Below are 134,559 nucleotides of genomic sequence, written 5' to 3'. Positions count from 1 at the left end.
GACACAAGGAAAAGATACGAGATATAAATTGGAGGCAAGTTTGCCCCATTACTCAATGATGACGACACTGATGTTGATACCATGTGGAATGGTATCAAATCTGCCATAAGTGACACCTCAAGAAAGCTCCTTGGTTTCAAAAAACCACAAAAACCAAAGGCATGGATCAGCCAGGAGGTCATCAGACTGAGCGAAGAAAGATCAAAGGTGAAACAGCAGATGAAAACAGATATAAACAAACGGAAAAGATACAATTATCTCACACGAGACATAAAACAAAAAACCAAGGGATGCAAAGATGCCTGGCTGAAGGATCTATGTGCCAATGTAGAAAAGTCGCACAAAGCTACCAAAGCAAAGGAGGTCTACTCCACCATAAAGAAGATAACAAATAAACGCAGCATTAAAATGCAAACTGTTAAAAACAAACAGGGGGAAGTGCTAACAGATCTAGAGGATGTGAAAAATCGCTGGAAAGAGAACTACGAAGACCTTTACAACAAACAAAATCCAATAAACACTGAAATGACTGATAGCATTCCACAAATGGCTATGGATGAGAAAGAACCAGATATCCTGAAAGAGGAGGTTATCAGTGCAATTAAGAAACTCACCGATGACAAAGCCCCTGGCTATGACAATGTGACTCCTGAAGAACTAAAAGCTACCGGAGAATTAGGCGTGGAAATAATGCACAAACTTTGTAATATGATATGGAAAACTGAAACATTTCCTGATGACTGGGGCAGAGCCATCATTACCCCTATCTACAAGAAGAAGGATAAACTGGACTATGGAAACTATAGGGGCATTAGTTTACTAAGCCATGCAGGTAAAATCATCACCACAATTATCCAAAGAAGAATCCTAAAGAAAGCTGAAGAGGTTATCTCCGAATCCCAAGCGGGATTCCGCCCACGAAGGTCGACTGTGGATCAACTTTTTACACTGCGACAAATTGCAGAAAAATACCTCGAACAGGGAAAGGAGTTATTTTGCTGTTATATAGACTTTGAGAAGGCTTTCGACTCGGTATGGCAAGAGGATGTATGGAAAGCACTCAGCTTCTTCGGATTTCCACTCAAGATAATCAATATGCTTAGGGCCCTCTACAGCAAATCAATCAATGCAGTGAGAGTAAATAGTGACCTCACAGAATGGTTCCACACCACAGTGGGTGTACGTCAAGGATGCGTAATTTCGCCCCAACTCTTCAATATCCTCCTTGAACTGGTTATGCTCTATGCAACTCACAACATCGCCATAGGAGCACATATTCAAGGCCAGCTTATCTCAAACCTCCGCTTCGCCGACGACATTGTTCTCATAACAGAGACACCCAGGGACCTCCAAACATTTGTGGACAAAGTATTCAATTATAGCTCCAACCTAGGGCTCAAGATCAACATCTCCAAAACTGAAGTACAAGTCATCAGTAGACAAGAAATCCAGCTCAACATCAATATTAATGGACCAAATCTAAATCAAGTAAATGAGTTCATCTACCTCAAGAGCAAAATATCTGGCAGAGGAACATGTAGGGAGGATGTCAAACACAGAATTGGAAAAGCGCTAGGTGCGGTTCAAAGACTACAGCCAATCTGGAATGCAGATACACTACATACACTTTAAGAATATGCCATTAGATTTATAAAATTTACTTCGAGGACTGTTATATATCAAAAATGTGAAAATTATCAAATTTTAATAATTTGTCATTAAATTTGTATTTATCGTGAATTTCAAAAAATGAAAATAATTTGATATCAGAAAGACATTCCTCGTATTCAGAATGCAATTCGATATGTCTGATGTGCTCTCATGTCCCACAAAAAATACTGTCGAAACGCCATAAACGCTCATTCCAGATCGATCCCTTAAGTAGTACTGAAGCCATATGGGCTATTCCAGAAAATAAGAGAAGTAACTTTTCAATCAAAGAAATGTCTGGATTTCCAGGTCTGCTTTCTGAAAACGACTGGAATTCCAGTTACAAATGTCACTTGAAACAGCCAATTAAATGAAGGAAAAATCACGGAAATGTCCAGAATGAGCTCTTAAGTTGAGGATTTCTGATTTTGAACTATTTTTCTGCTGGATTTTTTCACCTTTGGACACTTTAAAAGTCTGGATTTCCAACAGTCAAGCCTGGACAAAAAGTCCGGATATCCAAACTCCTCTATAGGGGGTGTGCATCTATTTTCTGGAATAGCCTAATGTATGATTTAAGGTGACACGCAGGATCACTCAAAGTGGGAAATTTTAAACAAGTACATAAAAGTATACATTTTCAGAAAGGAAATGATGCAAGGAGTCCAACTAGCACGGCAGATTTCTGCAAAAATGAACACTTTTTGTTCACAGAGTGAACATTTCCCCACTTGAACCCATATCTCATATGCACAGTTTATCCCTTACATACACTGTGTCTTGAATAACTATTGTAGTCCATCAACCCTGTGGTTATGAGGCTAGGAAATAATTCCTAATGTCTCATACCCAGATTTGTATCCCTTTATCTAATCCGGCCCCACATGACAAGGACTTTTTAGCACGATTGTATTGAGACAATGGCAGCCAGGACTATTTTTTTGCCTTTTTTTTTAAAGCATGTTTACTATTGGATTGAGCCATCACATGATTATAATGACCGCTGACTTTTTTGTTCCTTATGACCAGAGGAAAAGTTTGACATATAGCACGACTCTCTAGGATAATTGGTTAAAAAGATAAAGGATTAAGTGCACAAAATTAAAAAAGTGACTATATCTCATTAACCAATGGTCCTACAGATATACGACCGCAGACCTTTTTGTTCCTTATGACCAGAGGAAAAGTTCGCCATATCACACGACTCTCTAGGATATTTGGTTAAAAAGATAGAGGGTTAAGTGCACAAAGTAGAAACACTCGATCACCTCCGGTCACAAATTATGCTGCATGAGTGTGATGTTCTTATTACATGAACTTGGCAATTGATGGCCGCATATACAACAGTTAATGGGGGGTATTCCGCTGCTTTGCCCCGTGTTCCACTTTGCCCCGGTCTCCCCTAAATATTCGTCTCGGGCTTAACTATTTAGGTACCGTTCACAAAAACAAATTAAATCGACATTTGTGTAAGGCGGGGGGCAGACCCTCTAAATATCCCTAAAATCCTTCACAGATACCTTATTTCAGATTAACTTCTTTTAAACAATAAAAACTTTACATATTCAAAGCTTTATATTCTTTTCAAAGTCCAGAATCTAGGCAAACATTTTTTATAATCACTCTTCAAGGCAAATATTTTACTACAACCCCGTAAAAAACTTCGTGGCAACATGGAAAAGGTAGCCCAAACCTGAGCGCTATTAATATTAGAGTACTTGACAGAATGATTTGTCATGGCAATTTGGCTAAATTCCACCCAATAGTCGTGTTTCAGGTTCCAATCGCAATGCATACTGCTTTCGGCAGAAAAAGCTCAATTTCGCGAAAGAAACAATGTCTATAGAGTACACAGCCACGTTAAGTGCATTGTACATATCATTAGATTTATAAAGTTTACTTCGAGGACTGTTAAATATCAAGAACTTTGGTTAATGAGTTTACTCTACCGATCCTGATGAATTTGTTCAACCAGCTTCTTCTGAGTTATCAGATTGGAGCATAGTGCAGTTTTGTCCACGGCAAATTCACCGTGACCGTTTCAGCCATAAACCCGCTTAGTGAAGATTAAACCGAAATATGCAGTACTAAACCATTATAGTAATCGATTGTCCAATGCGCATTTCTTACCACGTGATAATATTAATCCAATGAGCGATCGAATTGTCCGCTACGGTCGACTAATCCAATCGATAATGACGCTATTGACATGTACGGGTGGAGCGCCACTGACTGAGTTTTGGGGATTTTTCACTGGTTTGCTATCATTTACTCATCAAGGCGCTCCACCGTTATTATAAGGACTATGCTAATAATTTAAATATTGACATGTAGAAAATAAACCATACTTGATTGACAGAAAGTACTAAATTTGTACCTATTACGGTTTGGTGGCACTCCTCTTCCAAACGCGACCAAGTCAGGGCGGCCCGGTGAAGCAAAATGTGCATTGGATTAACACGGGAGTTTGGATAAGATGGTAGATTTCCTTTCTCATACAAATGCATGCTATCCCATTATTAAAGCTTGTACCGGATTGAAAATTCAGATATTTTGAAAAGAATAACTTACTGAAACATAGAGCTTTCATACTTTTTGATATATGACGCCAACTAGTTCATCTCGTATACCCACAGCACAGCGCTACTAGTACGGGTCAATTACGTATGTGAGTGCCCCTGTGTTGTGTGCATACATGTAGCTAACAATAACTGCATGATGGTGCAAGAGAACAGTCTGCAGATGCAAGAAAACCCCCGGGAGAAAACCACTCATTCCCCAGTAGCATGCCTTATCGTACTGCCACAGTTTGTGCTTGTAGGGTTTATCTCTGTACAGTGGCACGTTCGGTTTAAATGAAATGGGCCGTGGGCTGAAGTATACCTAGTCTTGCATGCACTGTACAGGTGGCATCTAGATCAGTGATGACCAAGTCAAAAATCTGGTCTTCCCGGTATGTTCTTTGACAAATTGCGTTACACTATAGAGCAGCTTAGAGCATTACACATTTCAAGTGTGCGGCGTTTAGTAGCATATGTTGTACTGTTGCCAAGCCATTCCCTGTGGTGGACATTGAAGTCGCCAAGAAGAACTACTAATTGCAAATTGAATTCAGATATCTGATGATATCACTGTTAGCACTATTGGTCTATAGACAGCAGCAAAGAGTATTTTCTGTGACTTCATTGTTACTGAAAACCACATCAGCTGCAAATCTACTTGTACATGGGTCGAAGTTGCTCCGATTTCGTAAAATTGTAGCAACTTTGTTCGCTAGAAGTTTCAGAAAAAGAATACCACGGCTTGTACTACCTGCGATGTTTGGTTAGTATGTTATACAGCAAAAAATCAAAAGGCCTGTAGGATTTTGATTCAACATGTTCGATGGCCTTTATATTTATTTATCATCCTTCTTCTGAACTTCACATCGTAGATAGTGAAAGTATTCTTTTCCCGAATCCCTTGAACTTGAGACAATTCGCCTCAATTTTTACGAAAATTGGAACAACTTTAATTTTTAACCCCGGTACTTGTCTCCATTTTATGAAATTTGAACAATTTTTGAACAACTGCGAATTGACCGGAGCTGTTGAGAATAATAACTTAGTAACTGTACGGTATGTCATACGTCGCGTTCGTAATGTTACATTTTTGTGATCCTTAGAACCAGATATATAACAAATGTTTTTCTTAGTGAGGGGGCCCGGGGGGGGGGGGGGGTCATGGGTGTTAAATACAGTTTACAGACAAAAAAATCGAATTAAGCATACCCGAGTTAACAAAATAGTTGGTTGCGGCTCCCCCACAAACTTGTCGATTTATACAATAATCATTCTACTAGAACATTGAGTCGATTCAGAATGCTCATTGGAACGTTTGCGCAAGGTCAAATGACACAGCCTGCACTTAAAACGTTGAAAGCTATAGGCGTAGCCATATTCTGATATTGATGTGGAAAATAATGGTACAAAATGGAAAAATAAAACCCCAGGATATACTCTATCTGTCAGGGATCATCCACGAGTATTGTTATTGTTAATTCTTCTTACACGCTATTGGATACAAATTACAGGACAAAGTGAGTAAAATAAAAAATAGTTTGATTTATTTGAAATAAGTCACGACATGAGCGACGTGAAAGCTGATGGTGTGTATGTTGAGGTGGGGGAGGGGTGGAAAAAAAAGGTACAAAATGGAAAAATAAAACCCTAGGATATACTGTATCTGTCAGGGATCATCCACGGTATTGTTATTGTTAATTCTTCTTACACACTATTGGATACAAATTACGGGACAAAGTGAGTAAAATAAAAAAAGTTCGAAAAAGTCACGACATGAACGACGTGAAAGCTGATGGTGTGTATGTTGAGGTTGGGGTGGAATATCAAGAATCATCCGAAAATGAATTCGGTACCCGTGGCTGCAACTACAAAGTTGTTCGAACACCTAAAGGCGTGCAGGGTATGGGCGAACTTGAAGTACAGGTATCTGGAGAGGGGAAGAAACGAGTTACCCCAAATCACAGCGGCAGGTAGTCACTGGGCAGCCGAGTGCGAATATCTATTTATTTTGGAAGGTTCGTGTTTGTTTTAAATTTTGGGGCGTTTTTCCAAAATTTGATATTTTTGGTGATATTTCAAAAAAGCGACATGCCAAAGACAACTCTTTGGGCACATAGTTTGTTATAGTTATTGCAGTTCTTTTCCACATACCTACGTTATCTTTTGCTTTGGTGATATACTATACTGTCTGTTCAATTAGCTTAGATTCTTGTATTTTTTAGATATTTGAAAAAATAGAAAAAATAGGTTAATGTCATCAAAGAAACGTGTTAGCTCAGCCTTAGACCCAATGTGATTTTAACTTGTCAAATTCCAAAGTTCAATTTAAAACCCCATTTCTTTTCAATTTTGCCTAATTTTAGGCAGTTACTTGGGTCCACCAAAAGGGTTCGCAACCTTTTCACAAATCCAGTGGGACGGTCCATTCTCAACTTAGGGCATAAACCCTATCCAATTTAGCAAAACAATCTGTTGACCAATCTGTATGTCATTTCAATTGTAATGCCTTTCCGGTTATTGGATAGGTTCTATAGGTGATGATGGTCCACCGGTTTAACACGGGAATCGCATTGTTTAATGTTGAAATGTAGAATATTGGAGATATTCCCGATGGATGAAGTTTGATCAAAGGGTTTGATTTTATTTTTTTAAATTAATATATTTACTTATCTATATTTAAAAAAAAAATCTAAACGGCGCCGCGCGCCACTCGGGAAGCCCTGACTAGAACTACAGGATATAATGAAGAACTGCAAATACAATAGCAACAGTAACAGCAAATCAAGAAGCCCGTATGTGATTTAAGTATGTGATTTAAGTATGTGATTTAAATCACTGTTGTGATTTGGTAGTTCACATCATCTTGCGAATGGTAGTGTGCTTTGGCAAAATTGCATGTATCATTTCATAGCGAGTGTGTAGAAGAAATCAAATATCACATATATACTTTTGTAGGTCATGGGGTTCTTGAGTTATGTTGTAAAGAGGGCTGAAACAACAACACTTTTGTAAAACGTACATAAGTCATTAAGGGGGTACTACACCCCTGTGGTAAATTTGTGACTTTTTGCATTTTTCTAAAAAAAATAACACACCGGTAACAAAAGTTATGTATATTATTGGGGCAAGGAATCCAATTACTACACTGAAATTTCAGTGACTCAAGACAAGCGGTCCAGTATATATGATAGGAAACAAGGTACATCCTAGCGGTACCTTATTTCTTATTATAAATAACAAACCGCTTGTCTCGAGTCACTGAAATTCCAGTGTAGTAATTGGATTCCTTGCCCCTATAATATACATAACTTTTGTTACAACTGTTTTATTAGTTTTTGAGAAAAATGCAAAAATAGACACAAATTTATGAAGGGGTGTAGTACCCCCTTAACAACAACAATAAATCAAGCAAGTTTTCGAAGTATATGATTTGTAGAATGAACTTTTGCAACAAAGTGTTATTTTTCAATAATATAAATATAAATTGACTTCTTTACTGCTTCGACCAACAGTACCTCGTTTACCTTTAATTAAAGGGGCATTTCGTGATCCACAGCCTCATCCCCCCACTTTTCTAAAAAAAGTTGAGCTTTTTATACCACTGGATACCTCTGGCGACTTAATGTTTATGTGCCAACTATTTCTTGCAGATTAATTTCTTGCGGTCAAATTTGAATTTACCAGAACGAAATTACAACAGTGGCCTATGGATCAGTGCAATACACATAATCATGCATAACTCGCAAACGCAAAATCGGAATCAACTGAAATTTTGGGAATAAGCTTTTTCATGGATATCTACTGAAAAATGTCATAAAAAGAATCCTCCTTTAATACGACAAACTTATAACATGTTTTCTGCTGTTTTCAGTTCTAACGAAATTTTTAAATAAAATACCGTAAACTGTTTTATTGAGTCAGCGTTACCTGAAGGTTATACAACAAAATTTTTGACAAATTTTGTTTGATATTGGCTTGTCATTGACTGCGTGGCTGTGAAAGTTTACGGTTAACTACATGCACTACCCTTTGTTGTGAGCTAAAGCAAAGGTGACGGTAAAATCTAAACACTGGTACTAGACTCACTTTGGTTTGCCCATAGACCATTTAAAACATGATTTAACAAATCTGGTCAACTCAGTGTAATTAATTGCTTTTCAAAAATTTAAGGTGGAACATTAAACAAATCTGGTCAACTCAGTGTAATTAATTGTTTTTCAAAAATATAAGGTGGGCTCTGGTACATGATGGTGCCAAAATTCAATAACAAAAACAATTTAAGGTAGATGACCTGTGGCAGCCTGGAACTTCCTGGAACCTCCAGGTATCTCTATTATGCATTCAATTTCAAAAAGTACAAAAGAAATCACATGCATGATCAGTGGAGAAGAGACATGAACTTGGGAAGGTTTTTTTATTTTTTTGAAATTTGTCTCTTTTTTTCGAAATATTGTGAAAAACATGTGAAAAAAGCAATTCTGTCACTCTATTAAGCTAAATATTGCACATACTGGTGTATATTTTTGTTTGAAACAAATATTTTGAAAAAATGAGAAAACTTTCCCTAGACTTTGATGTACTCTAAACGATAGTGCAAAAAGTTTACCTTTTGCGTGCATATTTTTCGAGTTATCTTGTCACAAAAATTGTGTATATTGTCAAAAGTGAACTCTGAGAAATCAACGTTATAGTAAAAAAATGTCAAAATTATGCACAAAACGTCAACAAATTTAAAAAGGTAACGGACATGAGAGCACATCAGACATATCGAATTGCATTCTGAATACGAAGAATGTCTTTCTGATATCAAATAATTTTCATTTTTTGAAATTCACGATATAATACAAATTTAATGACAAATTATTAAAATTTGATATTTTTCACATTTTTGATATATAACAGTCCTCGAAAGTAAATTTTATAAATCTAATGATATATTCTTAAAGTGTATGTAGCTGGGAGGAAAAGCCGACTATATCTTTAAATTTATAAAATTTACTTCGAGGACTGTTATATCTCCAAAATGTGAAAAAATCAAATTTTAATAATTTGTCAAAACGCTCATTCCAGTTCCCTTAATATGACAATCGTCCCCATTGCACTAAATGGATTGATTCAAAAACGTTCTGCGACATTCTACGGCTTGTTATATTAATATCGCGGGAAAAGATCAAAATTGAAAAGAAATGGGGTTTCAAGTTGAACTTTGGAATTTGAAAAGTATAAATCACGTTGCTGACACTTTTCTTTGATGACTTTGACCACAATTTTTATTTTTTCAAATATCTTAAAAATACAAGAATCTAAGCTAATTAAACAGATAGTAGAAAGAACAGTCGATTCAGAATGCTCATTGGAACGTTTGCGCCAGGTCAAATGGCACAGCCTGCACTTAAAACGTTGAAAGCTATAGGCGTAGCCATATTCTGATATTAATCTGTTGATGTGGAAAATAATGGTACAAAATGGAAAAATAAAATCCCAGGATATACTGTATCTGTCAGGGATCATCCACGGGTATTGTTATTGTTAATTCTTCTTACACGCTATTGGATACAAATTACAGGACAAAGTGAGTAAAATAAAAAAAAAGTTTGATTTATTTGAAATAAGTCACGACATGAGCGACGTGAAAGCTGATGGTGTGTATGTTGAGGTTGGGGTGGAATATCAAGAATCATCCGAAAATGAATTCGGTACCCGTGGCTGCAAACTACAAAGTTGTTCGAACACCTAAAGACGTGGGGTATGGGCGAACTTGAAGTATAGGTATCTGGAGAGGGGAAGAAACGAGTTACCCCAAATCACAGCGGCAGGTAGACTGGGCCGCCGAGTGCGAATATCTATTTATTTTGGAAGGTTCGTGTTTGTTTTAAATTTTGGGGCGTTTTTCCAAAATTTGATATTTTTGGTGATATTTCAAAAAAGCGACATGCCAAAGACAACTATTTGGGCACATAGTTTGTTCTTTTCCACATGCCTACGTTACCTTTTGCTTTGCTGATTTACTACTACTCAGTCTGTTCAATTAGCTTAGATTCTTGTATTTTTTAGATATTTGAAAAAATAGAAAACATTGGTTAAAGTCATCAAAGAAACGTGTTAGCACAGCCTTAGACCCAATGTGATTTTAACTTTTCAAATTCCAAAGTTCAATTTAAAACCCCATTTCTTTTCAATTTTGCCTAATTTTAGGCAGTTACTTGGGTCCACCAAAAGCGTTCGCGACCTTTTCACAAATCCAGTGGACGGCCCATTCTCAACTTAGGGCATAGACCCTATCCAATTTAGCAAAACAATCTGTTGACCAATCTGTATGTCATTTCAATTGTAATGCCTTTCCGATTATTGGATAGGATCTATAGGTGATGATGGTCCACCGGTTTTTGTTGCACGAAATTATATGCTCGATTACGTTTTATGCATTATGCTGAGCATTATTTTTTCCTAAACAATGACATTAAAATGATCGATTCGTTCTTATTTCAACTGGTTTACAATGTAAATTGAGTTTTGTTCAACATGTTTAATACCATCATTCCTTTCCAAGAATATCAGCGTTCGCGTGACATTTTCAGGTACAGTGACTTTGCAAGAATTGTTTTCTGTAACCTCATTGTTTTAAATATTATTTTCTTGTACAAAAGTTCTTTTGTTTCAAAATGTCCTTCACATAGTTTGTATTCAACAAACAAAACGAAATAACAAATTAAAAATAAATGTGTAGTTTTATAATAGGCCTAGACCTGCATCTTCACAGACCCATTCATACAATAAATAAATAAATAAATAAATAAATAAATAAATAAATAAATAAATAAATAAATAAATAAATAAATAAATAAATAAATAAACAGTGGGGTTTCAACACAAATTAGGCCTACTGATAAATATAGCTATTTAGCTGGACAATACGCCCTAAAATTTAAAACAAACACGAACCTTCCAAAATAAATAGATATTCGCACTCGGCGGCCCAGTGACTACCTGCCGCTGTGATTTGGGGTAACTCGTTGCTTCCCCTCTCCAGATACCTGCATGTACTTCAAGTTCGCCCATACCCCACGCCTTAATAAATCCTTATTTTTAACGCACCCCCACCACCACACGCGTGGCACGTGTGCATTATTTTGTTCAATTTCAATTTCACTGTGATACGCATTTATAATATTAAGCTATATACAATGGTGCCAGTATTGGATAAACCGTTTGAGCAATATTTCTTTTAACCAGGCGTTTGCGAATATATGAAACCAGTGATCCATATCCAGTGCCAATGCAATTATTTAACTGAAATTGAATACAAACAATGAGTTAATATTAAAGGTCAATATTTCACAAAGGCCTTTTATCTCTCTGAACAGATTTAGCAGGATCGTTCATAAACATGATAAATCACTGGTAAGTTTTGCTTACCATGCCTTCTGTCAACTTGCCCATGGCAGACATACTGCAGTTACTGTCCGTTTTCCTATACACAATACACAGTGCTCTTTCCCATTGACGCGTGACCTCTACAAATAGCCCTACGTTAAAAGTATGGGGATATGACTAGTTAACGTCGCTGTAAGAAAAATAACCGGCCAATATTAAAAGTACTCTTCTAGAGTTCTAGAAAATATAGTTTTTAACATGTCCTAAATTTTTAGCTAATTTAGATGTTTGGAAATATTCGTACTTTGGTGTTTTAGTTAATGTTATAGGTAATAGTACATTGCCTAGTTAACGTCGCTGTGTGAAAAATAACCGGCCAATATTAAAAGTACTCTTCTAAAATTCTAGACAATATAGTTTTGTAACATGTCCTAAATTTTTAGCTAATTTAGGTGTTTGGAGAGGGTCGCACTTTTGTGTTTTAGGAAGGATATGTAAACGACAGATAACACCAAAAATATGAAGAAATTATTTCCAAACCGTGTTAAGTCAACAATCATTATGTTGCTCATTTTCAAGAATGCTGGTTTACAAAAAGCAGACCATTGTCTCATTTCGTGAACAAAGGTACACATACCATTGTTTCCTTTCGTTTCCTTTATAATCGGTTACCCAACTGAAGCTATAATACCAGCTTTATTTCGATATCGCACATGAAAACAGACACTTGTGCACAACCAGAGAAGATCCGATTTAATCAGTTGAGCTGTTTCAATGAGTGTTATCTTGGTTTAATAGCTTTTAATGGGGTTAAGTCCTGCAAAGGTCGAGATGAATTCTACTGTAGACATGACTGCATCATGATAATCACGTTTTCCCATCATGCGGGTGTCGACTGCAGACGACCGTGACAAGTTTCTATTTTTTTCTAAAAATAAAAATTCAGAATTGTAAATTTTATTTAAAATCATGATCATGACCGTATCTGGAATTAGCATATAAAATTAATTAAAAAAGTACAAACAAACCTAGTATTGGTTCAGTGGTTCAGTTCAGTTCAGTTCAGTCCCCTAAATACTTTTTAAAATAAACTGAACAATATTTGACGAAATGCAAACGTGTAAAATGGTATGGGTAGCCTTATTTTTACACATAATGGTCCAAATTATAGCGTCACACGTCATTGCGTTTGGCCACAATAGTTCATTATGTAAACAAAAGAAACGGTTTTTAACAGTGTTAAAAGTTGCATCTGAGTCCATAGGAGGCAACTCTAAAACAATACAGTAGACCAGGAATATTCATAATAATAGTGTTTGTTAAAGAAAACTTAATCTTTGTTTTTCTTCTTTTTCAAAAGCAAAGAAGGTGTTTAATTATTTTTTCTTTAATGATAAATGGCTGAGTTGGGCGGGATATGTACTGCGTTGAGAATAGACCATATTCATCACATGTGTGAAAAGTAATTTTAAAAATGCCACGTTTGCCCGATTTCGACCAATAGGTTTGCTGGATGAAAATGTACCAGTGAAAGAAATTGCTCGTCGTATGGGAGTTACGCCCAATACGATTCGAAAATTGAGAACAAAATTTCAGGTGACGGGAGAAGTGAAAAATCAGCCGACAGCACCTAGTGGACGTGTAACGTCTGTCTGTTCGTCAGGACATGTCAAAGAGTGAATTTGGCTGAAACCAGCAACGGATTTGGACTTTCATAAACATCATGCGCCGACGTTGTAATGCACTTGTTCACAGTACATGAGGACAAATTCAATGTGTCTACATTCCCTACTGAACATCTTGACTTTCAGTTTTATTTCCATTACTAACTCATGAACAGACCTGACATACTGTATTGTTTGAAAATAACTCCTATGGACTAAGGTGCAACTTTTCAAACTGCCTCCTTTTTTACATAATGAACCATTGTGACCAAACGCAATGATGTGTGACACTATAAATTGGTCCAGATTTGTAAAACAAATAAGGTTACTCATAACTTTTTACAATTTTACATTTTGTTAAACAGTTTTCGATTTCTTTCAAAAAGTATTTAGGGGGAACTTATAAGTTGTGCACCCTATTTTGCAAACACAAGAAATAATCTGTTTGCCAAATCGAGACAATTATTGTGAGTTTGATGTTTGTGATAATCGTATATAGGCTACTTCCAAGATGTATAATTGACCCTGTTGATATACATGAACAATGACTATACCTTTTAAAGTAAGGCATTCATCGAACTGTGATCAAGCTCAATTTCGTGCAATGCACCCCGGGGAGGCACTTCAATTTGAAATGGATATAGGTGTAGGGCTGGCACTTTCGCACTAAGGGGCATTCGGTGAGAGCAAAATGTAAAAAATATGGGGTCATTGGGTGAGAGCATGATTTTTGGCATTCGGTGAGAGCAAAATGTAAAAAATATGGGGTCATTGGGTGAGAACATGACCTTTTTTTTAAATGGAATCTTTGGGTGAGAGCCGAAACAGCGCCACAGAAACCTCGAAAATTGAATTTCTAGTTCTAAATGGCTTCAAATTTCTTTGTTTTTTCAAAATAAGGGACAAAATCAATGATAAATGAAAGTTGCTGTTAAAATTGAACAAGTAAGGGTCTTTGGGTGACAGATCAAATGAAAAAATAGGGGGTCTTCTGGTGACAGAACATGTGTTCGTAAAAAAATATGGGGTCTTTGGGTGAGAGCGATGCTGAAAAAGGGGGTCTTAACAGCCCTACATACGCGTCACCTCCAAAGTTGGAGTGCCCCCCCGGGAATGCACCATGGGAACATTTCTGCTCTGGTTTAGATTGGAACAGGTTCAATCAGTGGCAAGCCTCTAAAGTGATGCCATTTGAGCATTAAGGTGCGGGATTGTAACTATCTAAAATATCCTGACAAATATCCAATTAGCTTCACCTATTAGCTATTAAGATATTTGGATATTATTAAAGGATATTATGGATAATTTGGATAATAGTTGCACCTACTGATATTTTGGATATTTGGATATTTTAGATAATTTGGATATTATCAAGGATATTATGGATATTTATATATTTCAGATATTTGGATATTTTAGATATTATGGCTAATTAAGATATTTTAGATATTTTGGATATTATTATGGCTAATTAGGATAATTTGGATATTTGTTATATTTTTCATATTATTATGGGTCATGAGGATAATTTGGATATTTCAGATATTTGGATATTTTAGATAATTTGGCTATTATTAGGGCTATTTTGGATAATTTGGATATTTTGGATATTATTGTGGCTAATTAGGATAATTTGGATATTTCAGATATTAGGATATTTTAGATATTTTGGATATTATTATGGCTATTTAGGATAATTTTGATATTTTAGATATTTTGTATATTATTAGGGCTATTTAGGATAATTTAGATATTTTAGATATTTTGGATATTATTATGGCTAATTAGGATAATTTGGATATTTCTGATATTTTTCATATTATTATGGGTCATTAGGATAATTTGGATATTTTAGATAATTTGGATATTATTAGGGCTATTTTGGATAATTTGGATATTTTAGATATTTTGGATATTATTATGGCTAATTAGGATAATTTGGATATTTCTGATATTTTTCATATTATGGGTCATTAGGATAATTTGGATATTTCAGCTATTTGGATATTTTAGATAATTTGGATATTATTAGGGCTATTTTGGATAATTTGGATATTTTAGATATTATTATGGCTAATTAGGATAATTTGGATATTTCTGATATTTTTCATATTATGGGTCATTAGGATAATTTGGATATTTCAGACTATTTTGACTATTTGAGATATTTTGGATATTATTATGGCTAATTAGGATAATTTGCATATTTCTGATATTTTTCATATTATTATGGGTCATTAGGATAATTTGGATATTTCAGATATTTGGATATTTTAGATAATTTGGATATTATTAGGGCTATTTTGGATATTTGAGATATTTTGGATATTATTATGGCTAATTAGGATATTTTGATATTTTAGATAATTTGGATATTATTAGGGCTATTTTGGATATTTTAGATATTTTGGATATTATTATGGCTAATTAGGATAATTTGCATATTTCTGATATTTTTCATATTATTATGGGTCATTAGGATAATTTGGATAGTTCAGATATTTGGATATTTTAGATAATTTGGATATTATTAGGGCTATTTTGGATAATTTGGATATTTTAGATATTTTGGATATTATTATGGCTAATTAGGATAATTTGCATATTTATGATCTGAGGGCTAATTAGGATAATTTGGATATTTTCAGATATTATTATGGCTATGCCTACCTATATATTTCACAACGTTTACAAATATGAGTCTTCAAATGATACATCTTTCTCTCAGTCATAGTTTTTGCAACTTTAATGTACAATATTATCATCATCACCATAAATACACTGACATGTAAAATACAATATGCGTCGTTCTTTAAAAGTCTTTTCCAACTATACATGCTTTAGGAAACTTGATGCATATGCAACTTTAATGTACAATATAGTATGCGTCGTTCTTTCAAAGTCTTTTCCAACTATATCCATCGTTTAGGATTATACTATTATGAACTAGAAGACAACATGCATGATCCATTCTAGGCTGTTCATTAAATAGTTCTCAGGCATATTAATTTCACATCTCACATCTTTTATGAATTAACACAACATGCATGATGTATGCGTCGTTCTTTAAAAGTCTTTTCCAACTATATCTATCGTTTAGGGTTATACTTTTATGAACTGGAAGACAACATGCATTATCCATTCTAGGCTGTTCATTAAATGGTTCCCAGGCATATTAATTTCACATCTTTTATGAACTAACACAACATGCATGATGTATGCGTCGTTCTTTATAATTCTTTACCAACTATATCCATCGTGTAGCATTATGAACTAAAACACAACATGCATGATGTAGGCTGTTCATAATATTGTTCAATATGCAATTTCACTAGTGTACAGGTATATGCGTCGTTCTTTACAACATTTTACAGCAGTATACATGATTTAGGAAACTTGATGCATATGCAACTTTAATGTATACTATAATATGCGTCGTTCTTTAAAAGTTTTTTACAACTATATCCATCGTTTAGGATTATGAACTAAAACACATCATGAGAAATCATCATACAACTACATGTATATGTATATATAACTACATTAATACATTCACATACAATATGCGTCGTTCTTTAAAAGTCTTTTCCAACTATATCCATCGTTTAGGATTATACTATGAACTAGAAGACAACATGCATTATCCATTCTAGGCTGTTCATTAAATGGTTCTCAGGCATATTAATTTCACATCTTTTATGAACTAACACAACATGCATGATGTATGCGTCGTTCTTTATAATTCTTTACCAACTATACCCATCGTGTAGCATTATGAACTAAAACACAACATGCATGATGTAGGCTGTTCATAATATTGTTCAATATGCAATTTCACTAGTGTACAGGTGTATGCGTCGTTCTTTACAATACATGATGCAGTCATGTCTACAGTAGAATTCACCTCGACCTTTGTAGGACTTAAACCCCATTAAAAGCTATTAAACCAAGATAACACTAATTGAAAACAGCTCAACTGATTAAATCATATCTTCTCTGGTTAAATACACACAACATATGTTTCTGCTTTACACATACAATGGAGCAATGCGCTGGGATTATAGTTTCAGTTGGGTGAACGATTATAAAGCGAGCGTTAGAGAACAATTCTGTGTGGCCTTTGTTTACGAAATGAGACAATACGTGCTTATTGTTAACCAGCGTTCTTGAAAATGAGAAGCATGGTGGTTTGCAGACTTAACACGGTTTGGAAATAATTTCTTCATATTTTTGGTGTTATCTGTCGTTTACATATCCTTCCTAAAACACCAAAGTATGCATATTTCCAAACATCTAAATTAGCTAAAAATTTAGGACATGTTACAAAACTATATTTTCTAGAATTTTAGAAGAGTACTTTTAATACTGGCCGGTTATTTTTCACACAGAGACGTTAACTTGGCAATGTACTATTACCTATAACATACACTAAAACACCAAAGTACGCATATTTCCAAACATCTAAATTAGCTAAAAATTTAGGACATGTTACAAAACTATATTTTCTAGAACTGTAGAAGAGTACTTTTAATATTGGCCGGTTATTTTTCACACAGCGACGTTAACTAGGCAAATCCCCATACTTTTAACGTAGGCTATTTGTAGAGGTCACGCGTCAATGGTAAGAGCACTGTGTATTGTGTATAGGAAAACGGACAGTAACTGCAGTATGATTTTACAGCAGTATACATGATTTAGGAAACTTGATGCATATGCAACTTTAATGTATACTATAATATGCGTCGTTCTTTAAAAGTCTTTTACAACTATATCCATCGTTTAGGATTATGAACTAAAACACATCATGAGAAATCATCATACAACTACATGTACAGCCTGTCTCAAAAAAAATTGTGCAAGTGAAAAGCGCCCTCTCTGGCAATTAGAAAATACCGTGAAATAATGCTTACATCAACGTCAAGGGTGTAGTCTTAGCTCTCAGATGCCGTTTGTTCTGTTCAATTTGCTTGTTTTAATCTCGAGATATGTTTAGTTAAAGACGAAAGGGTAAAATCACAATTGTGCCACTTTTTACTATGGAAGAGGGCTTTACATGTAACAGTGATAGCATCAAGTTTATCAAGAGTTCCTTCATGAAATCAAAAGAATACACAATACACAATACAAAGAGTTTTTTACTGTTTTTACTGTTTTATCATGATGCAGGAATGATGATTCTCTTTTTCCACTTGAAAGAGATTAAAAGATAAATAAATATTTCACATTCTGTTGTAAAATGGATTTCACATTCTGCTGTTTTACATGTGCATGTCAATGATTTTATCATGGTAAATACTGTTCTCTTAGTCACCAGTGGCGGATTTAAGCTGTCAGCAAGTCAGCAAGTGCTGACAAGGCCCCCTTGTTATTTTGGCCAAAGGGCCCCCCTGCTTTTTTTCTTTTGTTGCTTTTTTTAATTGTTTTCTACAAGGTTCAAATGTGCGGTTGGTAGAATAGTACTGAAAAGGTTATATATGCCCGTGCATGCAACATGCATGATCCATCATTCTAGGCTGTTCATTAAAATGGTTCTCAGGCATATTAATTTCACATCTTTTATGAACTAACACAACATGCATGATGTATGCGTCGTTCTTGAGCTAATATTAATTAGCAGATATTAGCAGATATAAAAATTTTATAAGTTCCTAATATCCAAATATCTGATATATCGGATATTTGAGATAATATCTAAATTAGCAGATATTTTGGCTAATTTAGATAATAGCTAAATATCTGATAATATCTTAATATCCATCACTTACTAAGTAAAAAAATTCAATAAAAAAAATTTACAAGTTCCTAATATCCAAATATCTGATATAGCGGATATTTTAGCTAATATCCAAATTAGCAGATATTTTGGCTAATTCAGATAATAGCTAAATAGCTGATAATATCGTAATATCCATCACTTACTAAGTCAAAAAATTTCAATTAAAATGTTATAAGTTCCTAATATACAAATATCTGATATAGCGGATATTTTAGCTAATATCCAAATTAGCAGATATTTTGGCTAATTTAGATAATAGCTAAATAGCCGCTAATAGCTTAATATCCATCACTTACTAAGTACAAAAATTTCAATTTTTTTTTGTAAGTCCCTAATATACAAATATCTAAAATAGCGGATATTTTAGCTAATATCCAAATTAGCAGATATTTTGGCTAATTTAGATAATAGCTAAATAGCCGATAATATCTTAATATCCATCACTTACTACGTTAAAAAAATTTCAATAAAATTTTTTATAAGTTCCTAATATACAAATATCTGATATAGCGGATATTTGAGCTAATATCCAAATTAGCAGATATTTTGGCTAATTTACATAATAGCTAAATAGCCGATAATATCTTAATATCCATCACTTAGTAAGTCAAAAAATTTCAATAACAATTTTATAAGTTCCTAATATACAAATATCTGATATAGCGGATATTGTAGCTAATATCCAAATTAGCAGATATTTTGGCTAATTTAGATAATAGCTAAATAGCTGCTAATATCTTAATATCCATCACTTACGAAGTCAAAAAATTTCAATTAAAAATTTTTAAGTTCCTAATATACAAATATCTGATATAGCGGATATTGTAGCTAATATCCAAATTAGCAGATATTTTGGCTAATTTAGATAATAGCTAAATAGCTGCTAATATCTTAATATCCATCACTTACTAAGTCAAAAAATTTCAATTATAATTTTATAAGTTCCTAATATACAAATATCTGATATAGCGGATATTGTAGCTAATATCCAAATTAGCTGATATTTTGGCTAATTTAGATAATAGCTAAATAGCTGATAATATCTTAATATCCGTCACTTACTAAGTAAAAAAAAATTCAATTAAAATTTTATAAGTTCCTAATATACAAATATCTGATATAGCGGATATTGTAGCTATATCCAAATTAGCAGATATTTTGGCTAATTTAGATAATAGCTAAATAGCTGATAATATCTTAATATCCGTCACTTACTAAGTAAAAAAATTCAATTAAAATTTTATAAGTTCCTAATATACACATATCTGAAATATCGGATATTGTAGCTAATATCCAAATTAGCAGATATTTTGGCTAATTTAGATAATAGCTAAATAGCCGATAATATCTTAATATCCATCACTTACTAAGTAAAAAATTGCACAAAAAATTTGCTAAGTCCCTAATATACAAATATCAGATATTTTAGATAATATGAGATATTATGATCCACAAAAATAGACAAATAGCCAAAAACAACCTTGTAACTATCTAAAATAGCAGATTTTTCACCCTATACTACAACACACAAATTATCCAAATTATCTATAAAAAAAAAAAGTTACAATCCCGCACCTAACTCCATTTGAGTATCCTGATTATTTATCCATAATTACCAGTGGAAATAGATCAAATAAAGTAGCAACATGTTTAATCTTCGTCAATGGTCTTAACCATTTGAAATTTAGGTACGACACAAGTTATAAGCTGGCTATGTATTGATCACTTTAAGGTCAGTCTTAACCCTGTAATTATGGAATCATTTGGGACTCGTAACTGTTAAATTGTTGGTCTAAAGTATATAAATTCACCTGTGAGGTCAAATCTGGACCAAAATGCTAATTTTTTGCCCAAAATTTTATTTGAATTAATTAATGTAATTTTTACAAATTTAAACAACTTCAGTTGTTATTATTCGTGTCCGCTAGTTCAAGTTGTAAGTGTCATGTAGCCAGTTGTCAATTGATTTTTTGGTAAATCCATAACCCTTTGCGAGTACACCTAAGAACTCGTCATTTTGCGTCACGTAAAATGACGAGTTCTCAGGTGTACTCGCAAAGGGTTATGGGATTTACCGAAAAGGTCAATTCCCCGATGGCCATAGTGATGAGAATCACGTGGTGAGCGTACCTTCCCACAGACCGAATACTCCCTACTCTTCCCATAGTGACCGAATACTCCCTACTCTTCCCATAGTAAGCCCAATATTTCAGAAACGGGAACGAAAAATGTAGTGATTTTTGTGGTTTTGCTTTTAAATACACCAAAGGATAAATCAGATGAATGTTGATAGATAATGGTTTATTGCTGTAGTTACTCTTTTTGGGCACATGTAAAATAAAATCAGGTCTTAAAAATGTAACATTAAGGATCAAAGAGGGGGGGCGGGTGTTGTTTTTATCTGTCATAAAAAAACACACGCGTTTACGGTCAAACGACCTAAGCTAATCGTAGATCCATCCTTTGCGCTCATTTTAGTGATACAATTTTTACCCCAGGACTTTACCCGGGGGTAGGACCGGCCACCAAAGATTACCATAGAGGGGGGTGAGGCCCACCGTTGATTTCTACAGTAAAATCAATGATTCTCATTTCCCTCTTGTAAAATTATTCCAAGAGCTACTGACTTTTAAATTGTTGATTTGTTAGAAATAGTAATTTTCTTTCTGTTACGAGTCGTGCTGACTCAAGGCCACCCGAACTCACACGAATGCACAACACTGTTTGATTAAGCTAACAAAATCTAAGTCTTTAATTGAATTTCAAATTTAATTGAAAAGTATGATTGGTACATAAACGGTTCCAAAAAGTAAGTTCCCCCTAAGACATTTTAGTATGATCCACAAACGGCTTGATCAATTCTCTTGTTTTAAAGTTTAGAACATAGACTGATAGCTACCATCTACAACAGATGGTTCTCGTCCCCACAAGAGGTAAAAATACCCTTGATCTGTTCCTCACAACAAATCCTGCGCAGAAGTTGACACTCTCCCAGGCCTGGGATCAAGTGATCATGACATTGTAAGGATTACAAGCAGCCTTCAGCCAGTTCGTAAAAAACAGCCAAAAAGAGAAATTGGAGAAAAGGAGGAGCTGGTGGTTTTCAGTTCTGACTTCGTCTGTAACATCAATGCTCATCCTGTCCAGGAAAACTGGGACACATTTAAACATGTCCTTTCCGACCTCATGATTAAACATATTCCTAAAAAGAAAGCCACCACAAGACACAATTTGCCTTGGTATGACAACAAATTGAGACGTATGCAGCGCAAATTGAAAAGACTTTACAAAAAACGAAGAAAGACAAATTCGCCTGAGGACGAAGAAATTTTCAAAAAACAGAGATCCAAATATAAGAAAGAACTGAGAAAAACTCATATGAATTACATTCATGATACAATGGATGGAAATTTTATAACAACACAAAAGCCTTCTGGAAAATTGTGAAATCAAAGAGAGTTGATAACTCTGGTATCCCCCCCATTGAAGCATCAAGAAATGACTACGAGTATGAATCACTGAATCACAACATGGGTTCAGAAAAAGGAGAGGATGTGATACGCAACTTGTCCTTACTACGACAGATATTGCTGAATCCATGGACAGGGGTCGTCAGGTCGATGCCATATTATTGGATTTCTCCAAGGCATTCGACCGAGTTCCACTTAAGCGCCTTTAAAAAAAATTCCATCATTATGGAGTCACCGGGAATATACTCAAGTGGATTGAGATCTTCCTAACCAAGAGGAAACAGTGTGTCGTCCTCGATGGTATTCAGTCTACCGCAGCAGAGGTAGATTCCAGCGTGCCACAGGGCACTGTTATTGGGCCGATGAGCTTCCTAGTTTTCATCAATGACTTGCCTAGCTGTGTGAGTGCTGGTACAAAGACCAGACTCTTTGCCGATGATGCATTCATCTATCGAGAGATCAACTCTGTAGAAGACCAGATCATCCTTCAAACAGATCTTGACGCAATATCTCGTTGGAGTCAAGACTGGCAGATGACTTTTAATACCGATAAATGTTTCAAAATGAACTTCACAGCCAAGAAAACCATCAAAACCTCCATACACATTGTGCCAAAAAACTCTTGAGGCAACACATTCTCATCCGTACCTTCGTCTGAAGTTTTGTGACAATCTACGTTGGAAAGAGCATATCTCTGAAGTCACAAACAGCTGTAAGAAGATCCTGGGTGTCATCAGAAGGAACTTCAAAGCTTGTCCTACATACATCAAGTCTCGCCTCTATTTGTCGCTCATTCAACCCAAATTGACTTATGTGTCGGCAGCTTGGATCCCTTCCACAAATGAAGAGAGACACCAGCTAGACATGATACAGAGGTCAGCTGCTAGGTTGTGCTACAACAACTACTCCAGAGAAGCAAGTGTTACGCAAATGCTCAACCAACTTGAATGGCCAAGTTTGGATACCTGTCGCCTTTTTACCAGACTTATAGCTTGATGTACAGAATTACACACAATCTCGTCGACATAGACTGGCAGGACCACCTCACCCGACCAACACGAATGACCAGACGACACAACCCATCTTCATACATGCAAATTAGAGTCAACTCAGCGACCTACGCAAATAGCTTTTTTCCATGGATAATTCCACACTGGAACGGACTGCCCCACGACATATTAGACATTCCAGACTACAAAAACTTCAAGACCGCCATTAGGGACTACCTCAATTAAATTTCGCCAAATCCAGTCTTAGGTCATTGGTTTGTACCAACTCTGATGCGATGCGGGTACCCGTTTATTCAGAGGATAACGTCCAGATCCAGATTAGATATGCATCAAGTAAACCGGTTTTTGTTGCTACTTTTTATCATCTTCATTGCAAAATGCAGCCATTTATGAAAAAAAGTTGCATTTTTCTACATAGGCTTTTTATGCTTCAATTTGTGTTTGACATTTTTTCCCTTTAAGTGATTAATTTAATCAAAAGGAAGCATAATTTAATTTAAATAAATTTAAGCCTTTCCTGATTTAGGTGTCACACATTTAAAAACAATTTTTATGGTTCAGTGAATAAATTAAAATGAATGCTGCAGCTATTGTCTTTCAATAATGAATAGGCCTTCCTTCATGTGAGATGGCTTCCAAGCATCGTTCTTCTCTGCCGCTGGTCAAGCTGGTTCTCCGCATGCTCCAGGATTTGCTGCAAAGTCCTTTAAGGTGGTGCTGTCCCTCACACAGCGTCATCATCCCTATATCTTCGTGTCAAAAATTGCCGTGATAGTACGGCGAATCCTCTCGTTTTTCAATAGCTACGCATGGCGATTTTGTTCGAGATAGGCCGAGCGACTCCGGGAGCGACTCAGGCTAAGCATAGTACGACTATCATGTGAGATACCACTAAGTTCTATTCTACAAATTATTACGATTTGCGCATGCTCTTGTATCCCATATGGTGTTGATATTACAAGGAAATTCGATTTGTTTTGAGGTAAACCCCAGGTTTTGTTTTTAATACACTAACTTGAAATTAAATACACTAATTAGCGACCATTGCTGTTGGCTCTGGATACATTTTTTACTGCATTTTGGCGTAACGATTTTTAAATCGTAAGTTAAAATTGTGATATATTTAATTTTGAGAATTACAATTATGTAAAGGAACACAAATAGCCCATTCACCTAAAATCCAGGTGCCTGTATTGAATATTCGATCACACGTGTATTTCACAATTTTTATGTAAACTTTCTTTATCTATGTCAACAATAGAATATTGATTTCACCAACGGAGTATGGAGCTATGAAAAAAATATTTATAATACAGGGTGTTGACACTGTGCCTCACTTGTCCACTTGTAACAAGTTGAGCCTTGATAACGGCATATCATATTTTTCAAGGAATGACCAATGAAACAAGTGTATCATAAAGATGCAGCAAAAAAGATCTAACCAGGAATCTGTTGGTCCATTGATTAAATTAATTAATGAACACATGATTTATCATTGAAGTTACAGTTGTTCTTTCATAATAAATTAAATTAGAATGAAAAACTTGTTAAATTTACGCATTTTAATGCATACAAAAAGTCAATTTAGAAAAGTGCAACTTTTGTTGATGAATTAAATTTCATAAATGGCTATATGATTACTCACTGAACCATAAAAATGTTTGAAATGTGTACAAATTAATTCATGAACATCTTAACTTAAGTTATTTTAATAAAAAACTTCAAAATTCTCGCGTCAGCTTTTTCCAATTATGTGTTTCTATTTTAAGCTACGGTGTTTCTAACATTCTCTAAAATAAAAAAAAAGATTTTTTTTTCTCCAAAAATTACCACTTTATCCAAAAATCCTGGTGAGAGAGTTTAGATATTAAGCTTATGTGCCATCCTGAAAGTTTGGTAACCATAGCTCCTTCCTAAATGGGCAAATAAAATAAAAAACTGTCAAAATTTAGGGAATTTTCAAATAATAAAGAAAAGCATAAGAATTGTTACAATTCTTATAAGACTCTTAAAATAGGTGATTTTTCTTTGTTATGATTTTAGATTTAACAGAACAGACCTGATTGATTTGACACAGGAGCTATTTTCCTGAAAGGGTGTTGTATCCGAGGCAGCTACTAAAATTGGGTTGTACATGATGTTTTGTTTGAAAAACTAATAAATGATCACATGAAACAACCGTGAAGCTATGGGGAAAGTAAATGGAAATTAAAACACGACAATGAAAATTCATTATTCGTAAAACAAAAGATAGCCTTAACTATCTGGAATGTACAATATGTACTTTTATTAAGGGGTGGGGTATGAACGTTTGGACAGTATTTATTGTGGGACATTATCACACCAGACATATCGAATTGCATTCTGAATACGAAGAATGTCCTGATGATATCAAATAATTTTTTGAAATTCGCAATGTAATACACATTTTATGGCAAATGATTAAAAATTGATATTTTTGAGATTTAACAGTACTCGAAGTTTATAAATCTGATGATTTATACTTAAAGTGTATGTAGGTGGGATGAAAAGCCGACGATCAATTGAAAATTTTGACCTTTCGTATTGAAGATATTGATTTTTCCCAAAAACACCAAAAAAAATAAAAATAAAATAAAAATAGGTCTTTTGGGAAAAAAAATCCATATCTTCAATATGAAAGGTCAAAATTTTCAATTGATCGTCGGCTTTTCCTCCCAGCTACATACACTTTAAGAATATATCATAAGATTTATATAATTTACTCCGAGGACTGTTATATATCAAAAATGTGGAAAAATATCAAACTTTAATAATTTGTCATATAATTTGTATTATATCGTGAATTTCAAAAAATGAAAATTATTTGATATCAGAAAGACATTCTTCGTATTCAGAATGCAATTCGATATGTCTGATGTGCTCTCATGTCCCACAAAAAATACTGTCAAAACGCTCATTCCAGATCCCTTAATGAATACAACAAAGAACATGCCTAAATAGTGCCCTTTGAAAAACTTAAGCCAACATCAAAAGATGCTCTTGCATGCTCTTTTAAAAAAACACACACCCGTTTACGGTCAAACGACCTAAGCTAATCGTATAATAGATCCATCCTTTGCGCTCATTTTAGTGATAAAATGTTTACCCAGCACTTTACCCGGGGGTAGGACCGGCCATCAAAGATTACCATAGAGGGGGGATGGTGAGGCCCACCATTGATTTCTACAGTAAAATCAATGATTCTCATTTCGCTCTTGTAAAATTATTCCAAAAAATGGGTTACTTAATGCATTGCTTTTTACCAACTTGCAGTAATAAACTGGAAGTAAAGAACATTCATTTGGTTAGAGGATAGGGGGAGCCCATTGACTTTGGAAGAAACCAAAATCACAGCTGTTTGGTAATCTCGGAATACAGGGTGTCCCAAAGTATGTTAGAATGTTTTACAATTCAACCTATTTTGAACTGAAACATTTCGCCCCTAACCCATACAGAAAAAGTAAGTCCGTATTTAGATTCCTCATCAAATTTCACTTCAGGGAATCTATACTTTGGCTATCGTAGGATAAGTAATTAAAATTTACAGTAACTTCTAGATTTTGAAGACACATACGCATTACTTACTACAGTGTTTAATATGAAAACGGGTAGTTTTGTATGGAAAAGTTTGCGTTTTCTGGACTAAACCAATCATAAATGATTAAAAACAATTAGAAGAATTGTTTAGCTGTATGGTCATGAGTTTTTTAGATGCTAAATAGAGTCAAAATCCAATTTATAGTCTTTGCAGAAGCAGATTATGCACTAAAAATATCAATCCCATACAGTTTGTGTGTACCACATCCCCCACCTCCGCCACCCTGCCCATTCTATCATGTTATGTATTTTCGGTGAAATAAATTGAACATTGAACATTGAACATTCTGAATTCTATGAAGCACAGTGTCAGTATTATAAAGGCTAACGGAATTCTTTTTACAGGGTTGAAAGTGCATTTTATTTAACAATAAAATGAGACCACAAGCATGACAATAACTTCTTGCTTGGCAGAGATATCATCATTTAATTTGGGTTGAAGTTGGAAAAATGTAACATCGCCACCTTTTTGTTGGTGGCGAGTTCAAGACGCACGACCTTAAGTTTTCAGAAGCTATCCACATGCCCCAATATCTTAGTGGTCTTAGTTATTTTCAGTTTAGTATGTTTACTCTTCAGAACCACTGCAATGCATACAGGGATAGCACTTACTCCTGAGAGGATCATTGTCCCCATCTGATCGCAAATATATCCTACCTATCTCAATATGCAAGAGGTGTCAGGCTAATATAAAAAAACTATAATGTTTTTGAACCATTCAAGGAATGACCAATGAACCAAGTTTAGTGTATAGGGATCTAGCATAAAAGATCTAACCAGGAATCTGATGGTCCATTGATAAAATTAATTAATGAACACATGATTTATCATTGAAGTTACAGTTGTTCTTTCCTAATCAATTTAATTAGAACGAAAAACTTGTTTAATTTACGCATTTTAATGCATACAAAAAGTCAATTTAGAAAAGTGCAACTTTTGTTGATGAATAAGTTTTCATAAATGGCTATATGATTACTCAGTGAACCATAAAAATTTTTGAAATGTGTAAAAATTAATTCATGAACATCTTAACTTATTTTTAATAAAAACTTCAAAATTCTCGCGTCAGCTTTTTCCAATTAAGTGTTTCTATTTTAAGCTACGGTATTTCTAACATTCCCTAAAATTAAAAAAAAACCATTTTTTTTCTCCAAAAAATTAACACTTTATCCAAAAATCCTGGTGAGAGAATTTAGATATTCAACTTATATGCCATCCTGAAAGTTTGGTCCATAGCTCCTTCCTAAATGGGCAAATAAAATATAAAAAACTGTCAAATAATAAAGAAAAGCATAAGCATTGTTACAATTCTTATAAGACTCTTAAAATAGGTGATTTTTCTTTATGATTTTAGATTTAACAGAACAGACCTGATTGATTTGACACAGGAGCTATTTTCCTGAAAGGGTGTTGTATCCGAGGCAGCTACTAAAATTGGGTTGTACATGATGTTTTGTTTGAAAAACTAATAAATGATCACATAAGACAACCGTGAAGCTATGGGGAAAGTAAATGGAAATTAAAACATGACAATGAAAATTCATTATTTGTAAAAAAAAAAAAAAAAAAAAAAAAAAGTTAGCCTTAACTATCTGGAATGTACAATATGCACTTTTGTTAAGGGATGGGGTATGAACGTTGCATTTATTTATTGCAATTGACTAAAAAAGAGCATGCAAGAGCATCTTTTGATGTTGGCTTAAGGGATCTGGAATGAGCATTTTGAGCGTTTCGACAGTATTTTTTGTGGGACATGAGAGCACATCATACATATCGATTTGCATTCTGAATAAGAAGAATGTCTTTCTGATATCAAATAATTATAATTTTTTATGACAAATTATTAAAATTTGATATTTTTCACATTTTTGATAACAGTCCTCGAAAGTAAATTTTATAAATCTAATGATGTATTCTTAAAGTGTATGCAGCTGGGAGGAAAAGCCGACGATCAATTGAAAATTTTGACCTTTCGTATTGAAGATATTGATTTTTTCCTAAAACACCAAAAAAAAAGGTCTTAAGAAATAAGAATTATTTGATATCAGAAGGATATTCCTGGTATTCAGTATGCAATTTGGTGCGTATGATGTGCTCGCAGGTCTCACAAATTTACTGGACAAACATCGCTATCCGAGCCCTTAATGTTGTATCTTATATATATATATATATATATATATCAGTTCGGGGGCACTCGTAATAACCGGATGTCTCTGATTTCAAAGACGGGTCAGTAATTTCACATACGGGGGTCTGTGATATCACATACGTCGAGCTTTGTTGACAGCTGGGCACTCGATGCAGCACATCGGAACGAAGCTGAGTGTATTAGAATAAGATTTCCTATGTTTAGCAAGTATCTACCTGTACAAAAAATTATATCTATCTGTGCAAATTCTGACAAATGGTCCCAGAACACACTTAGATTGCAATGGCCAAAATCAAATGTTTTGAAGTAAAAAATCCCAATTTTACTATCCAATTCATGAATTGGATAGTAAAATTAGCAGGCACTCAACATGCTCAACTTGGGCTAGCTACAACCCTGATAAGGCCTATACACAAAATTATTCCCACTGCGCTGCCACGTTCATCAAAATTATTTATATCGTTTGCGACTGGGTTTTGAAACTAGGGAGAATGTGATTTATGAGACGTCTCTGAAATATGATACTGTTATGTGACATGACGCTTCAAGAGTATTTGATATCAGAGACGTCTTTGAATTAGCAGTGCCCCCGAACTGATATTGAGTCTTGTTTATCAGTCGTTTATTTTCAAAACTTGCCGGTCACTGCTACAGCGTGACTCTAATGTAAAATATTTGTAGGCTTACGCATTGGAATTATTCACCGTATTGTTTATATTTTTCTCATAGAATAATGAAGTGCTTCGCTTTTCTGTGGGCTGTTTTGGTGACAAGTGCCAACTTTATGATTTGCGCTAGTGATCACGGTAAGTACAAGGAAAACATTAATTCTCTTCACGCGGGTGTCGACTGCAGACGACATGTTTCAAACTTTTTTAAAAAAAAAAATTGCAGAAATGTAAATTTTCATGACCATATTTTGAATCAGCATGAAAAATGCATTAAAATGAGTACAAACAAGCCTAGTATTGGTTCAGTAGTTCTTAAGATAGCTCTTGATATTTTGAGAAAATATTTCAAAACTTGAACTTTTTCCGTTGAAGCGCATCGCTATAGCACGCAGAGCATTAAGGCCGCTACAGATTCTGAGTGTTCGACGTAGAATATTCGATGTAACATGTCTTCGTTATTTAATTTATTTCCATTCTATTTCCAATAATGTTTGATAACCTAGAATCGATAATATGTTATCTAAAATGTCTGGTGGAAATATTTGATCGATTTTACGTCATCAAACATTCGTTATAACTATTAAAGGAGTATTTCATGATCCTAGCATCCTCTTTTTATGACATTTTTCAGTACATATCCACGAAAAAAGCATATTCCCACAGTTTCAGTTGATTCCGATTTTGCGTTTGCGAGTTATGCATGATTATGTGTATTACACTGCTCCTTAGACAATACGTTGTAATTTCGTTCTGGTGCACCAGAACGAAATTCAAATTTCGCGATATCTTTGCTAAACAAATTAATCTGCAAGAAATATTTTGTACATAAACATTATGTAGCCAGAGTATTCCAGTGATATAAAAATCTCAACTTTTTTTGAGAAAAGTGGGGAATGAGGCTGTGGATCACGAAATGCCCCTTTAATTATTACCGGAAATATAATGGGAATAGATTAAATAAAGTTCCATGTAACATAGAATATTCTACCTCCACTAAAATCTCTGTAGCGACCTTTAGATTGGTTAGATACGGACCACTGGCCATGATTGATCATCCTATTATAATTTGATCACGATAGTTTGATGAAAGAAGTAAATCTTATTCACGAAAATACAATTTTACTTGCTTGCAGTCCTTTATACCAGGTCAGTTAAACGAACAAAAGTTGAAGTCGAAAGTTAAAAATAAAATAAAATATTAGAGGTTAGTGCCAACTCCAGGGTCCAGAAAAATACAGCATTATTTTTTGGTAATTTTAAAAACATTTTCCTGTTTTGCTAAATCAAACTTTTTTTTTTAGGAAAGCTTCTGAACATGACCGATTTTGAGACGCTTTAAAAGGCCCTTTAAAGTTATAATTGTCCCGTTTTTAGTAAATTTAAGAACACTTAACTTTTTGCCGTCCCCATTTTATCCCTGAAATTTTCGGGGGGGGGGGGTGTATGTGGGGGTGTGGGGTGGGGGGTAATTTGCCTCCCACCGACTCTCCTGGCTACGCTCCTGATAACAAGCTGAATCTGGAGTTACAAAATGACCTCTAAACTCAGAGAGAATAATCAAAGGGCATTGTTCCTAGAAGAAGCTGAACAAAATTCTATTTGTATTTACAAGATGGCGTGCTAATGAGAAAATGGCGCCAAGCGGATACACCTGCCGATGATGAGTGGAAGGTAGCACATCAAACTGTGGTACCAAAAGCCTATAGTTATTAACATGTCACATGACAGTCCTATTTAGTTAAGGAAACTGATTTTGAGATATTTCTTTTCGTCCACTCTATATGTGCTCAGCAAATACACATTTTGAGGAGGATCATGGAAGGCTTCAAGAAGTAACAACTTCTCTTGACAGTCACTTTTGTGGAATTCAAAAAAGCCTTCGACTTCACAGGCCCGTCATGTTTTCAGTGCTGCAGCATTATGGAATACCAAAGGTTATGGTAAATGCCATCCAGATGCACTACAAGGACTCCAACAGTGCCGTTATGGTAGATGGAAGTATCTCAGAGCCTTTCCAAGTACGGTAACAACTGGAGTGCTTCAGGGTGATGTGTATGGACCATTCCTGTTCATTATCCTGGTAGACTACCTTCTGAAGAAATTAACTTCTGGAATTGACGCTGGAATTGTTACCTACCCACGTCGATCAAGCATGTATCCTGCTAGGATGCTGAATGGCCTGGATTTTGCTGATGATATTGCCCTGTCGGAATCTTCCATAGCCCGGGCCGAGTCGCAGCTTACTATGACTAAAACTGCAGCAGCAGATCTAGGCCTTGTCATCAGCGCACTCCAAGACAGAATATATGACTCTAACGCCCAACCAGCACTTGAAGTATATGGTAGTACCATCAACCATGTCAAAGTACTTGGGTTCCAAGATGGCCTCAAGTGTTGGAGACCTAAAAAGCAGAAAAGCACTAGCCTGAGCAGCTTTCTGGAAACTGGAACGCCTTTGGAGAAGCCCATCCCTGCCAATCGCAACAAAAATCAAGCTGTTTGAGACCACTTGTGTTACTGTCTTTCTGTACGGGTGCGAGTCATGGGTAATCACTAGCCTGAATCCATCTGGCCTCTAATGGCGGCGCCTTTTATTTACCCACAATCCTTCACGTTGCCTTATTCGAGGCCTGAATTCCAAACACGAAAAAAACAGGAGCGCTCCAAGCCCAGATTTAGACTGCTGCCCTCAGTCGTCAACCGTCTGGATTGACGACTGAGAAAACTACGTGGAAAAAAAGTGACGGATTTTGCAACAGGATTCCTGTGGCATAGAGCATGCGCAGTTGTGTCCAAATTGACCTTTTGACCGAGTTTGTTGTTTTTAGAAGTTCAGAGCGCGATCTTGTCACAGCGGCGCGGTACAGCGACGCGGAACGCGGGCGCCGCTAGTCAGTCGCGCTACGGCGCACAACTGAAGTCGCATTGAATAGTTTTCAGAAGTCCGTCATGATATTGGCTGTAAGATAATCAGTCGTCACTACGAAGCATACACAGTACATGCGAAGTGTAGACGGCTGATTGGAATTAGTCTAGCCCAGATTTTGGGCTTGAGTTTGCGCAGTATGCACTTGTTTATATGACGTAGTCTCTAACGCCGCCAGTTTTATCCCGCTCATGGCGCTAAATTACATGGCGGCTAAGGAGACTATATCATGAATAAGTAATGAGCTTGCGTCATGGCTTGCATATTGTCGAAGTCTGGACAATCATGTTATCATCTGCCAGCGGGTAGCGGTACTGAGACAGTAGGCCTAGGCTAGGCCTACTTTATAGATTTGTGGAAAGCAACAGCCGAGTTTGAATGGTTTCGTTATTTATTCACTTTCATTGCCAGAATCATTATTATTCCAAGTTATTCTTTAATATTCTTCTTCGTATCATTATTATTATTAATGTTTTGGCACAGAAACACGTTTTTCATTTATAAACATATATTTTTCTTACTTTTAACTTTTTGGTTAAAAATAAAAGACTCAATCACAAAAAGCCATGACTCTCGACTTTAACTGATTGGGTATCATATTAGTCCCCAAAAACCAAGAACAAAAAAATCACGCTGTCCTACTTTCAACAAAAGAATTTTGCCCCCCCCCCCTTCCTTCGTGCCTTCACAAGATCTTTCTTTTAAAGCAACCGCTAAAAGTGAGACAGAATGTCGGGTTTATAATGAAATCAATAATTTACAAAAAATATTTTGACATTTAAAAAGTGTTTATAGGCCTATTGTGGAGTTTTTAATAAATTTAACACATTTTCATGACCTTTATAGGCCTATATTAAATCAGACATTTGAATGTTCTTAGGAAGTGTTCATAAATACCTTGGGGCGGAAATAGGGGATCAAAAACTTTTTGGGTCCGAAAAAGGGGGGAACAAAAATTCAGTTCTTAATAGGGGGATCAAAATATCAAGAAAGTTTGCGCACTTCACACTTTGGGTGTAAAACACTAACGGTAATTTTTGGCTAATGAGTTCTTTTTTAGGACATGAAGGTGGGGGGGGGGGGTGATGGAATAAAAAAAAGTTTAGACCACGAAAGGGGAAATAAAAAATAAATAAATCCACGCTTTTTTTTAGGGTATCAAAATTTTTGATGTCCGAGGTTCCAACACCCCGCCCACCAAAGTATTTATGAATCCTCCTTTTAACGGTTTTTTACCAAAACCAAACTGTTTATATGAAAATTATTATTTTTGTACATAAAAAGGCATACCAGCAAGCACACAAATGTTTTTAAAATTGCTGGTATGCCTTTTTTGTACAAGCAGTGAATGTGAACACATCACAAAAGAAACGAATTAATATTTTGACTAGAGGCCTGATTTTGATGGAAACTGTTTACTCAGTTGCTTGGCTCAAAATGTTTACATTCATTTGATGAAAAATCGCGTTTAATTATATAAAATCTTATATTTACAAGTTTATAGGTTTTTCTTTTTAATAATGTTTAATTCCCTCTTAAGGGGATACTGTCTACACCCCTGGCCAATTTTGTGCCTATTTTTGCATTTTTCTCAAAAATATTGTGCATATTGGTGACAAGATATATATTATAGGGGCAAGGACTACAATTACTGCACTAAAAATTCAGGAACTCAAGGAAAGTAGTTATTGACTTATTGATCAAATATTGGTTTTCCTTCATTTTGACTGTTACTCCACAACTGTTGTCTGTGTTCAGTGTGTTGAAATAAAATTTCCAGTGCAGTAGTTGTAGCCCCTGCCCCTATAATATATACATATCTTACTTGTCACCAATGCGCTAGTTGAGAAAAATGCAAAATATAGGCACAAAATTGGGCAGGGGGTGTAGTACCCCCTCAAACTGAAAAAATTATCACCCACAAATACACCCAATATTGATACCAGTAAGTCCCTAAAGGACTAAACAAAAAAAGAAAACAAGCACAGTAGCACACAGATACTGGTACATGATACTTCTTTTCATTTTATTTTTTTATCACATGACTGACATGGTGCACAAAGCACACACAAAAAAGGATTACAACTTGATATGGTCAATATGATTCAAACAAGCATCAGTTTATTTTAATTGGAAAAATACACTAAGAAAATTTGCATTTTAAATAAAAATCAATAAAAAAACTCTGCTTTTAACATGAAATAACTGGTATTCAGATTACTCAGTTAACTTATTTTTGAGAGATGCTAGTAAATACATAATTGAATTTATTGATACAGGAGATAATTTTTTGAGACAGGCTGTAGAACAAAATTAAAACAAATAATGTCTAAGGCCATCTTAATTACATCCGGTGTCTCAAAGCTACCGCAAGCGTTAGTAAAATCGCATGCCGTAGTCCTCTTTGAAAATCAAAAATTAATTTTTTTATCTCTTTATTTTTTTTAACAAAAGGCGAAAATAAAACTCAAAATTAGTATTTGATTTCAAGTTTTGATTTTTTCAAACTTTGAACACAAATATATTCAATTCAATTCAAGAAACATTCATTTCACAATTCACAACTTCAATAATACATGATATACATTGTACTGACTGATATACATTGTACTGACAAATGTACAAATATAATAAAAGAGAAGAATAATAGTTTGTAGCAGTTACTTTTTTGTCTGTTATTCCAACATTTGCAACATTGGATATACTGTATTTTGCACAAAATGCTTGTCCGAAATCCTGTACTGACACATAAAAAATACAGTAAAAAATTAGGTTTTCAATTTCTCACAAGCTTTGAGACCCAGGATTTAATTCAGATAGCCTTAGCATCAGTGTCATACACAAAATCATGCATACCTCACAAATGCAAAATTGGAATCAACTGAAATTTTGGGAATAAACCTCTTTTGTGGATATCTATTTAAAAATGATATAAAAAGAGTATGCTAGGATCACTAAAAATTAACATTGTCTAATTATTGTCCACTGTTTAATACATACAGGTACATGTCTAACCTACTAGGTTATTATTATTAATTATTTATTTATTATTATAATTCAGTCTGTAAAATGGGCACATACAAAAGTCATGTAGCCTACCAGGGTAAGGGACCGTTCACAAACACTTGTAAGGGGGGGCTGATGCAAAAAAAATTATCGCAAATTTTTTTCGGGGCCCCACCTTTACAGACCTCGAAAATTTCAGGGCCCCCCTTTTTGACATGAAAATTATGGGTCAACCCCATAGAAAAGCATATAAACTCAATTTTTCCAGGAAAATTTGTGGTCATTTTTTTCAGGGCCCCCCTAAGGAGGGTAAAAAAAAGGCCCCCCCCTTTTTGCATCAGGCCCCCCCCTTACAAGTGTTTGTGAACGGTCCCTAAGGGGACAGCTAATTAATGGCAAGTTAAAAATGGGCGAGTTAGATTGAAAGAAAATGGCGAGTTAGATAAGTTACTCCCCTGGCCCCTGCAGAGATTAAAGATTGACCCCTGCTGAGAATACGGGAAGTCTCGCCGGTGAGTTAAGATTTTTATGGCAAGTCCAGCAGACGAGTTATGATAAGTCCCATCGATGAGTTAAAATTTACGGCAAGTCCCATCAGCGAGTTATGGCAAGTCTTATCAGCAAGTTAAGATTACAAGCTGATTTAGGGTAAAATGGATTTTTTCTCACCATCATGAACCTCAACTAGTGAAAGCAATTTCCCTGTCATAGTGTCATCATATAACGGCATTGCTGTAACTATCTTGATAATGTTGTCATAACTCGCCGACTTGATTGTGTTGTTGTAACTCGCCGTTCGGACTTCATGGCTTTGTCGTAACTCGCCTTTAGCTTACTTTATGGGAGTAATTGAAAAATCCCTAATCTCTGTGGGGGTAACTTGCCTTTTCTTTAAGTCGCCTTTCTTTTTAACTCGCCTTTTTTAACTTGCCTAGTTACCACTGTGTCCAGGATTTGTTGACTTAAGGCGATATAATACCCCGATTTTCATCAGTACCCCTCTTCTTTTTTTTCTTGCAAATTTATTAAGTACATATATATGTTTATCACCTCATGTCCTGAACTTATAAAATATATCTACATATAAAGTGAATTTCAACAATTTTAGTAAGTCATTTTAGCCCTATATTTTTTTTGTTTACTGTAACCTAGTAACTCAGATCTGTGTTTCATAACAAACCATAATTTATTCTTTTGAAAATGTTCAAGTAGGGTACATGGATAGAATACATTAAATCCTTTGTTATACTCTCTATAGAAAATCTATAGTGGTGCATGCAAAATACCTACCATGATATAACACTGAATAAATTAAATAAACACTTATACAATGGATGTATAGTCATTAGTTGTTAGGAGAAGAAAAGGCTATTAGGTCACCGTATGTCAGGTTATAGGTCAATTGGTTCAGGTCAAATTTAAGCATCAATTTTGAATACACATGTGAGAGTCTGTGATATAATATGAGGCATAATTTTGATATTCTGTCTTTAACTGGATATATATCGAGAAGTGCATGGTGGATATACTAATATACCTTGGGATGTAAATGGTGAGTACAATTTAGAATGCCTAGTTGAGACGGATTTCACAAATAAATATAAAATAGTTACCAAAATCACAAAACTTAAGCTTACGGAAAACTACCCAATATGGTTGTATAGGTGACAAGAAATACAATTTTTTCATCATTGCTGTAGTATGGTTGTTGTAACCTGTTACCTATGGCTTAATTAAGTTTCAGTGCAATAATGTCGCAAGTTAAAAATGCAAAATATAGCTCAACATTGAAAATAGAAGCATTTTAACCAGTTCCTTTTTGATAGTTGTGGAGCACCAAGTTCATGAAGTCATAAAAGAAATCAGGAACCACTTATTCCCATTTTACATATCAAGTTTATTTCCCTAATGTGTTAGCAACACATATCCAAAATTTTAACGAAATCCGTTGAGAGTAAGCTTTCCAAAATGAAGTGAATTTAAATCATCAGTGATGTACCTCCTTTTGGCTTCTATCTGTAAAAGCATGTAAGCTACATTGATACCGATACCACCAATAAAACGAGAAGATTTGCCCCTTCATTTTGCATACCACTTTGTCCAATTTTTTTTTGTAATTTCTTCACAAAATGCAAAAAAATGCAAAAAAAAATCAATGGGTGTAGTACCCCCTTAATTGTAGTCCACATTAGCATAATTATAAATTATAAGTTCCACTGTGGTAAAATATCAAATTATCAGTAAGCTGATGGCTACCAGCTAGCTAGTCCACCAAACCTAATTGATAGGTAGGCGTGAGGCTACATGTAGGCTGTAACAGCCATTATGTTGACAATGTCTTTTTCTGTCAATAGTTAAAGTCACTTGAACTTAGTTGAAGCGCCGACATTCTATGTGGCACAGGTGATTGCTATGGAGCATTTATTTAAACACATCATCACTATATCTTCATCTCGATCTGTCTCTTGCTTTAGCTTGTTGCCGCAAGTGGTTCCTTCCAATAAGTTCAAATTTCATCTGTAAAGAAATAACCAAAATATCAATTGAAAATATTTAGATGTTTTTCTTATCAAGATTTTAAAATTAACAACCTACAGATCCCCCAAAAGTGACATGGAAAGAAAAAAATATCTTGGGACCTGACTTAATAGCTCAGGCCTGACTATAAATTAGGGGCCCGTGCCACTAAGTCAGATACTATCTTGGGGCTTGAACTTGACGTTACTATCTTGGGGGCCTGAGTTACTTAGACGGGTCCCAAGTTACCAAGTCCGGGACCCAAATTACCAGATTGGACCCGAGTTACCAAGTCAGGGATAGTATGTAGGGCCCAATGATTATTTTTTTTTCTTTCCATGTCACTTGAGAGCTCCTTCCGGAGGGGGAGGGCTGAAGAAAATTCAATTTTGCCGTCCCTTCCTCAGTTTTTTTTTTTTTTTTTTGAAAAAGTGAAGAGCAAAAAAAAAAAAAAGGATTATAAGCACCCTAATAGCAACACATTTTGATGTATAGTACTTGCCCGGGGTCACTCCCATTGTGGCCTGTACACCATCCGCGATAATCAACTTTTGAAAAGCACCCTAAACAAGGATCTAACCCTTGGCTAAACGATACCCTAAACAGGTAACACGCACCTGTTTCACACCATAAATTAGGCAGGCCTAAACAGGGATTTTATTCATTGCATCAAATTTCATACCCTTAAATTTCATTTCAACGTATCAGCAATTGCAATTTTGCTACCCTTTTTTCCAATTTTTCATGTTTTGACACCCTAAACACGTTACGTCTCTCTCGTATCGTGCATATCCACGAAAAACTACCCTTTTTACGCCTTTTCATTATCGCGGCTTGTGTAAAGGCCACAATGGAAGTGACCCCCAGTACTTGTAATTTTTTCTAATTTTTATACTTTTTAAATTTTTTCCGCCCTTTTTTCTTTACCAATTCTTTTTGCCGGCCCTTCTTTCGCTGCCCCTTGATCCCTTCGATTTGGCCGCCCCCTGCTTTTACCCGGGGGTGGGGCTGGTGCCCCCAAAGCCCCCCAATACACGCATGAAAATCAAACATCACTCTCTTATATCAGATTTAAGGAGAGCAGTAGAGAGCAATGCTCTTACTCTCCTCAAAAGGCAGTCCCTGGTTAATCATAGTACATACCAGCTTGTCCAGTACTGTTGAGTTCATCACTATACATTCTGATTAAAAGCCACCATCTCCTGAAAGCAGTTGCTGCACCTGTACAGTTCACATCAAGTTGACATCACTGGTATCACCTAGTTGGAAAAATTCAAGAAACAATATCTTAATTTGGAGAAACGTTTTACAAGAACAAACATGCTTTGCCTCCTGGTTTCTGAACTTGGGCTTCTCCATGCTGCAATCCTAGCCCCAGAGTTACATGGGAGGCCTAAGTACCAATTCAAAATATATTTTTGGAAATTGTTTTACCATACCATTTATTTGCACACAAAAGTAAACTGCGGATTTACTGCGCACCTTTTAAATAAAAGTGCCGCAAATTATTTGATCATTGCATCCATATGTGATGTGTATAGCATGTGAGTTGTGTTGAAGAGATCAATGGTGGACGGTGCATTTGAAGTGTAACACACATATTGTAATTTGGCATTTTGCCCATTCATGCCTTATGCAAGCATCACTCTGCATCCTGGACCCACCCTCCTCAGAGGTCACCAAATATAGACATCTATTAGACGCCTAAGCCTGACCCTGACCTATTTGTTGTTGTAGTGAAGTCCTGACGTTCTTTGTTCTTCATTGGGTGAAGCTTTACCTATTACAAATCATGAAAGGTGTGAAGCTTTGACTAGTAATTTGTGTTTAATGGTGATGTGACATCGTATCCACTACCTGTCGCCATGCTTCCTATAAATCCCCAATGATAGTTGTGGTTTTAAAGCTCCAAGTTTGCCAACTTTTATTACATTTATTTCCTTCCCCTTCTATGACCTTTTGAAAGGACACCTATGCTAGCTAAGCTCTGACCTCAAAGGGCACTTTTGCCCACCGAGGCACCGACCACTTGCTGTACTTGCTTACTGTTTACATTTATTATTTTCTTTTGAAAAATTGCCTTGTTGCCCTTCTCAAATTTAAAACAGTTGCTGTGATGCCCTTTGAAATATTACATATTGCCGTGCCGCCTCGCCTTTTCAATGGAAATCCAAAGCAATTATCAACTTGCCCTAAAAAGTGCCCCCTGAGATCCTTAATTCGAGGGCTTAATTGTCAGTACATACAGTAATAACCACCTATAGAGCATTTGTAGAGTATTTGCAACACTCCCGACTTCAGTTGCTTTATTTTGTCAACTGAATTATAAGTAAACATTGGTGAAGCTTGATTCTAAAATGTACAGCTTGAAATATAAAAATGGCCAATAATTATGGTGAAACAGTGATGAAGCTTGAACTATGCAAATGGCCAGTATGGTGAAACAGTGGTGAAGCTTCAGACCTGCCGAGAACTGACAAAAGTGAAGCCTCACCTATGGAAATATTTCAAAGGGTGAAGCCTGGACTAACACATTTGCTGATAAGAGTGATGCTTTGCCTTTGGTAAAGTATGTGAAGTGATGGTGAAATCCTGACGTTACAAATAATTGGCTCAGGTGAAGAAAGGTGATGACCTGAGGAGGGTGGGTCCAGGCTGCAGAGTGACGCCTGATAAAGGCTAAACTATGATCAGCTGGTCATCATGTGTGAGATGGGAGTCAGGACTAACTACAAAAAAAAAGCCCAAAATTTTCCGCTTTACAAAATGTCAAATTCCGCTTTTTCCCGCTTCGTAAATTTTGCGATAAAAAAATTTTCACAAAAAAACCCTTACGATCAAATATAGGGCCTATGCGGGTGAAATGATGGTGAATTTTGAAACTGTTTTTATTACCGGTATTTAAGGTTGGTCAGGAATTATGGAAATACATATTTAGAATTTGGCAAAGACTTGATAAGTTCATCTGTGAGGTCAAATTTGGGCCAAAGTGCTCATTTTTGGCCCAAAATCCCAAAAACCTGTTTTTTTGGCCCACTTCTTTTTCGTGCATCCTACCAAAAAAATTCTTGGGCCAAAAAAATGGCTCCTAGATATTTTTATCTAGTTTTTAAAAATTAATAAAAAAAATTTGGCCCAAGAATTTTTTTGGTAGGATCGGATGCACGAAAAAGAAGTGGGCCAAAAAACAGTTTTTTGGGGGGGTTTTGGGCCAAATTGAGCATTTTGGCCCAAATTTGACCTCACAGATGAACTTATCAAGTCTTTGCCATTCTAAATATGTATACTTTTATATACTTTAGACCAACAATTTAGCAGTTATGAGGCCGAAAGTTTCCATAATTCCAGGGTTCAGACCAACCTTAAAGGAAGTCTCCAGTAATCACAATGCCTTTATGTAAGAAAAATAATTATCAAGCACGAATCACATGGTTTTATTTCAACAAATTCATAGTGACCATGACCATAACCATAAAAACGATAAAACATGCGTCTCTCAACACGCGATATTCAAAATTCCCGGCGCTGAATTTGTCGAGTGCAATGACGTCCCAGACAATGAAGGCTGACAACAATTGAGCACAAATAACCATTACGTCATTGGACTTAGACAATTTCGGTGCGGGAATTTTGAATATCGCGTGTTCAGAGCCGACAGTTTTTATTTGTTTTTATGGTCAAATAAAATCATGTGATTCGTGAAGGCATAATGTTATGATGGTCGTTGCCTCCCTTTTTTTTCAATTTTCTTTTTTTATGCTTTTTCAGTTCATTTTTTCTTTTTTAGCAAAACTGCTTTTTCTGTTTTTCTTCCTGAATTCTGAGATTGTCGCGGAAAATCCGCAATGCAGAAAAAACTTCTGTCTTTTTATAGTCAGGAGCAGGACTCATCATGGTCTATCGTGGATTGCGTACACAGCTGGGCATGGCGCCTTTTTAGGCGGAAATTATTCGGCTTTTGTTACTGCGCTCACAATAAAGTCACTCAGTCACTCTCACATAAATTCACATAGCGTGCGCCAGTCACGCATTACGCAACGCACAACTAGCATTTGATTTAAGCATTGCTTACGCCCACGATTGCGCCCAACTGCGTGGGCTCGTGGCAGTGCGTGCATGCCATTCTATGTATTAGTTTATTGTATTTAATCAATACAGCACATTGGTCGTTGATTACGAGTCATTTTTTTCAGCCTTAACCAAACAAAATTTAGGTGCCTTCAAACATCATGTTGTCCGCCCGGGGTTGTCCGTGTCCGAGAAAACATTCACAACACATCACACATGATGAAAAGCAGGAGTAGCTAGGGCATGATGATGATTGTATTTTGTAAATCATGTACCAGTAAATCTAAATTAATGTCATGCACGTCATGTCATGACTGCCTACAAATTATATTTACAATATTGAATCAGTCATGAGTCACGACACTGCTCTTGTTTTAGTGTAATGCACATCCTACGTGAAAATAATTGAAATAACTTCAGCTTTTATACTTACATTGCTTTATACCATGCATGCATGACCACCGTGAATACCGAAGCTGTGCATAATAGTCGGTGCATGTCACTACTGTGTGGTCCCGGTGTGTGCTCTGAGTGGGGTTTGGGGGTTTGTGTGACGATCTTTCCTTCTCAAAATCAAGTTGAATATTGCGATCTGTCGGTGTGCAATGGCCTCAATGTGTTACAAATCCACATAAGTTTCACCATGATGACTAAAAATCGTGCAAAGTTCATTATTTTGGTTTAAAATGGAAAAATTGTAGAAACCACTAATGGCGGACGCAACAGATTTTTTTTTTAAACATCAGCTACCAAATTGCAAGCAAGAAAGGTTTACTCCCTGCGTCGGTACTCAGCTGTTTGTTTTCAAGCTCGCTTTATGTATAGCGAACGAAAGCTAGCCAAATCAGCCAAATGTCGGGTTTAAAAGTGTCAGATCAGGGCTCCGTTTGTCTTTATCCCTTACGAAAATGCAAGCAATGAAAAATGTGTGCGGAAGCATGCAGCACGCGTGCGGCAGTGTGCAGCACACGTGCAGATGTGTGCAGCATGCAAGCAAGGCCTGTTGGTAGCGTGTTCATGCGTGCGAACCAGCTGTGTGCATGCAGGCACCGCACACAAATATCCACCGCGCACACAATTTGCTTGCAGAACCTGCGTGCAGACTACCAATCTGTACGCAAATTACGTGCAGACTACACTTGTGTGCGGACTGTAGGACTGCATGCAAATTGCACGCATCTTGCATGCAGCACGCATATTGCTGCATGCATGCAGGATTTCCAGATCACAAAGTTAGAATGCTGCACGCATACAGGGTTTCCAGAAGCAGTAAAGGTAAAATGCTGCATGCATGCAGGATTTTCAATGACTAATTCACCTTTACACAACTGACATCAAGTCACAATTTGGCAATGATCTAGAAGTGAAAATATTTAAATGTTTACAATGAATAAATAAGTTAGCCTTCGGACCAAAATTTTCTAAGTATTTAACCTTCAGACCAAGATTTTTGGCAGACAAAGAGGGGGGGCAAGCAATTTTGGCAGGCCAACAGGGAGGGGGCAAGCATTTTTGGCAGGTCTAGAGGGAGGGCAAGCAAATTCTTGTTTCGATAGTTGGCATTTCAACTTTGGGCCAATGTTGGAATGCCATTCCTGTTTTGATAGTTGGCATTGAAACACTGGGCCAATGTTGGAATGTCATTCCTGTTTCGATAGTTGGCATTGCAACATTAGGCCGATGTTGGAATTTCATTCCTGTTTCGAAAGTTGATATTGCAACATTGGGCCAATGTTGGAATTCCATTCCTGTTTCAATAGTAGGCATTGCATCATTGGCCCAATGTTGGAATGCCATTTCTTTTTCGATAGTTGGCATTGCAATATTGGGCCAATGTTGGTATGCCATTCATGAATCAACAGTTAATTGGCACTGCAAAAAATCAAAGCAAAATTCAACATTTTTATAGTGAATGTTATCAATATTCACAGTAAATTTGATCAATATTCATAAAATGATGCACTTTGGCCGGTTTAGTCATCAAAATATTGCTTATATTAACTTAAAACACTTAATCAAATGTGTATACCCCAATAGCTCAAATGGTAAAGCATCAGACTCCCATGCAGAAGGTCCCAGGTTCAAAATCAGGTAGGTTAAGTTAGATTAGTGACTTGTATAAAATTAAGCTAGGCAATTTTGGTTCATTGTGAAATGGATACCCAGGTTATGTAAGACTAATTGTAAGGACAGTATACACTGTTAACCATTATTTTTGATTTTTTTTTTTGATTTTGTCTCGCATATATACGGCCAGTTCGTGCTGCACGCATGCAGTGCACGCAAATGCATTTGCATGCTGCATGCAAACTGAACACGCTCATGACCTGCACGCATGCAGCAAGCATCTGCACGCTTCCCTGCATGCATGCCTCGCTCCAAATATACGCATCCGCCGACGCTACCAACTGCACGCGTGCTGCATGCGGTGCGGCACACGTGCTGCTTGCATGCTGCATGCGTTCAAAAACTGCGTGCCATTTTCGTAAGGGATATTCCCATAGTAGCATGATATGAGATACATAGTCGCTGAAAGCAGTGACGTAATCAAATTCTACTAAATATTCATTTTTCACTGCTCCTGATTTGGAACGCAGAACAGTTCAGTCTTCACCAACAGCACAACCCGATGACCGTGCGTAGTTGTTGAAAGACTGAAGGATCCAGTCTAGGTAATCACCAAGGACATGGGAAACAAGATCAATGTCTTTACAACATCTTGCTACAGAGTCATGTTAAACATCAAGCGTGTGGATCGGATTCCAAATGAGACCATCTACATGTACAATCTGACCAACACCACTGCACCGGTTGCCAGAGTCACGATTCACCAACTCAAATTTCTCGGCCATATACTTCGTCTTGAAGACGACGAGCTCCATGGCCGACTGATGATGATGATGTTTCTGAATATTGCGAAACATGTCACACATGCCAAGCAGTAGGAAGACGTTTAGACTTAGAATAATTCTGAGATTGATTTTTCATCAAAATTCACGTTTGGACTAGTAATATTTTTTTATTTTGATTAATCAACAAATATCACATTTGTACTTTGAAATATTTGGGATTTGAATTTTGTAATCAAAAGTACGTTTGGACTTTAACATTTTTGGAATGTTCATGAATTAATTAATTAATCCATGTCATTGTGGACTTGGTCCATTTTCCCTAACAATTTGTATTAGGAAATCATTGTGATTTTTAAATCACAATGATTCCCTAATTAAAATTAGATCATAAGCACAAGATGATATCATCCGGTAACCAGTTTTCTGGTATAACTCTGTATTGTTTTTTATTATTATTGAATAAATTACTTGTAAATAATTTATAGTATACACTGATCCGTCTGATTGTTTTTCCTAGTGTCCTTACTGAGCAATATTTAGGGTTTGTATTGGCGCTTCGGTTAGGAGTGACAAAAATGAACATCCTCATTTAATCATTAGTGTTAATGTGTTAATAAAAGTGAAAGTGTTAATTATTTTAACACACAATTGTTAATATTTTAACACAAATATTAATATTTTAACATATTAACGGTTTAACGGGTTAAAAAGTGTTACTCAAATAGTGTTAATCTGAAAAGGTGAATTGACGACCCAAGAACCGTGTGCAGTTTTTTTTTTTTTTTAACCTTAGTAACAAATCATGCAGGCTATAAAGTTGCATGTATTTTGATGGAAATAAATAAAATATTTATACAAAATATTTATGTATTTTTTATATAATTTCAGCTGGTGCCGTGATAATATCAGACGAACTTAATAACATAGGAACAGCGCCGCTGACCACTGACCCACCTACCACTTTGACTTTCGCGGCATTGCCAGTAACCACTGATGCTGGAACTGGACGAATAACTGGTTTGCATTATGATCCAGTAGCTGAGCAGATCTACTGGGTTGAGAGGGATGTCCAAAAGGTTAAACGGGCAGACTTAGACGGGATGAATCAGGTGGATATCGACACTACTACTGGAGGTACGTATAACAATAGCCGTGCTAGCCATATCATATTAATAAAAAGTCCAAGTTTTGAGATACTTTCTCAAAATATGAAGAACTATTTTGAGAACTACTGAACCAATACTAGGCTTGTTTGTACTCATCTGAATGCATTTTTCACGCTGATTCCAAATATGGTCATGAAAATTAACAATTCTCGAATTTTTGAATTTTGTTGAAACTTGTCGTCTGCAGTCGCCACCAGCGTGGAGAGAGTTAACAGAGATGACCAAACGGGTATTTTCGCCGGGGAGACCCAACTTTTTTTCGATTTCGCAGCTCCGTAAAAAAACCTAGATTAAGTAAGACGTTTTAAACACAGGAGTGATAATAGCTTGGCTCAATGACTTTGGAAATGTACCTTCAGTCCGAGACTTATTCATGATACAGTCCCTCATTTCAATATATAGTTTTGGTTTCTCTATTGTTCAGAAACCAAAAATCAAGGGATTAAAATGTGGAGATAAACTGGTATGCAATCATAACACTATTGTGCTGGGAGGACACAAGAGGGTATATATAATCAAAAGTATAATGGCCTATAACCATACGTATATAATAGCCTATTGTGCTAACATTTTCATTATCGATATCTATCAACGCGGGCGACTTTTGATGCTCTCTGCCGTAGGTGGCACACTTCCATGACACCATAAAATTACACCCGAGTTCCGAGATTCGTTTGATAAGTTATGCATAGACATCGTTGAGACATAAAGGATGGATATATACGAGGCCTAGGCCTACATGTAGAAATCATGTGCATATATTGAGGGGTGGGGGGTGTTTTGTTTATTTGTCTGAAATATAAACGATGCATGATGATGTAGATGATTTGATTATGATTTAGATTATTCCCCGGAAAGCACAACCCATAACTCTTACCTATGTTCCCTCCGCCACCTATATATAACCTCCTCCCTCCCCCCTCCCCACACTCGATATCGACTCTTCCCTATTATTCCACTCCACTCTTGAGCTCCCCTCTCCCCCTCCTTCCCTTCCCACTTCCAATGCTCTCTCCCCTCTGTTTCTCTTTCTCCCTTACCCTTACCCCCTCCCCCTCACACACACACACACCCCTTTCCCTGTTGATCTCTTTTTTTTCTCTCTCTCTCTCTTCCCAAATAAATAAATTGAATAAAAGTCAGTTTAAACCAGCTTTCTATGATATTGATCTTCCGTCATGCGACATGCACATAAATAGAGTTGTGTATAATAGTGTTTATATCACTGAAGTCATAATCTGTCAAGTGTCTATTGTCTGTGGAAATATTTCGATGGTCTATATATTTTCACAGTGAAATCAGCTTAGGCTATTTCGTAGTCTCAAGTCAATGCTTTCAAACTAAATCAATGCTTTCAAATGTAGACTGCTTTGTTCGACTTCTCTGCTCGTGAATATTGCACTGCGAAATTTAAACATTTCTTTTGTATACTTAGATCAGGTAACTCGAAAATCGTGTAATTTTATTCGTCACACCACTTATAAGAAACTGAAACCAAAACCGAAACTACCTGTCACAAATGTTTAGTTTTAAACAAAAGGTAGAAACAATGAGTTCGATATCTTGTGATTCAAGTGGTTAGGCAGGACAATAGGAAACCACGTGACCAAAACCAAAACCAAAACTAAAACTCAATATTTGAAATGAGGCAGTGAGACAGCGAGCAAAAACATCATGCTCTTTGAGGTGGGAATGATATCAAGCTTGCAGGTCTTTGTTGGAAACTGCATAATAAGGACCTCATCTTCGGACACACATTCAAAGTCAGTGAGGGATGAAGGACACATATTGTATTCCAAGTCATGGTGGTCAAGACTTTCTTGATCCAATCCATCACGAATTTCGACAACTTTGGCAAATTGGTTACATAAAATTCGGGTAGAGTCTCAAGATGGCAATGGTTTTTGAGGCCTGTGAAGGAGAGTATTGACAGTTTGAAAAACATTATCCAAAAAAACACACCGGCATTAGATAATACCGGGTCAAAATTGTTTCGCATTTCCACACCTCCCCCCCAAAAAAAACCCCGTTTATTTTGGCCCCTCGTCCCCCGACCAAGAAACTGGCTACGCTCTGCCGCCAGGCCAACGTGCCCTCTTTGTAATAAATAAACTCTGAAATGTTTCTTCTAGATCCACGAGAAGTGTGCCTTGATACTGTTAATAGAGTTATCTACTGGACTGATTTAACTGACAATTCCATCAAGACGCGGCCTATGGACTTGATGTCGGCTACCACAACTGTGCCAGGCAGTGCCGGTATAGCAACTGGCATTACTGATTGTGTTTATGGTCCAGTTAGCGGGTATGTACTTATGACATTGCCTATAGACATTAAAAACCAAATAGTATGCATGTTTGGCGAGATGGGCTTTTCCAAAGACACTACTAGTACTATAGAGCCAATCCATGTCAACTCCAGGGATGTGCACCGCAGCACCTTTTCAATTTTTTTCATTTTCTGTGTGGTGGTAGACAGGGGCGTAGCAAGCCGCGGGAGGACAGGGTGGACGAAGTCCATGGGCCCCGAGGGTTCAGGGGCCCCAATCAAAAGAGAAAATGAATTTAGCGCTGATTAGCCTAAGGAGATGCTAAAAGGAATAGTCGAATTTACCTGGGCCACTGGGCCAGGCCAAAATTTAGAGGCCCCAAACTCACCGTCAGGAAGGCATGTGCACTCAAGAGGCCAAGTTTGGTTTACAAATTGGGGCCCGACTATAAGATCGACAGTGGTGGCAGAAGCATTGCAAATGAGAAGGAGATAAGCATATTTTGTTCCGAGCCTACTAGGACATTTTAATTTCAGACTATTTTAGCCCAAAATGATATAAAAAGCGCAAAATTTGCAATGTTGCCATATTTTGGTCCAAAACATGTTGTTGTTGGGCTAAGAAAAACATGCTCAGGGCAATTTTGGGGGCCCCTCTAGCCCAATGATAAATCCGGCCCTGCTAAAAGGGGCCCGCACTTTTTTCTTGTCCATGGGCCCTCGAGGCTCTTGCTAATTCCCCTGGGGGTAGACATTGTTGAGAAAGTAAAATGCTGAAAATTTGAGCTTCATACTCCATTTCGTTTTCCCGTGGCAGAAATTTGAAATTTAGGGGGGGTCAGCGTAAAAAAATGTGTCGCGCGTGAAAGACAATGTTTGGAGGTCCATAAATGTATATAAAGGGAACCCCTACAACTTTGAAAAAGTATGTACTATGAGGTACTTTTTTGTGTAGAATTCAAATCTGGCATCAGAAAATGTGTAACCCTCTTACTTTAGAAGATTAAGGGCCCTCAAAATGGCACTTCATCCCTCCAGGACCAAGTTCGGGGGTGGGTGGTCAGAACTCCAAAAGTAAACATTACTATTATCCAATATTGAGCCTATTAGAATACGTTTAGCCGATATGTTGCCTATGCCAAACCCCAATTGTACATTTTTTGTACATTTTGACCCCACCATCAACTTCAGGTATGTTGAAAATATGTCCTTGGAGAACATTTATGAGAGGTATTGGCTTGGGTTCTTGATGGCTTTGCTTTAAAAATATTAGTTTGGTTTACCTACTACATGCAAGTTATTCCATGTCATATCAAAAAATCGGTTGGCTGGTCAGTGTATATTCAATCTCAACAATTTGAAGATTAACGTAAAAACCATGATAAAGAGAGCTCAATATATTTCAAAAATTCAAGTTTAAATGTTAGGTTATACCGTCCGAAACTAATTTATGTAGTGTATAAACTCAAACTCAAACCTATTTCTCTGATTTAAACGTGTGTCCTTTTATTACACAGGAATTTGTATATAACATATCAGGGTGGCGGTGGGAGTATTTACAAGATCCCCGCTACCGGGGGCACTGCAACGCTGATAGATAATACAGGTTTGAGTTTACCTGTGACTGTTGATGTCGATGAAACAGGTAGGCTTTATTTATTATTTACTGCACGCCATATTTCGAATTCAAAGGCTAACTTGACAGTTAAAGTAGCTATGTCGAATAAGGGTGTTATTTGACCCCCCCCCCGGGGGGGGGGTCACTCCCATTGTGGCATGTACACCATCCGCGATAATAAAAACGTGTAAAAAGGGTAGTTTTTCGTGTAGGCACGATACGCGCATATATCGTGTCACAGGTGTCAAAAACATGAAAAATTGGAAAAAAGGGTAGCAAAATTACAATTGCTAATACGCGGAAATTAAATTTAGGGTATGAAATTTGATGCAAGGAATAAAAACAGGCGCGTGTTACCATGGTTACCTGTTTAGGGTATCGTTTTAGCCAAGGGTTAAATCCTTGTTTAAGGTGCTTTTCAAAAGTTGATTATCGCGGATGGTGTACACAGGCCACAATGGGAGTGACCCCCCCCCCGGGTATTTGACCTGGCAGTTCGTGTTCTACCACTCTTCCAAAAAACGGAAATATAATTATGGTTTACATACTACTAATAGGTCTGGTCGATACATGGAAATACGACTAGTAACTATTTGTTTGCATGGCATCTGAAAAGACTGCAGTAAAATCGCTGAAATTGATCAAGTTATATAGCCAAAAAAGTACTTTTTAGGGTTTGATGCTTCAAAATGGTACATTTTCTCTCATTATATGACATTTTTTGTTGTACATGTTGTAATCGTTCCAAAATTCATACGCACGGCTTCGGTTTTTAGTAAATATTCGCCCTACCATAATACTTTCAGCTTCGAGGGCGGACTGCCATTTCAAAGACCAGCCCTCCTAATGTTGAAAAACTTAGGCCTGTGTCTCTCACTTCAATTTTCTCCAAAATTGCTGAGGGGTTTATCTGTAAATGGATTTTGGAAGACATTGAGAATTTTATTGACATCAAACAGTTTGGCAATGTTTCTGGAGTTTCTACCAGCCATTATTTAGTTAATCTCATGCATTTTCTCCACCAGGGTGCGGAAAAAAATCACAACGTTGGCACAGTGGTTCTGACAGATTTCTCAAAAGCGTTCGATCTTATCAATCACACCTTGTTAATTGAGAAAATGATCGAAGTTGGTGTGAGAAGAACCATTGTGCCATGGATTTGTGATTTTTTGCACAACAGGCAGCAGTGTGTGAAATTCAATGATTCTTTATCTGAGTATGTTACGGTCAAAGGGGGTTCCTCAAGGCACAAAACTGGGTCCTATTGGATTCCAAATTGTTATTAATGATGCTGCCACAGATGCCAAATCACAATACTGGAAATACGTTGATGACATGACCTTTGGTGAGAACCGTCATCGTAATGTTAAAGGCTGTCTTCAAGATGATTTGAATGATTTTACTGAGTGGGCCAAAAACAATTGCCTTAAATTAAACCCATCCAAATGCCAGGCTCTACTTGTTAATTTTGGTAGATCAGAGCCACTACACACAGATTTGAGAATTGGTAATGAGCCTCTTCCTTATGTTGACAAAGCGAAAGTGCTCGGTCTCTGGTTACAAAATGACCTAAAATGGGACGCCCAGGTTAATGACATGCTAACCAGAGCCAATAGGCGTCTTTTTATGCTTCGCACTTTAAAAAAATTTGGCTTCTCTCAAGATGAGCTCACCATTGTTCTTAAAAGTTACCTTAGACCAGTTCTCGAATATGCTGCTGTGGTTTGGCACTCAAGTATTACATCAAAACAATCTGCTGATATTGAAAGAATCCAAAACGGGCATGTAGGACAATACTTGGTTGGAACTATACATCTTATGATGATGCAATTACTTCGTGCAATCTTGATTTTTTAACTAACAGAAGAGAATTACTCTGTCATTCATTTGCTGAAGGGCTATCAACCAATGCTCGTACTAGTCATCTCATTCCCCCCACTAGGTTTGAAGCCCATGGTAGAAATCTCCGCAATTCAAGTGCAATATCAAAATTCCAGTCAGAACATCCAGGTTTGCTAATAGTCCAGTACCATATTTTATTAATTTATTGAATCAGTAGTTATCCTTTTGCACTTGCCATTTTTAGTGATTTTAAACAGTTTTGATGTATTACATGTATGCAGGTGTCATTATTTATATAATTTATATATGATCTCTTTAGTTGTATGTGTGAGTGGGAGCACGAGGGAGTACCAGGTGTTTTTTGGAGTTTGTTTGAGTCCAGTGATATGTGTGGTGTGGCTGTGGTGTGAATTAGGGTTGTGGGGGTGTGTGTGTGAGTAGGGGTGTGCAGGTGTGAGTGGCTGTTTTTCTGTGGTGGTTGGGTGTTGTATGTGTTCAGAGATGAAGGGACCATGAGTGCTGGCATGCCACTGTTCGTGCATCTGCATGCGTGCACTCATGCACCCTTCACCTGTGTACCCTTTTTCCACCCACACCGACTCCCGGAACCGACTCACACCTGCATGCTGATGTTTTAATATGTAGCAATATCCATTTATATACTGTGCAATATTTTTCATCTCTTATCTTGCATTATTTGGATTTAAATGTGTTGTTTATATATTTTGTATTTGTAATTTTGTAATATTTTGATGTCTTTTAATGATTGTAAAAATTGCTCAATTTGGCCTTAGGGCCACGATGCTTTTTCTAATAAAATGAAATGAAATGAATGATTAAGGTGTTTACGGTCAGTGCGTTAAAACAAGAAAAGTCTCAGGTCAACCTATGTTGAGGTTTATAAGATAAGAGTCTACAACAAATGTATGCCCTTTTTCCATTTATCCCTTTTTTTAAACTACCGGAAGTGAAATTGTGTGTTACAAAAACGTTCAATCCCTCCAACCTACGAGTCTCACCTAAATAATTTTGACGGAAAGGTTTAATTCGACTGGGTCTCATTTTGCCCGATTTGAAAGTCATGACTGTAAAAATCGAAAAATGTACAAATACAGTATATACAGCCTGTCTAAAAAAAAATTGTGCAAGTAAAAAGCGCCCTCTATGGCAATTAGAAAATACCGTTGTGACATGATGCTTACATCAACGTCAGGGGCGTAGTCTTAGCTCTCTAATGCTGTTTATTCTGTTCAATTTGATTGTTTCAATCTCGAGATATGTTTAGTTAACAACGAAAGGGTAAAGTCACAATTGTGCCACTTTTACTAAGATCAAGAGGACTGTACATGTAAATCAATGATAACATCAAGTTTATCAAGAGTTCCGCCGTGAAATCAAAAGAACGCATCAATTATACAACAATAAAAAATACTTTTTACTGTTTTTTTGTTTTTTTATCATGATACACGTATTATTTGATTCTCACTTTCCACTTAAAATAGATTAAAAGAGAAATAGATATTTCACATTCTGCTGTAAAATTAAATACATGTGCATGTCAATGATTTTATCATGGTAAATACTGTTTTCTCTGTCACTCAAGACATGTTAAAAGACAAACAAATATTGCAAACTTATAGGTTAATGAGCGCGTATTACTTCTTGGGAGAGATATTAGACAAAATAATGCATGCGGGCTGATGTTGATGCGTCTTATGCACGAGCCCCGAAGGTGGAGTGCATTAGACGCATCAACATCAGCTATCATTGATTTACATGTGCAGCCCTCCTCCCTAGTAAAAGTGGCACAATTGTGATTTTACCCTTTCGTTGTTAACTAAACATATCTCGAGATTAAAACAAGCAAATTGAACAGAACAAACGGCATTTGAGAGCTAAGACTACGCCCCTGACGTTGATGTAAGCATCATGTCACAATGGTATTTTCTAATTGCCATAGAGGGAGCTTTTACTTGCACAAATTTTTTGAGACAGGCTGTACATCATAGTATCGAAAATTTAATATCATTTTAAAAATTCAAATTTAAGACAGGAACAAATGTAGTGTACTTTTTTCTACTTATCTGAAAGTGTGTAGCTTACTTTTAAGGAACAAAACAAAATCCCGATTATTTCTTGGAAAAGTTGATAATAAACTGAGCTCAAAAAGAAACTTTTGAATCATATCTTAAAATACTGTCAATCAAAATGAACCAAAATTACACACAGGATTACTTTAATACTCTACTCAAAACTCAAAACTCTGTCAGTAACCAAGCAGTTGTCCAACTGACACAGCAGCAAAATGCACTATCGTGGGACAGCTTCCTGGACTTCCTCCACTTTCACAGCCCAACATTTGGCACCCAGCACAAAAAATCTGTGAGAATGCACACAAGATCCTTGCACACATGATAAAACGGTGCTGCTTTCTGCTTTTCATACACTTTTTTTCATGAAACAGGGCTGGGCTGTGAATGTGGTCCAGGAAGCTGGTCCATGTCAGTGCATTTTGCTGTTGTGTCAGTTGGATAACTGTTTGGTTACTGACATGTGTTAAGAGTAGAGTATTGAAGTAAACCTGACTGTAATTTTGGTACAATTTGATAGACAGGATTTCAAGATATGACCTTGTGAAAAATTAAAAGTTTCTTTTTGAGCTCAGTTTACATTATTTTTGTGTGACTTCGTCGATAAGTGAACGATTTTACGGGCTCATTATTAAACGGTCTCACGCTTTATTGAATGGCGAAGTAGCGTTCCCATACTGCAGTTACTGTCCGTTTTCCTATACACAATACACAGTGCTCTTTCCCATTGACGCGTGACCTCTACAAATAGCCCTACGTTAAAAGTATGGGGATATGACTAGTTAACGTCACTGTGTGAAAAATAACCGGCCAATATTAAAAGTACTCTTCTAAAGTTCTAGAAAGTATAGTTTTTAACATGTCCTAAATTTTAGCTAATTTAGATGTTTGGAAATATTCGTACTTTGGTGTTTTAGTTAATGTTATAGGTAATAGTACATTGCCTAGTTAACGTCGCTGTGTGAAAAATAACTGGCCAATATTAAAAGTACTCTTCTAAAATTCTAGACAATATAGTTTTGTAACATGTCCTAAATTTTTAGCTAATTTAGGTGTTTGGAGAGGGTCGCACTTTTGTGTTTTAGGAAGGATATGTAAACGACAGATAACACCAAAAATATGAAGAAATTATTTCCAAACCGTGTTAAGTTAACAATCATTATGTTGCTCATTTTCAAGAATGCTGGTTTACAAAAAGCACGCCATTGTCTCATTTCGTGAACAAAGGTACACATACCATTGTTTCCTTTCGTTTCCTTTATAATCGGTTACCCAACTGAAGCTATAATACCAGCTTTATTGCGATATCGCACATGAAAACAGACACTTGTGCACAACCAGAGAAGATCCGATTTAATCAGTTGAGCTGTTTCAATGAGTGTTATCTTGGTTTAATAGCTTTTAATGGGGTTAAGTCCTGCAAAGGTCGAGATGAATTCTACTGTAGACATGACTGCATCATGCAGGCTGTATGACTTGCCAAAATCCGCAAACGAAGCATCATTGAATTTTATAGTTTGACCTTCTTTTGTTTCAGCTAATGAGTTGTTTTACGGGACGTTCGGTGGTGATACAGACAACATTTATAAAAGTGATCTTTCAGGTGGCAGCAGAACAACGCTGTTTTCAGGTATGTGTTATTTTTTTTACATCTTGTCCAATGATTTCAAAGGTGATTTCAAACCCTTATGATCAGCACACAGTGACATCGCCCCGATATCTTCATAGTAGAAATCGCCATGGTAGGTTGAATCCACAGCCACCTATGACCATTTTATTCGGACCTTATGAGATGCATATTATTAGCGAAGTGACTTGACTAAGGCTACTGTATAGACGGGGTAATTGATTTCTCGCTCTGTGAGCAAGCTTGTATACGACATTGCGGTCAATGGTTATACTCTCTCCACTTGAGTGAGTGCCGCTATAGCCTGCTGTGCGCTGTAGTCCATATAGGACCAACGCAATATAAAATTGAGAGTTTTGGTCAAATTTTGACTTCAAAGCGCACGGCCAATTTTCAAAGCGCACGCTAACGACTATAATATCTGTTCAACAAGTATTTTCAAGTGTATGAGACCACATCTGGTTTCTTGAGAAAAAATCATTTACGGGAGATATTCATCATTTTGTAACCCAGTATCCGAAGATTTTCGTCTGATATCAAAATCGTGCATAGCAATTCACGTGTATGGATCCCGTGTATTCATTTTAATGTCTCTGCAGCACCAAATAATTATTAGCCAGGCGATGTCGGTGTGCAGCAGAGTACTTGACAGAATTCGAATAATTGATCTTAGTGTTAATCCACATCAGCTAGTTTTGATTGGTGATTTCAATGTTCAGGTCGACACTAACAAATGGGATGCAAAACAGTTTTTAGACATATTGTCTAATAATGGTTACCATCAATACATATCAGGCCCGACCCACATACATGGCCATACTCTTGATTTACTCATAACACGTGATGAAGATCACATAGTGCAAGAATGCGATACATGATGCAGTCATGTCTACAGTAGAATTCAACTCGACCTTTGCAGGACTTAAACCCCATTAAAAGCTATTAAACCAAGATAACACTCATTGAAAACAGCTCAACTGATTAAATCATATCTCATTACGATTTAGTTTTGGAAAGAACCTTCTGTTAAATCATGCATGACTCAATTACAAATCTCTAAATCCCTCTCTTCTTATCTATTGATATTTTAAATAGTGTTTATCTTTCCCTAATAGATTATGATACTAAATGAACAATCAGCTTGGGCAGGTCGCACTAGGCCCTACATCTCATAGGACAATAAAGCTAGCGCACTGATCGATTCTTCCAGCATATCAATATGCTTAATTTACATTACATTACAGAGATCGGACACTAATCCCAACCATAACAAACCATGTAAACAATGATCACCTATATTACAGGTGATATTACAGGTCTATATTAGAAGATTAGATTACTATTTGCAAGATGATTTGCAAGTATTATTTCGATTGAGCAGGAAAGATGTGATACTATTTTTTTATATGCTGGCGAAGTTACGTAATAATCGGATTAACTACCATAGCAATAGGTACAAACAATTTTTGATTATATCGCGCTGCACTACTACGTTCATGCAGTACCTCTGCATTGAACCATAGATGTCAAAGAAATGCTAATCACTTGCACCTGTAAGATTAGTCTCTTTGAAAAGAGCGGTATTGTATTCAATCTATTATATGATTGACGACAGGTGATGAGTGCAACCTGCTTGTGCAGCGAGGTATATTCAAAATTGTTTGTACCTATTGCTATGGTAGTTAATCCTATTAATTACGTAACTTCGCCAGCGTATAGTAGTCTAGTTGCCGGCGTCAGGTATACATAGAATGGTTTTTTTATGATGATGACATGGACGTACTGATCATTATGTATGATGCAAACTCATAGGTGTTGTGCGTTTGGCAATTTGGGAGGGGTGAGGGTTCAAAATGACCCCATAGGATTATAAAATCAAAATTTCATATTGCTCAAATACCTCTTTCAAATATATCAAATTATTTACATAAATAAACTAAAATAAATGAATGAATAAATAAATAAATAAATAAATAAATAAATAAATAAATAAATAAATAAATAAACGAAACAAATTGAACAAATTTTAGCGTAGCATTAAAATCATAAATATAACCATTGCTGGCAGTCTGATGCTCTACCATTGAGCTATGACAGCATCTAGTGATGAGGGTCGAGTTTTTAGCTTATACAGTGTTTGTCTGTGATAATGCCGCCTCGTGAAAGAAATAAATATAAAATCTCAATTTTTAATTTAAATTTATTTGATAATTTTCTAACCTATATTTTATTTAGAGCAGGGACAAATATTTCCCCTTTTATCCAATTTGACCGCTATATAATAAGAATCTACTTCTTTTATTACTGATTTAATTCCGCGATTTGTTCCATTAGGCAAGATTAATGGCACATATCTCACAAGAGATATTCAGTTGGCTTAGTGGTCTTGCACAGTGCTGTTTAACCGGGAGGTACCGAGATCGATTCCCACCTCTGCCTGCAGTTTTTTTAAAGACTGGGAAATAATAACCTGACATTCGCCGCTGACATTCGTACTGCAGAAGCGGAGTTACTTATAACTTCTTAAATTTTGCTCCTTCCGTAAAAGGGTACATTATTCTGGCACTACATTATTTCTTTGTTTTCACATTGCTGGTATTAAATATCAAATGGTCATAATTGGCGGTCACTTCAAATCATCCCCAACTGAACGAGGTTCAGGAATGTCCTCTCATTGTTAATTGTTGGTTAACCCACTACTTGAGAATAAAGGACTAAGAATAGGTGCAACAGGATTACCTATGGGATTATCTCAACATGCTCAAGGATATACTTTTGTTCTCCCTCCTTTTCTTACATCTTCTCTGATATGTGCTAGTGTCATTGGTTATTGTTAAAAGGCAATAAGGTGTGTAATTGCAATATTTCCTCTGAATAGGAAAGACTCTCTACATCGAACTATGGATGCTGGTGGTTCGCAATACTGTTATTTAAGAGAAGGTATCTTCCAAATCCAAATCGAAATGTTCTCTGGTTAAATACACACAACATATGTGTCTGCTTTACACGTACAATGGAGCAATGCGCTGGGATTATACTTTCAGTTGGGTGAACGATTATAAAGCGAGCGCTAGAGAACAATTGTGTGTGGTCTTTGTTTACGAAATGAGACAATATGTGCTTATTGTTAACCAGCGTTCTTGAAAATGAGAAACATGGTGGTTTGCAGACTTAACACGGTTTGGAAATAATTTCTTCATATTTTTTGGTGTTATCTGTCGTTTACATATCCTTCCTAAAACACCAAAGTACGCATATTTCCAAACATCTAAATTAGCTAAAAATTTAGGACATGTTACAAATCTATATTGTCTAGAATTTTAAAAGAGTACTTTTAATATTGGCCGGTTATTTTCACAGCGACGTTAACTAGGCAATGTACTATTACCTATAACATTAACTAAAACACCAAAGTACGCATATTTCCAAACATCTAAATTAGCTAAAAATTTAGGACATGTTACAAAACTATATTTTCTAGAACTTTAGAAGAGTACTTTTAATATTGGCCGGTTATTTTTCACACAGCGACGTTAAATAGGCATATCCCCATACTTTTAACGTAGGCTATTTGTAGAGGTCACGCGTCAATGGGAAAGAGCACTGTGTATTGTGTATAGGAAAACGGACAGTAACTGCAGTATGATTCATCCATTTTTTTATTCGGATCATCACATAATCACGTCTACTCTTAAATGTGATAAACCACCTATGTCTTCGTGTCAATTTGGGAAAATGGACATGAACAAAAACTTCCTTCACCCAATGGAATTTGGGGAGATCACAGATAATTGGTGGATGTTACAATCTAAATGCGGATAGGTGTGCGCCGTTCGGCAGTAACTGGCCTAGTTGATGCGACCTGATTGTGATGATTCACCATTGCGCTTTATAAATCCAAATCCAAAACAACTTCAGAAACCTGCTTAAAACCTCCCAAAACCCAAGTGTCCTTGTGAAGCGGTTTGAGTCTATTTGCACTTCAACTCTCAATCAGGTTTGCCCTGTAGTCACCAGAGAACGTGTTATAAAACCTCGCCTACCCTGGTCATGATGCACTTATGGTCCATGGCAAGCCCGATTCGACCTTTGTGGCATTAAACCCAGTTAACAGGATATTAATCCAGTAAATCGATTCAGTAAAGCAAATAAGCTCATGCATTCGATCACTAACGACAACCAGCTTCGGTCGATTACCCCAGCTGCAGCGTGTGTAAACTCTAATTTGCATAGAGGCTGTACGTGAAATTATTGATTGGCTCCAAACAAAGGATTTGAACCGGTGCACCGTAATCATGTCGCAGTGCAGTCCATTCAATCAAATGTTGTCATCAACCTATTTGATCGCAGTGCATTGTTATGTGTGTGAGACGAACTGTCGCGGTTGATTGCAATCAAACAAACGATGTCTTATGTATTACTTTGTTCCGTGATGAAAACCGTGATGTTTTATTTAATCACTCTCGAAAAAAGTATTTCTTTTGTAGGCCTATTACTTTGTTTTTGATGAAAATCGTGATGTTTTATTTCATCACGCTCTAAAACAAACGATTTCTTATGTATTACTTTGTTTCGTGATGAAAATCATGATGTTTTATCAGGAATAATAGACAAAGGGATAGGCATCCTAGTCTGCTGCCCTCTTTCGAAATATGTATCCTAGGTCTCACAATAGGCGGATTAGCGGCCATTTTGTCTTCGACATGATTTTATTCACATGTCCTTATATTTTAGTACACAAATATACAAGTTAACAAGTTTACAATTTTAAAATTATATTTTGAGTATATTCTGTAGTAAATTGATCAAATGACGATGATTGTTCAGGTATTATATGCTTGATAGAATTAAACTGTTTGACCAGCTAGTATTCTCCTCCGCCGTCGTCAGTGTGATTCCAGTCACTCCACGTACCGTGTTGCGAAGGTGGAGGAGTCTAAAGCTGTATTGACGAACACGCATGCGTTAAAAATGATGTAGCCTAGGTCGAACAATAGCGTGACGTAGTTTCCGGCATTGTTCCTATGCACTTTCACCCTCCTGGTTTTATTTCATCACTCACGAAAAATTGATTTCTTATGTATTACTTTGTTTCGTGATGAAAACCGTGATGTTTTATTTCATCATCACGCTCTAAAACAAACGATTTCTTATGCATTATATTTGTTTTGTGATGAAAATCGTGATGTTTTATTTCACCACGCTCTAAACAATAATTATAGTTAAATGCATTTTAAGAAAAAAATCTTATTAAAACAGTATGTTGTTTAGAAAAATGTAGAAAGTGATGATGATGATGATGATGATGATGATGATGATGATGATGATGATGATGATGATGATGATGATGATGATGATGATGATGATGATGTCTCCAAAAGTGTCCCGGTTTTTTTTGCCATAAATCGTGCGTATCTATTAATAAGGCACTTCAATAATCAATAATCAGTCCCGTGACGGCCTCCACTAACTAGCTACTAACTTGGGTTATGGGCGCTGAATTTCATGTTCACTGTCACTTACTCATCAGCAAAGTACGACCCTTTGTCAACCACCTACAGTACCCAATTTCGGCATACTATGTAAGAAACTCATCATGATGATCGAACAGAGAGTACTTTAAATGTAGCTTGTACCGTTTTCGTGTGGCATTCTTCAGAAGTGAGCGGTCCGTTTACCAACATTTTCGGTCAAATCTCCATTCAATTAACACGGGACGTTGGCTAGCTATGTCTTGCCCTCACTCACTATTTTACCAAAGTACGAATATTTCTGAGCATCTAACCTAGCTGTAATTTTAGGTCATGTTAGAGGAATATATTTGCTAGAAGTTTTTGAGAGTACTTTTAATATTGGCCGGTTATTTTTCACACATTGACGTTAACTAGACAAATGCCTATTCTTCTAACATGGCACGATTTGTACAGGTCACAGCTCAATGGTGAGAGCACTGTGTATTGTGTATAGGAAAACGGACAGTAACTGCAGTATGTACAATGACACGATTCATCAAGCTCGTCGGGTTCGTCGTCGGCTTGAACGAAAATGGCGCAAGTCCCGCTCTGAAGTTGATGAACAGTCCTTTAGAACTCAGAAAGATCACGTTGCGAAACTCATTACTACTTCTAAAACAGAGTATTTCTCAGATAAATTCTCTGCATGTACTTTAAAGGATATGTATGCTACCATAAATGGACTGCTTAATAATTCAACCAAAGTACTGCCAGTGCGTGAGACATTATCTCACACCGAATTAGCCAATGAATTTCTTTCATTTTTCATCCAGAAAGTTGAAAACATTAGAGCAAATATTAATGATTGCTCCTCCATGCGCAGTGCTTCTTCATCTCATACTGTGCCCTGTTCTAATTTGATGTCAAATTACTCACCAGTGCTGAGGTTGAGAAAATCATCAAGGGCTTTTCAAACAAGTCTTGTATTCTTGATACTTTACCATGTTGGTTGATCAAAGATAATTTGGATATTGTTTTATCTATTATAACAAAGATTGTATATTGTTCTTTATCCTCTGGAATCTTCCCTGATACACTGAAACAATCTATCATTACCCCGGTTCTTAAGAAGGTTTCTCTTGATGTTAATTCTCTGAGAAATTTTAGGCCGGTTGCTAACCTCAAATTTTTGTCAAAAGTAATAGAGAAGGCCGCGTCATCTCAAGTTAGTAACCATGTGAACAGCTTTGATCTTTATTGATGAGATTCATCAGGATCGTTCAAAGTCAAATTAAATAAATGAGTTCTGGTACAGATCCAATAAAATGAAAGTACTCACTAGATATATTTCAGTTCCTATCAGGAACCTTGTTCACTCTGCAATGACTGCAGTGTTTCCAGATGTCGGCAGTCCCCGGTGGCAGCGACGGCGTTGCCACACCCGTAGGTTGCCGCCCCGAGCCGATCCGGCCACAGACCCCGGCCAACCCGTAGGCCCCCCCGTCCCCGTTCACAGTGTTCTTGGTGAGAAACATCAGTCTTCGTATAAGAAACATCAGTCTTCGTATAAGAAACATCACAGTACGGAGACAGCCCTCCTGAAGGTCAAGAATGACGCTCTCCAGTCCCTGGATGATAACAAAGCTGTTCTTATGGTTCTACTTGACATGTCTGCGGCGTTCGACACCGTTGACCATCCCATTCTATTAGAAAGACTGGAGAAATGTTTTGGTTTGCATTGTGTGGGTTTGCATGGGGCTGTTGTATCTTGGTTTAAGACCTATCTTGAAAATCGTACTACCAGAGTTTCTATTAAGAATAATTTTTCTGATGAACATGTTTTGTCATATCACAGGGCTCTATCATTCTATCATCGGTCCACAAGGATATCCTGTTGGAAACATCATTCGTGGACATGACCTGAGTTTTCATTCTCATGCTGATGATATACAATTATATTCTGAATTCGACCCCAAAATTCCTGGTGACTGTGATCGTGTGCTTAATGCTCTTGCCTCATGTATCTCTGAAATCAGTGCATGGATGTCTCAGAATAGGTTGCAACTTAATCAGGATAAGACTGAATTCTTTGTCATTGCGTCTTCTAGAGCTCTGTCTACTTTACCTTGCATTCAATTAGACATTGGTGATATCACTATCAATCCTGTCGTCACTGTTAAAAATCTTGGGGTGACATTTGACCAGTGTTTAAATATGTCAAGTCATGTCAACAGCATTTGTAAAACTGTCAATTTTCATATTCGTAATTTGTGGCGTATTTGCCGTTTCATCACCCAAGACGCTTGTCATCATGCCGTCAGAGCATTGATCTTATCCCGCATCGACTATGCCAACTCACTTCTTTATGGCGCTCACGAAGTCGACCTGAAACGCTTGCAGCGATTACAAAATAAGGCTGCGCGGCTAGTCCATGCTTGTGGACGGGATCAATCCTCTGATGGCCTCTTGCTGTCTCTCCATTGGACCGGTAAAACAGAGAATTATTTACAAAATCATTCTATATGCATTTAAATGTCTAAATAATCAGGCCCCTACATATCTCACTGATCTTGTCCAGCTACTTCAGGATGTTGCTACTGGCGGATACAGACACAGATTTCGTTCTTCTACTGATGCAACAAGACTTGCTGTTCCTCGATCTAATAAACGAGTCGGAGATAATGTTTTTGTTGCACCTCGCCTTTGGAATAGTCTCCCCGTTGACATCAGGGAATCGGCGTCTGTGTCTATATTCAAAAAAACGCATGAAAACACACTTGTTCCAGAGTTAATTTTTCTGCATTTCTTTTTGTTTTCTGTATTATTGCTTGTGTATTGCTATACTGTGTTTTTGTCGCTTTTGTAAGGCGATGTGTGCTCCGTAGAGCGTCCTATAAGTATTGTGTAATAATAATAATAATAATAATGAGGGATTGTCTTATCATATTTTACATTTTATTTAAAGATTGAGATTTTGTTAACTTACACAAAAATGTGTTTTGTTGTGCATCCTGATGTGAATGATATGTGTAAGGGACCGTTCATAAACACTTGCAAGGGGGGAGGGGGGCTAATGCAAAAAAAAAATTATCGCGATTTTTTTCGGCCCACCCCCTTACAGACAAGTGTTTGTGAACGGTCCTTAAAAGGTGTTATTTACCTTGGGCCTTTGCGATCCATAACATTGTCAACTGCTGTTTCTAATTCTGTAATTTTATGTGTATTTTAGTCTTTCATTTTTTTGTTTTTTTACATGAATTATGCAATATTTAAATATATTTATGCATTAATTATCTAAAATGATGGGATATTAAAATCATACTTACCTTTCAGGTCGTACTGGTGGCCTTCGCAATATCCACATCTACCACGACAACCTTTATGTTTCTGACAAAGAATCCGATGACATATATGTCATACCCAGAACGGGAACCACAGCAGACGGCTCAGAAACTGAAATTGCGACAGGGGCGAACGGGCTCCAGAACGCTGTCTTTGTAATAGGTGAGTTATGTTACGTGCATCGCATCGAATCTCCGAATTTTAGCCAGCCTAATCATCCCGCTCCTGTGTGGCCGAGTGTTTAAGGTACAGGTCTCGTAAACCTGGTGTCATGGGTTTGATTCCCATGTGGGATTACTTTTTCTACTTGACTCCTAGTAAACAAAAACAATTATGTTTATCTTTTTATAATTTCCGTCGATCATGCCACTGTTTCTTTTACCTTAACTTGTTTTGCAATTCGCCGATCGCATGTTCATCTCAAACCGAGGTTCTATCCCTCAAGTGCATAATGTGTGTGCCTACGCCTGCCAAGTTCGTGCTTTTATTGCCATGTACGCTTTGCAAAAGCCGTAAAATAAAAATGCACTTTTTGCGCATGCGTTTGCAGGGAGAACCTCGTTTTGGTAGCAAGAGAGCGAATAAAGCTTTTACAGAAAAGCGAATCGCACGAATGCTCAATGTGCAAAACGACTTCACTTTTGTCGAGGTATGAGTTTTAAAATTTTGTGATGTGATAATCTTTAAATATGCAATACGTTATGTCATATTTGAAGGTAGGTGGTTTAATGAGGGTTATTGAATTTACGCTACACAATTCTAACTGTAGTAACATTACCATCATTCCCCATCGCACCAGTTCTTTATTAAATGAAATATTTATGCTATATCTCAAAACCGAGAAATCGTATCAAACACATATCTCGTAATTACGGCTCTAAGCTGCATGATTTCGAGTTGTCTAATTTATTTTTAAAATTAATATTTAAAGTTCACCTTCATCGTACTTGTCAGATAGTTGAATGAGCGTTAGAAAAAAGAAAAAAGAGTTCTAATTCAATACTAAACCACATGTACGTTACGATTTGTAAGGAAGGAAATAATAAAGTACGGCTATCTTCAGTAGATAACATTAACTTGTTTTGACTGATGTAACAACTATCTTCAGCAGATTCGTGCTTCACAATTTTGTGTATTGGGGTGTATGTATAATGTGTGGAGTGTGTGGGGGTGTGCGTGCATGGTGTAGGGCGTGGGATGTATGTGGGGTAGGGCGGAGGTGGTTTGTAGGATTATTATAAGATCATATTTAAATCGGAAAGTATTTCATTTGGGAGCTTTTGGGAAAGAAAGAAAGAAAGAAATGATTAAATAAATTAATCAAACATAGGGAAAGAAAGGAAGAAAGAAAGACAGAAAAATAAAGCAAACATGTATACTTTATGTATTTATAATAAACCGGGTTCACCGTCGCAGATAATAAAATGATACCGCAGTGGGAATCGAACCCAGGACCTCAGGTTTATAAGACCTCTGCCTTAACCACTTGGTCACGGAAGCTTCGCGATTAAGCTGCTTGCAATTTGAACCTATAAGCGGTCACTTCAACTTTTTTTTCCACATTCTTGTTTTTATTTATTTAAAATGTCTTTCGGTCATTCTTTAATTGATTAATTTACTGACCTCTTTCTTTCTTTCTTTCTTTCTTTCTTTCTTTCTTTCTTTCTTTCTTTCTTTCTTTCTTTTTAATACAAAGAAAGAAAAATGAAGCATAGAAAATAATGAATCCATAATTTAGCAATTAAAACACGTCAAAAATAGTCAAAGGGTGTCAAGTGGAAATCCATAATGGTAATCTGTTGGTAAACTGCTGCATTGAACAACGTGCATACTGAGCAGTTTACCATACATTGATATTATAGTGTATCCAAGCCAGAGCGAAACGCCCAATGACGTCATTCGACGATTCCACCATCTCATAGAGGGTTTACTGTTAAACTGCTTCATAATCAAGTCGCTAGCGATGACCACTTGCAATTTGACCAATAAATCAATCGGTTTTTATTGTATAAGTGCTATCATTTCAGTTCATTGATAAAAACTACGATGGCTCATCGTTGGTAAATAGAACATAAATCCATCTAACTCAGAAAAGATCGATGTAGTTTTGATGTGGACTACTTTAAGGGATGGGGTATGAGCGTTTGGACAGTATTTATTGTGGGACGTTAGAGCACATCAGACCTATCGAAATATCAAATAATTTTGATTTCTTGAAATTCGCAATGTAATACACATTTTATGACAAATGATTAAAAATTGATATTTTTGATATTTAACGGTACTCGAAGTAAACTTTATAAATCTGATGATTTATACTTAAAGTGTATGTAGGTGGGGTGAAAAGCCGACGATCAATTGAAAATTTAGACCTTTCGTAATGAAGATATGGATTTTCCCCCAAAACACAAAAAAATAGGTCTTTTTGAAAATTGATTTCAATTGATCGCCGTCTTTTCCTCCCAGCTACATACACTTTAAGAATATATCATTAGATTTATAAAATTTACTTCGAGGACTGCTATATATCAAAAAGGTGAAAAGTATCAAATTTCAGTAATTTGTCATAAAATTTGTATTATATCGTGATTTTCAAAAAATGAAAATTATTTGATATCAGAAAGACATTTTTCGTATTCAGAATGCAATTCGATATGTCTGATGTGCTCTCATGTCCCACAAAACATACTGTCGAAAGGCTCAAAACGCTCATTCCAGATCCCTTAAGGGGTACTACACCCATTGAATTTTTTTTGCATTTTTTGCATTTTGTGAAGAAATGAGAAAAGAAATTGGACAAAGTGGTATGCAAAATGAAGGGCAAATCTTCTCGTTGTTGGCATCAGTATCAATGACGCGTACATGCTTCTAATGGTATAAGCCAAAAAGTGGTACATCACTGATGTTTTTAATTCACTTCATTTTGGAAAGCTTACTATCAACGGATTTCGTTAAAATTTTGGATATGTGTTGCTAACACATTAGGGAAATAATGTTGATATGTAAAATGGGAATAAGTGGTCCCTGATTTATTTTATGACTTCATGAACTTGGTGCTACAAAAAAAAAAAAAAACGAACAGGTTAAAATGCTTCTATTTTCAATGTCGAGCTATATTTTGTATTTTGAACTTGCGACACTATGTCACTGAAACTTAATTAAGCCATAGGTAACAGGTTACCACAACCACACTACAGCAATGTAGAAAAAGATTGTATTTTTTGTCACCTATACCACCATATTAGGTAGTTTTCCGTAAGCTTCATTTTTGTGATTTTGGTAACTATTTTATATTTATTTGCCCAATCCATCTCAACTAGGCAATCTAAATTGTACTCACCATTTACATCCCAAGGTATTTTAGTATATCCACCTCACACATTTCCATGTTATATCCAGTAACAGACAAAATATCAAAATTGATGCCTCATTATGACATGTATGATATCACAGACTATCACATGTATTCAAAATTGATGCCTGAATTTGACCTGAACCTGACCTTTGATGACCTTATAGCCTTTTTTAATCTCTTTTCCTAACAACACATTATAGAAGATACATACATGGTGTAGTATTAAATTGTCTATGTGGAAGAGATTAGGCCTATTTAATTTATTCAGTGTTATAATCAGTGAGTACATTTCTATAGATAGTATAACAAAGGATTTAATGTATTCTATTCATGTATTCTACTTGGACATGTTCAATAGAATAAATTATGGTTTGTTATGAAACACACATCTCAGTTACCAGGATACAGTAAACAAAAAAAATATATAGGGCTAAAATGATTTTCTAAAATGGTTTAAAACCACTTTGTATGTAGAGATATTTTATAAGTTCAGGACATGAGATGATGAACATATTTATATACTTCATAAATTTGCAACAAAAAAAAGAAGATGGGTACTGATGAAAATCAGGGTATTATATCGCCTTAATCGAATTTAACTGGTACATAAATCGTCCGATAGATCGTGGAGTTATTTAGTGGTGCGCCCTCTCAAGTGCGCAGTAACGATGTACGCATGGGCATAACGACATCTTAGGTCAACTCAGGTCTAACCGCAAAGAATTATGGGATTTACCGAAAAGGTAAATTCTAATCCCCAGATAGACCAAACTGAGGTTAATTTTGGTCTAAAACTATTCCAAAAAAAATATAGCAAAATATAGCTCAATATCTCAATTTTGTACCGGTATTTTGACCGGGTATTTTGAGCAAAAGGAAATGTGCCCAATTTATTGGCATAGGCCTATTCGTAGCCTATCGAAGTAAGCATGTGCGCAACAATGGGCGATCTCAACACTTTTTAAGGACATAATATAACGTAATGGCTGTATGTTTTCTTGATGATATATTCCCAGCTTGTACTCTTCCTGAGATTCTCTGCACAGACGGCTTAGCATGTTACGATTCAGTAACTGACGCGTGTGATGGTGTTGACGATTGTGCGGATGGTAGTGATGAACTCAACTGCCGACTAGGTAAATAAAGATAGCCAAATGTATGAAAATGTATAAAAAGACGTGCGCCTTAACAATTGCTGCTAAACTCACAAACTGGGGACCGTTGTGCATTTTCTGTTAGAAGCATTAGAGTTTGCACTCATTAAGTACAATAACCCCGATGTTGATTTTTAGATGTAGAGCCATTTTGGATCGGACCCTTGGTGACCGCTAGAGGTTACGTAAGGTCATAATGGGTTAAAGAAATAGAAAATGATTTGATCTTGTACAAAAGTACTAGTTAATCACAAGGATTAAAATTATAGCAATGCATGATTTGTGATATACGACCTATTGTAATGGAGTTATCGTATAAAAACTTAATTTTTAGGTAAAATATCCCTTTTTTCGTTAAAAAAAAGAAAAATGTAAACTCAATCCGATTTTGAAACAAAATGGTGGCAAATTGTTCGTGCTGACACGAATCGGAAAAAGGTTTTGCCTTTCGGAGTAAGTTCAAACTTTCACTCCTTTACAACCAAAAACGTAATAATTACCTAAAAATTAGGTTTTTGTAGGATAACTCCGTTACGACTGGCATAACGATAGGTCGTAGATAGCACAAACTAAACATTTTTAAACCTTGTGATGAGACGAGTATAAATTTGGTACATCTGTCAACAAGATCGGAGCACTTTTAATCTTTTGACCCCAGTATGACCTTTCGTAAACTCTAGCGGTGGGCAAGGGTCAAATCCAAAATGTCTCTACATCTTAAAATCAACATTGAACCTTGTATCCCATGTGTGGAAATTCTCATGCTTCTAACAGGAAGTGCACAATGCATAGGTTTATAGCAGCCATGGATCAGGGTGATCATATCCACCAAGTTTCATGACAATCCAACCATAGGTCTTCAGAAACAGTCTATACTCAATTCACCTCAGATGACCTTGATATGACCTTGAATATTTTCGGTGCTTAATTGTGATTACATCCACCACTTTTCACGACAATCTGACAATCTAGACTCAGTTGACCACGGATGACTGTGACCTGACCTTGAACATTGTTCGCGCTTACACCCATCATGTTGATTAAAATGTAATAGACCATGCACCAAATTTGGTGAAAAGTCCAAAAATCTGTACTCAATTGACTATAGCATTACCTTGAATTTTTTGGCACTCAAATGTTATCACATCCACCACGTTTCACGACAATCTGACACTCTATAACCAGTTGACCTCGGATGACCACCCATAATGTTCCTGACAATCTAACAAGGCCATTAATAATGGGAACATACATCCGTTTTGTCTTTTACGAATGTTTATTATTACTCGCCTTAATAAAAATTCCTTTAAAAGGAATAGGGCGGGCAAATGAAAAATTGTCAAGAGAAATGAAAGAATGAGTAAGTCAAGTTCACAATTAAAAACAGGGAAAATATGACACAACATCGATTTCCAATGGGGGAATAACACAAAACGTATAAACAAAGTTAAAAGAGTTTTTAACTTTATACGTTTATACGTTTGTTATTCCCCCATTGGAGGTTGTGTCATATTTTCCTTGATTTTAATCTTATCTATTGCTTATCCTTTATTCTCTGCTGGTCAGTTGGAACAGATTTTCCCTGTTTTTATATTAACCCTTCACATCATAACAGAAGACGTTTTATGTTAACATTTTATATAAAACATTGTTATAAAACTTTTGTAGATAATAGTTATTTAAAACATTTTCGTAATCATACCTAGAGTTTTTTTTATCATCAGATAGAAAGACTTCTGCTCATCTTCTCTGGTGAGACAACAGGGCTGGGGTATCTTTCCATATCAAAGTTTAAAAATCTGTCATATCAATTTCCTCAATATGTTGTTTTGATACAACTTATGAGGGGAAAAGTTTGATTTTACAATATTTCGATATTATTTTTTAACTTTGTAACTTTATTATGATTAACATAACTGTATGTCAAAGCGTCAAACTATATCATTATTTTGTCCCAACAAAAATAATCCAGGGAATAAAATATTCATTCATATGTTTATTTATTTTATTCAACCTGGGCCATTTCTACTGGTGCACATGCATTCTAATAATTTGTCTATAATACCTTATACAAGCATCAGCAAGCACTATTTGTCACAATATTTGAAAAGTAAATAGCCTATGTACACACTGAACACAATGCACATACAAGCTGTATTTAAGTACATGCGGAAGCTATCAGTATAAAATGATATATATGACCTTCACGATGCTATTAATTTAGCCCAAAGATTAGGAAAACTAGCAAAACTGGTGAACTGGTACTGTTCAAATAAAAACATCTGCAAATCTTGCTGCAATTTCCAAATAGTATTTCTATTACTAAAATAATTATTTTTGTTATTTCTTTTAATACAAACACATTACTGCCTATGATGACTTTATCGTATTACTTACATATCAAAATCAAGTAATAATTACAAAACTCGCCGTAAACTATCACCTCTGTGGGTGTTTGGGATATAACCGGCACGAATATTTTCTCAACACTGCGGCATGTGAGAAAGTAGGTCAATAGTCAGAGAATACAGGGCAGGTGCGGCACACCCGCCCAAAAAACAACCCCATAATATTAATATTTCAAAAGATACGAGGGTCATTCAGTAAGTTCTACTTCCGTGTTTATAACCTTTAGTCCCACTCTGACAAGACAAACTATTAAAAAGAAAGAACCTATTCCATTTTTAACAAGAACCTATTCATTTTTTAAATGACAAGGTAATCTATCAAATTTGATGAGCTCCTTGTCATCTTGATGAGAATATCCGATTCATTTTGAAAAGAAATCTGTTCACTTTAAAGAGAAATCTATTATATCTCCATCTGAATAGTTTACCTTGTTATATTTGAAAAGTTTCTATTCAAAGATGATAAGATCGTTTTAAGAGTGTACCTCTTTCAGAACGGAAATGATGCAAGGAATCCAACTAGCAAATAAGCAGGTGATGAGAAAAGCGCCAAATTTGATTTTCCATGAAATTTTTCTTTGTCCACCACAACAATATAACTTAAATCATCAAATCGATGAAAACTGCATATTTATGTTCTAAAGATACAAAACTAGATAATGTTTTTTCAAATATTTGAATTAAGACCTTAAAATATCCAATATTTTGGTCAAAATTGAAAAAGGTATATTTTTATCATTTTTGGCCCATACTATTTAAACCGAAGAAAAATTCTCAAACGCATAACAATAGACATTGATAATTGATTTTTCAACAGCTTACTGGATTCATGACGAGCAGTATTTTGTTCTTGAAGGGGATACCGTAACCATCACTATGTTACGAGATGCAACGGACACATGCGATGATGCAGGTAAGGAAGGAAAGAAAGAAAGAAATTCTTGAGTCATTTTTTAAAATTAATTTTTAAAAACTAGAAAAAGATATCTTGGACCCGTTTTTGATTTTTCTGAATTTTGATTAACTTCACCAAAAATATTTGACATTTGGGCGAAAATCAGGCCTTTTAAAAATAATTTTTGGCCAAAATTTAACATTTTTTGACCACTCTCTCAAAGTTGGTCAAAATTCACAAAAAGAATTAAAAGAACGGGTCCTAGATATTTTATCGAGTTTTTTAAATTTTATAAAATTTGTACTCAAGAATATTTTTATTTCATGGTCCTAAACCAAGAAACCGTTTTTTTATTTTCTCAAAACTTTTGCCAAAAGTTGACGTCATAGATGAATTTATCAAGTCTTGCCATTCTAAGTATGTATACTTTTATATATTTTAGACCAACAATTTAACAGTTATTGTCTCGCCTGAATGTTCAGGGAGAGACTTAGTAATCACTATGGTGTGTGTGTGTCCGTGTGTGGGGGGGTGGGTGTGTGCGTGTGTGTGTTCGGAAAAAGCTTGTGAACGCGTTATCTTGAGAACCGTAAGTGCTATGATGATGAAACTTTATAGGGGGTAGCATGACCAGAGGGTGTCGACCTGATTAGATTTTGAGCGCAAAATATGGTAATTAAGTACCTAATTTGCATAATTTATGCGTAATAAGCAAAATACCTTGTGAACAGATTATCTGGAGATCCGTATGGGGTACAGTGACGTAACTTGGTGGGGAGTAGCGTGGCCAGATGTTCTCGACCTGATTAGATTTTCAGCGCAAAATATGCTAATTAAGTACCTAATTTGCATAATTTATGCGTATTTGATGCGTATCAAGCAAAAAAAACCTTGTGAACAGCTTATCTGGAGATCCGTATGGGGTACAGTGACGTAACTTGGTGGGGAGTAGCGTGGCCAGATGTTCTCGACCTGATTAGATTTTCAGTGCAAAATATGCTAATTAAGTACCTAATTTGCATAATTTATGCGTATTTGATGCGTATCAAGCAAAAACCCTTGTGAACAGCTTATCTGGAGATCCGTATGGGGTACAGTGACGTAACTTGGTGAGGAGTAGAGGGGCCAGAGGTTCTCGAACTGATTAGATTTTGAGCGTAAAATATGGTAATTAAGTACCTAATTTGCATAATATATGCGTAATAAGCAAAATACCTTGTGAACAGATTATCTGGAGATCCGTATCGGGTACAGTGACGTAACTTGGTGGGGAGTTGCGTGGCCAGAGGTACTCGACCTGATTAGATTTTCATGAGGTCAAAGGTCACATACAAGGTCAAAGGTCAACTGAGGTCACCAAATCTTTTAATAATTAATTTTCAACTGTGCATCACATATCCCAATAGCAGCTTGATCGGTCATGTAAATTAAGGAAATATGACGACTTTAAGATAGTCGCTTTCTTTGTAAAGTATAGCAAAGTAGCACTTTCAATGAGTGATAACTCGTAAAGGAAGCATCTTTCTGTTTTGATTTATTTGATGAAATAGTTCTTTGGTATTGTGATGCTTAAAAGTTAACATGGTACTTTATGAAGTAGTGTCAATGAATCATCAAAAATTCAAAATTAAATTCATGTAGGCCTATATACCAAAATTATTAACTTCAAAATCTTCCAAACAAGACATAAAAGGTATAATTTACGAGGACACTATTTTGGTGCCACATTCTCTGAGACCAATTGCAGGATATTGAGTTTGGATCTATGATTTGGTCAGTTTCTTGTGAGTACACAATTTTTGGTCCTACATGTATGTAATCTAACAGTATGGAAAATGGTGCCAGGTGCAATGCTAGCCATTTACATGTAAACATTAAAGAAACCACCATGAGTTAATATCAGCACATTTATATTTATTGCAAGCTGGATTTGACCAGGGATATGAGACAACACAACCGGGGGGCATATAAAGCAATTGTTGAATAGGCCTATATTGTATGCTTTCCCATATGTGACTTATAGAACCAAAGCCTTGGCCCAAGGCTACTATAATTGCTTTAAGCAATGCATTATGTAAAGCCACAAAATTTATTATTCAAGGTCTGACCGTCTGTTAATGACCTGGCAACAGACACGCCCACGGTACAAATAGTTGTAGCTTGTAAACATGGTAAAAGATACTGTTTATCGCAAAAAACATTAAAAAATGATACTTTAAGGTATTGTTTTGTTAATTTTTTGTATGGCACATCATACATACACATGTGCTGAGGTCAAATAGGTAACAATTTTGTTTTTGACCCCTGACTCACCTGTCATTCAAAACAACCCCTTAAGACGAACCTTTAAAGACATGATGAATACTCCATTACAACAGGTGAATGCCCAATTAAAAAAAACAAAAAACATGGCGTTATTGTGAATAACTGAATATTTTATTTATTTATTTATTTATTTCACAATATTTCAACAGGGTAACCTGCTCAATAAAAATTGATTTTCAGCAGGGCCCTGCTTAACGTATAAAACACAGTTTTACATGTTAAAAGAAAATAAATATTTACATAAACATATAATCTATCCATAAAACCATGACGTAAAAGACATAAAAGATATGTATATAAATTATTGAATAATTGATAAAATCATTAGAAACTTCATAAGAATTGCATAAGAATATAAATATTGACATAAACATATAATCGAACCATAAAAACCATAATATTAAGAAACATGCTGATGTAAAAGACATAAAAGATATATATATATATACATAAATAGGATAATTGATTTAAAAAAACATTAGAAAATACATAAGAAATATACATTGATATGCTAAAAAACCTATTGCAATTGAAAACATAATTTAAGAATGCAGAGCAAGATGATGACTCATAAATGGCAAGATACATTAACATAATTTCAGATCTTTTTTAAAAGCTGTTTTAAAAGACGAGAATGATTTTGCATCTCGGATATCCTTTGAAATAAGATTCCATGTGATACATCCCTGATATTGAAACGTATTTTTACCATAATAAGTATTAAAACTAGGCTTGTAAAGATTTCCAGCTTTGCTTGTTCGTGTATGTACAGCATGGATAGAACTAACTGCATGAAATAAATCATTAAGGTAAACAGGTGCCATATTATTCAAAACTTTGTACATCATACACCCATTACGGTATTATATAAAATTCTACTACGAATATCCATGAAGCCTAAAGTCATTAACATATCTTTGATGTGTGTACGGAATGGCATTCATAAAATAATTCTCATGGCAGTATTCTGGAGTTTTTGAAGCCTAATTATATTAGTTTCCGTACAACTACTCCAGACAACCATTCCATAATCAAAGTGAGGAAGTACCAATGTGTTATAAATTGTGATAAGGGAACTCTTTGGTACAAATGGCTTAATTCTCCTCATGATACCAAGGCCATTACATACCTTTCGGCAAACGTTGTTAACATGATCATTCCATTTTAAGTTTGAATCAATAGAAACACCAAGATACTTAAACGAATTTACATTTTCAAGCACAATATCATTCATAGTTACATTAAAATCACTAATTTGTCTTGTTTTGAATGGCGTACCCAGCAACATTACCTTTGTTTTGTTTACATTTGCTTTCATATGGTTATCATCAAGCCAATTATTTAATGACATAAGGTCATCGTTTAGGAGATTTTCAATAGTAGTGACATCTTTATGACAAACGTAGATTAAAGTATCATCAGCATACATGTCAATAATTGAGTTGTTTAAATAATTTGGCATGTCATTTATAAAAATCAGAAAAAGTAAGGGACCAAGAATAGATCCTTGTGGAACTCCGGATCTAATTAAATTTGGATTTGAAATTTTGCCATTAACCATTGCAATTATTACTCTTACTGAATTTTCCCCATAGCATTTGAATGGGTAGACGCCGGTGCAAACGCTGATGCTTCATTTGGCGACGATTTTGATTTTGCCGAGGACGAATTCACAGAAACAAGTACTATTTCCGGCACTCCAGATAATATCGCATGGGAAGGTGTAGAATGCTACTTGTTTCAGATAGATGAAACCACGTGTGTGGGAGATCTAGCAGACGATGTTATCCAGGGCGAAGTTTGTGTAATTGACCGTACACGTAAGTTACTTTTTATAATAAAACTTTCAAACTACAAATAAGGCTAAAACTAGAATAAAAAAGTGAAAATTGAAAATGTTCGTGATTGCGCGTCATGGGGTCATTAATTATGTGATTTTTAAATGTTTAGACCCCCCTAAATTCACATTTCTTGTCAGATTTAATTAAAATGATTGTTTTTGTAGTTACAATTGCCAAATATTGGACAACTGATAGAAAATTTAGGTCACAAGTCATTTAAAATTTGAACAGCGCCCTCACGAATATGAAATTGATTAAAAATCCCACATTTTTAGGCGCCCAGAGTTAATGTAGTCCACCTTTCAAAATTTATAAAACATAACTTTTATAACCCTCTCAGCAAAGAGATTCATTTGGTAGGATTGTTGAGATCATAAACTGGGTAATTTTGTTAGCCAAATTTATTACTCACGGAATTGAGCTTTTGCCATCGTGTCTGACATGTTTGATGACTTGATCACAGATGTTCTGGTCCACTGCTTTTCCCGCAAAACTTGGTTGCTAACGCCGTATCCTTGGAAGTGATGTTGATTTCAGCAGTGGGCCTTATACATGATAAAAAAAAGGTATGCACCATCGTCACGGTTGAGTGAGTTCTTCCCTTTCCTTCTGATTTGGATTGCCTCCCTGACTCTCTTTGTAGAATGACATGGTGTACTGATAAATGAAAATGACATCTTCAATTCCCATGACAAGTCACTTGATATCATAGATAGGCTGGAAAAAGACAAAACGGTCAATACAAGAACAAAATCTCACTAGCCTCCTGATGACATCTTTTAACAGCCTCTGTAATTTGTATTAACCACCACATACTTCAGCTTAGCTTTCGTGGGTCGATATACCTCCAGGTGTTTAGTGCCACGATGGGCAGTCCTGTGAGTCCAATTGCATCAAACCTCTTCATGGAGTGGTTGGAACAGGAAGCAAAACTTTACAACTGCGCCGCCAGATTGTAAGCCCAAGCTATGAGGGAGGTATGTCGATAACATTTTGGAAATGATCAACACCTCAACACTACCGATCAATATTGGAACATCAAGTTTACCTACGAAGATGAAGAGAAGGAGGGCCAAATACCATTTCTGGACACCTTGCTCATTCGTAAAGAAGATGGTACGGTCAAACTGCTTGTGGATCGAAAAAACCCACACCGACCAATATTTAAGCTTCTAATCTCAACACTTATTACAGCAGAAGCTGGGTGTAATCAGGACATTAATGGACAGAGAAGACCAGATAGTTAGTGAGGAAGAGGATAAGAAAACGGAAGAGCAAAGAACCAATACCCCAAATGGGCCGTGGACAAAGTGAAACAACAAATGAAGGACAAAACATCAGCAAACCCTCAGATGACAAAGGAGACTCCAATGGTTGTTATACCATATATTTAGGGCACATCTAAGAAACTTCAAAGAGTCTTCCTTAAACATGGTTTCACAACGGCCATGAAACAAACCAACTAACACTCTTAAAAGTGTGCTTGTCCACCCCAAAGACAAAACGGACATTGATCAGACCAGTGAAGTCGTGTATTTGACATCCCGTGGAAATAAATTCTACATTGGAGAAACTGGTAGCCATTTGGGAGTATGAAGAAGGAGCATCAGAAAACACGGAAAAGATTGCAACTAAAAACTTCACTAGAGCCAGTAGAAAGATTTCCACCACATGTCGGCAATAACTAACCACGTTGCGCAAACAATCACGTCATCGACTGGGAGGGGCCAAATTACTTGATAGAAACTCAAATGCTTTTACAAGGAGAGTCAGGGAGGCAATCCAAATCAGAAAGAAAGGCAACAACTTTATAATACTCGACCGTGACGAGGGTGTATACTTTCTAGATCATGTATATGACCCTCTGCTGAAATCAACATCAATTCTGGGTAAGAGGATGCGTCGTTAACAACCAAGTTTTGCGGGAAAAGCAGTGGACCAGTTCATCTGTGATCAAGCCATCAGAGAAGATGACGAAAGCTTATTTCCGTTAGTAATAAATGTTGGATTTGGCTAACAAAATTACCCAGTTTATAACTTTTATTGCAGCTTTGCAAAGTCCCAGTAATTTTATAGGTTGCCATAAAACGACAAGCTCAATGTCAACCATTTTATTGTGATCGCATGTACTGCACAGGTGCTGAATTCGGAAGGTCTGAATGTCAAGTAGGCCCCAATATTGAAAATAAATGATTAGATGCATAGCTATTGGTCATATTTACTTATATTTCCACAGCAAAGATTATTTTGCATATTTTTTTTTTTTTTTATTATTCATTAAAATCATTTTAATTGATATAATTAAGACAGGTGGGTTACTCAAATTTGCATATCAAGTTAAATGCAATTGTAATAATCATTTTCAAATGAAATACAAAGATGTCTATATTGCCCAGAATCTTTAATGTCTTATGTAACTTACCTGAAATAAATTTAGATAATACATAACGTATGTATTAGAGTCACGCGGTAGCCGTGACCTGCAACTTTCAAAAATAAACGACTGACAAAGAAGACAAAACAGATGCTCCGCGAGACTATTACACGAAACACTAAAATACGTGAGTTCTATGATTTTTTGCTGGGCACAAAATAATTATATCTAAAACCATGCTAAATATTATTTACTGCCCCAAGCAGCGTAATATTTTAACAACTCATTAGTGACAACAATCCAACAGTCAATCATTGATGTGTGATAATAAACAAACATTCTTGCTTTATTTCACTCGGTATTTCATAGCCAAAATTATTGGAAAATAATACTGATATATCCAGGATTTTGAACACTACTACAGCCACAGCTGTGAATCACTTTCGCACTACTTTTTCAGATTCGGTGTTTATGTTTAGATGATGTAAATAAAAATAGAATGCTGAATTGTGGTAACCACATTATCCTAAGTGGAACCCGGGAAGTGGAATTGCTATACACGTTTTGCTTTTCATATCAAAACAGCGTGAGCATAGCAATACAACTCAAAATTGGGAAATATGCTGTTTTAATGGACATTTGAACCGGCTCGGTGGCCCTCAGTTTTACACCCCTGGTATATTTCTCCGGGGGTATTCCACCCAGCATATGTATACGGTTTCTTCACAATACGTATTATGTATTTATTATACTTTTCATAATTATCATTTCTTCTTTACTTAGCATGGGTATACATCGAAGAACCTAAATATATTTGGGGAGAACAAGCTGCAACTGATCTTAATATACGCCTCAGACGTGGTGGTTTTCAACAGCACGGTGACGGCGAAATTACAATCGGTAAGTTGCAGGCCTATACCATACCAGTGGTTAAAGGCCTTGTTTGCAGGCCTATACCATGCCAGTGGTTAAAGGCCTTGTTATTTTTTAAAGCACCACAATTGTGGTTAAAAATTAGCGATGGGTCCGTATTTGGAGTGGGAAAAAATTGCAAAAATTGAGGACACAAACGTCATAGGCCGAATATTTTTTTTTTTTAACCGGTAGGCCCTGCCGTAGGCATGCAAGACAATGGACATAGATTCATATAGTTGATTATGGTAAAAAATATTGTATTATGTTTTCAAAGAGATTGAAACCACAGCCCTGCGACAGCAATGTCATGTCAGACTGCAAGTAGTTAATGTCTTATTTCTGTCTTCAAAGTGATTACATCGAGCGATGTTACAGCGACGGCTGGTGCAACAGATGATTACGTTGCCCTTAACACACAAACGGTCACCTTCAACCAAGGAGAAGATTGGGCGGATTGCACCGTGCAAATTAACGCAGATAACCAACGTGAAGATATAGAAACATTCGAACTGTGTATTACCGGCGCTACTAATAGTGCATTTGGAGGTGTTGCTCTCGGGACACCCTCTCGTGATGATCCTGGTGGAATTGACAGGGGTTGCGCAATAGTATGCATACTAGACGAGTCAGGTATGTGTTTTTCATATAGACCTTTTTCCCTCTATCCCACAATGCACTATTCCAGGAGGGTATATGACGTAGTTCATCAACCTCATAGATCGTGTGCATCCGATGGTCTTTGCCAGGCCTTTGCAATTATTTTGTCTTAATATGGGCACAGTGATTCAATATATGCGGATTATCGTAAAGGCCACCGATGTTACTAATTATGCAATAATTGAATACACGAGTGATGCAGTTACGGAGCGATGCAGAACATCTGTGTAAGAGATTTTGTTTACATTTTATTTTCATCTCCGAAAAAAAGTGAAACGGACGCTGACAAAATATCACTGCGTGTCCCGTCATTAGTTTTTCACCATTAGGTCTATAAAATGTATACAAAGTTAGGTTTCAATAACAGGAAACTTTTTTGGCGACGACACCATGTCAATAAGACATAGAAATGTTGTTTTTTGCCCCCGAAAGGTATTAGTGATCGTGCGCCACTATCGTGATTATAGGGGATTCCTTTTTTGTGTTGAAGGCACCAGCCGAAATGTCCGTATTCCAGAATGTAATGAACATGACTCTGTACTCCCCCGGGGAGATTATGTATTTTGCGACACTCATGATGAGAAAAGGGGGAAAAAGGTCTATACGGCGCGGGAGAGGTGCTTTCAGGGGACAGAATGAAAATGGTCAAAAAAAGGCCTCATTGCGGTCAGCATCCAACAGGGAGGGGGAGCAAGGGACAGTGTACTACTGTGCCAGCTTCACCCCTTGACTACGCCACTGAAGGACGTGTCTGAAGAGTGATGTCAGTCTAACTTACCGAATAAGGGCATACCATATATTTGTCAAAGCCATCAGCAAAAATATTATACAAAATTAATATTGAATGTTTATGAGTTCGGGTGAGATATGGACTGTTCCATTCAACGAGGCTTTGCCGAGTTGAATGGAACAGTCCATATTTCACCGAATAAACATTCATTTTGTATGATAATTTCTAAAGCATACATTGGGTTTCCCGTTGAAATCCCTACACCCAGAGGATGATTTAAGGAAGCCCCATCATGCACTGCAAACGTGTTATCACCAGAGTTTCAACTGCCACTTTACTTTTCAAATCCCATTGAATTCTGTGCAAAAGACGTTGTTTAAGAATTGTGCGTGTGTCATTATTAGTTGGTCGATTTCAGATCTAAAGTGATGTATGCATGAAGGATACTTCACACCTTCTGTAGGTAACATAAAATGTGAAATCGACCAGCATTGTGAATGCGTTTTTATTGTAAATATATCAGTCCAAATTCAAATTTAACCATGGCCGTCAATGCAATGTGCGAGCAGTCGTGTGATGTTCACTCACAGCTGTGCTAACCGCAAGTCAACACAGTGGCGTGGTGGGAAGTGCTTAAATCATCCTCTGCCCTACACCCCAATAGAAGACACGACCTTGATCTCCCACACAGGGTTGAAGATTTCAAATGGAGACACCTATTTAGGTAACCCCATTTGAAAATTACACAACTTGTGTGACAAATTAATGTCATGTATGGGGATTCTGGATTCAACTGGAATCGTTTTGTTAGCCTATATAGTTATAAAGGTGTTCTTTCACACAACCGTTTTTACTCTCTAAATGTAAGAAGAGGGACAACCTGTTTATGAGTGGAAAACACTCGAAAGAAAGGACATTTTTTTTTCTAGGCAGACTACTTTTTGTTGTTTTGATTTTTTCCACTCAAAAAGGGGTTGTCCTCCATTTCACTCTCTCACCCCTTTTCCAACTCTTTACACTCGGTGTACGTTTAGAGAGTATAGTTGTTCAAAAAACCCATTTTTTTTTTGTGGGGGGGGGATTCGAGAAACCAGAGGCCCCACGTTGAAAAAACATGTTTTTGCTTTTAGGTGTTTGTTTTCTACCCGGTTTTCAATAAATTGAGAAATTATGTTTTTCGATTAACGAGGATTAGTGGCGAAAAACCCGGTTTCTCTCTTTTATTTGTCAATTCACCTTTAAAGTAGTTATGTAACAGGATTAATTACCATAGCGATATTTGAAAACAATTGTTGAATGTATTGCCTTATCACACCATTGATTATCAAAGAATAGGCAAAAGACCTGGATCGTAATTCTATCATGGTGTCTATGGAAATTTCACATTATGCAGAGCCCGTGTAGTACGTTTTACTCGAACCGACGGTTAATGTCTTTGAAAAGAGCGGTATGGCATTTAATCTATGATAGCACACATAGACAGACATGATCGGTGATGAATGCAGCTTACTTATATTGCAGGGCAATACATTCAAAATTGTTTTCACCTATCGCTATCATGGTAGATCACTACATCTGCGGGGAATTGATAGATGCGCCTCTTTCTTTGACGATTATGCTTTAGTTCTTGTTTCATTGCTGGCTTTCTGTCTTTTATGTACCATCAGCCTGTTATTTCATCGAAGAGGCTCAGTATTGGGTTGGTGAAGAAGGACTGACCTTAACCATACGGATCAGAAGGGACGGTTATGCTGATGTTGCAGGAAGTGTGGGTAGGTATTTCCGAGAGGGGGTACTTCCGCCCGCAATACCCCCGTTTTTCATACTTTTTTTCCGTTCTGAAGAGACTCTATTAAGCTCTTCATCCATTCTGGAGACCCCATTGGAAATTCATATGAAGTTTCCAAAGACTTTTGGCTAAATTTCCCCCCAAATACCCCAAATTATCATTTGAGCTCCACTGTTAAGCACTTATTTTTTGAGAAATGTTTGAAAATTCGACGTGGTACTAAGTAAAGCCCCATTTTAGGTCTGGTGATCCCGTATTAGGTCCCGGAGCCCACATTTTTGAAATCTAGGCGTCACTAATACCTACCAAAAATATTTTAGTACCCACATGTGTTTCACTTCGCTGTTCGCTTCGAAGCTTGTGAATTCACAGACAGTATAATGTGAATATCTGTGTTATGTTATTTATAAACAATTTTCTCAAAAACTTAGCATTTCTACATAAATCTGATTCTACCAAGTTTTTCCATAATTTTTTATACGTTAGACCAACAATTTAGTAGTAATGAGGTCCAAGTGTCCACAATTCCAGGGTTCATACCAACCTAAAGCAATAACAGTGTGTGATTTCCGTATCACTAGGGACCACAATAGCCTCATCCCAATGGCATAGTTCAATAACCTCATTACACAATCATAGTACAAAATTTGACCTCAAGTTGCAGAGTATGAGTTTTTGTAACCAAATTTTCAAAGGTCATTCATGATTGTACAAATGTATTGGAGTTGAAGAACTGTGCCCTGATAGATGAGCATGTTGTGGATCCTAGTGTATCAAATACCGTCAAATATACTGCGCCAATAAAGTATCCTTACACTTGGAAAAATAATCACAATTTCCAAACTGAACAATATTGGGGTAAATTTGTTTTTTTAATAGATGCAGTATCTAATCTTGCACATTATGACATCACATTGAATCCAATGTGACTTCAAGAAGCAAAGTTACAAGCATTTGATTAGACGAAGGTCCCGTTTTAAAAGTGACAAACTGGCCTATTCAAAACTCCACAGATTAGAAATCTGGGTTGAGAGTGGTGAATGGCTAATTTATGCGTTTGGCTTTAATTTAAAACAAAAGGAACAAACGAAAATTGAAACAAAAGAACTGACAAATAAAATGAAAGTTATGAAAAGTGCAGAGAAGCAAAAACTGAAATAAAAACTGCTTTAAATAACGCTTCATTGAAGAAACTGTGTTGTCTCTTTGTTTCGCTTGTTGGAATCTTTTTGCGCTTTGTATAGGCCAGTTTGTCACTTTTAAAACTGGACCTTCGTCTATTCAATTGCTTGTAACTTTACTTCTTGAAGTCACATTGGATTCAATGTGGTGTCATAATGTGCAGGGTTAGATAGTGCATCTATTAAAAAAACAAATTTACCCCAATATTGTTCAGTTTTGAAATTATGATTTATTTTTCCGAGTGTAATAATACTTTATTGGCGCTGTATACATGCACTGTGATTCTGGATTTTAGTCCAAGTATTTCATGATTGTATCAGAATATCTGCGGATGTAGTTGCATACCGAAATTCACCATTACGTAGGCCTGTCTAGAACATCATAGTACAATCGGCGAATGTTATGAGGATTGATTTAAAATGTTTGTTTCAGAAATTGAATAAAGTGGAAAAAGAAAAAAATAAGAAAGAAAAAAAGATATTTGTAATGAAATATAATAGAAAACAAAAACAAAACCATGTGCCTCTATTCGCAAATCTTGGCGAAATATTAGATTTATGATACAAATAAATGTATAATGGCCGAATCAAAAAACAAAATATGCGTTGTTATTTTACTTACAAATACAATTTTATGTACAATTATTACAAAAGCTCTTTTATATAATTTTGGAAAAACGCTTGAATTGCTGTATTGATATTACAATTGACATTCGTACATCAGTTTTCCATAAAATCAATATTTTGTGTCTAAAATTGTGTTGTGGTTGGACTTACAGCTCATTTGTATTTGGTTTCTTTTTATGTCAGATGTAACGGTGGAGGGGTCAGGTGATAATAAGGGAACAGCAACAGGTGGCGGCATTGATTTCTCATACACAGGTGAGTGACATCAGGGAACTTTGGATTGTGGGATGGACAACTGGAATTATGTAACGATCAAGAACATGTATCCTTTGACAATAGGCGCCATAATTGCAGGAAGGTTAGAGTTGATGAAAATGTGACGCCCATAGGGCGGTCAATTTCATTACGGCTCGAAAGCATGCATGATATCGTCAAGTACCTGGGTTTAATATACATCCCCCAGGACCCTACCAAAGCAACCTTTTAGCTTTTTATGGTCCTATTACACATTCAAGATGCTAATAAGAAATTATTCCCGGAACTCCGGCCATATTCAAAGTCAAATATCAACATAGTCAATACCGTTCTTGAGATATAAAGTCTGCACAAAAAGTAACTCAGCTGTTATAAATACGCCTATAGATTCAGAACTAATATTTGTTTTCACAATATTTCAACATAGAGAGAAGGATGATTTATTTACACGCATTTTGATACCCCCCTTCGTCAAATGTCGTTCAATATTAACAACACAGTAGTGCTTTTACAGAAAAATACCCGAATTTAAAAGTTGCAGTTTACAGCGATCAATGGTTATAATGCCAGCACTGTAAACACGTAAAGCCCGCCATTATCTTCGCGCTTACTTCAAATCAATACAAATAACGGCAACTTTTAAATTGGGGTATTTTTCTTTCAAAACACTGCTGTATTGTCAATATTGAACAAAAATCATCATTCTTTTTATGTTGAAATATTGTGAAAACAAATATTAGTTCTGAATCTATAGGCGTATTTATAACAGCCGAGTTACTTTTTGTGCAGACTTAAAATAAAAAGATCAAAGCTGGGGGGATATGGGGGGTCAGTTTATTTGCCTACACATGGGTCAAAAATATAAAAAATCTCCGGTTCAAAGCAAATTGACTCAAATTGGCCTCATATGTTGAGACCATATGGGGATGTATGGATTTCAACTGAAATAGCCCAATGTTTACAGTCTCACTACATCGGGATTGAGCTGCTCTTAATTGTTAGTTATTTACCACTACACCGAAAAGTAGACCAACGTTAAAAGTGATATAGTTAATCTGTAATGGTTGATATTTTTCGTGTTAAAGAAAGTAGACAAAGCACAGGACTTCAATAGTTGATGATTCGTGATTTTTCGGGTGAAATGTCTCAAGACAATTCTTAAAATAAAAATACATTGATATTAATCCGCGATATTATAGAGCCCGCCGAATACAAGCTAATGAAACTATATACATCATGGGAAGCACGGTGGTCCAATGGTTAGGGCGCGAGCTTCATAATCGAAAGGTTGTGGGTTCGAACCCCCACCGCGGCCAGTGTGTTGCGTCCTTGGGCAAGACGGCTTAATTCCCAATTGCTTAAGTTATGGACTTGTGGAAGCGGAAATGATTCTGATATATCCTAATGGCAGCGGAATAATTGTTGAAGTGTGCTGGTACTTAGGTGTAGCGCACGTTAAATCACCGACATTTATTTATTTATTTTATTTATTGATTGAATTAATTATTACAAGTGATTTTGCAGGAAAAGGCGATTATGAAGTACCATGAGTACGGTATAGTTTAATTGTAATCTGATATTACAAACAAACACCAAAACAAGGAAAATATTTCGATACTATTAAAGGAAAGTATTACTCTATTTTCTAGACACGACTGTCAACTTTGCCAAAGATGAATACTGGAAAGAGATAAGCATTACAATTCATCCTGATGCCGTCATCGAGGAGTTAGAAGATTTTACCATCACCCTATCTAATCCGATGCCTGCTACTCAAGCCGCTATTTGTGAACCAAGTGTAGCGACTGTCTTTATCGTCGATGAAACATGTATGTATGTTACACTGTAATTGTGTTTGAGCACATCGTTTAAAGGCTCATTCAGTGATCCCAGCGGTAATGTTAAAAAATCGTTTATAAATTGCCTAAAAGTGAAGGATAAGTCAATCAAATTGGAGATATTTTTGAAATGAAAATGCTAATTTGCAAGGGTAATTGATCAAAGGAGAACGCATAGTTCCTTTGATTCCGAATTAATTAATTATTAATTAATTAATTAATTAATTTATTTATTTATACTTAGTTATTATTTACTTATGTACTTACTCCATTATTTTATAGATATTATTTTTTCCCCGTTTCGCTGGGATAAATCCACCCACCCCTTTTACACTCACAATTAATTAATAAGTCCCCCCTTCCGTGTAAAATTAAACTTTATACGCCGTTTGGACCAAACTGACTCAAATTGAAGTTATTTATTATTTTTTATTTTTCCTTTCAATTTTCAATAGCTGTTTTTTGGATCGAGCAATACCAATACGTTGTCGGAGAAAGAGACAGTACAGTAACTGTCAAAATCCGAAGATCAGAGTATCTCAATAACGAAAATGGAAATGATCCCATTGCTGTTGGTAAGTCTCCTGAAATTTAGACAATAATTTATTATCACCTATTTTTGTACAAAGGGTACCCCTACCATAACTCGCGTCCTAAACATTTTTGTATAGGTCGCGAAGTTGAGGCTTTGGCCATTGAATACTTTACTGGGTCGGTAAGGTTAATTTTTTGTGCCCAATAGTTAGGGAAATTATTTATCCATTTATTAGATGTTGCTAGTTAAGGTGGGATCTGAGTCATTTTCTGAAAATTAGGAAATGATCTAAGCATGCCACAAAATTACTAGGAGGGGCTATAATAAGGCCGTATAAAATTAATGTTTTGGTTCTCGTCAGAGGATTTTCATGAATTGATGAGGGAGGAGGTGTTTTTTTTTTTTTTTTTTTTTTCAATGTAAAATTAGCATTGTCAGTAGTTTTCGGTCTTCTCCAACAGTGCTCGAGGAAACGATGAGGCCCTTTTTTTTTTTTTTTTCAAATGTGAGATTCTGAGGATAAACCCCTAGAGTACCACAAAAAGACTTGGAAGTGATGCTTGTTCTCTAATAAACTTATTTATATGTATGAAGATTTCATAAATCATTCCAAAGTCTAAAAAATTGAAAAATCTAAAAAAAAAAAAAAAAAAAATCTGACAAATCCCAGAAATTGAGGAGGGAGGGACGAGAACCAAAATATTAATTTTACACGGCCTAACCTAAAGTTTTTCATCCGTTGTAAAAATGCGAGTCCTTACGCCCAAACGACTTAAGCTGTTCATAGATCCATTCATTACCGACCTTCAAAGATGACCAAATAGGGGGAGGGGGTGAGGCCACCATATGTTTCTTACTTGTTTGCGACTTTGAAATAGTCATTTCCTTTTATCATGTTTATATTTTGGAGAAATTAGGCAAAAATCAAGTTTGCCTATACTTTTGAGCCAGAATCTCCTAATTTTGCATGAGGACGCTCATATTATGACATCATAGCGACATGTGCGGAATGTTTCTAGTGATTTTGGTATCACTGGATAGAGGAGACCCATGGCTATACATTAGCGTCAAATATAACGGTATTATGACGTTTATAATTAAAAACAATTATTCACAGTCCAAAATATGGCTCAGTATAGTTCTAGGGTTAAGCAGATTAATTAAGTAGGGTAAAGTATACTGATCAACATACGGTTTTCATAATACATATTTAAAATTTGTTTGTTTGTATCTTATTGTCTTATTATCTTATCAATAATAAATATAGTTGATAAGGCAATACGTAGTTTGTAAAATATGTGTAGGTTACTTCTATTATGCAAACTTTTACCTTGAAACTTTGTCAAAGTGTTTCCAATGTATTCTAATTTATTATACTATATATGCGCCTTCTAATTTGCACATTTCCTTAATTAATTAGCTAATTTGCATAAAGGGCAAACAAATGAGTTTCCATTGCTCACTGCGGTTTACTTTCTAAGATCAACTCTGCACTGCAATTAAAAATGTTTAGGTTTCTGTAACACTTTGTAAACACATGGACGTGTTTATTAACAACTGAAAATAGTATCCGCATTTTCTAGACATTACTGTTATTTTCAGGAACCTCTACTGCTACATATGACAAATACAAAATAAAAGCTAACCTTTTCATTCCTTATCAAATAACCACTCTCTAAGGTTTATACACCAAAGTGCTATAAACGGTTATAAATGATATAAACGTTTCCTGTTATACAATGTTTTAAGTTTAAACATTGTTAATGCCCAGAGTTAAATCTATAAGTGTTAACCTTAAGCACTAAAAATACTTTAAATTAAAACCAGGTGTTTAACGAAGTGTTTATATAGTGTTTATCAGTGTTTATTATAACCGTTTATAACAATTTGGTGTGTTAAAGAAAGTATAAACTTTAAAAGAGTGCTATTATTTGAAAAAGGAATGAAAATGTTAGATTTTATTTTGTATTTGTAATATGCAGGAGTTGAGGTTTCTGAAACTACCAGTAATTTCTTGATTATGTGGATCATCATGCAGTTATTGTTAACTACATGTATGCACACAACACAGGGGCACTCACATAGGTAATTGACCCGTACTAGTAGCGCTGTGCTGTGGGTATATGAGATAAACTAGTTAGCGTCATATATCAAAAAGTATAAAAGCTCTGATTTTAGTACTTGCTCTATGTTTCAATTACTTATTCTTTTCCAAAATATCTGAATTTTTAATCCGGTACAAGCTTTAATAAAGGGGGAGCATGCATTTGTATGAGAAAGGAAATCTACCATCTTATCCAAACTCCCGTGTTAATCCAATGCACATTTTGCTTCTCCGGGCCGCCCTGACTTGGTCGCGCTTGGAATAGGAGTGCCACCAAACCGTAATAGGTACAAATTTAGTACTTTCTGGTAATCAAGTATGGTTTATTTTCTACATCAATCTTTAAATTATTAGCATAGTCCTTATAATAACGGTGGAGCACCTTGATGAGTAAATGATAGCAAACCAGTGAAAAATCCCCAAAACTCAGTCAGTGGAGCTCCAGCCGTACATGTCAATAGCGCCATTATCGATTGGATTAGTCGACCGTAGCGGACAATTCGATCGCTCATTGGATTAATATTATCACGTAGTAAAAAATGTGCATTGGACAATCGATTACTATAATGGTTTAGTACTGCATATTTCGGTTTAATCTTCACTAAGCGGGTTTATGGCGGAAAAGGTCACTATGTACTAACTATTTTCAGTTATTAATAAACACGTTCATGTGTTTACAAAGCGTTACAGAAACCTTAACATTTTTATTTGCAATGTGACTCTCTAATCTCTGATAACTGTTCTCCTCAGCTGTGACAATTGCTGCAGGGACTGCCACCGTCACCGATGATTATACCGACCCAGGTGTAACGATGGCCTCATTTGATGCAGGCGACTATTGTGTTAATATTCCCATCACGATCAAGACAGATGATCTCTGTGAAGACTTAGAGACGATAACCATTACTATAGCAACTCCTGGTTACACAATGGGTAGCACTGTGGGTAAACCGAACATGGCAACCATATATATCATCGATCAAACTGGTAAGATAAAGATAACATCAATTTCAACAAAAGGAAGGAAGGAAGAAAGAAAGAAAGAAACTTAGGCGCCCCTGTGTTGTTACACAATGCAATGTTCTGCGACAAATCAAAAAAGACTAATGCTACAAAATTCTCATAGACTCATATTAACAATAATTATAAAAAGCCATAATGTACGATCTTATTTAAGAAATAAAGGGTAATGCATTATCCTTTACACGCAAATAATGTGTCGAGGCAGTAAAAACGTAAATAATGGATGAGGCGGCGAACCCATTATTTAAACGCTTTCACTGCCGAGGACACATTATTTGCGTGTAAAGGATAATGCTGCACCCTTTATTTCTATTCTACTACCACAAAATAGTGCGATTTAAAGAGAAAATATCACATTTTTTGCACAAATATTTCAAGTTGTTTACCTCAATGTGGAGCGCCTACGCAGAGCCAAAGCGTAAGTGATAAAGTTCGCTGTTCTGGCCACTTTATTGCTAATTAATGGTCTTTCACGTGATGCGTTTCAACAAATCACAGTGCGCGATTTTGAATAATGGGTCGTGGGTGTAATAGAATAGGCTATATGTTAATATTGGTTAATAATGTTTTAAAGACGTTTCTTGTTTGATTTGTTTCAGCTTGGTTTGCTATACAACAATCAGTGTATGTTGTTGGCGAACGTTGTGCGACACTTTCTGTATGTGTTACTAGGAGAGGCTATGTCTCAGACACCGGCACGGTCAGCGCAAGTAAGAAAGCAAAATCATTAACGATCAGAAACAATCGAAGGACGACTTTTTATTCAGAAGGGTCGCTTTGTCCGAACATTCTTTTCTATGGAAGATCATAAACCCCGTGGTCCGATAAAGTCGGCCATTACTCCTAATAGTAATTGTTTGGAAAAATAATTTATCCGAAGGCTTATTACCTACTCAACTAAGATGGCTCTCTTCAAAAGTTTATCTTTAAAGTAACCAATCAGGCAACCAGCTGAATGTGTAATATAGTTAGGGGCACTATAGATGACCCAAAGGGAATGAGTAACATACGATTTCAGCCCCTAGTCCCCTCCTTTCAATATTTGCCATGTTTACCACAACAATGGGCTTTCAATGGTAACACACAGTTTGTAGCTGTTTGCAATAAATAGCCAGGGGGATCTATTTGACCCAATAGGGAATGAGTAAAACCCGTTCTTCTTTATACATGCCACTCGTCCTCGTACTCATGCGTTATAATTTTGCTGTACTCATAGTCGTACTAGTACTCATGGCGAAGTACTCGTACACGTACTCATGGCGAAGGTACTAGTACTCAGAAAAAGTACTCACACTACAAGTCTGGCCATTTGGTCAGGCAATTTAAATAGGCATAATGTTACACTGCTTTCAATTTCTTCTGTCTTTTTTTGTATGTTGATTGGTTGATCATAAATAGCACTCACTGTTTATGATGTGGACAGCGACCAAGCAGTATCGATGATTCCAAATTTGAGTGCAGAAGATGGAAACGAAGACTTCGACGAACCAGGCGATCTTGTTTACACCTTTCAACCAATGGATACCTACATATGTAAGGATTTCGATATCAATACGGACGATTTAATAGAAGACACAGAGAAGTTCGCCGTTAGAATAACCGCAATGACGGGCGGTGCATTGAAGAGTCCGGATACTGCGACAGTGTACATCTTAGATCAGACAGGTGGGTATTATAATTTTCTTTAAGGGGTCTGGTCATTTTGAAGAAATATGAGGAAAAATGCAAAGAATCTGCCATATTTACTATGAGTTTTTGCCTAGAAATATTTATCACAGGTGCAAAATTTATGGTGTGAAATTAAGGAGGGAAGTCTTTAGATAAATATTGTAGCATGCTCAATTTTGTTAGCAGATAGAAAATTCTTTGAATTAGGCTTGTACTCGTAGCGATGCATTTTATCAATCCCTTTGCAGAGGTATTAACAAACCTAAAACGGTTGCTCAAAGTTAATACCAGCACTACACCGCTGGCAACACAATAAAATCTGTAAAACTTTGACGAAGCTACAAGTCGTGAAACCGTTCCGGTTGGTTTATTGCATATAGGACATTTCTAAGGTGACAAGTTCGATTCCACAACCATTCAAACGGATCTCCTGTTTTATTGTATTTTCATGCGAATTGGCCCCTGCTACCTTACGGAGGCCAGAATTGATTTAATGAGGATGACTTTGTCTTCATGGGTTGAAGCAATACAGTGTGCAATAAACTATACGCAACGGTATAACAATTGACATGCCAGCCGTGTTGGAGGACAGTTCTAAGATACAGGGTGTCCCAGAATGATCTATGCCATGTTTGAAAATATAATGATAATATTAAAAAAAAAAAAATCAACAGTGTATTTAATTTTAATACGTGAAATACAATGGCATATACATGTCACCTACTTATTGTGCTACTTTCATTGAAAAAAAAACTCGATTCGCTTTTGGCGTTATATTGATATTGTTGAAACTGGACAAAAACTGCATATGTGTAATTTACAGGGCATAAGACATTGCTGCTTTATCACTATCGCCCAGCCGTACAATTTAATTGTAGAAATCATACATTTGTCACAGGCAATACACCAAATTTGGTACAGATGTAGAGCTTGAAACACTGAATAATTATATAATATTGAATGGCTTTGAGTGTGATACAAGAATATATTGCACGAGATAGAAAAATAATGCACGAGTCGAAGACGAGTGCAATATTTTTCTATCGAGTGCAATATATTCTTGTATCACACTAAAATAAGCCATTCAATATTATTATTATTATTTATATCAGGCTTTTGCTATGCGGTAAGATGAAAATTTAAGCTTACCTAGCCACCGGGTTTAACCAATGTGTATTGTAAATGTAAGCTTACCTTTTGACCTTCTTGTTTTCTGCTCTTTACTCCCCTAAGACAATTTCGAATAATTATATATATAGGTTTATTTGTAGATGTGGATTATATTTCCTAAGGTTATCATCATCCAGAACTACCGCGAATTAAGTTTGTGATTTTACTTGTTTATACAGTAATCTCCTGTGAGCCGTTACGATGTCTGTAATGTATTGTTGTGCTGTTGTATCATGACGCGTGTTGGTGCCGTCACCATGGTAACGTGCGACGCGTACGCGATACGCTTACAATATTCAAGAAATATTGTATTGCATCCGGGTATTTTGAAAATATTGTACAATATACAGTTTTATTGTATCGCTCAAAAGCCTGATATAAATAATAATTCTTGATATTGGATTAAGTGAAATGTTTTTTTAATGTAATTCTTATAGAGGATATAACTTGCTCAAAGAAACCTTGCTGCAAATTTAATCTTCACCTTTACCTAGCTGTGGGTTTGCCAATATGGACATAAATACATGCTGTGGCACTAGGACGACTCGTCTTTATAATTTTTTTTTTACAACAAATCAATCTCTGCCGGCATTTCAACTAATGAAACTCACACACCGCAACAATTATTTTTCAAAACTGCCGCAAAAGACGAAATAGTATTAGGTCACCCAAGCTTAACAAATCCTTTATACCATGCATGCAAGGATTGCTTCGTAACATCATAAGTAATAGATAGATAACAAACATAGCTGCAAAACTTTTTCCAAATAACTTTGTGCTGAACATGATGCAGTCATGTCTACAGTAGAATTCACCACGACCTTTGCAGGACTTAAACCTCATTAAAAGCTATTAAACCAAGATAACACTCATTGAAAACAGCTCAACTGATTAAATCAGATCTTCTCTGGTTGTGCACAGAGGATGTTTAAAGACATTCCCACAACCCAATGGGGTTTCTGACCTTGTATGTCTGGCTTTTTTACACATGTGGTACAGTTGATCATACCTTGCATTGGGATTGTGTGCAAATATCTGATGTTTTCATCCTATTATTTAACATTCAAAACATCGAGACTTAGGAATAAAATTAATGCAGTTGGACAATAAGAATGTTTCCTGTAAGAAAATCAAATATCAGTCATAAGTCTCGATTATTAGCTCGTTGGCTGCAGTTTTAAAATTACCATTTTGTGTGTGTGGCATACATTATATTGATCAAATTTCCCAATCATAGTGCATTGTAGGAATGCCTTTAAGCCTCCTCTGGGTTGTGCACATGTGTCTGTTTTATATGTGCGGTATCGCAATGAGCTGGTATTATAGCTTCAGTTGGGTAACCGATTATAAAGGAAACGCAAGGAAACAATGGTATGTGGACCTTTGTTCACGAAATGAGACAATGGTCTGCTTTTTGTTAACCAGCATTCTTGAAAATGAGCAACATAATGATTGTTGACTTAACACGGTTTGGAAATAATTTCTTCATATTTTTGGTGTTGTCTGTCGTTTACATATCCTTCCTAAAACACAAAAGTGCGACTATTTCCAAACACCTAAATTAGCTAAAAATTTAGGACATGTTACAAAACTATATTTTCTAGAATTGCATAGAATACTTTAAATGTAGCTTGTACCGTTTTTTTGTGGCATCCTTCAGAACTGAGCGGTCCGTTACCAATATTTGCGGTCAAATCTCCATTCAATTAACACGGGGAGTTGGCTAGCTATGAGCTAGCTATGCCCCCGGGGGGGGCACTTCAGTATGAAATGGATATAGGTGTAGGGCTGGCACTTTCGCACTAAGGGGCATTCGGTGAGAGCAAAATGTAAAAGATATGGGGTCATTGGGTGAGAGCATGATTTTTGGCCTTCGGTGAGAGCAAAATGTACAAAATATGGGGTCATTGGGTGAGAACATGGCCTTTTTACTTAAATGGAATCTTTGGGTGAGAGCCGAAATAGCGCCACAGAAACCTCGAAAATCGATTTTCTAGTTCTAAATGGCTTCAAATGTCTTTGTTTTTCAAAAATAAGTAACAAAATCAGTGATAAATGAAAGTTGCTGTTCAAATTGAACTTGCAAGGGTCTTTGGGTGACAGATCAAATGAAAAAATAGGGGTCTTGGGTGACAGAGCATGTGTTAAGTAAAAAAATATGGGGTCTTTGGGTGACAGCGATGCTGAAAAGGGGGTCTTAACAGCCCTACATACGCGTCACCTCCAAAGTTGGAGTGCCCCCCCCCCGGGGCTATGCCTTACCCTCACTCATATTTTACAAAAGTGCGACTATTTCTGAACATCTAACCTAGCTGTAATTTTAGAGTGTTTAATGTTAGAGAAATATATTTGCTAGAAGTTTGGAGAATACTTTAAATATTGGCCGGTTATTTTTCACACAGTGATGTTAACTAGGCAAATGCATATACTTCTAACATACACTATTTGTAAAGGTCGCGCGTCAATGGTGAGAGCACTGTGTATTGTGTATAGGAAAACGGACAGTAACTGCAGTATGACGGTTATTAATTTTACATATTTTCATTACAGGTCATGACCATAGCTCATAGCTAGCCAACTCCCCGTGTTAATTGAATGGTGACATGTTTCTAAAACCCTAGATAGCAATTTTTGTACTAAATTTTATACTTTACTTCTTTTACAGCCTACTTTTATATCGAAGAATCCAAGTATATTTTCGGCGAGAGGGCTGGAACCATAAAGGTGCGCTTTAAACGAGGGGGATACAGGTCGGATACAACATCAGCAACTGTTAGTAAGTAACCGGAACCAAATGGGAATAATAATGCCTTTGGTTAAATCAACTAAGCAGAAACATGTTCCATTCACACAACATTACAAGACACCATTATCATGATTATGCTACTCCTATTATACACTGCTTTATCTGTGTACTTCGGTTATATTTATAAATGCGCTTTTATAAATACGCACGTGACTCATGGGCACGACATACCAAGATCAGCAAGCCTGACCAAATCCTCATGCAGAAAAAGGACAGGAACTCTGTAGATAAATAATATCAAATGTATTTATTATTTGAATTGCAAAATTATTACACATTTTGCAATTCCGAATTTGTAATATAATTTTATCAAAAACAACATTTTGAAAGTATTTGACGACGGAAAAAAATATATTCAATGACGGAAACGTTTACAATATAATCACAAAGTTGAATAAGACAATTTTGCTGCACAGTAGTCTCGTGTTGTTCCGCATTTGCATTCAAATGTATAGGAAGACCACCCGCTGTGTAGAAGGTCACTTCAAGACTTACTATCTACAAGCTGTTATGGCAGCGCGGAGGTGCTCACGAGCGTATTTATAAAAGCGGATTTATAAATATAACCGAAGTACACTGTTTATCGTTTAGAAACTTTAAAGGCCTAGATTTATTAGATGTACATAACTAGGATTAAAGTTAAGCGTTTGTGTAAATTTGACGTAAAATTGGTATTGGTTGAGACAATTAGTTAATTGGCAGCCGTTTTATATACAGTTGTGCCATTTCCACCAGTACTTTCTCTCTGCCCTTTGGATCGACCATGCACAGAACAAATCCTGGTGCCATCACTATGAAAGTATATAACTTTATTTCCTTCTTAAACGATCTCGAACTGGCACTCGCGTAAAATAAGTAAAAAACACATGAAATCACTGATTGTATTGATTTTCTTCTATTTCCCCGGAAGATTTTGCCACCGGCGATGTCACAGCAACTATAGGTGCAGAGAACGATTACACAAGTGACGATAGTTCGACGGTCACCTTCAACGCTGGCGAACATACCATCGAGAAAGAGTTTACCATCAATACGGATGACATTCGAGAATCTTTGGAATATTTCACCATAACGCTTGGCTCAGCAACGGGAGGAATTATTCATAAGCCGTCAGTGGCAACTGTTTTCATTGTAGACGAATCTGGTATGTACTCACCCAAAGACATTTTCCCTGTCATGGCGGGGTTAACCCTGAATTGACACTTAATTTAGCTATAATTTATCTTGGGTCCAATCTCTACCCTGGAAAGTTTGCTATATCTTTATAAATATATAGATTTGGGTTTTAGCGTTTCATATTTTGAAAGAACTAATATTTAATTGAAATATATCGAAACCACAAACCAAAACTGTGTGCTATGATGTACGATATTGGGCTACGAGTATACATTTTACCAAGTTAGCAATAGGATTTTGCTTTATTTTGCATGCATGACTTTCTTGTGATGACCTTCAAAATGTGGCTATTTTCAGAAAAAGGATTAGGTTGTTCAAGACTTTAGGTATAATATATGAAATGTGCTGTATAAGTTTTTGTTTATGGATGAAAATTGCCGTAATCAACGGTATCTTGTGAATGGCTCATTTTCAGTCCAGATTGACATATTCAAATTGGTTAAATTTTGACCAAAATAGGATCGATATTTTCCTTTGAGTTAACACTTATCCAATTGTGTTTCCCATATTTACCAAATGGCAAAGAAATTCCCAGTGGCCAAAGTTCACTAAATATTATAGTTAGTTATACCACATAACCATCCCTATATCTGAGTTTTTCGCATTACATATACTCAGAAACGGATTTCATAATAAGAAAGTTATCTAGTGCACATAGTCTCCTTCACAGCCAGTTTCTGTCGTGTATGTTTGCGATTGAGCCACATGCAGGCTGGGCCGTACTGTTCAAAGTATCTGTTTTTACTATTACATATGAGCTAGGTTGCAATACAATGTTTTTGTCCAGGCAATATCTATAGACTAATTGAATTCGAACACCAAACGCTTATTTTGTAAACAGATAATACGCTGTGATTATTTTAATATGGATGAAAACTAAGAAAAATGATGCTATAAATGAAATAATTAATATATAAAACATACATTTTGTTTTGTCAACGATGAAAATCCGTCAACAAATAGCACTTATAATATTTGACATTAAACGCGACTTTTGCACAATAATTTCGCAGAAGTATAGTCCTAGCAATCAACACAAAAAAACAGGCGATTGAGTAATCAGTCTTTTTGATTATAATGTGCTTGTAACTCACATTGGGAACAATATATATATTAAATAAAATGCCATGCTTTTAAGGGATTGCATGTCTGCAGGAGCCATATTTTTTTTTCAGTTTTAGCCATTTAATTAAAAAACCCTGTAGTGTACTAAATGGTATAAGACAGAAAAGGCAAACAGACAAAAGTTTAGAGTTATGAATTAGAGAGTTGTCAGGAAATTGTAAGAGTTAAATTGTTATGGACATGATGGGTGTGAGCGCGAAAATGTTGAAGTTCAGGTCAATGTCATCCGAGGTGAATTAAGTATAGATTGTCAGATTGTCGATCACAGTTCTTCGCCAAAATTCTTTAAGGTCATCCGAGGTCGAGTATATATTGTTGGATTGTCAGAATGGTCAATGTCGTGTCATAAAACGTAATCACAATTAAGTATCAAAACCATCAAAGACATAATAGATATGGATTGGTTATGATCCCCCTTGGGCAGCAAACATTGTTAAGGTCGTCTGAATATAGATTGTTGGATTGTTGTCAAACTCGGTGGATGTGATTTCCATTGATCTCTAAGTATGAATTAAATGTAGACCTATTTAGCACACATATTTCAATTTAGCTTTCAACATGAAAATTCTTGAGAATTTCCAGTATATCATTGGTGGTAACCACCCGGTTAATTGTGCAGGTGTCACACACAAAGAATTACTAGCATTCCAAGTACTTGTCAATGTAAATTATGAAACATGAACTTCATCCATGTCGTTTTTAAAGACATTTCTTGTTTTATTTTGCTCTCTTGTATGTTTCTGCTTCAACGTTCTAATGCACTGTCCATGTACGTAGTGTGACCATAATTTCCCCCAAATTGATTTCGAAATTCTATTTAATTAAGACAAATTTTGTATTATGGCACTGACTGAATACATGTAGCTCCCATATTTAGGAGCTTCTCACACAATGGCGCTATGATTTTTTGGCATCAAATCTCTTATCGAACGGTTTTGAATCGCTGCTCACACAATCCCGTTACTTCGGAATATACTGGGCCATATGGAAGAACAGGGGAATACTTAAATTTTCCCCTGAATATGGACCCAGTATAAAGAAGAAATAAACAAACAAACAAATATACCTTCTCGGAATGTACTCACAAACGTTGGCAAGGGCAGTGGTGCAGCCAGGTTTTCGGAACTGGGTGGGGGTGCACAACTTGTAAATATACCGACGAAAATATTTTCTCATTGCCGATGGAAGTTTTGAACTATTGATCCAATTTCATTTTGTCCAGTGCGGCGCTCAAGAATCTTAAAATTATGTGTGTGAGAGGAAGGGTGGGGGTGGGTGGGGGTACGTTTGTAAATGCCTCCAAACGAGGACCTACATATGGATACACACCATAAAACTAGGACACACCTCCAAACGAGGACGTCCTCGGTTTGATACTATGACCAGGATGACGTAAATGATGTAAATATGCATATAAGATAGCATATAACAGGTGGTGTATGACGTGCAGTCCCTAAATTCAGTAAATTTTCATCGTCAACCGTGTAATTGAATGGGATTATTTTGAAATTTTAAAACGCTTGAATTATCACAAACAAATAGGCCTATGTTGATAAATAATATAATTACAAGCTAAAACCGTTGGGGTTCGATAATGAACCCCACAAAACTAACCGAGTACATGGAAAATGCCATACGACCGGGCGGTTTCACGAGTTGCCGGCTCGATCATGTCATCCGCCGCCTGGCATATAAGATAGGTCGCCCACAGGGGGTACAGGACGCGTCACAGTTGGATAGTAATTTGTCTGGTGTATTTGTGTGAGGTCCACGGTGTGTCGATTAAAAACGGGTGTGTAAGTCCTCGGTTAGATCCTCCTAAAGTCGTGGTCCTCGTTTGAAACAGGGGTGTGTGTGTGTGTGTGTGTGTTGGGGGTGGGGTGGATGTGGATGGAGTGTTAGATCAAAATTTTTTCAAAACGACTGCAGGTCAAAAGGGAAGCGTCACATCCAATATTGAATTTTTTCTACTGTTAACCCATTTTTTAACCAACACCCTTCATGTACCGACGGTCTTAGATGTACCGAGGCCACGATGAGCGGATGGGAGGGAGAAAACGGTCGCTGCCCCTGGGCCAGTGGGCAGGGATATACATGTAGCACGACTCTGCATGCCCATCACAATCGTTTAATACTTTGTGAGTCTTTGTGCATAGATAATAAATTATAGGCTGTATAATCATTGTTGTTTATTTCAGCGTGGTTGTGTATAGAGGAATCTCAGTACTTTGTGCGTGAAAAAGATGGGAGCGTTACCATTAGAGTTAGACGAGATGGCTTTATTTGGGACGACGCTGACCTTACCGTTGGTGAGTAGGCCAGCTATTATAAGAGATGCAATATAGATAATGCATGCGGTAACTCGGTACCCTAGAATACAGCTGTAGTAGACTTGCGTAGTCCTATTGTGCTATATCGGTGCTCTGATAGATATAGATGACTCTTTCCAGGAGCATAGTGGGGCAACCGAGCCAAATGGGTCAAAATTTACAAATTGTCCCACTACTACAAATTACTTTACCAGCACAAATGCTCGTGAAGCACGGAAATGTGCAATTTTAACACTAAAATGGTCAAAATTGGTCAATTTTGGCCCGGTATTCCAAACCTGGAGGCAACCATGGATATGTAATAACTTGTATCGAGTATAATCATGAACAGTTGCATAGTGCTATCATTTTTATTTCAATAAAATCAGAGTTTACCTTTATGCATGCTTTATGCAATGTCTCTTTTCTGTACCTTTTTACAATTTTATTGTCGTTTTATTAAGAGATACATATATTTATATAAAACATTTACTTTTTACCTACAGACTTACTGTATACCGGGACTGCAACCATGGGATCTGGCAGTGGTGCCGACTATGCTCAGTCTGCCCCCGACGCTAACCCTATATCATTTACTAAGAATGAATTTGAGGACTACTTGGACGTGACGTACACTATTAAGAATGATGGAGTATTGGAAGATACTGAAACTATCATTGTGACACTTGACAACCCATCTGGTACTTATACATCGCTAGATGCCCGTATGTCCACCACGATATACATCGAAGACCAATCAGGTAGGTTTATCGGTCATTTATATCGAATTTATTAATTCATAGTAAAACAATAAGGCCAGCACAGCAGTGGTTGCCATTAATTACTGCTTATTCAGGAAGCCTGGAAAGGTGACTATCACGCTGTGGGGGTGGCGTACATGTACATTTGATTGGGGAAAACAATGCGCGTGACCATTCTAGACCAAATTTTGTGACCCTTTTTCCAAGTACATGGCTTTCTTTCCGTCGATGGCTTTTTCCCGCCATGGCGGGGTTAACCGTAAATTGACACTTAATTTAGGTAGGTGTAATTTATCTTGGGTCCAATCCCTACAATGGAAAGTTTGCTATATATTTATAAGTAGGCCTATAATGATTGATTGTTCTAGATTAGAGTTTTAGCGTTTCATATTTGAAAGAACTAATGCTTAATTGCAATATTTCGAAACCATAAACCAAATTTACGAGATTGGGCTACGAGTATGCAAAAAGGATGGGGTTGTTCAAGAGTTAAGGTAGATATGAAATGTGCTGGATAAGTTTTTTGTTTATGAATGCAATTTGCTGTAATCAACGACATCTGGCAAATGGGTCATTTCAGACCACATATTCAAATTGTTTAAGTTTTGACCATAATAGGATATTTTCTTTTGAGTTTATACTTGTCAAATTGTGTTTCCCATGCATATATGGTATAATTCGTGAACTTATTCCTATTTTTATAGAATCCTTATAGTTACTGATAACAGATATTTGGATTGTAATGAATTGGTTATGATCACCCTTGGGCAGCAAACATTCTTAAGGTCGTCTGAATATAGATTGTTGGATTGTTGTGAAACTCGGTGGATATGATTTTCATTGATCCATTTGTTACAAGTAAATGTAGACCTATTTAGCACACATTTTTCAATTTAGCTTTAAACATGAAAATTCTTGAGAATTTCCTACATGTAGTATATCACTGGTGGTAGCGATATTTCCCATCCGGTTAGTTGTGCAGGTGCCACACACACAAAATTACTAGCATTCCAAGTACTTGTCAATGTCAAATTGTGAAACATGACTTCATCCATGGTATTGTCTTTTTTAAAGACATGTGACGTGTCATAAATGGAGAAATAGCCAAAAATCTGTCCGGGGTGATTTTTTTCACAATTTGGGTTTGTTGCGAATTTGTGATGTTATTAATGTTTTAAATATTGTCTGATAGTTTCAGACCGGAATATAACTGGCATCTTGTATTGAGACATTTTCTGTTGGAGCAAAATATCTCTATATATAAGATATGTAAAAACCTCAAAATTGATAACCTGCCCAAAAGCGTCTCCTTTTGACATGACACGTCACGTATCTTGTTATCATTCAAGTGATAGTCATATAACATGTATAACGACCACAAAAATAATAGATTTCTGCTGAATACCAGATATTCTATTACCCCCACGACCCATTATTCAAAATCGCGCACTGTGATTTGTTGAAACGCATCACGTGAAAGACCATTAATTAGCAATAAAGTGGCCAGGGCAACGAACTTTATCTTCTCGCATCACAGCGCACAGCAAATCTTTCCTTAAAGGGAGGGTGAATTTCAAATGTCAACTATAGGAGGTGAGTGGATTTCAACTGGAATGAAAAGTATAGCGTAAATTGGGCAAAGTTAGAAAAAAAAATAGAATTTTGCTCCTTTTTCTAAATTGAATACCTAATGACACCTATTTTGTCATTGTGTTACACCCAATGATCCCCAGGGGATTAAGCCCCTTTTCTTCGAAAGAGCAACTTGTCTCTGTATCAACCCCATTGGTATACCTAGCTACGGACATGGATTGTCTTCAACACCATTGGTATACCTAGCTACGGACATGGATTGTCTTCAACACCATTGGTATACCTAGCTACGGACATGGATTGTCTTCAACACCATTGGTATACCTAGCTACGGACATGGATTGTCTTCAACACCATTGGTATACCTAGCTACGGACATGGATTGTCTTCAACACCATTGGTATACCTAGCTACGGACATGGATTGTCTTCAACACCATTGGTATACCTAGCTACGGACATGGATTGTCTTCAACACCATTGGTATACCTAGCTACGGACATGGATTGTCTTCAACACCATTGGTATACCTAGCTACGGACATGGATTGTCTTCAACACCATTGGTATACCTAGCTACGGACATGGATTGTCTTCAACACCATTGGTATACCTAGCTACGGACATGGATTGTCTTCAACACCATTGGTATACCTAGCTACGGACATGGATTGTCTTCAACACCATTGGTATACCTAGCTACGGACATGGATTGTCTTCAACACCATTGGTATACCTAGCTACGGACATGGATTGTCTTCAACACCATTGGTATACCTAGCTACGGACATGGATTGTCTTCAACACCATTGGTATACCTAGCTACGGACATGGATTGTCTTCAACACCATTGGTATACCTAGCTACGGACATGGATTGTCTTCAACACCATTGGTATACCTAGCTACGGACATGGATTGTCTTCAACACCATTGGTATACCTAGCTACGGACATGGATTGTCTTCAGCACCATTGGTATACCTAGCTACGGACATGGATTGTCTTCAGTTCAGTGGGCCCTACATTCATTTCATCGCTTCCAAAATAGATTGGGGATATTTAAAAGGAATTATTAGTGGCAATAATTTTCGGTAATATTTAGCACATGGTATTTTAGGTTCCAGAATCAGTGTACAGTCAGAACAAAATAATAATTCCGTTGTATTATTGTTCCAAATAGTTTGGTATTACTTTCAAGAGCAAACCTACATCGTTGGAGAACGTGCTGCAACTTTGATTACACGAGTGTGTAGAGATGGATGTATTTGGGACGTGGGCTCAGTCGGTAAGTGTTTGTTTGTTGAATAGGGCATGGTAGGGGGGTTGCTCTCTTAAATTGTCCGGATAAACATTCAATCAAAAAGATTAAGATAAAGATTCACGGTTGTTTGATGTGATCATCTATTAAATTTTATAATGTTTAATTCTAAACCGGGAAAATCCCAACAGCTATCACACTAATATACACATATGTTTTATCTATTTTTAAGATAGAATTGTGTGTTTTTTTATCAACTTATTCATCTTTTTCTGCTTTTTTTTATGGTAATTCTTATTCCAGAAACGGTATATATAATGTATGCAAATTAAGGGTACTATTTACATTCGTTTTAGCCAAATAATATAAGTTATTCCTTACATTTCATGATAAAACGTTTCTTGAAAATGCCCTTGCTATTTGTCACTCTTTTTCTGATATTTTAATGCCATTATACCAATGTCTACCTTTTGTAATGATGAAAACACGATTTAAGATAAATAGCGCCATCATTGTTTACCTTTTCTTTAAAATGACGTGGCTTTACATGCCATCAAACAACCGTGGATTAGTTGGGGACAAATAGTTTTCGATGGATATTCAGTCGTACGAATGAGATGAGGATAAAATATCTTCTGACTGGAGTTATATGATTGAACATATTCATTCCCTGTTTTAGATATAGCCTTTGATGACGCTACGGACACGGCTACTGGAGGCGGGACTGACTACGAAAGACGGACCCAGTTGGCAAAACTGTTGCCTTCACTGCGGGTGTTAAATGCGTCGATGTTGATTTTAACATCAAGAAGGATACTGTCATTGAAGACTTGGAGTTCTTTACCATCACTCTAGGAACACCTGTGGGTGGATTCATCAGCGTGCCAGGTGTATCGACAGTGTTTATTGTGGACTAGACGGGTGAGACTTTTTGTTGATTTAGCAGTTATGGCCCGCAATGTTTTGGTATCGTAAGCCTACAATATAGATCCTTTCTCATTAAGCCTTCCATCCTAAAATTTGACGTTTGGAATTTACCCGAGCTAAAACGTCATCAACGGCAGGAATGGGCCAATTATAAGAAACTCTATAGATTAGTTGATCACAATGTTTTGTTTTTTAAATTTCATGCATTTATCATTTATACACCACAGTTTTTAGTGTTGGTGGGGAAAGTTTTTTTTGCTCATGTATTGGGGGGAAGATTTTTTTTCAAAACTTCCTAACCCCCCACTTTAAAGTCTAATGATGTGTCCCTTATCAATAAAGGCAAGATAGGCGCTAGCGACCTAACGACACGCAATTTGGATGTATAGTTCCACTGGTTTCACAATTTTAAAAACATTTTCCACAATTTTTCCGCCCCTTTTTCTTTAACAATCATTTTGCAGCACCTTCTTCTTTTTTGCCGCCCACCAGCTTTTACCCCGGGGGCTCGCGCCCACAAGCCCCCCCCCCACACACACGCGCATGCTTATTGTGATGTTTACACAGTGGTAGGAATTTCAAAGGCACGAGCCAGGAACAAAATATGATGCGCCAAGCATACCGCGGGCAATACTGCTAGGCAATGACGTTACACGTCAACCCGTCACTCCTGTTTTATAGTCAGTCTACTCTGAAGTACAAAGTAGCGACGCCGGACGCACATTGTGCGGCTTTGAAGGCACGCATACATGCAGCAGAGACGCATAACTGCGCACTGTTTACCCGCTGTATACGCTGAGCGTTGTCACTTTGTACTTCAGAGTGGACAAACTGTAGAACCGACAAAATATCGAAAACATCAACCTAGCTGTAATGTTGATAAATGATATAGTTACATTGTTCATTGTAAGTAATACGTTTTTCAATATCCTTTATTTCTTTACAGCCATCTTTTGGTTAGAAGCCCAATACATAGCCCACGAGGGGAATAATTTGGTTGTTACCGCCCATAGGAAGGGATATATTGATGCAATGGACGTTGTCAGTAAGTTACTGGGTGTGTGTGTGTGTGTGTGTGTGTGTGTGGGGGGGGTGATGCCAGGGAGTAAGGTGGGTGGGTGTGGGTGTGGAGTGAGTTGATTAAGTGGGGGTGTCTTGTTTGTGCAAGAATTGTTTCAGTTTCTAAAATGTGTGCCTTTGTTTTAAAGCCATATTGTAACATTTGGTGAGCAGGACACCCTCAAGTTTGCTAAGCATGATAGTAATGTACATTAATAAGTGACATAACCTGCAAAAATCGATAATGTCTTTATATAGATGCTGTATTTGTGACAAAATCCGACATTTTTAATAACACAATCGAAATATTAGTTGAACGCATACACGCGATGTTCATAACATTCATACACTTTACGTACATCATGTCGTATGGGATGGTCATAACACATCAAAGGACCGACCTCTGCACGACCGACGGAATGACACGCATTGGGGACATCAGTGCTGGAATTAAATTCCAATTTTCTTTACTAATTGCCTCAGTTGTTCGGCTTAAAATGAAAAGGGGACATATCTGACAGTAAAAGCTAACATTTTGTTGAAAAAATACAAAGCTATAACTAGGCATGACCAATGAACCATCTAATCACCTTGATTAGAACACTCCCATAGACATGCAGGGAGCTCAACTGTGCACTGCTGGCACAGACATTTCAGCTCAAATTGAGCTCATTCTTTTATTTTTCATAATTTTTCTGTAAATTATGTTTTGTAACTATCCTGCAAATTACAGCAACATAACTTATTTGGTTTTCCTGTAAGTGTAATTATTTGGTTTTCCTGTAAGAATCATCAACTTGATTAGAACAGTCCCATAGACATACAGGGAGCTCAACTGTGCACTGCTTGCACAGACATTTCTAAATTGAGCTCATTCTTTTATTTTTCATAATTTTTCTGTAAATTATGTTTTGTAACTATCCTGCAAATTACAGCAACATAACTTATTTGGTTTTCCTGTAAGTGTGAGTCAAAATTGGTCCATCGCCACAGTGCGCTTAATTACCAGTGGTCAAGTACAGCACTGCTCAGAATGGCACAAAATAATCAGATCAATAAGATCAGGTGAAAACCTTGACCTACTGAGCTGTAATTTGGTAGAGTTGCCATTATTACCTCTATCATACCCTCTGTAAAAAGGTTAAAAATGGACAAGTAGATATCGAGTTACAAATGATTAAATCCCCAGCTTTCCTTTGGGATTTCCATACCTTTCGAGTCATGTTAAATAGACACCTTTTTGAACATAAATGTGAAGTTTCGTGCTCATTTGATGTATTTTTCATCTTCATCTCAACCCTAAACTTGTTCTTATATTTATACCATCTACACTGACTTGCTGCTATACATGCATAGGAGCTGTACTTTTAAAATACGCGTCTAATCAATAATGAGTCTTTCACTCCATTGTTAAAGTACTTTGCTCCCTGTAGCATTACGGAGTGACCAGGTCCTACAGTGCTATCAAAGAGATACCTTATGCAGCTGCCAATCTCAGTAGAGGTTTGATAACATTTTGTTAAAGGACAAAGCTGTGCATGTTGGTACTTGATTGTTTGGATCCCTATGTTGACAATCCCTTGTAGTAGTATTTTTTTTATGTGTAGTGTATATTGTTCATGAATTATATAGCTTTTAAATTTAGGGCATTTATGTTCTGTTGCACTGTATAAACACTATAAAATTGGATTTTAATATTTTATTCAGACTTGATATGCATATCATGCATATTTATGCAATTGAGTCACATTAATCTGCCTTTTTTTTTGGTTTGAATTTAATGATTTTCGCAGACATTTGATTTACGATAAAAATACTGGAGATTTTATATAATGTTAGTTGTAAAATATTATGCAGCCTGAAACATACACAATATGATATAAATTGATGAATTTTTTACAGCTTAGTATGGATTTTGGTGATTTTGTGGAATTATGCACCCATGACTGCGGATTTGTAATTGTTTTTACTATTTGATGCATATTAAACCCAATAACATTGAAACTTTTGGTTGTGAAAGTAAAGTTCACCTGGAATTTTGATTTTGTGCCATTTCGGCCATTTTGGATGATTTTTGGCAGAAATTGAAGAAATAATTTATGCTATTGACTAGTAAAGTGCCATTTCATTAGAAACCCCTTTGATACTTTCACAATATGCTTGTTTCATGTTTGCATATTAAAATAAAGAAATATAAAAAGGTAAATATATGCTTTTACCAATTTTGCTCCCATTGCTATTTTTGGACTTTGTCATTTTATTTCGCTCCAATGACCGGTCAGAATGGGAAACTTTGAAAATTCATAATTCAAAAGTAGCAATAGGGGCAACATGAAATTTTGATGGTCATCCCTACTATAACAATATGGCTTTAAATGTATGTGCGTATTTCTTATGTTGGATGCATTATAGGCTGATGTTTTAGCTCATGTTTATCGTGTTTATGATAATCGTTTTCTGTTTTGTTAGCTTTAATTGCTGCAGATGGTACTGGATTATCCCCCGCCACTGATCCTGCTGACTACGATTTACCAGTCGACGCGACCATAACCTTTACCGCTTTAGCTACTTCCGGTGACAGCAATCCTATTCTAATCGAGGCGGATGCAATAATAGAAGATACCGAGGACTTTACATTAAGTCTAACACTGACTGGGACCACTGCCATGTGTGGTGTGGTTATAGACCCCGACCCATCCACTGTATTTATATTTGATCGCACAGGTCAGTCTTTTCTAATTTTCTAATTTATTCAAATCAAGGTTTTGTATCGTCTCCTCCGCCATCAATTTGGCCCGCTCGCTCTCCACCCGTCTGCCAATGATAACATTACAAGCCCTTTTAGCTCCATTTTGATTGGCTAAAATCTTCTCCATCACATCATGTCAGCCACGTCATCAAGCATGACATGTAACAAGCTCTCAATACGTAATCGGCTAGTATTAAATATTCATTAGGCGTGATCATAGTCACGTGGAGCCTAGAATCTGTGCGTGAAGTGATTGAATATCGAAATTCGTCGAACTCAAACGTGTGTTGACCTTTTATTTACCCCTACTGCGCTTACGGTCACTTTTCAATTTTGGGAACGTCTTCAATGTGCTTTGGGACCATCTAGGTCTAAGCAACCTAAAAATGTTGGGTTGGTTTACTCCTGGGGTGCAAAGGCAGTGGGGCTATCTTCTCGTCTAGCATTTGTATAGTGGGCATCTTTGCTTCTTTGATATTTTTAAAAACACCGTTTTTTTTAACAGCTTACTTCTGGATTGAAGAGAGGCAGTATATAATTGATGAAGGCGATTTTCTTGATGTTATCTTCCACCGAGGTGGTTTTCTTGGACGGGTAGACACACTCAGTAAGTTACATTGACATCTCATGAGCTACTCATTACTTTCCATAACTACGCAAACACATTTAAACAATACGTATATTTTTTACCAATATTTGAAAATGGTAAAACTCATTCAACCTTATTCCGACCAAAATACTTCTAGCACAACTGACGACTGTTACCTAGCTACAGTTAGTATTTGATCAAGCAACAGTCAGTTTCTGGAACGCTGGGCTGAACAATGTTATCATATGTAAGGAATTCCCCATCTGGATGGGCCATATAACATGAATAATACATTTCAAATAACTGCAAACAAGCCCAGTATTAGTTAAGTTGTTCTTAAGATAGCTCTTAAAGGAGAATTCGTAATCCTAGCATCCTCTTTTTTTATGACATTTTCAGTTGATATCTACGGAAAAGGCTTATTCTCAAAATTACAGTTGGTTCTGAGCTATTCCGATTTTGCGTTTGCAAGCTATGCATGATTATGTGTATTACACTGCTCATTGGCCACTGATTTCGTTCTGGTACACCAGAACGTAATCCAATTTGACGATATTTTTGATAGATGAATTAATCTGCAAGAATATTTTTTCATAAACATTATGTACTCAGAGGTTTCCAGTGGTATACAAAATTTTTGAGAAAAGTGGAGGGATGGGCTGTGGATCACGCAATGTCCTTTTAATAGTGTAAATTTTTTTTTTTAATGTTGAAGCCTAAACAATTTGTATTTCCATTCTTCACAGCCCTCGCAACTACTGATGGTCGAGCAACAGAAGCCAACGACTATGATCCCCCTGCCGACGGTACTACGATTACATTCAATGCATTAGACGTTACGTCCACGAAAAGATTTACAATTGATAACAGTAACACTATTGAACATTGGGAGGATTTCGATTTTGCTATAACAGTTGATGCAGGGTCCTCTACTACGGGACAGTTCACTCTCCAAGCGCCTCTACCGTCATCATTCGCGATCGTAAGTCTGTTGATTTTAGTCTTTTTTTTTAAAGTCTTCAAACAATCGGTAATATCGAACACGTCCTCACATCACGGCATTATTAAACACTCGGAGGACATTAATAATGTTAAGCGTATGGGGCAATATGTTTTTTCGACATGTTCGACGTTTCCCGAGAACGTGTTGTCCTTGTTGTGTCTGCCACGTATTGTTCAGTTGGAATACTAGGAAGTAATGGAAGGCAAAGGCACAAAAGGGCACCACAAGTGGCGGGTTACTTTGTGTATATCGGATGGGTAAAATGTCCTAAGTACATTGTAACAATAGGCGGGTGTGGGTCGGTATAGTTTGTGATAATTATAGTGTCAGAGTCTTTCAGAATAATCAGCCGAATGTTTAGTGTTGAAAAAACTCGCAACAACTTAAGCTGGTTATTGCTTATGTCTTCACCCATTCTTATATCCTTTATGTAGCTACTTGGTACAACTTCGACTGCGCAAAATATACCGTATGGGAGTACGCAACAAGTGTCAATATCGCCATACGACGGTTTGGCGACGTCACGTTGGCAGGAAGCGTGGGTAAGGATGGCAAACTATTATATGTTTCAAATACAGGCTGAGTCAAAAAGAAGTAAACTCATGTTTGAGGGGCTGTAACTCAAGATCTGTAAGGAATCTGCTAAAAATGAAAATACCACTGGAAAGAGAAAATTCTACACGTCTAAATAAAAGAACAAATTGTTGCAATTGCTCACAGCAAACTCAAGTTATACTCATTTGAATACAACCACCCATTTTTGTAGCTGCACACGGTTTCACTTCCCAAGTAGGGGTCTACCTATTATTATATTAATTGGTAAGGCGCGATATTCAAATGCAAATAAAGTTCTGTGGCAGGTGTGGTTTCGATCAATAATAACTACATGTTAAAGGGCTCTTTTCAGTATGAATTTTACCTCATTGCACTACATTATAATAAAAACGGGCCAAATGACAACATGGCACCACAATTTACCGCACGGGAGCGCACGTGTCTGTCGATGAAGTATCATGAAACTAAGAGTCCCACTGTAGTTCAACGTCTTTTTCGTCTCCAATTTCCTACAGCTAACCGGGATTTATGTAAGGGAGCAGTATATAAGAATGTGAACAAGCTCAATGTGCATGGGACACTAAGGAACAGATAGCCGGAAGCTTCAGGCAGACCACGAAAGGCTAGATCACAAGGGAACATTGCTAGAGTTAGACATGCGTTACAGCAAGACCAAAGATCAGCTCAATCCTATTTACCCAACAGTCCCCAATCAAGCTTCTGCCGGATCGTTCGTAAAGACTTGAATTGGTATCCCTACAAACTATAGTACCGTCATGGACTTTGTTGAATACTAATTAAAAGCAAAAGTTGTCTTTTCAAAAATAAATCCTGTTAGCACTTTGCTGATTCGTCGAAATTGAAATGGATGAAAATCAATCAGCAGTGTGCAGCTACAAAAATGTGTGGTTGTATTCAAATGAGTATAACTGTAGTTTGCTGTAAGCAATTGCAACAATTCTTTTATTTATTTAGACGTGTAGAATTTTTTCTTTCCAGTGGTATTTTTATTTTTAGCAGATTCCTTGCAGTTCTCGAGTTACAGCCCCTCATACATGAGTTTACTTCTTTTTGACTCAGCCTGTAGTCCTGTAATCAAAGAAAAGATTAAGATTCAACTCATAAATATTGCGAGGTATGGCTCAAGGTGGTGGGTTCAAATCTTTGCAGAGCTGACTTGTGTAAGGGCATGGTGCCTTGCCGTAAAAGCTTCAACCAACCCAGTTGTAAGGGAGCTGTTAGGGGAATATAATCAAAGTGCTGAATTAAACTGCCCTGCGCTTTCGTTGTTGAGAGAAAATTATTTTGATGTACATGTGGATAGTAGCGTGTCGCTAAGCATTTTGCGATTCTGACCTCACTCATTTGTATGTAACAAATTGGTGTCTGAAATGGTCAACTTCAATATTATTTCACAGGATTTTTGTGGGGATCGTCCAAATTTTAAACAGGAATTCAATGCAAATATGCTTGAGCCTCTCAATGTTTTTTTTTCGATGACACATGTAAAAATATTGATATTTAAGTTGGATTTAGCTTCAAATATTAAATCACAAGAAAGGGGTTTTTACTTAAAATTACAATCTAGCTCGTCCCAATTATTCCAGTCCCACACACGAGGGGAATATTATAACATCAGAAGAACAGTGTCCATTTTTGTCGGCAACAACTTTTATTAACGCAACAAAACCTTTGCAATCACATCCAGTAATCTCGACTCAAGATAGAACCGCCGAAGCAGACAGCGATTATACAGCCCTCACTACTATGACCGTGGCTTTTGGCGCTGGGGTGGAGATGGTTAATGTACCCCTGACCATCCTACCAGATGATATCGTAGAAGAGGAAGAGGTTTTGGTGATGACACTTAGTAGTCCTGCTACGGGCGAAGCACTTGGAGATCTCTATAAAGCAACTGCTATGATTTTTGACGATGATGGTGAGTGTATCACCGTGGATGCCTCTATAAAACTTTAAGGGACGTAAGAATTCAGTTATTTGCTCGCGGGCTATGGAGGGCTACATGGTCAAGCTGATTTCAAAAATCTGTGTCTGAGGGCCAAATACACATTGTGTTTTTTTGTTGACTGTATATTTAAGGACTGCACGAGGGCCAAACACCATTGGTCCGCAGGATGAATCTGGCCCGTAGGCTGCTTATTACGATCCCATGATATAACCCAATATTATTATAATATCGTAAGCCACCCTCTCTACATAGACGGTCAATATTTCCAAATGTCCCTGAAACATTAAACTTGATACAATACAATACAATACAATACAATACAATACATGACATTGTATCATCCGTCAAAGCGCGCCACTGGTCGATAGGCTGCCAAGCCCCTAAGGGTGGCGCAAGTTGACCTCAATGCTAAGTGTGACAGACAACAGGCCCGGGCTGATCCCCTGCTTTTTACGAAAAGGCCTGCAACTTTTACATGTCCAGATATTGCTCGTCTGGTACACGGGACCACCATTTTACGTGACTCTCCGAACCACGACACGCTATGCACCCACTGTGGTGTCTGCGCGTTTAGGGCCACAATGAGTGGGATAGAGGATAAATGAGAAAGCTCATGATCTTACAAACTTCCGACAGATAGCCTAGCACACCAAACTACATGACCACCCTCTACCTCTAGGCTAATACTGTAGCCTTCTAAAGGGTGGACTAAGGATGACCAGCATTTCCCGTCTCCTCTGTTTATCCGCCAGTGGACTGCCGTTGACTTTGGAGGTGGTAACTCATCCTCCTTCACTACCGATGCTAACTACTGATGCTGGCTCGCTAGATCCACCGTTGGTCTTCGCCATAACCCTGGCTAGGGAGGCTAATTAGTGGTACCTAGTGCTTGCCCAGGGCACTGCCCCCCAAGTCTACGGAAAGGGGAGGGGTGTCTCATCACTGTCCCTCCACGGGCTGCCTTAAAAAGGGTCCCGTGCCGTACCCTAAATCCCCCACAATAATCGCTCTTTGTGTTTTTACTTACGCATGAGGCAAATCAGCCTACATCTATTTTCTAACGCATCTCATTTACATGTACTAGTATATATGGTCATGTTGAGTGTAGAAAGGGAAGAAGTATTTTGTTTCGTGGAAGGTTTCCGTTACACAAACCTATTATGAACCATAATTAATAATCCCAGCAAACACAAAACGTTTTAAACAGGTTATATTTTGGGTTTTGGTTTTGGTAAAAACATTTTAATAACTTTAATTATCGGGTTATATAAAGGTTATGAAAACGGTATAAAAAGTTTGTATGAAAACACACTACAACACTATTTTTAAAATGTTTTCAAAATGTTATTGGGAAATAGTTTTTGCAAACAATTTTTGCCAAATATATCGGGAACACTTTTAAGTGGTAACATTATGTTAGAATATTTGCAGTAAGTTATCAAAAAATGATTTTGAATGTTAGGAAAATGTTTTATGCCTCTTATATACCCTTTACGTAACCCGACATTTAAACGATTTCTCTGGTAACATTTTGTAACCTTTCGCGAATGATGTCGAAAACGTTTTGTGTTTGCTGGGATGGCTATAATATAAACCAACAAAATCCAGAAAGTACCCATTTTATGCAAGAAAGTCTGGGTAGGGTGAAAAAAGGCACGCAAAGTCCAGGAAAGTCGACGTGAACACAGATAAGGTGAGAAAAGCGAAGAAAGTAAATGGATTATTCTGAAAATAATTACTTTTCTACTTCAATGTACTTCATCATATTTTACAGCATACTATTCGATAGAGAAGGCTATCTATCATTCGACAGAATCAACTCTAATCCTCACAATCAATATATTACGTTTTGGATATACTGGCCGAGCTGGAACTGTTCGTAAGTATGACTGTATCCCATGCAGCAAAGCTTTGTAGTTAAAGTCATGTTATGTACGATCTTTTAAAATAAAATTGAATAAGTCCCATTCAGTGATTGAAATTGTTTATAAATTGCTTAAAAGTGAAGGATAAGTCATTCAAATTGTCATTTGGTATTTTTGAAATGAAATATTTGGCAAAAACCCAAGAAAACAGCAGTATTGACGAAGTTGAAGCCCCATTCAAATACACGTGGCTAATTTATATACTGTCAGTATATAAATTACAGATTCATGTAAATGTCTGATTTAGTCTTAAATACATGGCTTTCGGCTGTGACTACCAGCAGGCTGTGTTAGCACATTTATGACAACGACAAAGATACCAAAATCTGAATTTTGATGATTTTTACGATCGTCCGGATGAGCAAATCACTGAATGGGCCTTTAATGTAAGTCTATACCAAGAAAAAACTATTGCCTTTTCATACCAAAACCATACTTGGCATGTATGCTACATTGGACAAAAGAAGTAAAATTAGCCCAGGAGCCACCTCAATTTTGTCCTTAAATCCAAGATGGCGGCCAAAATCACAAAGATCCACTAATAATCCCTGAAAACTCATGTTTACAGTCTTAGAATGTAATGAACTATTTCATTTTACCTTCAACTTAGATTCAGTCAAAAAACCAAACACCTGTAGCCCCTATCAAATATTATGTTGTTATTACAGAGCTGAGCACCAGTGATGTCTGTGCAGTTAGCGGTCTGGACTACACCGCACAAACAAATACATTGGTTTCATTTGACGCGGGTGATAAGTCTCAACCAGTCACTCTCGGCATACTGAATGATAAGATCGTAGAGGGTAACGAGTGGTTTCGTTTCAGTCTCAGCAATCCTACGCAAGGAGAGTTAGGTGTAATCAGATGTGCCAGAGTTAATATTAAGGATGATGATTGTAAGTGGAATCAGGGAATAGAAATAACAATGGGAAGGGAGAGTGCATGGAGTGACGTTACGATTCAATTGTATGTACTTAAAGTCTGAACAACTGCAGGTGCCATATTGCAGGAATGTGAGATTTCATAGGACAACGGTGAAAAGTTGATCATATAATATATAAATATAATATAATATAATATAATATAATATAATATAATATTCAGGCTTGACATTACGAACTGCCAAAACTAAATAGGGCTAAATATTAATTGAGGTGTTTCGGGAGATGGTGTAAAATATTATTGTTTGGCAGAAAATGTGCTTTCCATGAGTTAACATTATGGCGAATTTAAGGAGGCATGAATTTGAGCTTTGTGGGAACACAATTTTGGACTTTATGTAACATTGTTCTGTTATTATCAAATTTATTGGGGTTTGAGGTGATTTCCTAAACATTTCCTAAATACATTGCACGAGTCGAAGACGAGTGCAATGTTTTTCTATCGAGTGCAATATGTTCTTGTATCATACGAAAATAAGCCATTCAAAGTGGAGCGCCTACGCGTAAGTGACAGCAGGTATCGTTGCAATATTGGTACGCATAACTAAGCGTAATGCTATGCGTAAAATGTGAAATGTGCTACGGCGCTTGACCCATTATTAGTGGTGCTCTCACGTGATGTGTTTTAACAAATCACAGTGCGCGAATTTGAATAAGGGGGTGTGAGGGTAATAGAATGAATATTATGGAATTTGAAGGCACTTTAATTTTAAAACAAAAGGCCAAAACCCAGTGAATAAAACAGCTTCATGTGGCCCTGACCCGGGGGCCCTGAGTGAGCAAGGGAGGTGGGTCACAGGCATAGATATTCGTGTTAAACAGCTGTGCCGTTTAGTTGTTTACCTAAATAATGTTTATCTAAAGCAGAGTATTACTTTTTTGCAGGTTTAATATCTTTTGGAGATGACATCTATCACGTGCTTGAAGATACAGAAATGGCCATGATAACTGTCAAGAGGGGTGCCTACATCGAGAAAGAAGCACAAATTGGTAACTATATTGTAGAGATGTCAATTTGCTTTTTTTTCTTCCTGCATGTCTCACTCGCTAGATTTAGTTTTGACGCCAAAAATAAAAGGTACGATTCGTAAAACTCAAATTGCTCTAGACAATTTCGGCGCGGGAATTTGGAATATCGCGTGTTGAGAGATGGCTGTTTTTATTCGTTTTTATGGTTAATATCACTTTGTTTTAAAAAAAACCATGTGATTCGTGCTTTATACTTATTTTTCTAACATATAAGACATGATGTTGTGATTGCCGGACACTTCCTTTAATGCAGAAAGCTGAAATTTCTTCTCCCTTTCTGCATAGACGGTCAATTACAAGTTCTTCCAAGTGCAATTGGAAGTCCCGGGTTCAACCATTTCTAAATTCCAAACCAACCGATTGCTATTTCAAACTATTATAGTTCCATCACGTGTTTACTTAACCCATAATTCTATTCGGTAATGTTGACGTCAAATTTTTAAGGACAACCGCCCATTTAATCATAATATGAGGTTCACCAGGTTTTCTGATACCATAAATTTCAGACCTGAATTTTAATTCGATCGAAAAATTTGGTCCTGCTAATGTTAACGTTATATTTTATTGATACTAAATTTTTGTTAGAATTTACTTAAGGGATGGGGTATGAACGTTTGGACAGTATTTATTGTGGGACATTAGAGCACATCAGACATATCAAATTGCATTTTGAATACAAAGAATGTCCTTCTGATATCAAATAATTTTGATTTTTTGAAATTCGCAATGTAATACACATTTTATGGCAAATGATTAAAAATTGATATTTTTGATATTTAATAGTACTCGAAGTAAACTTTATAAATCTGATGATTTAAACTTAAAGTGTATGTAGGTGGGATAAAAAGCCGACGATCAATTGAAAATTTTGACCTTTCGTATTGAAGATTTTTTCCCCCAAAACACCAAAAAAATTAAGTCTTTTTGAGAAAAAAATTCATATCTTCAATATGAAAGATCAAAATTTTCAATTGATCGTCGGCTTTTCCTTCTAGCTACATACACTTTAAGAATATATCATTAGATTTATAAAAATTTACTTCGAGGACCGTTATATATCAACAATGTGAAAAATCTCAAATTTTAATAATTTGTCATAAAATTTGTATTATATCATGAATTTCAAAAAATGATAATTATTTGATATCAGAAAGACATTCTTCGTATTCAGAATGCAATTCGATATGTCTGATGTGCTCTCATGTCCCAAAAAAATACTGTCTAAACGCTTAAAACCCTCATTCCAGAACCTTTAAGCAAGTTTTCCAAAACAAAAATTGTGTAGCGGTATATTTATTAAAACGTTTTATTCCCTATATATACCATTTCTATAACCCGACATTTGAATATTTTCTATAAAACGTTTTATCAACAAAGGTTACAACTGTAGGTTTAAGTGCCGAAGAAAACGTGGACTTTACTGACGTGACACGTACTATTGTCTTTGGTGTTGGAGAAACGTCAGTCACTTTCGAAGTACCTATTCGTAATGATGACATCGTAGAGCAAACGGAGAGTTTTGAAATCAGGTTCTCAAACATGCTTGGTGGTCAGATAGGCTACCCAGCCACTGCTGTTGTGTTGATTGAGAATGAGGACGGTGAGTTTTGAAATCAGGTTTTCAATATGCTTGGGGGTCAGAAAGGCTACCGTGCAACTGCTTTTGTGCTGATTGAGAATGAGGACGGTGAGTTTTGAAATCAGGTTTTCAATATGCTTGGTGGTCAGAAAGGCTACCGTGCAACTGCTTTTGTGCTGATTGAGAATGAGGACGGTGAGTTTTGAAATCAGGTTTTCAATATGCTTGGTGGTCAGAAAGGCTACCGTGCAACTGCTTTTGTGCTGATTGAGAATGAGGACGGTGAGTTTTGAAATCAGGTTTTCAATATGCTTGGTGGTCAGAAAGGCTACCGTGCAACTGCTTTTGTGCTGATTGAGAATGAGGACGGTGAGGTTTGAAATCAGGTTTTCAAATATGGTTGGTGGTCAGATAGGCTATCATGCCACTGAGCTGTTGTGTTGATTGAGAATGAGGACGGTGAGTTTTGAAATCAGGTTTCAATATGCTTGGTGGTCAGAAAGGCTACCGTGCAACTGCTTTTGTGCTGATTGAGAATGAGGACGGTGAGTTTTGAAATCAGGTTTCAATATGCTTGGTGGTCAGAAAGGCTACCGTGCAACTGCTTTTGTGCTGATTGAGAATGAGGACGGTGAGGTTTGAAATCAGGTTTTCAAATATGCTTGGTGGTCAGATAGACTACCATGCCACTGTTGTGTTGATTGAGAATGAGCACGGTGAGTGGTCAGAAAGGCTACCGTGCAACTGCTTTCGTGCTGATTGAGAATGAGGACGGTGAGTTTGAAATCAGGTTTTCAACATGCTTGGTGGTCAGAAAGGCTATTATGCAACTGCTGTTGTAGTGATTGAGAATGAGGACTGTGAGGTTTGAAATCAGGTTTTCAAATATGGTTGGTGGTCAGAAAGGCTTTAATGCAACTGCTTTTGTGCTGATTGAGATTTATTTATTTATATTTATATATTCATTCATTTATTTATTAACTTGTTTATTTATTTCTTTAATAATGTTATTTAAGTATTTTTAACAGCTTGTACAAAAAAAATGCGAAAAAAATCTCCATGTTCTTGTTGTATTGTAATGATATAAATTAACAAATTCTTCTTTATTACAGTAACTTATTGTTTTGCCGAGTCTGCGTACACAGTCGTTGAAGAAGAAAGGAAGGTTACAATTGAGGTGATAAGGAAGGGCTACAAAGGCAGGGCCACTTCCATAGGTAATACTGCTTTCCATAAGAATAACGTAAAGTTTGGTATACAACGTTAACCATTACTTTATCGTAGTCTTGTTAAGGTTGGTCCGAACCCTGGAATTATGGAAACTTTCGGACCTCATAACTGCTAAATTATTAGTCTAAAGAATATAAAATAGTATACATTTTTAGAATGGAAATGACTTGATAAATTCATCTGTGAGGTCCAATTTGGGCCAAAATGCTAATTTTGGAGAAAATAAAAAAACAGGTTTTTTTTAGTAATTTTTAAAAACTAGATAAAAATATCTAGGAGCTCAAAGTTAGGGCAAAATATAGTAAAAATGGCGGCCATTTTGAAATCCAAGATGACCGCTCTAAGCAGCTTCCTCTAACCCGCTACCTTGCTATAACCAAAACCCGGAACGAAATCATGAACCAAAAATGACCGTTCATTTTTCAGAGTTTACTACAGAGAGAGATACTGCCCTCTCCGGTCAGGACTTCACCAATATCAGATCACTCACCGTGCCCTTCAGTATCGACCAATCTGCAGCGAAAGTTGACGTCACCATCACAGACGACGGGAACTATGAACTAACTGAACATTTCAATGTACTTTTGACAAGTTCCGTTGTAGATGAACTTTCTGTTCCGAGCCTGGCCGTTGTCACGATCATCAGTGATGATGGTAGGTTGAAATGTTTTGTTGTGTTTCTGAGAGGGAAGGGTTAGGGAGAGAAGGACCCGGAGAAGGAAGGATAAAGAAAGAAAAAAATAAGCTAATTTACTGCAGTAAGCCTTGACAATCCCTTATTTTTCAGTCTATAATATCGAATTGATTAATTCGAATTAAACAATGGGTAGTAGCCATTACTGCCAGTAGACAGGAAGTCTAGAAAGTTGACCTCAACGCTGTGGGTGGTCTTCCTGTACTTTTGAATGGGACAGCAGTAACCTTGGCCAAGTTTTAGACCAAAATTTTGGATTTCTCAAGTTTTTGAGAGCATAACAAGACTATCCGTCGATGGATTTTTATTTCCGTCAGTAAATATTTTTTAAATTAAGTTTTTCATAACATATTAAAAAGACAGAGACCCCTGCTGGATAATAAATTAGCTAGGTAAGTTTTGAGTAACCTTGATGAAAATTATCAAAAAAGTGCCTATTCTTTTGTGTGTGTACGGTCCATCACCTGTCACTTGGTAGTCTTTTAACATGTCTAATGGCGCTGCCCATGGCCACTCGATGAATTGTTTAATTCAATTAATCAATTCGATATTATAGATTGTTTTTATTCGGCTTTTTGTAAGATTTATATAATAAATTGCTCGATTTGGATTGATTTGAAGCAACAACAATATATAACATGTATAAAGCTCCTAGTTTGTTTACAGAATCGATTCAGCATGTTAGACCTGATTCATACATCGAATATACGTACATCGTAGAAATATGTTATGAATTTTACGTCAACAAATTTAAAGCTACCTCCTTTTTTGAAATACTGGTTACCAGCGACTTAAAATGAATTGATAATAAAAATGAGCGAAAAATCGATTTAATTTTCGATTTAAATTTTCGACGTCGAATGGAAAGTATGAGTCTTTGAATCGATTCTGTTAAAGATTTACTTGAATATGTCTCCGCAGGGAGACCCCTTTTTTATGAAGATGTTTGTCAACCACTGTGTTAAGGTCTCCACCCATTATAATATTATACAATTCAATATTATTAAGACAACATTTAACATCAGCAAAGAAATTTACCCTCTCGTTTTTACTATTGGTGCATATATTGAAATCGGTGACAATTTAGTTCCACCTATGTCACAATTAACAACTAGTTTTCTTCATCTAGAAATGTGAACGGTACATTGTTTTTTACTAGGATAGAGACGCCAAGACTTGCGCCCTTAGCATGTTTAATTCCGTAAGAATGGTAACAGAAACCGGTCCAATCCGTATTAACATTATCAACTATATCACGAATCAGAAATATGTGTCGGACAAGAAACAGGTGTTTGGTTTATGGTTATTTATCCATTTAAAAACGGCCTATGTTTTTGTTTTATCTCTAATACCTCAAACATTTAACGCAATATATTTTACTTTATCCATCAAGGTATTTTTTATAGATTTTTTTCGAGTTACACATCATGATTAGTTAACGCTTTTCAAACTTTTCATTGCCTTTTTTGTTTTTGTTTTCTGCCCTTATTGTCCTGGTGACACTCTACTCTGCAGCTCCAACGCTGTACCTCAAACTTCAAACTTGGTATGGGGATATGATGTGGTAGCCTGATGCTGTATAGTTTTGTGTCATATTATTTGCATATTTATGAATATTAATGAGCTTATTTGCATATATTGCCTACATTTTCATTGATCCATTCTGCAGCTTAAAGGCAATAACCGATCAACTTCTAACTTGGTTTGGTGATTGGATACAGTGGCCTAATGTGCTGTTTAGTTCTCTGGCATGTTATTTGCATATTTATGAATGTTAATGAGCTTATTTGCATATTGCATACCGTATTGCTTTTATTCACAAACCTTTGTTATTTACACACCTTTGTGTGGGGACCACCTGAATTACGAACCGCGTAATTCTAGTTGTCCAGGTGACACTCTTGACCTCTTTTTTCCAATATCATCATTCGTTGAGGCGTCATCAAAAGCAGGCCAAGACGAAGTGCTGCCACCCATATAGTTCGTGACTCGGTTGATCTTGTTTCCAAATGCTCGACTTTCATCTTTTCTGGTATGTCCGCGCCCTCGGCCAGAATGTGTAGACCGGAATGAAGAATAACGAGAAGAGGGTGTGGGTTTTGGGTTATTTTCGGTATCATTTGATTGTTTTTCAGGCGTGGATGTATTGTTTGGAATGTCCACTTCAAGGAATGTAGACTCAGCCTGAGAGTCATCACTGTTTTCTTCAGCATCCCAGTCATAGTTATAGACAGCCGTTTCAGAAGCACTACTACTTTTAGTGTTACCATTCACAACGCCCTCTATAGTTTATACAAAAGTTTATATCGAGCTAATTCCGGCCTGATTGCAGTTATCCGAGCTAAAACGCCACCAACGGCTAGAAGGACCAATTACAAGAAATCTCTATACCAATCTTGGTACCATAATGTCGGGAGTAACTATTGTAGGCAGTCCTGGAAAAAAATTTGCACTCCAAGAAGCTTGTTATAGGGAAAAATACAAAAGAAATTATGAGAAATGTTGTTCTCTTAGAGTGAAATTTGGCTAATCTTTACGGGAAATAAATATTTTTTTAGCCCTGGTTGTAGGCCTCCTAACGACACCCTACCCAAACAGGTGAGAGACATATCGCTGCTATCTCATTTAAATTTGGTACATTAAGCCCGGAAGCTTAGGTTTGCCGAGGACACGAACACAGATTATATTCTTAACAAAATGCATGTCATTTGGTTTTCCTTTACAGTTGAGTGTGACAGACCATGTCAGAATGGTGGAATATGTATTAATCCTGACGAATGTTTATGCCCAAAACAGTTCACTGGCACCAATTGTGAGAATGGTAAGATATTGACATGTTTTACGGCTCTATAGAGGTAATTGCTTACACATCGGGCTATTTCAGTTGAAATCCAAACACCCCTATGGAAGGCATCACCTTACTATTCTATGCACGGAGTGTTATGTTTTTGATCATGAAAATCTCAACTTTATTGTAGAACGTTGGGAAGATGAGGCTGTAAATCACGAAGTGAAATGAAACGATCACGAATTTAAATTAAATGGAAGTGCTGCTTTAACTACACTGTAAAGGTATTGTGTGTAATTGCAAAGCTTTTCTTATACTTATTTATTTATCTATTCTCTTATAGTGGCTGATTTCTCTCTAATCATCTCCTTTTTACTATTTTTGATTATTAGATGTTGACGAATGCACCCTCCCTAATGATTGCACGGACCCGCTACTTACCTGCGTAAATACTAACGGAAGTTACCACTGCGAATGTAGAAATCCGAGATTTCAGTTGACTGGAGGTACTTGTATAGGTAGGTGTTCATGTTTGTTGTCATTCCCAAAATATTTTGCAAAGAAACCGGGACTACGTCACCGTCGATGCTCAGATCGTCACCTTTACGTCTAGCGTGCACAGTGTGCGCAGTATCTGAGTGCGCATCAACATTGACGTAGCTTCAGTTTCATTCACAAAGGCTTTAGCGGCATCTTCAACTGTGACCATGGTTGTTCAGGGTACCCTCAACCCCCTGCCACTTACATATTTACGTGTTCATTTACAACGCAAATCGATATCGAATCCCGGTGGTTTGCGAATAATCAAATTTCCGCACCCCGGGATCAATTAATCCCTGGTATGAATATTTATTAGGTATGTCAATGAGTGTATTTATACCACAGAGGTCGGTATACACAAGAGTCGCATTAGTGAACATGTTCACGTAACCGCCTCAACTCATTTGCATAATTTTGGAGGTGGGCTGATCGTATTCTGATTCGTCGAACACCTAATTTGCATAGTTTTGGAGGTTTCCATATTTGGGTTTACCTAATTAATTATTTATACCTCTATGTTGTTTACATAGTGACGTCATTAGAGCTGGTCACTTCGTCAAAAATCCGACGAACGAACGAATATGATAGGAAAATATTTCTGGCTATGACCCCATGTTCACATTGGCTAAATAAGCTGTATTTTCGCTGGAAAGGGGCGGGACTTTTTCGGGGTTTTATGTAAAAATTACATAGATTTTTCATCATTTTTTGAGCGTTCATTTGAACTAAATTCAAAAAATATTTTGACGTATGTAAAATTGAAATAAAATTCTCCCCCTCCTAAACAGGAAAAAAGAAGCTCTCCATACACAAACGAACAAATACAATAGGACAAGGCCAGCACCTATGACCTTCTTAGTGACATGTTATTTTGATGTGTTCTGCAGAAGTTGGTTGTATACAGTGTGTTTATTTATAACAGCTGCGTTACTTTTTGTGCATTCTTTACTTATAACCTAATAATTTACACCATTTCTGATAGATGTTGGCTGTCCTCTTGATTACTGTCTCAATGGTGGTGTCTGTGTTGATTCAACAACCTCTGCCTCTGGATATTCATGCGTGTAAGTATATATTTTGTTAAAAAATTATCCCTTTCGTTTGTAAAACCGGACTTTGAACAGTTTCCCAATATAGTGTCAAAAAATCGACATGTATTTGTGTACTATTATCGTAATTCACCCTTTCGGTAAATCCCATAAGCCTTTGCGAGTACACCTAAGACCTCGTCATTTGACGTCACGCCGATCTCCGCCGATGCGCACACCGTTTATCGAACATATGCAAGTCGGCGTGGCGTCAAATGACGAATCCTCAGGTGTACTCGCAAAGGCTTATGGGATTTACCGAAACGGTGAATTGGGTATTCATCGTGACTTCCGTGAAAAATTGCCCCTCTATAGATTGAATTGGGTTATCCATTACGGTACCTCTGCCTTATTCAAAGTTCAAAATTATTATTATTCAAAATTTTTCACTTCATATTTTGAGTTCACCCCCTTGTAGTATTCTACCTGCTAATCATCATGCAGTTATTGTTAACTACATGTATGGACACAACACAGGGGCACTCACAATAGGCAATTGAACCCTACTGGTAGCGCAGTGTTGTAGCTATACGGGATGAACTAGTTAGCATCATATATCAAAAAGTATAAAAGCTATGATTTTAGTACTTGCTCTATGTTTCAATTACTCATTCTTTTCCAAATATCTGAATCTTCAACCCGGTACAAGCTTTAATAAAGGGGGAACATACATTTTTATTAAAAAGAAATCCTACCATCTATCCAAACTCGCCGTGTTATTCCAATGCACATTTTGCTTCACCGGGCAGCCATTTTTTTGGTCGTGTTTGGAAGATTGGTGTCATAAAACCGTCATAGGTACAAATTTAGTACTTTCTGTCAATCAATTATGGCTTATTCTCTACATGTCAATCTTTAAATAATTGGCATAGTCCTTATAATAACGGTGATCCGCCTTGATGAGTAAATGACAGTAAACAGCTGCAAACCAGTGAAAAATACCCCAAAACTTGGTCAGTGGAGCTCCGCATAATTATCGATTGGATTAGTCGTCCGTAGCGGACAATTCGGTCGCTCATTGGATCAATATTATCAGGTGGTAATAAATTTGCATTGGACAATAGATTACTATATAATGGTTTAGTACTGCATATATCGGTTTAATCTTCAATGAGCGGGTTTATGGCTGGAAAGGACAAGCCTTTTTAGAGCGTTTTATTAAAAAGGCACCCTATGAATGCGTGCCAAAAATCGCTTTCCCCCTCTCAGCTTGCCAAAATTGCTTGACCCCCCCTTCGCTCGCCAAAATTTCTTGCCCCCCCAATATTACCCTCCCCAGGACTCATAATTATTGCACAGCCCCTTAGGTAGACACAAAAACAGGTTGTTCCCAGTGTTCATATAGGCCAGGTCATACTTTCATTTCACAACTTGAGTTCCCATGCGGTATTCTGCCTGTCAAATTAGGTTGACACAGAAACAGGTTGTTAATATAGGCCGAGCCTTCATGTGGTCTTACATCAACATCAGTGTAATACTTGTGCAGTCGTGTAGTTCCTATAAAATGTAATTATTATGTATTTGTCAAAATTGAGAGTCTTACTTATTTTGGGGTATGCTAAAGTTTAGCCAAATGACTGATTTTAAAGGCTCGGATAGCGACGTTATTTTTGTGGGATCTGAGAGCACATCAGATACACCAAGTTGCATTCTGAATACGAGAAATATCCTTCTGATATCAAATAATTTTGATTTGTTGAAATTCGCGATATAATACAAATTTAATGACAAATTATTAAAAATTTTATTTTTGATAGTTGATAATCCTCAAGTAAATTGGTAGCTGGGATGAAAAGCATTCCATTATTTGAAATGTTTGACCTTTCGTATTGAAAAAATAAACATTTGCCATAAAATTTTTATTATATCGCTAATTTCAAAATTCAAAATTATTTGATATCAGAAGGATATTCCTCAGATTGTGTGTGTCTGTGTCGCTTTCAGGCCCCACAAAATACCGTATAAGGTAGGTGACCGACCTCTTAAACTAACATCTATTTGGCTGTAATAGAAGATGAAAATGTGAAGGTGGTACTACACCCCTTGAAAAATCCGTGACTAATTTTGCATTTTTCTCAAAAAATGATTACACAATGGTAACAAAAGTTTTGTATATTATAGGGACAAGGAATCCAGTTACTACACTGGAATTTCCGTGACTCAAGACAAGCGATGCGTTATTTATTATAAGAAAAGAGGTAACGCTAGAATGTACCTCATTTCTTAACATATAATGAACCACTGTCTTGAATCTCTGAAATTTCAGTGAAGTAATTGGATTCCTTGCCCCTATAATATAGCTGAATCGCTAGTAGCTTTTGCATTTATACTTTTCACTGCTGCAGACGATTGCAGACGACAATTAAAATATTCCAAATACCACAAAATACATTTTTAGAACATCCATTGGTGTCAATATTGTTTTGAATTAATTCATCAACGAAAGTTAATAATCGAGTAAGGTAAATTAATTAGCAAAATGATAGATCCAGTTGATACGAAATGATTGGTTGATGCATTTACGTGTCAAGAACGATATCACTCGAAAGTTGAGATTTCTTCAACTTGCAAAAGCGACGTCGTTTTTGCCTTGGTGATTTGTATAATCGGCTTGATGCTCTGAAAACGAAAGTAAACACTGAGCACGCGTGAGATTTCTTCGGAATTCTGCAAAAGCGATTGAGTATAAATTCAGCTTAATATATCCTGTGTAATTGTTAAAAGTAAACTAAGTGCGCAAGGATTAATGAATGATTATTGTGTGAATCTTTCAGATGTGCGATTGGTTATTCTGGACAAACTTGTGACGTATATGAGTTTGACAATCCAACTCCAACTAATAGAGGTAAACCATTGACTTTTATTTCTAGGATTTATGGCACCGGTGTTTGGTTAATGAGAACATTGAAGACGCTGTTTATTTTAAGCTTTGCATATTTACAAATGATAAAGGCCTACCCACAATTACTAAATGGAAGAAAATCCAATAAATAAAATCAAGGATATGTACAATGATGTATGATTGACGGGCTAATTTATTTTCATCAATCATCAAAATGCATGTGATACATAAAACTCATCAAAGTAATACGAAATATATGAATCAAGAATATTAAATACAATCAGGAATCAATAGTATAATCAAGTAGTTACGATTAAATCAATATAATGTAAGTCAATACAATAACATAATAATGCATGCTTAAGCAGAATACATTTTAAATGGCAGTAATGATAATAATAATAATAATAATAATAATAATAATAATAATAACACTAATAATGATAATAATAATAATAATAATAATAATAATAATAATAATAATAATAATAATAATAATAATACAATATAATACTGCATGATTAATAATTTAGCAAGATTAAGCAATACACAATTATACAAAACATATGAATGACCATTGATATAATGAATAGACAAAATTATTACGAAATATGAGGCAAGAATTAATGGTATAATTATATATATGGTGTCCCCCCCCCCATAAAGGGCCCTCATTGCGCCCTCTTTTTCTCCTATTTCTGAAAAGTTGATTAAACATATTTTGGTATGTAAAGAAACCTTTAATCGTCAGCTTTAATAAACCAAAACAATTATTTCAATCGGCTCACAACTTTTGAAGATATGTCCTTTTGAATAAAAGTACCGTTTTTCACTCTGTCCACGGATAGCAAACAGAGTGGTTGGGATGGCTCATGCTGTGGAGTGGCCTGCACGATCACCAGACCTCACACCACTTGATTTTTTTCCTTTGTGGCAAAATCCAAGATCTTCGAAAACGTATTACTGAATGCATTCGCAAGTATCCGGCGCACAAGGATGGTACATAACGCAATTGATGCAATGAGGACCAGAGCTGAAACCTGTATTCGCCAAGGAGGCAACCAGGTAGAGGGCAGAGCAGCACAGTAAACTCACTTCAGAAGAACCAAAGACAAACCAAACAGCCTTTTAGGGCTACCCTTTATCCTAAAAAGATAAATGACTGATGTTGTAAATAAAAAAACAACGAAGTAAGAAAGTAAGAAACATAATAAAACAAAAAGGCAAAAATAACCAAGAAAAAGTAAGTAATTGAAAGGTATAACAAAAGAAGTCCCATTCGGCATCTATTTTACCCACAAATTAATGACACTATTAACAAAATCCATTGCCCATAAACCCACTGGTAAACCCCGTTCCATAAATAAAGTTATTTTATAAAGTTATCATTGAGGAATGTTTGATATTCATGCATGGTATGTGTACTCCTTTTCAATCTTTGAAGTAGCCAACCCTTCTCCGTGGACAGAGTGAAAAACGGGTACATTTCTTTAAAAGAGCATATCTGCAAAAGTTGTGAGCCGATTGATATAACTGTTTTGGTTTATTAAAGCTAATGACTCAGGGTTTCTTTACATACCAAAATATATTTGATCAACTTTTCAGAAATAGGAGAAAAAGAGGGCGCAATGAGGGGCCTCTTTTTTTTGGGACACCCTGTATCAATACAATAAATTAGTAACAGTTATATCAGTATTTATATAAATAAATACAATAACATAATAATGCATGCTTAGCAGACTACATTTTAAATTGTCATTGATACAATGAATACAAAGAATAGTAATACAATATAGTACTGCATAAATAAGAATTATGGGCAGAATGATTAAATTATACAAAATACATTAATGATCCTTGATATAATAAAAAGACCTAGACATTTTATTCTCAAAAAAAGAACTATATAAATTGAAAGTAGATTATCTAGGCTGAAAAGCCTATAAACATTACCCGCCTATTGCGAGCTGATCAAACTACATGTATTATGGTTGATATGCTCGCGTTACAAGATTGAGACCCAGTCTCGGAAGATTGGTTTTTTCCCATTCAATTTTAATCTAAAATTGTGTATTTTCATGCACTGAGAAATATATTGTCTGTAACGGGGCAAAAAATGAAGAAAAACGCACCTCGGCTCTCTTGCATAATAATTGGGTGTTGCCGCATTTGAAGTCATGTTTTACAACCTACCACCATTGTCTGCTTTTGCAATCAATAGCGCGCTCAATGTTCACAAAAAATAAAATATAGATATAAATTATTAAGTAAATAACTATGCAATTAAATGATTCATATTATAAATTAGTATTAGTGTAGATGGATTTGAACATCATTGACCAAATCTTGTTTTCAGATGGGACCCTTTCTGCAGGAGAAATAGGTGCTATCGCAGTGGCGGGCCTGGTGGCTATACTTAGTCTTCTTCTGGCATGTCAGTGCTGCTTATATTTCTCCAGAATGACCAACCAGAGATATGATACAAACCCATAGCGAACAACGGTAAGTATATATCCTCTAATTAGCGGAACATTTCGGTAATTCCAGAAAGCCATTGCATAAGAAACCGAAACCACGTCAATTGACGATACCCACATGCAGTCTGTGCCCAAGACTACTAGTTGAAAATGCGCAATGACGATTGTTCACAGGCTGTTAGATCATTTATGTATGTGGACATTTGTGATGAAAATAATTATTCATAATGACATGTAATGGCTATTCCAGTTTGAATTAATTTGCTCCCTTTGACGTTAAAGCCACATATTGCTATTTATTGTTTCCCAGGAAGATGTCAAGAGGATAACATGAATAGGACTATAAATTGTCACCTTGAGCACATGATTTAATAGTCTTACAATTATGGTCTGATTTCCCCCTAGGCCACCTAATTCACCTTACAATAGGCTACAGAGTAGGACTAAATGGCAAGTTTAGACCACAACTTTTCACATCTTGAGTTTCGTTCGGTGGCTTAATCTTCCGCTGTGGTTACCTGAATGGGTGACTCCATGAAATATAGGCCTACACCCCTGTGTGGAGATTATCTCATGTCTTCAATAGGGGATGTGTGGATTTGATGTGGAATAGCCCAATGCTCTTCACCGCTACATGCATGGTGTAACCTAATGATCTCATATGGGTGGTCTTCACAATTCAATATGACGTCACAATCGGTGTTTCTATAATACAGATAACTTAATGCGATTTATTCCTTAAAGCTTTATATCGCAATCTGTCCATGATCCAGCTCATCCGTCGGTAATCTAGTGGTATAAATACTTTTTAGAATGCCGGGGTACCGGTTTCGATTCCCAGCCTGATCAAATTTACTTATTGGTTTCTTTTTCCCAAGATTTTGGCACCCTCTAACAATTGCCTTTTCAGAATTGAATGATTTATGTTAAGTATTAACATTCTTATTCCTGGCTTATTTCACAGGTTTTGGATTTGGCAAACTCGCAGCTGAATTATGAGGGTTCATCAGGAGACGACCAAGCACTTGGCAGCGCAATTGTGTAATAGATTATGAAATGACCATGTGGTGACGGCCTATATAACATTTTCAACTTCGCCATTGGTTTTCAATGTCTACAAAATAGTGTCATAAATGCATTGACGTGGAACAGCTTCCGGGACCACATTCACAGGCGAATAATTGGAACCCAACAATAGAAATCTGTTGGGATGTGAATTTTGGTCCAGAAAGGTGTTCCATGTCAGTGCATTTTTCTGTTGTGTCAGTTGGACAACTGTTTGGTTACTGACATGTGTTTAGAGTAGAGTATTGAAGCAATACTGTGGGCAATGTTTGTTCATTTTTTATGGAGAGCATTTTAAGATATGACCTTGTGAAAAATTATAAGTTTCTTTTTGAGGCCAGTGTATAATTTCAAAATCCAACATGAAGCAGCCATAGTAAATACATCTTTCTTGCATTACTGTAGCACTAGATTTTTTTTTGTAATGGGCTATACCAGTTGAAATCTGTACACTCTTACAGAAGACATGATCTTTATCTTCCATATCCCAAAGCAGCAACGTCAGGTTCTTAAGCTGACAATGTTGGCCTATTAATAGCCGGAATTAATAGCTATTTTAAAATCTTATTAAAATAAGATTTTACTTAGTAAAGGCTAATTATTTTCTTCAGCGCTTCCTTTATATAATTTCTCGCGGTTTACACGATTGCGCGACGCTTTTTTTTATGTACACACGTATACGCTTACCTATTGTATTTAGTATAGATTTTCAGATTTTCCCTTTTGTGCGCAGCGCTTTCTTCTATTAGTGCGACGCCTGCTTTGTATATACGCTTTGCTTGCTTGCTTGTGTGATGCTTATGATGCTTTTATCCATGCGCACGCGTTTGTGACACAGGGGTTTGGGAAATTTGGTTAAAAGTCGGACTTGCGACGAAGTCCGATACATTCCCTGGCCGTGGGTAGCGTGGCCGACAAAAAGGGAACGGATGAAATAAAATGAACAAGTCCCTCACAATTTAAAGAGGACAGGGAAATTTTGTGGCCTATAGATGACAATCACCTTAATCAACAACAAATCAAAATCAAGATGAAACAAGAAATAATGGCAAAAATCATTTTAATTTATATTCCTGTGCTTTCCTTTCATTTTACAAGCATCAAAATCTCATTTTAAAATATTGCACATTTTATTTTAATGGAAAACAGATAATTTATGAATGTCTGAATATTGCACTGAAGACATTTTTTATGCAGCGAAATTTTATAAAATGAATTGCACTATATTTGCACTAATGAAACCCCCATTTAAATTTATATCTAAGTCCCCTACAAAATTGTTTGTCTGCAGATCAGTACCAAATCTGGCCACGTAAATCGCTTCAAATCCGATGAAGTACACCACAATCTTATTCTGGGTCCCAACTAAAATCAAAATGGCGTCTTTCCCTAACATTAAAAATAAAATAAACACCACGTAGCGTTACTACCGCTACAGGCCTCGAGAAGTTTTCCAGCCCCAAGAGAATTGGAAATTATTAACGCTACCCCAAAAAACGTAATTCACCAATCGTACAGCCCAATGAAATCACAAACACTAACGCCCTAACTGAATACCGGTGGAAGTCATGCCACAGCTCCCGAGCGCTGCCACCACCCATATTGCGTAACTATAAATCTGTGGTCTAACTCCGAGCAGAGAAGTTAACAATATAAAAACAAAATGGGACATTGAATAAAATGAAGTGCAACATCGGACCAAAAACGACTCAATTATCGCCAGATCAAGTACGTACTGCAGACTTAAATTTTGCACGGAACCTTAACCACCCTAAAACCCAAGACTTTCATTCATGACTTCCAATATTGAGAACTTTTCGTTATTTTGTCCAGAAAATTGCCAGCTCTCAAGGGAACCATAAAATATGAACAGGTCAATAAAAAGCATAGACTCCTTTTGTAGAGTCCAAAAAAAATCCGCTAGGGACGAATTTTACTAAACCTGTCCATACCAAAATTTCCATGAAAACCAGCAAGACAAAAATTATGAAAATATCTCAGGTAGGGCAGTCATAAATGAAAACCATACGCAGCTCTTAGGGTAAAATTTTGATATAACTTAAATTTTAACATCCCCAAAAATTTAATTAAGGCCTAAATATGAGATTTCAATAAATACTTGTTGTTTTATAAATATATTTTTTTAACGAAATAAATTTTGACATAATTTCAAATCCGAGTGTGTTTCTAGTTTTCATTTTCATGCTCTTGTGATGTGCCTCAGTAATTTAATTTAATTATTTAACTTTGTTTACAAGCTGAAGGTATGTCATGAGATGGGAAACCCCCTTGTACGTGCAAGATAATGGTGTGTAAAGTCATTTGGGAGTTCACCCCAAATTATTGTAAACAAAGTTAGATCTATGTTTGGAACTTGGAAATCCCCAGGAGGAAGTGATGTAATGAGAAAGGTTAATGTGTATAATTTATCTTGGGAAATCCCAAGCTTTCATCATCTGTGAAGATGTGAATGAAGTGATGGTTTATTAATAGATGATGGGTATTTTTGCATGAGTACTGGTATAAAAAGCTGGAGGCTTGAATTTGGACTTTACAGAATGTCATGGGAGATTGTGAAACTCCACATGTGTGTGATGGTCTTCGTGCTTCAAAAAAGAAGTACATTTTAACCAGTTTACATAGCCAATAATTGAGCTATTTTAATACAGCAACGAAGGAGATTATGCGAGCAAACAAATGTGCTCTTCCTCATCAAAGGATTTCTTCTGTCGAATTGCTGGAGTTTGCTGGGTTTGTGAAGGCCACGCATCTGTCAAAAACAGCGGAGCTGTGTTAAAAAAACCTGTTCCTGGAAAAGAGTGATTGGTGAAAGAAACACCATTTTTGGAGAAAGCAGCGCAAGGAGATATATTGTGGAGAAAGCAGCGCAAGGAGATATATTGTGGAGAAAGCAGCGCAAG

At 36.5% G+C, this 134,559-nt stretch overlaps 3 protein-coding genes and 1 long non-coding RNA gene across 4 annotated transcripts; 3 read left to right on the top strand and 1 right to left on the bottom strand.

Annotated features, from left to right (window-relative positions):
- Positions 1 to 38,285: 38,285 nt before the first annotated feature.
- Positions 38,286 to 42,980, bottom strand: LOC140136590 (uncharacterized). The gene is made up of 3 exons (XR_011856702.1): positions 42,894 to 42,980; positions 39,536 to 39,651; positions 38,286 to 38,392 (listed from the first exon to the last, which is right to left on the bottom strand). It is a non-coding gene; the product is annotated as an uncharacterized lncRNA (long non-coding RNA).
- A 26,075-nt stretch (positions 42,981 to 69,055) lies between these two features.
- On the top strand, positions 69,056 to 106,558 carry LOC140136403 (FRAS1-related extracellular matrix protein 2-like). The gene is made up of 19 exons (XM_072158128.1): positions 69,056 to 69,209; positions 72,453 to 72,548; positions 76,451 to 76,675; positions 79,854 to 79,970; positions 80,337 to 80,615; positions 83,040 to 83,144; positions 85,153 to 85,224; positions 86,874 to 87,053; positions 87,518 to 87,637; positions 90,452 to 90,688; positions 91,324 to 91,434; positions 92,123 to 92,389; positions 96,228 to 96,338; positions 97,279 to 97,512; positions 100,868 to 100,978; positions 101,485 to 101,739; positions 104,512 to 104,616; positions 105,269 to 105,510; positions 106,463 to 106,558. Exons 1-18 carry the CDS (start codon positions 69,056 to 69,058, stop codon positions 105,442 to 105,444), a joined length of 2,955 nt encoding a protein of 984 aa, XP_072014229.1. The 3' UTR covers positions 105,445 to 105,510; positions 106,463 to 106,558.
- LOC140135957 (uncharacterized) lies at positions 106,476 to 113,269 on the top strand. Its single transcript, XM_072157655.1, has 6 exons — positions 106,476 to 106,561; positions 109,045 to 109,299; positions 109,830 to 109,931; positions 110,660 to 110,895; positions 111,351 to 111,458; positions 113,180 to 113,269. The coding sequence occupies exons 1-6, from the start codon at positions 106,549 to 106,551 to the stop codon at positions 113,180 to 113,182; spliced, it is 717 nt and encodes a 238-aa protein (XP_072013756.1). The 5' UTR covers positions 106,476 to 106,548; the 3' UTR covers positions 113,183 to 113,269.
- LOC140136402 (extracellular matrix protein 3-like) lies at positions 113,239 to 133,114 on the top strand. Its single transcript, XM_072158127.1, has 13 exons — positions 113,239 to 113,410; positions 115,215 to 115,319; positions 116,034 to 116,261; positions 117,192 to 117,307; positions 118,713 to 118,935; positions 120,027 to 120,131; positions 120,571 to 120,798; positions 123,564 to 123,659; positions 124,019 to 124,144; positions 125,149 to 125,230; positions 128,029 to 128,099; positions 130,453 to 130,598; positions 131,538 to 133,114. Exons 1-12 carry the CDS (start codon positions 113,239 to 113,241, stop codon positions 130,587 to 130,589), a joined length of 1,689 nt encoding a protein of 562 aa, XP_072014228.1. The 3' UTR covers positions 130,590 to 130,598; positions 131,538 to 133,114.
- Positions 133,115 to 134,559: the final 1,445 nt, after the last annotated feature.

The sequence above is a fragment of the Amphiura filiformis genome, chromosome 16, assembly GCF_039555335.1.
Source record: "Amphiura filiformis chromosome 16, Afil_fr2py, whole genome shotgun sequence".
NCBI lineage: Eukaryota > Metazoa > Echinodermata > Ophiuroidea > Amphilepidida > Amphiuridae > Amphiura > Amphiura filiformis.
Note: the sequence above shows the minus strand (reverse complement) of the source record. Positions and strands in the feature narration are given on the sequence as shown.

Excerpts from the sequence above, each read along its gene's own strand:
- LOC140136402 (XM_072158127.1), top strand. The coding sequence starts at position 113,239 with ATGACCGTGGCTTTTGGCGCTGGGGTGGAGATGGTTAATGTACCCCTG. Across the intron at positions 116,262-117,191 it reads TAATATTAAGGATGATGATT|GTTTAATATCTTTTGGAGAT; the intron begins GTAAGTGGAATC and ends ACTTTTTTGCAG. Across the intron at positions 128,100-130,452 it reads TCCAACTCCAACTAATAGAG|ATGGGACCCTTTCTGCAGGA; the intron begins GTAAACCATTGA and ends TCTTGTTTTCAG.
- LOC140135957 (XM_072157655.1), top strand. Across the intron at positions 109,932-110,659 it reads TGGACGGGTAGACACACTCA|CCCTCGCAACTACTGATGGT; the intron begins GTAAGTTACATT and ends CATTCTTCACAG. Across the intron at positions 110,896-111,350 it reads TACCGTCATCATTCGCGATC|CTACTTGGTACAACTTCGAC; the intron begins GTAAGTCTGTTG and ends TCCTTTATGTAG.
- LOC140136403 (XM_072158128.1), top strand. The coding sequence starts at position 69,056 with ATGGCTGTATGTTTTCTTGATGATATATTCCCAGCTTGTACTCTTCCT. Across the intron at positions 97,513-100,867 it reads TTTCATTGTAGACGAATCTG|CGTGGTTGTGTATAGAGGAA; the intron begins GTATGTACTCAC and ends TGTTTATTTCAG. Across the intron at positions 100,979-101,484 it reads CGACGCTGACCTTACCGTTG|ACTTACTGTATACCGGGACT; the intron begins GTGAGTAGGCCA and ends TTTTACCTACAG.